This window comes from Paralichthys olivaceus, chromosome 17, assembly GCF_024713975.1.
Source record: "Paralichthys olivaceus isolate ysfri-2021 chromosome 17, ASM2471397v2, whole genome shotgun sequence".
In the NCBI taxonomy this organism is placed as follows: Eukaryota; Metazoa; Chordata; class Actinopteri; order Pleuronectiformes; family Paralichthyidae; genus Paralichthys; species Paralichthys olivaceus.
This window is the reverse complement of record NC_091109.1, coordinates 12,048,333-12,192,511: the sequence shown is the minus strand read 5'-3', so window position 1 is coordinate 12,192,511 and position 144,179 is coordinate 12,048,333. Positions and strand designations below refer to the sequence as shown.

Here is a 144,179-nt window from a genome sequence, read left to right as displayed (position 1 = left end):
ACATGTTGTTGTTGTTAAGCAGGTAATATATAGCATGTTCGAAATGCTAACATTAGATAATTAACAAAGTGAGGCTGATGGAAATATCAATGGTTTTGCAAGTATAGAGCTTAACAGAGTTTCCATAATTAAAAAAAAAAACATTCATAATGTTGTCACCATCCAATATAGACTTTCCACAAGCTACCAGATTATAAAACAATGTAGAAGCCACAAGTCTGTGTTTTAAGTAAAATTAGTTTGAGTTGCAATGTAAAGACTATTATACTACCCACAATCCTCAGGTGTAATACCAATGTATCTGATTGGTGGCGATCGCTGTTACCATGAAAATGTTTACAGCAACCTCAAAATGAATGTCTGCTATAATCGGATTGTTCAGCGTTACTATGCTATAAACATAAATAGAAGAAACAAACTACAATATATTGCAACTTTAGAGCTGTGTCTCAATTCTGTGCCGCATCCTTCAGAAGCTGCATTTGATGAATGTGATAGATTTGATGGATGTGACTAAATGTTGAAGATCACCAAAGCGAATTCAGGTCAACCAAACTGGAACATGAACATCTGAACTAATGTCATGGTTCCATCCAGCATTTATCACCATTTTTAACTCAAAACCACAAGTGTCAACAGCAGGGGGGTGTTAGAAAAAAATCAAAGGGATAAAGTACCTCTAGGTACCATGAATGACTGTATCAAACATAATGAAAATGTAGGGGTTGTTCATCAACCGCTGAATACAGACTCATCGAACCATCCCCACCCCATCCTTCCCCCAGGCTGGCTAAAAAAACAAAAAATATGCTCTTAAGTAACAGACACATGTTTCTGTTCAAATCATACACTCTGTGACTGTTCTCTCTCACACTAACTGGCAGATTTGTTTCGGCTTGCACCCACTCTGGAACCACCTACCTAACAATTCATCAACTTCATACAGTTCCCCCCCTTTAGACGCCAACCTCTCCTGCAGTCTGTGCTCCTTTCCTGGAGCTTGGCAGCCCCCGATCAGCCTCTCTGGCCCGCAGTGAGCAGGAAATGACCTATTGTTCTGAGATAATGTGAAATATAATGTTCCCCAGCACTCTTGGAAGGCATTCTGCCCTGACAGCCTCGCTGCTGTGGGCAACAGTAGGCGCCAAATATATGAGCACCTGCCAAACAGAGACGTCCATCAGCGGTGCGGTGATGCTGGTTTACAGCGGAGAGAGGGAGGAGAGGGGAATCCCCCGAAGACTTGCGGGAAAACAAGCACCTCTCACAGAGCCGTGTCATGAAAAACTCACCTCCACCCACTCAGCACAGCCTGACTGATTTTCTATCATCTGCCGAAGCGCATGTGAACGAAAAAAAAAACCCCTTAGAGTGCATTGGAGGCGATGCAGAGAGTCATGGTGAAAGTAAAATCGTCGGAGGAGACATTCTCGGTTGTTCCCATCGGAAAGAACCGGAGTCAAGCGCTTTCATCACCTAAGCAATTCAGAGCGGCAGATTTGCTCCTTCAAAATCAGTCCATTAATCCACATGTTAAAAAAGCTACAGCAAACAAATCAGCCAGAATCACAGTTTGCGGATTCACACCCTCTTCAGACACATGTAAGAAATTAGAGTGTTTCCAAATGTGACAACGTGAGCCGTGTTTCAGAGGGGCCTTGTAGCACAGCTCGACATGACGAAGCCGCGTATTTACCCAGACTCTGAAACCCTCATTGATCATTACAGTAAACTGCGGAGCGGCGCTCTCTCCCTGCTGTGGAAACAGTGAAGGAGTTTGTTTATTTGAATGCATCGCCAGCCAAAAAACTCATAAATATCCCTGGCTATGTTACAGATTAAGAAAGCTGTTTTCAGAACAAGAGCAGCTGAGACAGAGATAGGGACCTTCCACGTTTTGTAACCGAAATATGTGAACCTAAATGGCAGAACAAACATGTTTATGAACACAACATAAGAAACCGCATTCTCTAGAGTGGCTGTATGTGAGAACGCAAATGTACGAGTGAGATGTTCGGGACTTTCTCTGGAGTTTCTCCGGACAGTCCCCAAATACAGTTTCAGGATAATGTCAGAATGAACCGATGTGAGGACACAGCGGGAGATTGTCTGAGGATTCCTGGCAAGGGACTTCTAATGCGCGACAGAAGCAAAACTGAAAAAAAACCCAAAAAGAATACAGATATCTCAGGATTCCATTCAGCCATAAATGTAGACACAGACGAAGATAACCCTAACCCTAATCCTCAAGAGAGCTTTTTGTGATAAGGGCCGATGTCGATGTGCTGTAAACAAAAATCTCTGCAGCAAAATGTATATGTTGCGTCCTGCGTCTGCCTGTTGCACCACAGCTCACCTGAGCACTGGGAGATTAGTGTGTTGTTGTGAATGCAGCTGAGTTAAGAATCTCCTGCTGCTTTGTTAATATTTGATTGACAAACTCCGGAGAAAGTCTGGACCTAATTGTGACGACATCTTCCGGAGTTCATGTCTGCAAACGGCTTTATTCTCTTCCTTCTGAATATAATATCACCCATTAGCAGGTTATAACTCTTTCATAAACTTTCTTGCTATTTACTTAGCTCCACTGAAGGACAATTGTGCAACTTGTATTTCAAGAGCTTTTCGAATATACCTACACTGAAGAAACTTTATTTGGGATTGTGGCTCAACAGCTGGCAGGATTTAAAAGTTAAAAAAAGCCCCTTTGCTGTTAGTTGAGGTAGAGTTTCACCTTTTTCCACAAAGTCTATTCAGCTGTTGTCTAAGATAACGTGTTCTCAGAAACCATGAAGAAATGGCCTCACAACTTAAAACATTTCAGAATAGGATTCACCACGAGGTGAGAAATGTAGAGGGCGGCGTATTCAGGTAATAAAAGGGTGTAAATCTGTCAGATTAACGACAGAAATGAGAGTGTGTGGGATTAAGGTAAAGCATGGATGTGGCTCCTTTTGCTTTATTACTCATTTCATACATTCAAGGGATGTTTTTATTTTTTTGAGGAGTAAACGCACCTAAATGGATTAAAGTCACAATTCACTCCTCAAACAAAACAGACATTTAGGCATATATCCTCTTCACTGTATCTTTGTGACTGTGCTTTGATGTTCAACCAGCCGCCCACTGTGACTTTCTTACAGCTGCTGAATTGTCTGTTCAGCAGAGCTTAGGCTCAGACATTTGGAGGTGCCTAACACTGCCATCTATTGTTCTTCTCCTCAAGGCTCTTAGGTTGTGCTGCACAGTTGGAAGTGTATTGTTTTCAGAGATTAAAGGAGGCTGTCACCAGGGTTCACTGCACACAGTCTAACTTTTGTAAAAGTACTTTCATGTTGCATAGCATCTCACCTGGGTGTTGTAGTTTCTTTCATACTTTTTGTGTTGGATCATAGGATTTTCTCAATCTAAATTAGTTATTTTTCCCAAGAAATAAATAATCAGTATCTCGTAAATTGGAAGTGATATTCTTGTGTATCTCAAATGCACGGTTTCTAAGAAAAACAGCTTTGCTTTGAGCATCCATAATCATGTGTTTTTCATATTTATGTTTTGAAAAGGGTTTCATAGCCTTTAATTTTCTAATTAAGAGCCCTTTTATAAATGGTTTACAAACTGTTACTAGTGGAATTATTTTGCTCATGATTTACTCATTTGATTTATACAAAACATAACATTGAGTAATGATATGTGATGCAAAGATTTAGGTAGCACAACAGGAACACTAATATATGCATCCTCAGAAAGTAAAAGATTATCTATGCTATGCAATTCATAGCAGAGTTTTGAATCCCTAAGGAAAAAAGAAGGAGCACAGACAAACTTACAGACAAACATTACAGAAAAAGTTCTTTGTGTTGGATGAGTAAACGTCTGAATTTATTAACTTCTGGGTTTCAACAGTGTGCAGTGAAAAATCTCTACTTGTGTTCAGACACATTTTCTTCATCTTGCTCTTCGGTTCATTACTAATCATCCTCTGGAAAAGGGCTGCAGAGAATCTCAGCCAAATTCCATTTACAGTATGAACAACTTAACGTTTACGAGTGCAGACCGGATAGAAGGTCATCCAAAGGCTGTTATAGGTGCTCTGATAACTCGCCAAACTGCAGACACGAGCCTGATTAGAAAGGAAGAAATCTGAACATATTATAGTGGTATTGTGTGACTCTAACTTATTTGAACACCTCTCTCATTGGATGCCTTCACATTGTGAAACTTGGGTTCTGTTCATTCCTGCTGATGCTGCTGGTTCACTGTAATGATAAACTGAAATCAGTGAACTGCCTTGCGTCATTCCACAATTTGTAAAAATGGACTGTGTTTAAATAGTGATTTTCTCCTCTTATCGACCCCTCTATGTACTTCACACTACAAGCCACATTCACACAGTGCTTTTTCTATCACACCGATCACATGCTTTTGGCACAGCCATCGGGGCAATTTGGGGTTCAGTATCTTGCCCAAGAACACTTTGGCATGCAGACTGGAGGAGGCTAGGCTTGACGCTTTTGGTCAGTGGATGACCCGCTCTACCACAACAGCCCAATTTGTACATTACTGGATTTAACTCTAACATCCCTCCTCACAATACTTATCTAGTATTTTTTCTATATGATTTAAGTACAGCACACTAGGTATTCTCGGTATATCTCCATTATTTTTTGGCCAACAAAGGCACAATAGAAGGCATATCTTAGTGAAGCTGCATAAACTGAATTAGCTTATAACTGCTCTTTAAATCATTAGAAAATGATTTATTAACTGTCTCAAAGGGTGCTGTGACGTTGATACTGATTCTGGCGAGACAAAACATACATTTGCTACAATCTTTTCATAATGGTCACACAATCATTATGCTGTCTTGCACCTTAAAACCAAACAACATAATTCTTACAAGGATAGATGCAAAATGGAATATGTGCCTGCAGACGGGAGCGGATAAAGGCCTAAAAACTTGTAAGTAGACATAAACAACAAAGCCTGACATAGCCCCCCTCCGCTTCACACGCTTAACCCAACTATAATTACAGTGCCGTGCACCGGGCTGTCTGAGATTACAGGAGTGAGTTACACCTGATGCCAAGGGAAAGTACTCCATACTTTAAATATTTAATCAGCCCCTTCACCACGAAGCAAATGAGGCGAGGCAAAAGTTGCCGAGTGGCTAGGGAGAGGTGGGAGAGAGAGAGGGAGGGGTGGGGGCTGCATATTGTGCACATGCGAACATGAAGGAGCACACCCATGTAAGTGTGCCAGCACACACACACATGTGAACACACATGCACACACACCAGGGAGTTAAGTATGTCATTACCTCGTGATTTTTCTGTTGATAGATCTCTCGCCAGTCTCTCATTTCAGGGGAACCTGAGAAGCTCTATGGGTATGTACAGTGTGTGTGTGTGTGTGTGTGTGTGTGTGTGTGTGTGTGTGTGTGTGTGTGTGTGTGTGTGTGTGTATGTGTATGTGTATGTGTGTAGTAAGTGTGTGAATAAGTGTGTGAATAAGTGTGTGAATAAATGTGGAAGAGTGCAGGGGGAGAAATGGGGCGGGGGCGGTCTGCACACCTGCCCAAGGTCAGGGCCAAGACTCCGCGAGGCTCAGCCACACCGAGCAGCCGGCCGCTGGGACACAAAGGAGAAATTCTTCTCCATGCTAAGCCGGTTAGAGCTCAACCTGCTTCACTTGAGCAACACGGGAAGTGACACAATCAGGCGCTAAATCCTGCATGCCTTGTATGTTCAAGTGACCATGAAATGAACCATCCGCAGAGGTATATTTAAAGCGACACGTGATATGGTCCGAGGTGCAGATCACAGTGCGGGCTTGTCTATGAGGTGCAACCTGATTTTGGCAGTAAACACAAAGAGAGACTGTTCTGTTCACACCCTATTCACACAGAAGCCATAACTGAGTTATTTAACCTTTGTTGGAAGCTGCAGCATCAAAAAGTTGATGCCTCCAAATCAAATACTGTGGTTCTAATTTTTTACACAATCTTATTTTTATATATTTAATTAAAATGTTTCTTCTAATCTGGAGAAGCCAGTTCTACCAACAACAATCACAAGTTCAGTGACAGGCTTATTGTCATCAATTGTATTTGCTGGGACACAAAAGCAGAAGAAGAGTGCTGTTACCAGCAGTAGGTCTCTGCAGCAGTGTGTGAGACTTTCACAATCAGACCTCTTGTAAAAGTTTCCCACATTACTGGTTTTAGCAGATGTTAGCTGCCTTGCTAATCCTCCCCTTAGTTCCAGTGATTTCTAGCTGGCTCAGAGTCTGTGTGAGTCACATCGAGGGGAAGTTTCTTGATTACAGCTTTGTTGAAGGCTGGTAAAGTTCAGTGACATCACAAACAAATGTTAATTATTCAGTCTAATGCTGTGCATTGTTGCATAGCAAATGTATTCTATTCTGATCTGTGTGATAAATAAAATGAATGAGCCCCGCGTCCTCGGACTAGTTACATTAAAAGCTTCATCAGTTCAATCTTTGGCCATTGGGGAGCAGTGCAACAAGCTGTAAACACAACACTGATGTGTCATCACCCTCTAAAGATGTTAACAAGTCTACGTGCACAGCCAACAGAAATGCAGCATTGACATTTGTTTTTCTGTCCAAGATTGACTACTGTTTATATTTTGGTCTCCACCGACTCCTGAGATATGGCCTATTTATTTGCTAGATTCTTTGTGCACCGGTTAGTTGTAAACTAGCAGTTTGGTTTTGGACAAAAAGGTTTACCTTCTCTTTTTGCCAATAACAAGCTCCCTTCTATATGTAATCAACAAGGTTGATGGGAACTGAGACATTGAACCAAAACACTAAAGTCGAATGGGTTTGATCATCAGGCTCTTGATCAGCTCTGATAAACATGTTGCTCCAACCCTCCACCAGAATCATGACGGCCACTGTGGCTCTCGTGAACCTTCAATGAAGCAGAAACATGTTTGCAGCCCTCCAAACATCTGTGCCTCAACACGGTCCTGTCCCCGGCCTCTGCAGGCAGCTTCTCCCGGTCAGCTGTGATATTCAATTCAATTCGTAACTTACATTATCTCAAAGCCCTTGAGCGAATGAGGTTGGGATAGAATTATTACAATATTAAAGAGGGAAACCCAACTGTTCCCATAATGAGCAAACACTTTGTAGAGAAAAGACTCTCATGCATTGTCAGGTTTGATTCCTTATATATATACAAGTACTCAGGTCAAGGTGTAGAAACATGATGAAGATGATTAGGGAAAAGGATTCTATGGAGTTTTGAGTGTAGAGTGATGAGGGGAATTAACTTTTTTTGCTTTAGACTGCACAGAATGTGAAAAAGGTGAAGGGGAATCATTTCTGGAAGCACTGTATGTGTAAACCTCACCCTTCATTTATAGTGGCGGGGGGAAATAGTTCCACAATGCCCAGTCATGGCAGTGCCATGCTGACATCACACGCTGGAAGATGTGCCCACATTATGATTTCACTACACGCTGACATCACCTTGCACCTCTGTCAGCCCAGAGTGATGCGTCAGAGGCCTGACGCCATCCCTGCTCTGTTTACTGGACCACTCTGTCTGTCAAGATGACATCAACGCAGCTTCACTTCCCTGAAACAAGTGAGTCAGCCGCTCCTGTCCGTTTGACAGATGGAGAGGAGAGGAGAGATAGAAATGATAAGGACGAAAACAGTGTGCCCAAAGGAAAGACTTCACATTATCCTTACAATCGCCATTATTTCAATTCCAATAGTTGTCAAGTCTCCGTCCAAATTAGACTTCTTTTATCTATCTGAAAAAAATGCAAATGAATGAGCGACTCCTCGGTTCAAAAAAGACCTGGTGCCAAAAGAAGAGTATTATTTTCAGTGGACCTTTCAGTTTCCATTGTGCTATTGACTTTAGCGTTTAAGACATATTTTTACTTCTGACATTTCCAATTACATTTTTATTGCTGAAATTTGATAATGCACATTAATGGATGTAAACACATCAAGAGAGTCATTATTTCATTAAAGAAAAACTATGTTGTTTTTGCTGAGTGGTTATAACAGGGGTTATTACAGAAGCTGGTGATTAAATGCTCGAGCAGAGAAAATGATGAATCATCAGTGAATCATCATTTCGGTACAAACCAGGAATCTCTGTCCACTCATGTCAAGTCAACATTTGACTAATCTGATTCATTACAAACATTTGAATCCACAGCAGTTGTGTGCTTGAATATAGCTTCTGCATTAATGTCTGTACTGAGAAAACCAAACTCACTTCTCTATGGTAACTGAGGATCCAGCTGCGTGATCGTACCTGCTCAACCCAACTTACATAATACAAGAACATCTATTCAGAGCACCTGGCTGTCTCCATTCTCCTCATTACAAGTCTAGCATCAAAATAAGGTTAAGAAAATTCATATTGTTGCTTTAATCCTCCATTTCCTTTCCTTCCAAAAACAGACCTTGAGGTCTCTGCATGGGACCGTATCCCTACTGTGAGAGATGTGAGGTAAATACATAAGACACAAGAGAGGAGAAGAAGGTTACATCTACTCTTCATCCAATTACTTAAAGAGCAGCAGAGAGGGATATAAAGCACTCAGGTCATTTGTTAGACAGAACGAGAAACGTCTCAGGCCTGGTCAGTGAGGACCGCCTGCAGGAGCACAGTGCTATCATGTGGCAGTTTCCAATCTGCATCGTGCACCGTTTCTCCCGGCCGGTCCTGCGGGAGGGTAAGCAGAGATGGCTGGAGGAGAGTGATGATCTCTGGACGGTGTATCAGTTGTCGCTGAGCAGAGGAGGCCGAGTCTGCGACAGATGCTGCTCCCCCAGGAGAGCTGTGGAGCTGAAAGACTGAGAGGTGAGGAGATGAGAGAAACGCTGATCTCCCCTGGTTGTTTGTGGCTCTAGGTGCACCCTTTATTAATGCGTGACAATTTAGCAGTGGGGGTGAAGTCCCAAACATAATGTCAAGTACAGTAGGAGCAAACAGAGAAGTCAGTGCCAGTGAACTCAGAGAAGCCAGCCCCTTTGTTTTCCTTAACGCTCTTATTTGTGCCAGTGTGTGTGTCAAAAGGAAGAAAGGCGCAGGGTTTGTTTCCGTACAGAAACTCTCTATGATTCATGTTTCCTCCGCTTTGATCTGAGAGCTGTGCACAGCCCCAGGATAAACCATTTCAGATTGTCTAAACAATTTCCAATCATTGTTTCCATATTTAGGTTCTTCTACGGAGGAGTGAAGCGAGGCCTCACATGTTAACACGCTCGCGAGGAGTGGGGAACCTGAGTCTATCCATTAAGAGGGAAGGAGAGGCTGATTTGTGCAGACAGAACGCACATGCACAAACAAACATGAACACGGGAACATATACCCACACATCTGCACAGCCATATGCCCCGTGAGGTCAGCTTACCGGCAAACTGAGAGCCCCCTGAAAACACTCGCTCTCTCATCTCACTCTCAAACACACATCTGCGGCCCCAAACTCCCCTTTAGGCTCTTATTAGTAAACCCCACCCACCTTTTTCTCCGCGCACCTTCCCAATTACCCAACAACCCACTCTGTAAAAAACCCACAATTCAAAAAGCTGGAGAGCAGAGCAACATTTAAATTCCAGGGCCAGAGCTCGATTGCGTTGTTGGATAGAAACACTGTCCAACAACGCAATGTGTGTGTGTGCTGCATGACATCATTCAGCTGTTCCTCAGGACTCCATCCAGCTAAATAATCCAGGCCAGCCCCATAAAGTAGGGAGTGCCGCCACATTCCCCCAGCCATGAAATATCAAATGGTATTAAGTCACTGTAACTGTCAGCCTCCCTTCTTCCTCATGCTTCCTTCTGCACATGCTGCATTTTCATGTTTGCAAAATGTAAAGAAATCAACAACCTCATGATTTGTACAGATATGTTTGTGTGTCTGTGTGACAGTATCAGATGTGTAGTGCTCCTGCAGCAGGTGGCTCCACATTAACCTTCGCCCACAGCCTGAGCAGCACAGCTCAGCAGAGAGCACGACGCAGGGCAGGGATCTGGTTTCAGCCCCTCACTCTTCCCTCCATCCCTCCATCCCTGCATCCCGGCGGACGCCCATTATGCATGACATCAGAGCCTTTTCGACAGCCGCGCACAGCTGTGGCCAGAGCGGAGCTGAGCAACACCCACGGTACTCATCCCCACCTTTAATATCCAAGTCAGGAAACTGGGATCATTGAGTCTTTTTCATACGTGAAAACATGTAGAAAAAAAATGCAACAACTAGAGCAGATTTCAGAGAAAGTTCAAATTGGATAAAGAGTCTAAATAGTGGATTCTGATTGGCCAATAGCAGCTTTGCCTAATGGTGAATCTGCTGAGTTGATGCTTTACTGTGAAAATGCAGCACTGTCCTAAGTGAGAGGACTGTGGAGATTTATTGAGGAGAACCCAAACACATCCAAGACTGTTTGTGATGCAGCAACTCAAATTATCTTAGACCTGTGAGTAGGAATTAAAAACATTACATTTATTGTGAACATGTCACATTTAACCTTCATTTTCATAGATTTGATTATATATATATATACAGAGGGAAAACTAAATCCTTTAATCTAATTTCTCTTCTGAATTTGTTGAATATTAGTGATTTTCTCTCGCTCCCTGTGTTTTAAACATTTGTGTCTCACCACAGCTTTTCTGTCTCTCTCACAACCACTGAGGAATGTTGACAGGTGCTGGCTCCGCTTTCAATCTGCGAGAAGCGTAATGGGACAAAAGAACAACTGGCACCAGCACCTGTTTTCTTCCCGGCTGGGAAACTGGATCCTGTTTCCCCCAAAAATCACACTTGTGAGTCTGACTCTTTTTCTTTTTTTTTTTTTTTTATCACGGCAGAGGAGAAGCATACGTAGTTTTTATCCAGTTTAACCCCCTCCTGTCATTTTTGATTACAAAGTAATGATGGACGAGGTGACAGTTTCACTTCTGTCAGATGAGCTCCACAACATTCTGGGCTGCACCACAGAGACACCGTGTGGTGGCAAATCACAAACCACAGCATCCCAGCAGAACGGTAAACACTACACACGTCCCAATAAAATACTATAGTCATGAGAAAGCTCATCCACTGGTGCATTTAAAACATATTTGAAGAGCATTTTCAATTCAACCTGCTAAGTCAGCGTCTCCATATTGTAAAGCATGCTCACTTTTTATACAGGGATGTTTTTGACACATGGGGAAATCCATGATTTAGAAATAAGCAAAATTATATCAAATATTTTAGGCCGGAATATTTCTCATCTTCCTATTTCTCGACTTCTACATGTTGATTCTTGGCTCTGACTACTGTAGATTTAATGAGTGTATCATACAGGTCTGCCAACAGGAAATAAAAGCAGCTTGTTAATTTGAAGACCCCTCATGTTTGGTCAGTGGGTGGTTACCTTCATGTTGGATCTTATACAGAGAAAGGTTCGGCCAGAAATCACAGAACTCAGGCCAGTTATTAGGTCTGGAAAAGTTTCACTTGTACAAATATAGATCTGTGTTGGTATGTGTGAATGTTTGCCTTTTTTCACAGCCACTTCATAAGATATTGTAACAGTGTACAGATGTATTTATACAACTGTATAAATACATATGTATAATGAACTCTCAAAGAAGTGAGTGACATAGTCATGATAGTTGGAGTCGGCACAACTTTCAAACTAATATATTTCAGTTGGAAACATTTTTTGAACGAAGCTCAACATTTGTTAACAGCAGCTGATTTTGGTTAAGTTTGTTTTTCTGTATTAAATCAGGTCCTGGTTTTTCAAAAATAAAAACAAAAAAATGTCATTGGTCCCTTTTTTACAAAGATTATCTTGTTATTATAAAGACTTGTCATTACATCACCTCTTTGTGAATAACATGCCTGCGTTCTGGAATCAGATATGAAACAACAATGACCCTCATCCTGATTTGTACCTTTTATACAGAACAGTGACGCGGATTGAAGGCGCACAGATCTCGAATAAAACAGGCAGTGTAAAATAGTCAGACCCTCTTTGTAGTTCTGTTAGTGTGTAGTAGTCTAAGATTCTCATTAGTGTTAAACATGGGTTTTAGCTGTATATTCGTTTTGCCACCTGTAAACACCAGGTAGGATTCCTCTGAGCATTGTTTGATGTTGCAGGAGAAGGGTCTTACCATATGTATAAAGCTCTTACCCCACCTGCAGAGGTAGGCACCGCAGCTTGTTGTTTTAACGCCTGTTTTAATTCTAGTGTCAAATTCCATCTTCAGCGTGGATACTTTTACACTTTAGGCTCCTGTGGGGTGATATTTGGCTGCTCCATATTATGCACATGTGACTCTAAAGGTGGACTGAGACATGTTCGCTCGTTTTTATAACCAATTGAGGAAAAGCTGTATTTGAATAACTTTTTTTTTCTTTTATATGATAGTCTGCAACTGTTTTGCCTATAGATTATTTTTGTACATTTTCTGATTCACACAGCTAGTTGTGTTTTTGTATTTTATTTTTTTGTAATCCTTTGTAAGACAATCCTATTGCCTCGTGCCTTAAACTGCTTTAGAGCTCTAGTTCCTCCGTTGTTTAGTTGCCGGCCTGGTCGGATTAGGACTTTGGGCGAGTCGAGTTGAGGTGTAATTGCATGCAGATAAGTATTTAACCCCACAAGTGGTTAAGTGTGCCATAATTGTGTGTGTGTGTGTGAAGGTGCATGACGGAAAAGGATCACATGATGTGGTAGAACAGAGCTCAGGCTAGTCCCTTGCTGTCGGTCGGCCTGTGTAACTTGCCCAGTTATAGGTTTCACTGTGTGGTTGTGTTATTTGGCCTTGTTCTTGGTCAGCTGAGCCAGCAAAGCAATTCAAGGACCACAAGTGTATTTAGTTTCTTTTGTTTTTTTAATAATTTAAGTGGCTGTTTCGTATTTTATTATCTCTGGCTAAAATTAATTTAATTTAACTGTAACTCAATTTTTTTTTAATAATAAAACTTAAATAATTGTAGCCACGTCTCTGACTCTGATTAACTTTAAAATGATCCTATATATTAAGAGAGCAGAGTTTCAGAAACAGAACATGTTAAAGTGACATTTAACTGAAAAGGAAATAAAAAAGAAGAAATTCAATTTTAAATAATGCATTAAAACTGAAAAGGAGGAAAATGATAAAATATATAAGAGCACAGGAGTGCACGGTGTAAGATCTCGTCAAAGGCTGATGCAAAGAGAAATGTTTTAACTTTTCTTTTGAAGAACTAACTTCTCTGATATCAAGCAGCAGCCTGTTTCACAGCTTTAGAGCGTAAATGATGCATCCCTGATTTTCTTTTGGCTGTTGTTGGCAACCTCTGATAGACTTGCTGCAGAAGATCTCGGTGTTCTAGAGGGAACATAGTAGAGAGAGTCAGCTATGTAACTCTGTGCAAGCCCATTCAGACCTTGTATGTGAGGAGGAGAACCTTAAAGTCAACCAGAGCAGAGCAACTAGAACTACACTGGTGTGTTCTCTCCTCGTGGCTCTGGTTAACAGGACGAAACAAAAGCTCACAAGTGAAATCTCTGAATCAAATCATAAAATTCCCCATCTCACACACGACACGTTTCATTTCCATCTGCTTCTGTAGAGATCACCTGAGAGGCCTAAGGTCAGTCATTCCCCAGAGAGCTTTGCAGGAGACAGCTGTTACAGCTAGTCTGTCCACACGCACTCACACACACTCACACACACACACACACACACACACACACACACACACACACACACACACACACACACACACACACACACACACGAACAGGAAGTAATGAAGGCTGGTTGGATCCTCTCCAGGGCCATGGGTGCTGTGTGGAGCCATATGGTTGTTTTAGGTCACCACCTCCACTCAGGGTTCAGAGGTGCCTCGATTCTCATTGACATTAGATTAGACACATTTAACAGGATTTAAACAGACGCTGCCCACCCTGCTCCTATATACCACATCCAGTACACAGCCGTCTGCTTTGATCTGATGTGAACACTCGGTGACGTTGCCAGATAGAGTGCATGTCAAAAGGGCTTTTGGAGAGGATGGAAGAGTCCAGGAAATTTGACTTGCTGCAGAGGAGCAATGCAAATAAGAAAGCCAACGCTTAAGCCCTATTGGTGTGTGTGTGTATGTGTGTGCGTGTGTGTGTGTGTGTGTGAGAGAGTTTACGTGTGTGAGTGCGGCTTGCATGCAGAGTGAGCTGGCAGGACATGCCCCTCTGAGGTTAGAAATGCTGGATGGAAAATACCCCTCAAACACCTCCAAAATAATTCAACAGTCTCTCCTCCTCCTTCTTCTTTTCTTCTTCTTCTTCTTCTTCTTCTCTTTTCCATAATATCTTTGATCTCTCCAACCCAAGGCTTCTCCCGTCCCTGATTCATCTACTTGTACCTGCCTCTTTGCGGCGCCACCCTCGTGCTGACGCTGTCTCTTTTCACAAAAATTGGATTCAGAGGCTGCTTTATTCACAGAGGGATCGACTTCAATGCCTGCATGTTTTTTTTTTTTTCACCTTCTTTTTTCCTTTCCCGTCAAATGCCACAGTGAGAGGAGAAATAAAGGGGGAGAGAGAGATAGTGGTAGGCGGAGGAAGATGAGGAGAAGAGGCACTTCTGGATTGTATCTTCATCAGCGCGTGAGCCTGGGGGCAGCTCAGTTGCCCTTAATGCTTTTTTTCCTCACTCTCTTTGTGTGGGACCAGTAAGTATTAAAAACACGATTCTTCAACCCTTTCTTCCTTTATGGGAGATAATAAAAATGATACGACACACAAAGCGAAAGCAGGGATCTATTATGTCGCTGTGAGACCTCTCGGATGTTCTCCTGATTGGAGATGATTGAGTGGCACCTTTGGGCTGTGCTCTGCATCCAGTGAAGTGGCCCCATCTCGCTGCTCCTCACCTGAGTAAATGGCCTCTTGTCTGCTGCAAGCTCTTGATTACTACTCTTCATCTGAGCTTCTGAGGAGAATGGATGGTGTGTGTGTGTGTGTGTGTGTGTGTGTGTGTGTGTGTGTGTGTGTGTGTGTGTGTGTGTGTGTGTGTGTGTGTGTGTGTGTGTGTGTGTGTGTGTATACTTGTACTAATATCTTTGTGATGTCTATTTTGAGCCTACAACCTGCAGAGTGAAGACATTTTGGCCGGTCCTCGCTTTCTGACCCACTTTTAATGGGCTGTTTGGGTTAAGACTTGGTTTTAGAGTTAGAATTAGGTTTAGGTTAGGGTTAGGCATTTATTTTTGATGGTTAAGGTTAGGGTAAGGGGGTAGGGAATACTTTATACCACTGGGTGTCCTCACTAAGATAGTAGACAAATGTGTGCGTGTGTAGTATTAGAACCAGAGGTTGCAAAGAAGTGTCTGCTATGTGCTGACATTTGGCAGTTTATTAGGTACATGTATAATACAATATATTGCTTTAATGGTGATTTTGTCCATGCCATGATGTCCACACTAAGAATGGTGATCTAGATGTCTCTTATTGTAGCTACCTGCTTACGCTGGCTCTGTTTGATGGTGTGCGATGTTCCAGCACCATACACCAGAGTGAGGCTGCGGCAAAGACATTCATGTCTTTCTCCTTGTTATAAGATTTTCCATCATGAAAATGATTCTGAAGATTTTATCTCAAGGTATAAAAACTACCTATAGTATTGCTTTAAAGCACTACTTAATATTATGGATAATATGTCAACAGCACCACATCCCCCAACATTTCCATACAGTTGAATCAACAACTCCACAGAAAAATCTCATAGCATTTTTATCTTACACCCTGAATTCATTAGCATTAATGCATTAGCATTAAACAGACACTTGCCTCTACCTGATGATTGTGTGTGCATTGTAAACCAGCTGATGGATGACTCCGAGCTCCTCAGTGAAGGCTGAGTGAGAGCTTGTATTTTATTCATGGACCTTTCAACCTTCAGTATGTGGAAAGCAAGAGATATATTGGGCATAATGTCATCAGCCTTGTGCTTTGAAGCTAAAAATCTTCTGTTCCCTGGTCTGGTCTGATAGAAGTGTGCTTTGTACCACGACTTGAGTATGAGCTTCTCTCATCTGAAGAACAGTCAAGTCTGAATGGTGACAAATGCAGAGCTGTGTTAAGCTCTCCCTGCAGAGGCACCGATGATCAGTAAACTATGTACTGCCCTGGTTTTAGAGGAAACCTGTGGGTGCCCAGCTGGCCATACCCGTACCATCATTTTGCACCCCCAGCCAGGGAGGAATCACCAGCTGAGGAGCTGTTGCCCGGCCCTCTGGCAACAAAAACCCAGTGTGAACCCAGCACGAGACAAAGCTTAGTTCACACTTCATGACTTTCAGCCTGATTTGCCAGTTGCAGACAAATTTGGCAAGTTGCAGACAAGTGCCCCTAATCAGTGCATACTGATCAGATTTTCAACCTAGTGGAAATGTTGTTGACCACCGGCAAGCTTTGTCCAATCAGAGTGCAGGGCAGGGTGACGGAAGTGAAGGTAGATGTGGTGGTGAGGTGCCCCCTGATTTCTTTCACTGCACATGTCTGTAATCAGGGACCACAGGCATTTACCATGTGTGTTCGGGACACAAGACTGCATGGATGAGACTTCTTTCAATTGAATAACCTAAAATAAAAATTGTTAATATTTCATTTAAACAGTGAAACTTAAGTAAAATCAGGTTTCAAAATTTACTCCACTCGCCCAGTATCACATGTGAGCTCACGTCCATGCACTGACCATCCGACAGCAGCTTCACTAAACCTCCTGCTTTTATTTATCTCCACCAACACTCACCTCACTGCAGCTTCTTCTAATCACCAGCTGCTCTCTGTTCCAAACTCCTGCAGAGATAAGTTATTCAGCAGCTTCTGCGTTTTCAAGTCCACAGTCTGTATTCAAAACAGCAAAAAATACAAACGCGGTGAAAGACAGCACACACCTGGTCTCTCTGTGAGTACACTTGTGTGTGTGTGTGTGTGTATAATGGATTCTTGGGCTACCTGCGTGTGCTGATAAACACCAGCAGACACAGGGAACACAGCGGCGGTGGACCGTCAACTCCAACCTGCTCACAACGCCGAGCGGCCTCCATCTGTTGCCACTTTTGAAAAGAGTGCCTGAAAACACATTTGTGTAATTTGGCATGTTCTTTCAAATGGAAATAATCCGCCTGTTTTTCTTTGCGAGGGGAGGCTCCCCTCTGTCGTAGCTTTCAAGGTAAGATTAAGAGGACGTTTTTATCGCGCAGGGTTTAGCTCGTCCCCGCTGCTGATTCCACTGCCTTCAATCTGTGCTGTTTGAAATACACAGAAGGCTCCTCTGAGCAGCACTTTGTGCCCGGTGCTCACTATCAACCTGTGAGACGGGAGCTGTGAACGTTAAAACGTGTTTTATCTGAAGAGAAATAAATGAATAAAATTAGAAATCAAAGAAAAATAAAAGGGCCTCTTCACTCTTTCTTCTCTATGATGTGAATGCAAGCAGGTGTATCTGCCTGGAGTTGTAATTGGTGGTGTGGTAGATATATATAAACCCAACAACTAGTATTACAAGTACAATTTATCATTATTTTGTAAAGTTACAAATATAACTGTCATATGCAGACACAACCATTACTGAAGACCAAGAGCTTCACATGTTTTTTATAATATGAAGGGATATTGCCTTATGAAAAATGAAACATTTACTTTTTACAGTTAATTCTTCAGTTCATTTTGTCTAAATTCCTTTTTTCAGCCCCATATTGGCTTATTGAAAATATTATGATATCAAAGCCTCTCAACACTTGAGTTTATTTTAGTGAAACATAAACGTAGCAACATTCTCTTTTACCTCCCGGGCAAAGAACAGACTGAACAGACCAAGAGCACAAACACGTGTGAGTCAGAGAGAACTGATAAACAGTCTAATCCCACTGATGAGGAAAGTGGAGGTCAAGTGTGTGTGTGTGTGTGGGTGCGTACATGTGAGTGTGCGTGCGTGCATGTGTGTGTGTGCTATGCTTGAAAAGCTGTGTAAGGGAATATTTCCATTTTCAACGCACAGGGACAGAAAGTGTCATGTCTGCAGGAAGCGAACGCTTGTGACTCTTTTGAATCCCATTACAGGTTCACAGTGCTGACGCCACGTTAGCATTCTAGCCCGATGCAACGGCAATCTGCTGAGGAACCAAGAGTCTAGACTGGCACTGCAATATTGGATTTTCAATTCATAACCATAACTACATGTTCCCATGGTCAAAAGATAGGGTCACACATTTGAATCACTGGTTTGTCTGTTTTTACATTGAGCCACCAACTGCTGATGTTTGACATTGTTTTAAAATGTCATATTTTGCTGTAACACCAGCTTTATTTCACAATGTTATTTATAAAACTGGAGACATTTACATTGGTCTGGGATCCATCAAAAACAAATCAGAGTCCGAGTATGTACTTCATTCTGTTACTTTCGTTGTCCTTTTGGTTTGTTTCCTCAGCTTAGTGTCTTGCACCCTCAGTTGAATGTTTAGTAATAAATGTGTCATCATTGAACTGTGAGTGTTGAGAGGGAACTCTGGGTGGATGCATTGCATAACACAACATGGTCAACTAGGTTTTGTCTGTTGCCGCAGCTACACCTGGATGCCCATAACCACAGCTGGAAAACTTCAGTCTATGTTTGGTATATCCACAGCTGCAGACACTATGGTACAGTAGTAGAGTTAGGCATCTCAAATATTATAAAAAACAATTTTACAAACATTGTAAAATACTTATAGTGTTCGCTTTAACATCAAGTCTGCTATAAAGTGCGTAGCTTTAGCTTTGATTATTAAAGACATTTCTCTGCTGTTTCCACAGACTGAGGTATATATATTTTCAAGTAATGGCGTTTTAATAAAAAGTCTGTAGATGTATAGGAACTGGGGGATTATCAGTTATTGCCGGACAATGATCACATGTAGATGTCCTCACTAGTGCACCTTAATTAATTGCAGATGCACCCTAAGTCACACCCTAAGGCTCTGACACTGGGCCTGGCTGCAACCAGACATTCTTGCAGCTACAGCCAAACTTTCTGTTGCAACATTGTCGTTTCTAGTGGTTAATCCTTATCTCTCCATATCTGAACTTACCAGAAGTCCGATGCACTCATCACCGCCCAAACGCATCTTTGCAAACGAAATGCTTTTGAACGCGGGAGGCGGCTCACCTCCGTTCACTTACGTGCTGCTGACATTTAGCAGTAAACATCACAGCTTACAGAGTTCACACAGATGTAAACACACTCCAGAGCTCATTCACGTGTACACACTCAAATCTTTTGTAGGAGATCGCAGACGAGGTCTAGCGCCATATCACAGCCACACCACATGCTCAGCCCCGTGATGAGAAGTACAGCAAGACTGTAGCGTAACCACACGCTCACGCTCACGCTCACACTCACGCTCACACTCATACTCATGCTATGCTACTCTGAGGTTTGGACGAGAACCTGGTCTCCAGTCTGACCCAGTGAGCCCGACAGGCTGACGAAAGGTGCAGCACTAGGAAACTGCATTACTACTGTTGGGGCTCCAGTGTGAGACTGGGTGTGCAGGATGATGAAATGCATGTCTGTTTGTTACAGCACCAATATGTAACTTTTCCAAATCAATTACTGAAGTTAAGCGAACCAGCTGCATATAATTAGTTTTTAAGTTACACCTCTTGAAGCTTCTTCCAACCATTATTTGCATCTGCCCCTTCCAGCCATCAATTTTGCCCTGATGTGACCTCGGAGTGCTCCTGGGTGACTGAGGTGCCCCTCGAAGCAGCCAAGGGTAAACACACAACCTTTGGTACTATTTTCCAAAAATGAAATTGATTTAAAGTCAACGGATCATACATATACGAATAATTTGCCTAAATAAACACTGTGTATTTGAAATGTCAAGCTGCTCAGATTACAGTGAATAAGAACATTATGAAAGAACTTGTTTTATTGATTGTATCTGAAAACTGTTCAGGCAACAATACACTGCTCCAAAGTGCTCTGTTGGTCTTTGTTAGAAAAGTCAAGTTACATAACAGCTTTAGTTCATTTCTGGATCCTTTATTCATCATAATAAGTCAACAAACCTGTTCAAAATCACAGTGAACGATCAGAATTATACATATTTTCTGTCAGAAATTATGTTTATCTTCATTAGGACTGCTGGTCCTCACAAGGTCCGTAATTATACTGGAGTGAGGACATTCATTACCTTAACCAACCAAATGAAATGCCTAACCCTAACCCTAACCTAAACTTAATTCTAAACCCAACCCTCAAACAGCCCATTGAAAATATCCACACTCTGTAGGGTCTGTGCTGAAAATGGTGCTCAGAAATATAGTAGTTATAAGTAGTGGAAAAGGAACACACACGCTTGCACACTCTATTACTCGTCACCTTCTGGTCTCTGCAGGACAGTTGGATGGCCTTCATCGTCATCTAGTAAATATACACACTCACTGTCAGGATAACATGCTTTCCAAAAATCCACGCTGAGCCTGAACGAAGGCACACGGCCTCACAACGAGCACCCCACAGACAGACATTCAAGTGCACACACACACACACACACACACACACACACACACACACACAGACACACACACACAACCCCCACAGAGGAAGTGAGATTAGCTTTTTGCTGCTACTGTAATTCAGTTATCCCCCGCTGCCGGGGGGCCAAATGGTGGACAGGGAGTAGCATTCTGCTGTGTCTGTACTTTGTGTGGCTGGCGGCTTGCTTATCCCCCCCCCACCATACACAGGTGAATGCCTTTTTGCCGGCCTGTCTACTCCACACCTCACTCCCCCCCCAACCCCCCTTGTCTTCCTACAACCTCAGGACACGTGGGTGCCCGCTTGCTGCTAAAGCTGCCATCTTAAGTCCACCAATGTGAGGAGTCATTTCTGACATGTTTTCCTATCTTACCACCGGTGTGATCACTCAGGCCACCTTTTCTTACCAACAGGCGTCACAAGAGCCACAAGTAAGGGAGGTTTTTTGAACCAAGATGGCGGTGGGGAAGCTGCGACAAAAGCCCACCAGTGGGTCACAATGAAGAAGTAGATCCAGTAGGTGCTTGACGTGCCAGCGCCCACATCGTTAAGTAGCAAAGTTGCATGCAGATGCACACATACCGTCCGTGTAGTGAGTCATGAACACACATGTGCATGCGTGCACGAGGTGGGAGGCGGCGTTCTGGCACAGGTTCGCCGCAATCCGGGGCTTTCCCCCCCCCCTCCGCCGCGGACCCCTTGCCAGGCCAGGCTTGGAAAGAGGTCACATTCTCCAAGGTGTGTCTAAACAGAGATGACATGTGGATGTGCTGGCATGAGACGCTGCTCTCGGCTCCCTACCACTGCATCTCACGCCCCTGCCAGAAACGCAGCCGTGGTTGTTTTCTTTCCCCTCTTTTTTCTCTTCTTTTTCTTCTCTTTCCCCACCGAACAGCAGCTCTCTGCCAGAGCAAACAGAATCATTGTTTGTTTTAATGGTTGTTCCATTCCTCAGGTTTATCCCGACTTAAAAATACCAATAGAGCCGAGAGCAGGCTTGACAACTGGAATGATGCTTATGTTAATTTGGGTCCTCTATTGCTTCTATCGCCTGAGGAGCTCTCTGTCATTTTTCATTTAACAGTTTTTCTACTGACTGACATGTTTGTGGAAATGTATCCCCGTGACTTATTCCCTTCATAACATGACAGCGTACTATTTACATTGTATGTGTATCATCACATCTTTCTCAGGACAAACATGTCATTGACACCGATGAACAGTTCTAATAACAAGAGCATAAATTCATCAAATGTGTCAAGAAAACACACAAACTGTTGTGGTTTTCTGTCGAAATACAAAAAAGAAAAGTGAAAAATGATCTGTGTATAGGTGGATGTTGATACTGGCCACATTCCTGATTTTGCAGGATTTAGTGATGACACCCTCCTGTGAAACAAGATATCTTCATTTGGACTGAAGCAGGCACCTTTTAACTCACACAAAAATAGTCATTTTTCATATTTCTTTCTCTAACATGGTTTTGCTATGTGCATATGTGCTGGAGGTTTCACATCATATTTATATGAGTTGCATAACAGCGTATGATTGGCTCCCACTCTCATTGTTATGTCATAAAATCATGCCTGCATGTGCAAATGTCTCAATTTCAGATTTGAGGGGAGCACAGGGAAACTTTCCCCTTTTTTAAGTGAACGTGGAAACACTTTTCTTACGTCAAACATTCTTTTGAAGTAAAAAAGGGCACATTTGAAGCTGAGGAAAATTTAAAGCTGAGATCATTCCATCCCTCCTCGATTTTTCCTAGATTGTTCTATCCCAAGTGTATCTCTGTGTATGAAAACTCAATATCTACTCACCACTATGTCGATGGAAGTGCGGGTGAAGTGTTTGAGTCCACAAAACACTTTTCAGGGGTAAACAGCGTTGCAGCCAAATACAATACAATTGAAGTAAATGGGGACCAATTATAACCTTAATGTTTTCCGTTATCCTCCTCTGGAGCGACGGATCAGAGGACATAGAAGCTAAAAACACGGTGTAAATGACAAATGTTGAATGTTTGGACTTCCGGATACTTGGGTGACACCACACGAGCAGCATGGAAGCATTTATTGTGTTTTTTCAGTTGTTTTTTTCTGTTCGATGAAATGGTCCCCACTTCAATTGTATTGGATTCGGCTGCGACGCTGTTTATCCCTGAAACTCTGTGTGGGTTTTGTGGACTCAAACACTTCAACCCCCCTCTATCATAGCGGTGAGTAGATAATGAGTGAATTTTCATTTTGGGGGGAACTATCCCTTTAAGATGAATGATCTTAATTGATTGATTAAAGCTGATAAAGCAAACGTCATGACAGCTGCCAACAGTTGTTTGCATTGCTAAAAGCAATATTATTCATTTATTATTCATATTCATTCCTCATGTGTTTCTGGCCTCCTGATTAATGCCACATGATGAGCACTGGTTAAAACGGTTTGCTGTCACATCACATTGGAAAAAAGTGGTTTCTCAGGGTTTCATGGTGAGTTTCAGCAAACTGTTTGTTTGTCTTGAGAACAGCTTTACAGTTTTAATACAATCACATGTTCTCATTGTGTCTGAGCACCCACTGTACACAACATGCAGAGCAACAAAGACACAGTTTGTGACCAGCTGATGTCATAGTGGAGCTTAAAGAGCAGCTACACTCAAAACATATTAGTTTATAATTGATGTACTATATGTAAGATTGCCATTCATTTTGGATTACACAGTCATCATAAGAAAAATAATAATGTGGTAGAAATGTGGTGTATATTTGTCAGTCAAACAAACGATACAAGAAAGAATGAGATCGTACAAATTAACCCAATATACAGAAGATTTACTCAAGCCAGGTTTATGCATTATATACCCACTCATTATGCATTTTAGATGTGTGTTCAATGGGTTTTTAGTTGTTTCATTACAGATAAATATTTTATACATAAAGCTTTAAATACCAGTTAGTTTTAATAATTTTAAGAGTAATGAGCTGTATTTTTTCCTCAGACATTAGTGGAGACCTAAACAGCAAAAACACAGTGACTATAAAAGTCAATTAAATCATAATGTTGCTCCAGAAATAGTGATTCTGTAAGAATGCAGCGGTTAGTTCTCTGTGGCTATTTTACTATGATGGACCCTTCTTCCATTGCACAAGGTTGTTTGACCCCATTGATTTAATTAATTTAAAAGTATTGACTAGAACATCTTCATAGATCAAGAGATCCTCTCCCATAGTAAAAGAGTTCCTGTAATTTCAGAAAATGAAAACTTCAACCTGTATTGACTTTAAAAGATACAAGGATGTAATCCTCAATTTCAGGGAACAAATTTATTGCTTCCGGGGAGAACTTTAAATGATGTTGAGATGAGTAATATCTTAATTTTTGTGTCTCAGTGCAGCCCTGCTCCTGTGTCTGCCCGGCTGATAAGCTTTTTAAAGCTGACAGCGCAGGATCACAGCTATCTGTTAAATGGAAATGCGATGAAAGCTACCCACACTCAGTGGATTGCTTTGGCTTGCATCACTTCGCATCCTTGGCTGAATTAGTGCTTACTAGGTGGTAATAAAACAACTACGAGCAGCTATGTAGAGTTCAGGGTGAAGACGGCACAGTGTAGATCTCTGCAGAATGAGCCCATAGGCATGTTCACAGGTCCCGGCCAAAGCCTGACAGGGTATTATGTTCGTCAGATTCAGACCTGTCCTGGTTTTAATTTACTGCATCCTGGAAGAGAGCACAGAACATCACCTGCATCTGGTTTACACTGAAAAATCAAACCCAGTTGTGGTGGGAGGGCACGGAGTGAAACAAAATAGGCACATAAATCAGTTTCTTTTTTTGGATGGTAGGAGTTTACAGGTTTTAAACATATATTTATGTGTTCTGGCTCAGAGGGTCTGCGGATAAATCACAGCGGTGATCAGCCACAGGCCACAGATACAGTTAGCACGACAGGCCAGGTAGCAGGACACACGGAGCAGACAGGAGGTCAGTGAGGACAGTGAGGGGAGTGGACAGGATCAGGTTTAGGCCAGAGTCGGTGTATATATTTCTGCAATGGGTGCAGAAAGGGAAAGTTGAGACTTCATTCGATTACTGAACTGTCAATACAGTGGATGTTGTTTTTATAGACAGTCAAAGTGGTGACAATGAGAAGTGCATGTTACTGTAATCAGAACATGATGTGATAAACACTGCGGAGCGTTCAGGGACAGGATGACTTCATTTGACAAGCGCTGAGAGTTACGAAGCTTCAACCCACCACAGAGCACAGTTTGAGTTGAAGTGTTTGGGAAGCTGAGATTGAGGCCTTATGTTTTGCAGTAAATAGTTTACTAGAGCTACAGTTTCAAAGTATTACATCAAAATTCAATTTTAGTTGTATAGCACCAAATCCCAACATCTATTATCTCAATGTAACTGGTCATTGTAACATTGTTGAGACCTTAAAAATGATAGAGACCCAACAGTTCCTTCAGTGAGAACACTTTGGAGACTGTGGGGAGAAAAAACATTAACTTGAATAAACCTCCAGCAGAACCAGACCGGTTGGGTGAGCGGAGAAAAATGGGGCAGGAGAACAGAGGTGGGTGGAAAAGAGGGGAGAGAAGAGAGAGAGAAGAGAGAGACCATGGAACAGTTATTTCACGGTCACATTAAGCTCCGTCAGACTGGTTTTAATAACGATAATAATAAGAGTGATATTTATAGATGTAATTGTGTCATTAATGATAGAAGAACCAGTTATTATTAATAATAATAATAATTGTTGAGTAGTGTCAGAATTGGAATCTGCAGCTCTGGAGTCAGAGAGAGAGAAATGCTCAGTGCATGATGGGAGTTCCCCCAGCAGTCTAGGCCTATAGCTCACCCGATCCAGTACTAACGAATGAACAACTGTAATTGCTCTCATATTGTTTTTTTCTTGTTTTCTAGGGTTTATTGAGAATAGATTAGAAGTAAGTATACTTATACGATATTTATCATTTAACTCTAAGTAAAGAAATTGATCATCAATATTCTCTTTTTCCCAACAGCTCTGAATATAAAGTTTTAGGTTTTAGGTTTTAAGGTCACACATTTTATCTGATGACTCTGTCAGATGCTGCTGATCCTCTTTGACTCAATTCATTTAGCTATTGACTACTGAAGGCAGGTACTTATTAGCCTCTTTTATTAGCCACTTATTATGCTGGAGACAGCAGCCGACTGTTTGCACACTGCAGCTCTACCTCCTGGTGGTGTGCTTATGTCTGTATATATGTGTGTGTGTGTGTGTGTGTGTGTGTGTGTGTGTGTGTGTGTTTGAGAGAGAGAGAGAGAGAGAGAGACCCGCGCCATAGCCGTAAATGTGATGTGTAGGGCCCAGGAACTTTCAGCCTGTCTGCCCATCACTCAGAGCGAGCAGTTAGATCAGGACACACATCCCACTGGAGCTGAACTAAAGAGAGAAGCAGTGTTTTTGTTTCCCCTGCTTTGGGTTTTGGAGCACAACAGCCAGCGAGCGACTCCCGAGCCTGAGTCACTCTCTCCTCTTGGTTACGTGTTTTTGTTTGGATCCATGTGCGTCTCAAATTATACACCTGACCCGCCTCCTTTCCCCTGCAAACGCACACCAGCGTTTGATGTGAAGCTCATTTAAGCTCTGACCAGCACATGTTTTCTGCGTGACACAGGAAACCTCTTCCTGCTTTGCAAATCCAAAAATCCACCTCTGGCTTACTAGTCTAGCAGAAAATAACTTCTACAGCGAGCTGGTGAACGGAAAACAACCACAAGCATCACATAGGCTGTGTCAGTGGAACTCCGCTGTAATTTCAGCAAAGTGCCCCAACCCCCCCCCCCCCATACCAAATCTTCTCCAAATCCTCCGCCACCACCCAGCGTGCTGTCTGCTGAGGAGCAGCCGGGTCTGCTCTCATCGTCACCCACCTGGTTAGCAGCACCCTCCCCCATACCCCCTACTGAAAAAAACACCCAGAAGTCTGCTCTCCACAGCAGGCTGCCGGGCCCGGGGCTGTGCCACAGGATGGAGCAATGAGGGGAGGATGGATGGAGGAGACGGGGGAGGAGGGGAGTGAAGGAGGGGAGTGAAGGAGGGGAGTGTGTTTGTTGGTGTTGATTAGAGGATCAGGGCCTCTAATGATGCCAGGTGGCAGTGGGAGGGCAGTCGCTTGACTCCGGTCCAAAAGGCCTCGCACTTGGAAGTGCACACACACACACACACACACACACGTGCGTGGCAGGGGAGCTCCTCTAAGGGCTAAGATACTTTTGATTGATTCGGTGATTGGCAGATTCTTGAAGCAGCAGTCTCCTTCTTCAGGTTGACTGAAATAATTTGATCCCCAAACTGACGCTTTGAAAGTTCATCCAGTTTTCACAGTTAATACTCATTGTACTTTAATACACTAATAAAACATATAGAACTTGACCCTAACACTGAACAATTCCACATCCAAGGCACAGCTTTCGAGTTTCGTTACCATAAAATGAGGGATATGTGGCCCTTTAAACACATGAAGGCCAAAGTTTGGAACCAAATACCTGTAACTTCCCAAAGCTACTTACTTACTTATGCTTATGTAACAAATCAACTTAATTATTCATAGGGAGATAAAGTCAGTCATTGAGAATCAGTACTAGACTTTTTTTATTATGTAAAAATGTCACCAATTGGTGATTCCAACTTTTCCCATGTGAGGATTTGCTGTTTCATTGTATCCAGACAAACCTGATTGAGTTTGTGGGAAAGGAAATCAAGTAACTAAGACATTTTGAAATAGTTTGAAAATGTTTCTCTCTTTTCGACAAAATAATTGAAAACCACTTTATCATTTCATCAAGTTTTATTTTCATTCCGAATCAATAACGAAAAAAATTACTCAGTTCGAAGGTTCATTGCAAAGTAGTTCTTGAGTGATTTACAAGGTTTTATTTATGGACTTCAATAGTTGGGAAGTTTTGGTAAAGCCTGATTTTACAGGTCTGTAATTTCCTGACAATTTCCAGTGAAGTTTCCTGGATGGTAAAACGCAACATGTTTGTAATTATAAGAAAAAGAGAACCAGATCTCAGTCAGGACAGTTCGAGTTAATTACTCGTAATTAATTGGCAGCATTACTTCAACCTGAAAGTCTTTTGTCCGAGCACAGCAGGTCAAATATTTGTCTGAGAGACAGCATACGCACATATACACATGTACGCAAACAGACGAATAGTTTCCAACAATAAATGAATCATGAATGAGAATGAACCTTGGATGAAAAGATCATGAAATAATTTTTTCTATTTAACATGGCTCTAAACATATTTGTGAGGTTTCTAATAAATAAGTAAAACCTTTTAGGACAATAGAGACTTTAATTACATTAACAGTTTTCCTCTCTGTATTGTCCTTCTTTGGGCGATTCATTGTCCTGATGGCTGCTCACTAAATACGCCCAAGCATTTCTTTTTGAATAAACATCTGAGTAAAAAAAAAAAAGCAGATTTTAGGAAACTCCCCAATGATTCTATTTTGTTCAAGCTGACAGTGCAAATGTGTTCGTGCACTTTCAGATGGAGCAAGTTCAGATTTTTAATGCAGGGCGTGTGAGTGGACCTTGAGTTAAGATTATTTTCTCATAAAAGAATCATTAGGCCCACCCTCATCTTACTCCCCTCTTTATATCTTTCCATCGAAAAGTCTAAGTGGCTGCAGAGGAAGAAGGTTAATTCCATCATAAACCTGTGGAATAAAGTCTAAACTTCAGTTTCAGTTCATACTGAAGTGTGTGGTCCCCGTTTCCCTCCAGCTTCGGGTGGTGCAGAGCCTCCATCCAGGTTGAAGCTGGACTGGGATCAGGAAAGACACAGCCAGTGAGGGGGACCTGAGGCACGTGGCTGCGCTCCACATTATATAAATCCACACCACTTTTACGGGCTCCATCAGGGTACAGATCTAAATCTGGGTTAACAAGCGTAGCTTACCGCTAAAAGCCCAGGGCACCAGAAAAGAGAAAAAAACTTTTCTTTCTGAAATTCATTTCCCATAAATCATCTCAGCCCCGAGTCTTTGAAGTGGCTTAGACCTTGGACAGGAAGTGTTGTGCTTAGAGCTTTTTTCCAACCTGAGGAGAGGAGTGGAGAGGAGGATATAGGAGAGGAGGAGAGGTAGAGGAGCGGATAAGAGGAGTGGAGAATAGGAGAGGAGAGGAGGAGGAGAGGAGAGGAGTGGAGAATAGGAGAGGATTGTAGAATAGGAGAGGAAAGGAGGAGAGTAGGAGGAAGAGAGAGGAGAGGAGGAGGGAGGAGAGAAGGAGAGGAGAGGAGGATAGGAGGAGGAGAGAAGAGAATAAGAGGATAGGAGAGGAACCCATAGCTCTATTGTGATGCCGAGAGCGAATGATAATCCACACATAAATAGAAACTGTGAACAAAAAGGAAACACAGTGTGCAGAAGAATATGTGCTAAGCCTTATTTGGACTCTCATTGTTCGCTGCTTGTCATCTTCTGTGGATTGAAGAGAGGGGGAGGCGAGGGGAGGAGTGCTGTTGAGCAGGCATGCCGCCAAATGCAAATATTGTGGAATAAACAGCGCTAAAGCTCAACTGTGCCACTTTGCACCTAAGCCTGTGTTGAATTAACACTGTTATCATAAACAAAACATTATGTTAGTGTGGAAGTGGGCTGAGCGCAGGCAGATGGTTAAGAGCATTAGGGAGATACCTGCCAAAGGCCGCTACTCACCCTTGTGCTAGCTATTAGAGTTCACAGCGAGTCATGGCTGCGAAAGCACCCGTGGCATATGGCCCGGTCAATATTGACTGATATTTTAATTACCCCTTGCATAATCTAATAATTGATCACAAACATTGCAGCTTCACCTTTTGCCTGCACACTGTGGACGCTCAGGATGAGATCACAAGCGTGGTTCTGTTCTCTGTGTTTTTATATTCATGTCCAACGTTCATTAATCTTCATGGCACAATAAAAGATCTCAGGTACTTGCTTGAACAAAAGAAATGCTGAAATACTACAATATAGACACAATTAATGAAATACACTATTATTAGTCATCAAGTGGAAAACCTCTTTTACGGTCTTATATCATTATATTATTTAATTCTTTTTTTAATTACTTTATATAATGTTGGGTCGGCACGTCATATTATATTTTAAGATATGAACTTAAATGTTGACTGTAAAATCCAAAGTAGATCCATTTGCGCATGCAGCTATTTTTATAAATGTTTTATGTTTTGGTGGTGGAGGGAGCTTTATTAAGTTTTGACGATGTCATCACAGTTAGAGACTGAAAGTCTATGTCCCACACATTCAAGTAGTTCACGTGGGCGTTTATGGAGGTTCAAAAAATGTTTCTGACTGGAGTCAGGATTTTCTTGATTTAGTCTCTGACCTGTGCAATGCTTAATCTCTGGAGTAACTCTTGAAAGTTCCCTGTGAGGTTCCAACCAGTTGTAGCACTATGGAGCAAGGTCCGTGCCATTCACATGCTGTCATCACTTCCCCGTCGTTTCACTGATCAACCGTTTGTGGCAGTTATGTGGCAGTAAACCTCACAATGTGCCAAAACCAGCAAGACACAATCCAACAACTGGGATACAGTCAATGACTCGAGCCCTCGTCCTGTATCTCTAAACCCCCTAGTTATGGTGTCCACACCCGAATTTGAGTTTAGCCTTCATTTTGACCTCAAGTACACATCGGTAAAGTTTTCGTGACTGCATCTCATATGGATGTAATACTATTGTGGTGGCAGACAGACATATAAACACCTGTCAGAGTAGTTAAAACCACCTCAATGGAAGTTCCAGTGTCTCCAAGACCTCATTTTGTCATGACAACACACGCACAGACTCACGAGGTGAAAACAACACCAGCCCTGCGGTCACAGCTGCTTTAAAAATACCTGGTCACTGATTACAGTCCTGTCAGAGCTCTTGTGTTACTTCAGGTGGTGGTTTTCTAGCTAACATCATCCAAATCTCCTGAGGATGGTTTTCATCCTTTTGGTCCTGGAACCAAGTGGCTGATAACCTGAGCTCCGTCTCAACTGTGTTCACATTCAAAATCACACTGTAAACGTTCTGTTTTCACCAAGTTAAGATCAGGGACGGTGTGGTTGTGGTGTATTTCTGTGGGGTGGATGTGGGTTAGGAAGGTGTTTCCATATGCTTTTCCATTCAAGCACATGTATTTTACTAGTAACTTAATGCCCTATATGAAATTGTTTTGCCTATAGCAGTAACTTATAGAAAGATAACAACAGACCCAATTTTCCTCTGAAATGTGGAAGGATAGAACACAGCGTGCAAAGCAGATCTTTACATATCTCAAAGTTGGACTCAAAATTAAGTTTAAATTACATGAAAATTACATGAAGTTTTTTCTATAACTGCATGTTAACAGCAGCAACAGCTGACCAACTAATCTGGCAAAAAACATTGCAAGTTCAATCAAACTTCATTTGATCACTCACCGAAGCTGTCTCCAGCAGTGTACGTCATAAACCCACCTCTCCAATGTCCCATAGATGCAACTTGGTCCTATAAGTATAGTTCAATTGTTATTTTTCCGATAAGCTTGGTTTCTGCTATAAAAACTGAAATGTCGTGATTGACAGCTGATCCTGAGTCGCTATTGGTCAAATGCGTGTTTTGGTGGGACCTTGATTTTTTTGACTTCATCCCCTGAATGCTACTGCACAGTTTCTGGCTATAGATGGCAGCATTTACATCTGGAATGATTTGGTATAATTTTGGGATTGTGGAGACGCGTCGTCCCTCTTTATATACAGTCTATGAATTGAAATCGGCATAATTTCTTCTTAGTATGCAAACCTGCTAACCCCGGCCCATCCCCTCTTGTAATACTGCCCAAAATCTACCATGAGAAGATACTGGCCTACTTCAGTCTCTTGTCTGGTAAACGCCACTAGGATCAAAGTAAACAGCTGCTGATGCTAACATTGTCGTAATAGCAAACACATGGCACCTTTAAAGAGTTCATATATATACAACTGAAAAAAATGCATCTCTCCATCGGGAGACAAAATCCTTCAACCAATTTTACAAAAGGTGCTTGTGAGCGGTGAAATTAACTGCAGCAGTGTTTTACTCTGCTTTATGTGACACATAAAAGTTTACAAGGGGATTATTGAAATTATTTGAACCAAGTAATAAAATTTCCTTCCTCAGGGGGAATTTATGGCAAAATGGAAATACTTATGTAAAGGAGGTAGTCGCTTTTAAAACAGTAGATGCAGATTTTTCATTTTGAATGTACTTCTCAATGCTGCTATAATAAGGTATTATGAGACTGTTTGGAAATTAACATTTAGTCAGACAGAGAACAGAGAAAATACAAGTCAAACAAATGCAAATAGATTTGGCTGACCTTGACTTCCCTTTCTATTCTTTTAGTGCTCTCATTTCATCTACTATATATATATAGAAATATAAAAGCAGCTACTGTGTGTACATGAACAGATTGTTCAGTACAGAAATGTGTGTGTGTCACGGTTCTTGCATTCATGTCTTTGCATCCAGTAAAGGGATTGTATCAAAAGAAAAGCTGGTTGGAGCTCAGCATGGAAACTGGGCTCCGAGTCAAAAACGGGTTCAGAGATACTACACAACACCTGGCAGTGTGTGTTGAGCAACGCAACTGTACATCCTACTGTCTTCCTGGAGACAGAGAGCGCAGGGATGGAGAGTGTTGGGAAAGCGAGAGAGAGTGGCGGAGGGAGGGTTGGAGCTTGTTGCACTGGTGTGCCGGTGTGGAGGAGTGGGTGGGAGCGGAAATGCGCTGTGTCGCACATCAAAACTCCTCGCAGGCCGGAGGAGGAGTTCAGAGGAGCCATGTGTAACAGAGTAATCCAAGCACAGGCTCGGCATCCAACAACTTAGCATGAAAGAGAGGGCGAGCAGATGAAAAACAGCCAGCGCCACGCAGCCGCTTGCCAACCTCCTCTGGAAAAGGCAGCAGCTTCTTCTCTCTCTTGTTGCTGTTTCAGAGCAGGCTGTCAGCAAGGTTGTGAAAATATTGAGCAACACTCGAGCAACAGTTGGATGGACAGAAACCTGCTGTGTATATTGTTCTACTGTGATTGCATGAAACTCCCCTCTAATTGCTCTTGTTCCTCAACACAGGCCAACGGCTGATATTGAGAACATCTGAGAGCTTTCAGTGCAAGTGTGTGTGTGACTGTGTGTGTGTGTGTGTGTGTAGAGTTGGAGGAAGGCCTGGAAAAATGAGGCCGTGAGGTTTAATGGCTGATTGCAGCTTTCACCTGTGTGTGTGTGTGTGTGTGTGTGTGTGTGTGTGTGTGTGTGTGTGTGTGTGTGTGTGTGTGTGTGTGTGTGTGTGTGTGTGTGTGTGTGTGTGTGTGTGAGAGTGTGTGCAACTTCACGTAGGTAACTGAGCTTTTAACAGAATTCATAAAGCTGCCATATGGGGAGAGAACACACACACACACACAATAAATGTAGGTGGTTAACTGCGTATCAACCCAAAGGAGCGCTGGTGATCACAGCCACTGTCAGAGGAGGTAATAGGAGTGTAACATCAACACGTAGTGACTTTTTAATTACAGTTTCCAGAATAATGCCTGATTCCATGTCCTCATGTGCCAAAGTCACCACATTTACACACAGTCAGTTTTCACTGCCTCAACCAGCAGCTCCCAAACCTTCTCAGTCACATGCTTCTGTAGAAGCTGAAAATATTATCCACTCTTATTAACTGCTAACTGTACTATAGACAAAAAGCAGGGTTACAATTATTGAGAAAATAATAGTGCATTTCTCCCAACACGTGTCTCATGAGTTTCTTTTGTGCAGATAAAGAAAAAGAAACTGTATTTAAGTAGTATTTTTTAATAGAAGTGCATTTTTTTGCTTAAGTATGCAGCTTGTTAGATATTTTACCATTAGTATTGATGTGAAAGTATAAATATAGCAATAAATGGAACAACTCAATTATAAGAACCTCAGATTCACACTTAAGCAAATGTAGTTAGTTACATTTAAACATTTTCATGTTAACTCATAAGGTTCTGCCACTACACTGAGATAGTAGATAGAAAGAAGATAGATTTCATATTTTTTCGTTTCAATAATGTATCATCTAAATAAATCTCTCTAAATAAATCCCCCTCATGTGATAGCCTCGCTAGCATCAGAGCAATTTTGTTTCTTTAACCTTTCCTTTTTGATAAAGGGAATTAATGGAACATGCGAGGCTGAATTCCATGTGGCAGCTTAAATTCCAAGATGCTGGTTCATTGTCATAACTTACGCCGACACTGGAACAGAACACATTATAATAATATTGATAATAATATAAAAGTCAAACTGTCTGCTTTGATAACCCTATAAATCTGATTAATTCTACTTTTATTCCATGCTTTCCCTTCATGGATCTGCTGGTTCCAGTTTGGGAACCATGATCAAATCAGTATTTTATTTTCTAAAGAGTTTGACAGAAAATTACACTTTCACTGGCAGATTGTTCTAGTCAAGGATTTATGCTGATCTCTGTTTCCTTTAGACAAATTACATCAACATCATCCCTAAGGGGCAAATACTATTTGTTAACCTACTGTTTCTGGCTTCTGGCCCAAATAGCAATTTTTTTAAATTCTATTTAAGAAGAATAAATTAATCATAGACTCAAATATAATTCAGTTAAAATCACTCAGTACTTCAGAAGAAATGATGAAAGAGAAAAATGAAACATAAGTTATTGCCCCTGGATGTTTTCCCCTGCTCTCCTATTATATTTACCTCAATTTCCTCACAGTTGTACTCCAACTGGACAACTTGGGTGAAAATTAAACTGTCGAACATTGAAAAACTGCTCTATGTGTAAATATATCTTAAGAAAACTTGTGCAAACTTGTGCTCAGGGGTATTGACGGTTAGTGTGATATTACTCCCACATGACATGTATCCCACTGTCTGAGTTTCTGCAACTGTCATGTATTCAGTCTGTAAAAATTAGACCTATACTGCCCTCTACTGGGTACATGCTTATAATGACTTTGACAAGACCACTAAGAAAACAGCAAAGTGAATTGAATAAAGACCAACAAAAGCTTTTCCAATATCCAACATCCAGGGTTTATTTCTCTAATAGATCTTTATATCACAAAGAGTCTTCAAAATGCAGACTATGATCTGTATATAAACTGTACACAAAGCAAGGCACTATACACTGTCAGATTTTAAAATCAAATGCATTTCATCACTTTCTCTGCCTGAAATCAAGCCTGTATCCTTTTTACTATAATGAGACAATAATGACACTAAATGCGTCCAATTAAAGCTGCATCATTGGATCTGTAAATGGCAAACGGTGAACTGTACAGCAAGTTTAATCTAATATCCAGTATTTATTAACATATGACACAAACCTCCCCAGCACATTCATTATACACTTTATCACTTTAGTTCAGTAAATATTCATGAGGGTTTTAAAAATCCTTTATAGATTTGATATAAATATAAATAATTTGTAATGCATTAACATACATACAGAGGGTGATGTGACGTGTGTGGAACAGGTTGACAGACCTGCTCCCACTCCAACACATGGCTGCATCGCTGATAATGTAAGGGCACTGGTTGTCCTGCGTATTGTACATATGTACAAACATTAACAAAGTATAAATCTAAACAAAATCTATGAACGCATTCACTCATACGTGCATCTGCCTACATTTGACAAACAGAAAACAAGACAAAAAGCAGATGAGAGGGGAAATCTGCTGCACGACTTTCTGACTCCTCTCCTCCATCTTCAAGCCTCCTGTTAGGAGCTTCCCCCCGAGCCTCGGTTGTGCACAGGCGTAAACAAATAAAAGAGACGAAACAACATCTCGGTGGTTTTTGTGACGTCTTCCACCTCCTCTATTTCAGCGATTTAGAAAAGTCCTTTGGCTTTCTTCAAATTCACCTGTTTCCAGACGGGCAAACTCCCATACTCCTCTCTGGTCATCTCCAAGCCTTTCTGTGGGATGAGACACGCGCACAGTCAGGGTGACACAACACAGTACCAGCAGTCACACTGTAGATTACCATACACATCGTTCAGGATTTTCAAACCAAAACATCCTGCCGCTTAGTGAGGAATGGGCAACCTCCGAACACACTCATGCATCAGTGAGATTAAGAGCAAACAACATTCTGCTATCCCGGTAAAATATCATCTGTGTCAAGTTTGAGTCAAATCTCATAAATCCAGGTGTCCACGCCAACTTGTAGATTGTGAGTGAACAACATGCTGAACAAATGAAAACAGAAAGAAAATAAGAAAACCAGTAGTGAAGCAGAGTTGGACAGAAAGTGGAATATGAGTGAAAGAGCGGAATAAGAAGTGAGGAGGCTGTAGTGTAACGAGTCCGGGCCGTCCATGCTCAACTCAGACCACTCACCTTCCCATAAGCCCCTACACCCTGGAGTGTGGAATGAATAAAAAAGGAAAGTTCACAAAGAGATGAGAGGATGGAGAGAAGATGACAGAACATAGATAGAAAAGCAAAGGAGAGGCATGAATGAATTGAGGAATCTCAAGAGGCTCAATGATCAACTAACAGCAAACACATACAACATTCCTGACTCAAATAATAATTTGACTAACAGAAACAAACACACACCCTCAATTCATTCCCTGGAGACTGTGACCTTAACTTTCCTTATTCTAATGCTGGTCTCTGTAGGTTTTGCTGATTTGTCTAGATCCTCCTAGAAATCTAGTCGGAGGTGGTGACGTGTGTTCTCTAATAGGAACCAATGGGCTTGAGGCTGAGAGCCACAGACAGGAAGTCAGAAAGCCAGAAAGCCAGAAAGTTTGTGGACATTGTTTTTGTCTATTTATGAGAATTGTTTGACAGTCAAAACTAGAAATATATAATATAAGACATTTGCATCAATAAGGCGAACACATTTTTTCAGTAACCAGATGCATGTTTGAGCAAAATGTAACCGACCTTGTGTTTGACAAGGTTTCACATCAAAATGGAAACTTGTTCCTTTAGTTTCAGAAACAAGAATAAGTTACTGCACATTAAATCCTAAGTGAAACCTACAGTTCAATTGTGGCATTTTACTCCATTGGTAGGTAAACATATAAAAACGTTCTGCATATTTACAGTTACATTAGTGACAGTCTGTAGCCAGCGTGTTCCTACCTCAAAGTCCTCCTCAGACAGGTAGACCTCCAGGCGAAGAGGGTCGACTCCCTCAGGCAGCGGCCGGGCCAGAAGGTCTGCCAGGGGGTAGGTGGTTTTACACAGCCTGGCCAACACGTCCTCCACCAGGATAATCTGGTTACACACCTCTGCCTCCTGACAGCACACAACATACCGGATACATCATTTCAACCCAGAGAGCTGGAAATTAAATAATCAATTTACAGGGATAATGGTGTTTTTGTACTTTAGAATATGAGAGGACACTGAGCTTCATATCAGTTGATGTATCTGGTCGTAATCAGATAAAGTGATTGGATCCACGCACCCTCTCAGTGATCTCAGCGATGTCCTCTCTGTGCTCCCAGCTGGGGAACATGTTGGTGAAGGTGAGCGGCTCCAGACCAGCATGGATCAGATACGCTTTGGGAGGCTTCTTCTCATTCTTTTCTGAGGATATGAAGCAAGAATGGCTTACTGAAAATTAGGTTACAAGCATTTTATGCAGTTTTGGTTTAGTACTACACTTCCCTGTGTTTATGGAGGGAGGAATACAATATATTAACTATGCACGGTTAACAAAATAGGGCGTTTACACAGAGTATATACCAAATACATTGACACATATGCGATTTGTCTTTTGGTTGGTGGATTTTACTCTTTTCTGGGCAGCAAACACTTAACATGTATCCTCCATCCCAGCCTCAACACATCAGTTAAACATCATCCCAAAATAAATCTCTCTGTACCATGACCTTAATCTTACCATTCCATTTTAGTCTTAAAACAATATAGCCTATAATTCTTAATTCTTTGAAGTTTCCTACTGCTCTCACATAATCCATGTTTTCAATATCCATTTAGCCAAATACCAATCCAACAAGAACCATGGCCTCAATATAAATAGATTTATTCCTCTTTACAACCACTCAAAAATATTATATCAATCAGTGATGGACAGAAACAAACGTCATGATATGAACGTGTGTAGACATAATAAGAATGAAGTGGGCTACCTCTAGAGTACTGCAGGACAGTCTCCATGGCACACTTCCTGTCCGAGTCCCAGCGGATCTGGGCTGAGCCGGTGCTTTCACTGTCCTGAGGCCACCAGCCCTGCCACAGATACACCTCATGGTGGTTGTCCACCAGGAACAGGGCTGGACACAGGAGAGAACAGAGGACAAACATTAGGGGTACTTTTTTTTTACAGATATTCACAAACACAAATTACTGGACTCAGGTATTCTCTGCACTGTCAAAAAAAAAAAAAAAGACATTCCAAGTTAAGTAGTATTCTCATGACTTTTTTGGGTAAAGTGGCATCAGAACTTTTTTTTAGAAAGCCAAGTTAAGGTTATAATTTGGTTTTATGGAAAGTTAGACCTTAAACAATTAGTCTATTATTATTTATCAGGCAAAAATATAGTCCATCCTCTTGTCAAAGCTTCTCTCTCATGAGAATTTGCAGCTTCTCTTTTTTGTGTTATTCTCCTGAATATTACTGTGCTATGGACTTTTGGTGATAATTGTTGACTGATAAGTTAAAAATGATTATAGTTGTAGCCCTACCTTCACTTACACTAAGAATATATGACTGAAGATATATGAAACAACCACTTGAAATCTACACTCATCCCATGTAATGTGTAGGCAATGTCATCTCTTTGGGTCAAAACCAGTTTATATGATCTGCAGTGTTTCATCTGATATTTGACCTCCTAAATGTAACTGAATAGCATCTACAGCATTTAGTGTGTGTGTGTGTGTGTGTGTGTGTGTGTGTGTGTGTGTGTACCTGGCTGGGAAGCTGCATAAAGGTCCTCCTGTAGGAAGGGCATGGAGTTGACCTGTTTGGGGTCTCTGGCTGGGTAGAGGAACTCCACGGCTACAAACTCCCCTGAGCTGCTGCTCAGCTGGTAGAGACGCGGCGTGAAGTTAAACCTGCCAGGGTCTGAGGGTCAAAGGTCAAAGAGATCACACACAAACAAGGGCATTAGTAAATTGCACTGTAAACACCCTGCATGTGTTCTAAGGTTCTAAGCTCTCATGTTCCCCCACCTTGCAGCATGCAGTCGTACGCTTTCCTGTCCCTCCTCCCGAGGGCTTCCCAGAATCCTGTGGGCTCTGCTCCCTCATCACACTCTCTGATGGTCACCTTGCTGCTGCTGTGGAGGCCTGCTTCCAGAGGACAACTGCACAAAGACAAAGGTGTCACAGCAAATCAGAAAGGGCTATTTGTAAGTATGTTTCACAAGTGGAAGTGTTCTTAAGATTTGCTTTTTTAAATAATCAAAGTTTCCACTCACTGTTCTTTGATTCTGTTGGCGGCGGTGCGCGCCACCTCCCGTGTGTGTGTCTGAGACTTGCAGCCGTGCCACAGGTAGATGACGGCTTGGCTGACGCTCAGCAGCACCATGCAGACTCTGGAGCGCAGGCTGCTGCAGTGAGAGGCCACCTCCAGCAGGTGGCCCTCCACCTCCACCTCTCCCCTCACGCAATAGAGACGCCAGTCATCTGAGCAAGACACCAGCAAAATGAGGAGGAGAGGCACGCACAAGGTAATATGTTTTAGCATTTAACTGAAACTACAAAAGAGAAAAACTTGATTTGTTTTTCTTGAACTAATGACAGAGCTGAATGAAAACTTACTCTGCAAGTTTTCCTCCTCCTCTTCTCTCTTCCCTGAGTGAACAACCATCCCTCCTTTAAAACACTGGAGGAAACATGGAGGCTCCTTCCCCTGCTGGACTTGAACCTGGAGGGAGATGAGGTGAGACGGGAGAAGTCATGCTGTCTGTCCACTCAAAGTGCTGAATACATGAAAACAAATGCACACAAGTGTACCTGTGCTCCTCGCTCTTCATCCAGCTCCACCGTCATCAGTGCTGACGTTCCTTTCTCGCTGACGGTGGAGTTGCGGCCCTGCCAGAAGAAGTAGCAGCACTTCTCTTTGCCCTGTCCCGCCGTCTTCACCTGATCTGGGTTCTGTCTCTTCCCAACTGATGGAATAATGGTTAGAAATGAATGTGGGGATGTGACACCCTACAAGCCTGGAAAACTATTAAATGATCCATTTTGCAACCCAACACTAACCTGCAGTGCTGACCATGTACTTCCACTTCACCACGTAGGTGTCGCCCTCATGGAACTGGCCGATGCTCTGGCGCGGCAGACGGCTGTAGTCGAACTCCAGGATGTGCCACACCTCCACCGCTTGAGTGCTGATCTTGTAGCTCCGCCACTCCTCGGCCTCCACTAGGCCGTAGCCCCGGCCCACATTGAAGCCATCCAGCTTGGAGCAGACCGGCGCCTCATGGGGATGCAGCATCAGGGAGGCGTCATACGCGCGGCGATGATCGGTGGCAGACGGCTCCTGAGGAGAGGAGTGATGACACAGGTACAGATCAGCATCCGATATTTTGTATCATCCTCTATAATATAATTCACACTTTAGACTAATGTACTTTTGGAACCTTCTGCTCAGGGACGTGGTTGTTGGAGTTTCTTGTGGGGCTGGGTGTTTTCCTGGAGTCGCTCCAGTCCACAAACTTTTCTTTGAACAGAGTAGTTTCGTTGTGTTGAGTCAGTCTGCCGAACACTGCCCAGTCAGGTCGGCCCTGACCTTTCCTACAGCGGAGGAGGAGACAGTGAATCAGTGACACAATACCAGAGCTTCAATCCACGACAATGTTGTCAACTTTCTGTAACCTCTTTGTTGTTGTGGACTGCAACAAAGAGGTTCAATAAAAAGAGGACTGCTCGGCCTTGGAAGAGGTATGCACTCTAATGGTTTAGTTTATGATTTTGAGCTGGGGTGTGAGTTTCCATACTTGGGTATGAGTGGGTTGCACTCTCCTGGGTCCAGCGGGTTGATGTCACAGTTTGTGAAGTCAAAGGTGCCGTTCCACAGGTGCTTGGCCAGCTGGAACGCCACCTTCCTCTGTGCAAGCGTCACTTCCTTCCCGTGCCATATGTACATCTCACTGCCAAAGTCAAACACCAAAACCTGCAATGGAAACAATCTTTTTTATTTTTATGACCACTGGGGGGAAGCATTTCAACATTTAAAAACACATACTGACTTTAAATAGAGTTCTGATTTGCAGCTTTTCATGTTCACCTATTTCATATGTTTAGGGTAATCTATGTTATCTGACCTCCTTGGGTTCGAGCAGGGAACATCGAGGCATCTTGGCCCAAAAATCATCGTCTGGGACCAGTTTGTCGTCCATCAGGCGGTAAATACAGTTTGTCTCCACGATGGCGCCCTCATACAACTCATCTTCATCTGGTGTTCCTGCAGCTGCAAGGAGAGGGACGTTGCATTTCACTAATTCAGATTTGGTTTTCCTCAGTTTCAACCCACTGATATGAATCCTTACACTGATAACTTGATTGCCCTCCCAGAATCTTCCAGAACTCCCTGGCAGCGTGGCTGTGAGTGATGGGACCCTCCTCGATGAACTGCACGTGGTTGGCACGACAACCCAAATCTCTCTTGCTCTGGATGAAGTTGGCCAACTCTGCAGCCTGAGAAGACAAAATAGAAAAATGTAATACGTTAGTTACACGCTTCTTATGGATGGGTTCCTGTTGAAGCTAATATTTTTGGAACAAAAAATAAGGTGTTTGTCGTTTTTTTAATAAATAAGAGCAATTGTTAACATACTGTTCCTAATTTAAAGAGGTACGATGATTACTAAAAATGAAAAAAATATTTATATATAACTAATAATCAATAAGATTCTCTCTAGAATCAAACTTTTTTCCTTAATATGAACTAAACTCAAACAAAGGCCTAAACATTATGTGGGTCACGACTCGGAGCCCTCCTCTCCTTCAGATGGAGGCCAGTGCTCTGCTCAGCCGAGGTCATCAGTCAGTCTGGGCTTTGAACAATTGTCTTGAGTCAGTTTCCTGCCTCAACCCCACGATACAGACACACACAATTACGCTCTGCCCCGACACACTTCTTCCTTTGCTGTGCCACGGCTTCTTCCTCCCACAGCTGTGTTTACATCCTGCACGTGAAGGCTGCCCCACATCACCACAACCCCGCTCCACTTATGTTGATGTGACTCTAATGGAGTGTGACCAACCTTGTTCCTCTCGATGACATTGGCAAACTCTCCGGTCCAGATGAAGCAGTGGTGCGGCGTGATGAGCAGGAAACAGTCCCCGCTGTTCAGGGAGGACACTCTGGGCTCCACCAGCCTGGTCTGGACGTGTCTTCGTCCTGGTTTTACACAAATGCACAGACCAGTGGCTCGTTAGTGTCACCTCAGACTATCACTGTCATTATGAGCCAGCCATTACGTGTATGAATGTACATGCCAGTTTGTGTAAAAAACTTCTAAACACAAAACTAACAGTGCCACAATCAGTTAGGTACTCTGTGGTGTTTGGGAGGAGAGGATCAGACCAGGAGAGTGTGAGGTGACCTGGGGGGAATGATTTAGAGTCACAGCTGTCACCAACACACTTGTAGAGGAGGTGCACAGACACATAAATAGACCCACTCTTGTTTCTTATTTTAGATATCCTGTGGAAAGGACGGCCTTCGAGCCTCATCCTCCACGGCTTGGTGTAAAACAGTCTGTTTTTCCTGTATACTGAATAGAACCACTAGTAAACAACTCAACTACTGCATGTCTTGACAAAAACCAAGCCAATACAAAAGAGAAGCTGCATCCTTAAACATGTCTTATCAAAGTGTCCTCAGGACTTGGAAGAATGCAGTATTTCTTAGTATAGCACGATAACCTCTAAATGTGGCCTCTGAGGAGAAATGTCCAGCAGTGTCTTAACGGACCTCTGCCAAGGAAGTCATGTTTTCACCCCATCCGTATGTTTGTTGGGTTGTTTCCCATAAGGCAACACTTTACAAAAACAACAACATGGATTCCTATCAAACTTGCTGAAAGGATGCAGTGTGGGTTTAGGGAACAACTCATCAGGGGGTGGATCTGTTAAAAAAAAGGGAATAATTCATGGGTCTAGATGAAAACAACCCGGCACGTTTAAGGCACTTATATCTATGTGTGTGAAATTTGGTTCAGCTTGATTAAATTTAGGAGTCTGTTGGGCCTTGGTGGAGGTATGTGCTCTACTGAGCGTCATTCTAGTTGATCTCTGTATTTGTATATCTGTAACGTCCCTGTCTGATATCTGGCTGAAGGCCCTGATGGGTGGGTTGTGGTCTCTTATTTGTTTGAGTTTTGTTCGTTTAAGTTTTAAGAAGAAGGCTGTCCATTCAACTGACCTTTGACCTGCAGCAGCATGAGCTTCTTGTAGGGCACAGCGCTGTTGTTGGACATCTGCTCGGAGATGTTGACACTGCGCAGGTTGACGTTGCTGAAGTTCTCCTTGCTGGCGAGACCAGCCAGAGCCACTTCAGAGAAACCAGAGTTTTTATTCACTGTATGGTACAGGACATAGGGAGGAGAGCGGGGGGCGTGAGACAGAGAGGTCATAATACAAAACTTCATATTTAGCCCATATTCAGAGAAGTTAAAAATAAAATAATTCTTTCTCTGAGGCATGACAATGAAGGTCTCAATGTGAAAGCAACAAATAATACAGAGACAGCTTGAGTGTCCGTCAGAGGAGATGAAGGAGGAAGTTAGAGATGACCCGCCCACCCCAAAAACGCATGCAGCTCAAAAACAACCCTTATCCTATGAGAACTGCTCTGTACAATGACAGGAAACAGACTCCGATGTTCGATGTGGGTCAGTTTAAAAGCCACAGAGGCTTCAGTGGATTCATTTACAGTAGAGAGAAAATTTAGAGATTGAAGAACACAGTCTTGCATAACAAAGATCACAGTATTCTTTAATTGTTATTATGGTATAGGGTCTTGTCTGTAATAAGTGCACAAATTTAAAACCTAAAAAATGAAGAAAAAAATGTGCTATTCAAAAATGCAATTTCCACAGGTTTTGATTTGATGGTGATTAATGAGAAGAATTTGATGCTTTACGAAAATTGGATAACATTTTCAATAGAATGTTCACATCAAACTTTTAAAGACCATCAAATCAATCTAAGTTTAATGGAGTTACATCAAGAATTGTGATTTAGAGCTGATTTTGAAAAACTGTCCCATGTTGCATCACTGAACCTCTTTTCTCATGTGTTCTCCCGTTCCTCATCTACTCTCACTCACTCTTCTCAGCCTTCATCCTCTTGCTCTCCAGCAGGCCCACGTTGAGCCTCTGCTCCGTGTACTCGTGTCGGATGTCCTCCCGAGCAGCCAGAATCTTCAGCGGGTTCCGAGAAGACTGGACGTTACGTGTCGGGCGCACCGCTCGCTTGTGCTGCACCATCTCAGAGGTCAGTCTGGGAGGGGGTTAGAGGGGAAGTGTCACGATTGACAGGAAGGGACTTCACAGTCATGGCTTAGTAAGGGTTACTACTTAAAATCAACCTCTGGCAGTGGGAACTTACTTTGGCACCTGCGGACCAAAGATGGCATCAAAGTCGTCGTCTATCTCCACCTTGTTGGTGATGGAGGGGAGCTCCTCCACATGGCGGTAGAACTTGGAGAATGTTTCATCCTCGAGGGTCATCACTTCCTTCACCTTCTTCTCTGTCACTGAGATGGTAGCTTCTGGCAGGCCAGACACTGGGAGGGGACAAGACTGTGTCAGGATCATAAATTATCACTTCATCAATTCACTCAAATTACAGCGGCAGAACGTTTGCCTGTGCAAACATCACTAAGCAAAGTAAGAAGATCTATTATTCTATTAATGAATATCTTACTTCTGTGTATGCATAAAGATTTGAAAAAAATTATTATCAGTGTTTTATCACTTTATTACTTTTTTAGTAGGTTCCGACAAGTGTCCCAGAATTACTTTCACTTCCCCATAATAAAAAATAAAATGAAGCAGCCAAGGAGAGTAATAACCCTCAACCATTATCTCTCAGATAGAGATCTATTGTCTTTTCCACATAAATACATTAGTTAGTTAGTTAGTCCAGTCCCATATTGATTTTGTTTGTAGTAATTACAGCGAGCTAATATCTGAATCAATGTTTACAACATTTATAAAATGTATTTATTTAAATAGCATTGAATAAACATTACATTGAGACTTACCTTAATGCATTATAAGACTTAGCCAGAATATCTTAACTTTTTAAGATCTAAAATTCAGATTATTATATGTTAGACTTGTTGAGTCCCCTGTGAAAACCCTGCTTTTCTGCACAGACTTCCAATCGTCAATGGTTTTGCAGGAAAAGATAGTTCCGTGCACCGGACATAATGTGGAGGACAAAAGCTGGTGCGTGTTGTGTAGAGGTCATATGGAAGTCCAGCTGTTGTTGAATTCCATACGTCTACAGAATTAGTAACAGAGTGACACTCAGAGGTTTTTATTTAGACCTGACAGGACCGTTAAAGAAAGAGGGAGATGATCACATGATATTTAGAATCTGATATAAGAGAGGGAGCACTGAGTTTAAAAGCACTTTGGGTCATAGGCAGCATTACTGATGGACTTAAAAACTTATTTTGCAGTTGAAGCTCTAATCAGAACCATATGAGATTTAGCTGGGAGGCTTGTTTGATCCATATTTGCTGTGTTTTAATAAAAATGACATATGTAACCGTAGGTTGGGGCAGGGTTTTAGGTTTTCCGTTTATCTGATGACATTTCATTCCATGAAGATGATATGGAAGTGATTTGAGACCGACATGTTAAATTGCGAAAATATTTACATAACAAGGTTGTACCTGAAAGAGACTCATATCAGTCACTCATTAGCAGTGACTCTTATAAACCCATTATTTAAAGAAAAATATTAACTCATGCAATATCTGCCTAGACAAATGCAATGCTAATAATAAAACTAGTTACTAAACTAACAGTAAGTGAACTTGAGAACATTTTATTCAGTGCAAAAAGTTCGGTCTCAGTTAAAGAGGAGATAATAGTGACATGTGATTCCTTAATGTCGCCTCCTTTTTGTTTTGTTTGAACAGTGTGACACGTCTGAGTCCCAAGCTGAGGCCCGATGAACTTGTTGACAGTATGATGAACAGGACTGACCTTTACTGTTGAGCTTGCCCAGGAATGACTCCAGCTTATCCAGCTTCCTGTCTGACTCCAGGTTCAGATCGGGTACGGCCTTGATCTCTGCAACGCACACAGACACACACACACAGACAGACACACACACACACAGAGCTGTTAGAGCCATACAGCTACGTTTTATTTTAGGGCAGCCACTCTGATGCTGTTTCATATGGGCATGATGAACTTACATACAGTCACAATGACATTAATGCAAACATAGCTAACAGTCACTGACTTCCTCTGCTACTCAGACTCATGCATATTCACAGTGAACACTATCCCATGGTTTAAATTCTATTAGGCTTCGTAACCTAATAGAAGTGTCACAGCAACATGTGTAGATGATATTTGTGGTTTTGGTGATAATGATGAATGATGCATTCAGTGCAACATAAAAAAGTAGAAATAAACCTTCAGTATCAGACATCTCCTCCATGTCTTTTGAAAGAGAAGCAAAGGAAATCCGTTACAGATCGGACACACAATTCCTTCCAAAACTAAATTTAGCATCAGCTGAGAGTTGAATAGTTCAGAATCAGAAATCACACAATACTCTGTTCAGAATAAGATTTCAGTTACTTGTGTTTGGGATTTGTGTGTTGTGTCAGCGGAGGATGTAACAAAGTCAGGTCATTAAGTCTAAATCAGATTTGAGCAGCTGCTGAACTCTCAATTTTTCAATAACCCAAGAGTGTGATAGAACAGTTTACAGAGTGTTTATGAAAGTTTTGAATTTTCAACATCAAATGAGAGAGGGACAGACCTTCCTGTGGTTTGGAGATAGCAGGGCTGCTGTTCTTAGGTTTGGATGATGCTGGAGACTGGAGGGCGGAGGGGGAGGCCAACCCTGATGAAGGAACATAGACAGACATAAGCACCCGATCACCCAGTGACGAAATACTCTTTTTATATTTTTGTTTCATAGTTTTGTTTCTTTAGGGCACTGATGTGACTTCATGTGTTCATCTGTTAATAAAATTATAATAATAATAGAGGCAACAGATTTAAACAAACCGTAAAAGACCTAACAAATGCTCCAGCGAGTTTAGAACACAAAAATTAAACTAAACTTTAAACATTATAGTAGTTTTTCACCTATCTGATATGAAACTATTAATTAGAGCAGCTTTTAAACACCAAAGACATGAGTAATGAAAGGCAGCTGCACAGTAACATTGCAGCCAGAGCTACTCTACAGAAGCACCGTCTATGATGCCTGAAAAGTTGGATAAGGTCACTGTTTCTAATGTGGCTCCTTCCTAAACGATTCTCCATTAGCTATAATCTGGTTAAAACCACAATTCCCCCAAAACACAAATTAAACCCTCCATCAACTGCAGAGAAAAACCATTAAAGCATTTTCTGCCTGAGCAGAGGCCTCTGAGCACCGGTCTGGTGTGTCTGGGCCGGATGGCGGGAGGAGAAGGAGAAGCATTTTCCTCAGGCTGCAAACCGAGGCTTCGGATGACTCAGAGCAGGGAGCTGAGACTGTGGACTTACAGGCAGTCCAGCATGTGTGTGCATGCATATATGAGACAGAAAGAGAATTGTAGAGAAAGCACATGGGTTCAGTTCGCCCTCTAACCTTTCTTCACCATGCGTGCAGCCACGGTGAACTGGGTGGAGTCATTGGCCGCTCCGTGGCCTTTGCTCTTCCAGGCCTCCTCTTGGGCCACTATCAGCTGTTTCCTCTCGTTGATGGACATGTGAGACTCGATGCTCTGGCACTCCATCTCAGCTTCGGCTATTCTCTGAGAAAAGAGAGGATGAAAAGGTACAATCACTACTTAGTTAAAGGATGAATCTACCTTGGGATACTTGAACACTGTAATATAGCCTCAAACAGTGATGCCCGATGCATTCCAGAAACCACTTTGTGCAATTTATCTTTAATGTGAGCCCTGCAGCAAACCTGCAGACGATAGACAGACCCGTCACCCTGATAAGCCAAAATATTCAGGTTGATGTTTTAAATAATTACACAAGTATTTATGTTTTCTTATAGTTAAACTAAATCAAAATGGAACCAGGACTGCATCTTACACTTAGTGGCTGTGTTCAACTGTGTTAAAGTGTTATGTGTGGTAATTAAATGTAGTATTTTGCTCAAACAAGGGACCACATTCACAAACACACAAGCAAAACAAGGATACCAAAGAATAACCATGAAGCACATTAATCCTTTTAACAGCATCCAAAGGAGAATAATTCATTTTTATTCTCTTCTGCTGGATGCATGCAAGGGTGAGGGCAGGCGTTAATCCCAGTAATTGACCTTTAAAATATTTTAGTGTTTCTCATAAAATTAAAATGAACAAAATGTTAGGTAATGCAACGAAGCAGAGGGTAGCAGACCATTTATTCCGAGTAACAAACTGTTTTTGCGACTAGTTTGGTGTTTTCAGAAACTTTGTTCAGCACGTCCACTTGAGAGTGGGTGGTTGGGATGTGGGGAATTTGCCAGAGCAGAGTAAACAGTATTGACACGGTGAGTCACCTTCCGTCTCCAGGGGTGTCTCTCATCCACCTGCATGGGTCTGGGAGAACTGGTGGCCTTCACAACCAGAGGAGGGCATGAGGTAAAACAGGATGAGGATTATGAGATGAAGAAGGAAACAGTAAGACAGCAGCTGTGTATATGGCAGAAAAGGAAATTCTCTGCAAAAGCTAGAAGCTGCAGGGACCGCCATGCTGTCTTCATGGGCACAGATATGAAGATTTGGGGAAGGGATGGATAGTGAATGACATACAACAGGGGCAGGGTGGCTGTAGAGGACTGCAGAGCGTTAGTAATCCCAATGAGTTCCAGCCAAAATAGCTTTGTCGGAAAAGCCGCAACTGAAGCAGTGGAGAGGTAAAGTACTGGTAGTATTTATTGTGAAAGTGTCCCACACAGGAATGTCTTCATTTAAAAAATCCTTGCTCCTTATACAAGATATTTTATAGATTCAAGGAATGAGTTTAAATTAAATTATACATTTGCCTGTTAAAGCAATGGGGTTTGTGATTTTGCGTATGGATTTTCGAGCTGAAGTAAGCGGGGCGTTGGCGAGGCAGGCAGAGAGATCTGGAGCAGCTTCGTACCTGACTGGCTGAATCATCAGGGGAAAGGGTATGAAAAAGAGGCTCGGGAGAGAAAGTCGAGGCAAAGACTGGCTCCTATGGAGGCCACAGATAGAGGAAACACACACACACAGGATATCAACAAGAGTACAGCAGCTGTGGAGTTGTAGGGCGGAGTTTATTATTTCACAATGAGGTCACTGTAATAAATACCACAGAGAACTGATTTGACGGGTCACTGCACTGATTCATTGATGAGGCTCACTTTACCAGAAATGTCTAGTGAGAAACACGTGTTTCAGTTTGGTTGAATCAGCCTGTGGTTGGTGAAATGCTGAGTTACAAACTGAGGTTGTGGAGTTTGAGCAACACGGCTGTTGACCATGTTTTAAGAGTGGTACAAGTGGGAGTGAGGGTCCAATGAAAGAAACTATTTAATTTCAAAATTCAGTTGCCTTCATTGTTTTTGGAACCTGACCCATACACAACAGTGTAAGTGAAGATACTGTATCCTCTGCTATTTCTATTTTAATCATTATTTTTTTATCAATTTCACAAATTCCTCAACTTTATGGAAATAGAACAGTAAGCACCGAAGTACCCCTTAAAAAATAAAATCTCACTTATTTCACGGTTCTTATTTTTAATATAAACCTTATTGCTATAACAGTTATGATCCAAATGCTGTTTTAAAGCCCCCTGTCTAATTTGGATACTACATTTATTTTAAATCATGTTACTTGATTGATTTTGGTCACTTGAAGGCAGCAAACCGAGCTGTAGAAATGGACATTATCGACTTATAAAGTTGCTATGGCAAACCTTTTCGTAAATACTTACCTAATTATACATCCGGCAAACATATAATAATCAGCTTTAAATCACTATAATGTGTAATATTTTCTCTTCCTGTTATTACCCTGTATTCACAGAAATATGACCAGGGACATGACCTCAATAACAACAGACCTCAGCAGAGGAAGTGGAGAGGAAACAGGAGGCAGAGAAGTGAGATAAACTGTTTGGATTAAATGTCAACAACACTTATCGTATCACTGATATTTCTGAACAAGGATAATGATCAGAGTCCGGCACCAAATCGAATTAATTAGAGATGAATAATGGCTCAATTTTAGAAGTAAATGGGAAACTTTAACACACAGGCACAAAGAAAACACATTCAGTGTGAGAGAAATCCTCGAGCACAGAACAACCACTGAGCACAGACGGGGTGAATTAGAGAAGCACACACCATAACTACACCATCACCGTGACTACAACACAGAGCACCAACACTAATACCAACACATGAACACACACACACACACACACACACAACAACGACGGTGTATTCATCGAGACAGCGTGTTAGCAGCCGGGGAATTCATTTTGAGATGTTCAGTTTAGATAACTAATACAATTTTAATGCATTTTCTTTGTAAACACCACCGCATGTTTGTGTGTGTGTGTGTGTGTGTGTGTGTTTGTTTGTGTGGTTCTGGCCACACCGGCCTTACCCACAGCTGGTCGGACACAGCAAGCTCATCCATCATCATCAGCGCTTCATCGTCCTACAGACAAGCAACCGCAGGTGAGAGTGGACAATGTCTCTGATGGTTGTGTACCGCGGCCAAACCACATGATTTATGAGACAAAAATCTTTACAAAACTTTTCTGATATAAGATTTTGACTCTCTGAAGTACTCATTTCTTTTGTGGAAAATATGAAGACTAAAATATGTATGTAATATCAAAATAAGTCAAACTATGGATTTCTAGTTGTCCCTAGTGGGAATCAAACGTGTGGCTGCTGCAGGAGGACTCACGCCTTCATATGTGGGACATCTGTGCTAGTCTGCTTGCCTCATCTTTCATGTTGCTCAGGAGTAATGAATTGAGTCCACTGACTCTGATGAATTGGAGATTGAAAGCAAGATACACAACATCCCCTGTCTTTACTCTTGACCTCTACTTGGAAATCTCTTCAACTTGATCAGAGAGAAATATTTTTCCTGCTTTTATAGACAGAAATCCAGAAAAAGCAACTCAACCTCAGCACGTACCATCATCCAAAAAGGCATCAGAACCATGGAAGCAAAGATCTGCCTCACATGGGCTGAAAGCCAGAGTTCAGATACAGACAGAGCTGCTGAGTGGAGCTGAGCAAACACTGATACGCAGCTGGAAACAAAACCAGCTGTGGATGGTAGCTGTTGTGGATATGTCTAAACAGAGAGGCACCTCACCCCTCCCCTTGAAAAACACAGAGGAGCTCGACACATAGACACACTCAACATGCAGAGGATGAAATGACATTTATTCGAATCTTTTTTAAGCGTAAAGGACATGCAAGAAGAGACAAAGGCCAACAGAAAAACAGAAGGTTACATGCAACATGCAGTTCAGTGGAGAGAAAGGCTGAAGCCAGACATGACAAAACACAGACAACACATTATAATGGACAGTCGTTACTGTCACTGACAGTTAGAACAAACAAATGCTTTTAAAGTGCAAAGTAACCTTTCTCTGAAGAAATAGACTTTACATTCCGATAAGTGTAATTTAGGAAATATGTAATTGAATCAAAACAACTAAATAAAGTGATGTTCCAGAAGAAATTAAGCCTGTAAAATATGTATGAAAGCCTAAAGCTGCCAGTCTTTGAATACAATAATTTAATCAAATTAAAGTAAATCGTCCCTTTGTGCTAGCATGGTGTATGACTTTCATGAACGAATTAACCTTGTTTATAATGAGGGCAAACAAATTCAGATGCAAAAGTAAAATGTGCAATTTTGCTATGAAAAATGTATTTCAAATTCTATTTCCTTATCCTTAGGGCAGAGTTACGCTTAGTAAGCACTGGAAATAGTTTGCCAATGGAGTTCTTATTTATGATTTTCGAAGTAAATGTACATAGTCAATTAAATTAGTTTTTAATTTACCGTTATTTATTTTATGTTATAATGTATGCACATGTAAAAATGGACTGAATAATTCCATTGAATACTAGCAGCCTTACATTTCTGTTTAGAATAAAAAACTAGCACCAAAAAATGTGTAAATGATTCAGATACTAAACTAAATATAATATTATCATGACTGCAATAACTGCAGATTGTATCTCGACACTGTCCAAACCCCAAAAACATGCAACAGAGAAGAAGAAAGAGACAAAGAGATGACAACACAAACAAAGACAATACAACCTCTCTGTTTAGAGATATCCTGAACTGTTGCCATGTCTGTCTGCAGACCTGATTATTTATGCCTCTCTTGACTTTGACTAGAGTTACATGTCAGAAAAAGAAAATCAGAAATTACTTGTTTGAAGTCAGTTTGCAAAAATGAAGCAATATGGTTTCTAATAAATATGAAGTAGCTCAAGTAGGACTCTCTATCGTCCTTTTCACCTGTCATGAATGCAGGCAGCATTACAGCGTCATTACAGTGTGAAAAGCACAATGCAACAGACCCGACAGTCGCAGGCAGACGACTGTGCATCTCAGGCTCATCTGTAGCGTTCGTTCAGCAGTGAGTGTGCACGTCAGGTGGTTACCTTCTTCTTGAAGCTCTGCTCCAACTCCCAGAGCTGAGCCTGCTGCTCGCCCACGGCCACCTTCGCCAGTTCCTGCTTCTTATTGATCCTGTTCCTCCAGTCATCCTCACCGCTCTTCTTCAGCAAGGCAACTCTGCAGGGAGAGAGGGAAGAGGGGAAAAGTTAATTAAAATAACAACAAAATAAAAATAGGGAGAAAAACCTGGCTCTAATATTCAGCCTGTGGTTTACAGAGACACTGTTGGACTGAGTCATACATCCAAAGATGATAATGGCTTCAAAAACACTTATAAATAAAACAATGAATAGATTGGAAATATGTTTGTGTACAAAAGTTGCGCTTTGTTAATAATTTAATAAACTGAATCTGTAGCAGAATATTTTGTATATAAAGTAGAAAAATACTTGCCCATATAATATTGCAGTATGAGGAATCTGGATAAATTAAGCTGCGACATAATATTAATATACATTTTTTGTGTTGAAATTATTTAACCTTTTCACTGCAAAGCAACAAAACACTGTGACACCATTCTAGTCTGAAAAATATCACTGTGGTTACACAGAATTCAAGTTTTGGAACTAGTTTGAAACACTTTGACATTTTGAGAAATAGAATTTATTGCCAAAAATTAGGAGGGAAGTTTGACACCACTCTCATTTTTGTGCAATAATCTTATACAACAGTTAATTGTAGACACGCTTGTGCTAAAGTTTAATGCTCGGTAAAACTTCCAACCCTCTGTCACAACACTGAGGCCAACACAAAACAGGGATGTTCCCACGAGTCTTATAATCCCGGGACAGTTTGCAGAAAAGATCGTAGATACTAAACAGAGGCAGGTAGTGTGTCATTTAACAGCCACAGTTAGACAGAGGTCTGGATCACAGATAAACACACTCGAGACAGCTGGAGTACAATTAGACATAAACATCACTTAGAGACGTCAGGTCGGTGTGACTGGAGCTGGGAGGGTGACATGGAAAAAGGTGCTGGATGCTGGGCAGACCAAAAATCATGTAATAGGAATTCACATTTTTTTGTGTTTTAAATAAGGAGTAGGGGAAACCAGGTTGAGGTGTATAATAGTATCACAAACTCAAGTATTCTATAGTGTTTAGAGAACAGATGTTCAATTATTGAGCTCTCATCTCCAAACAGGGAGGAGACGGGGGTCAGGGTGTTGGGCAGTGCCCCCTGCCCCTTGTTCCAACCACCCCTCTGTGACCCAGTGAGGGGACGTCCTGTTCTGCCTCAGGGGCAACAACAGACTCAGAGAGACACTGAACACAAGTCACCAGCTGTAACTGGGAAACAGACCATGCCTCCAGTGAAATGCTTTGAAAAATGGAACAGACTCAAAGATGACATGGGGGGGGGTGTGGGGGATGTGACAGACTGGGACAGACGATACACAACACTTAAAGGCAGTTTATATATAATTCCATTATGTCATCAATCAATTGTGTGATCGCTGCCCAGTGTTTCCCAGTCTCACACCAGACGACTGTGACAGCCAACACAATGTGACATAACCAGACTTATGTAATCATTTCACTTGGTGGAGAATCCAATACTGAGTTCATGGTGAAAACTGACGCACGCACGCACACACACAGATAGACAGATAGAGTCAGAGCACTGTACCTGCTCCACCTCCTGAGCCACAGCTGTGATTATGCCATCTATCTATCATCAGTATTTTCTGGTTAATGATGTGTCTGATGATATTCTAGAGTTTTTAATGTAGTGAATAAATTCCATTACAGAAAATACCAACTAATAATGTCTCCTGCCAGTAAGTACTGTGTGTATATCCAGAAGCTGATATATCTTATTCCTCTGTGCCATAGAGCTCCATTACAATAGACATCAGTGTGACACACACACACTATTGTTTATTCTGACTCACACACAGTCCTGCTGAGGGAAATGCTCTCCAATATGCTACGAATGTGTATAAATACCCCGATGAAACTAGTTCCCAACCAACGCGCTATTTCCTCCTGTTTGAATAGTGTTTGCTAAAAGTATCCAGAGTCCAAACTAAAAACATATAAAATTATGAGCAGGTTCTGTGTTGAAGGGGCAGAAACGTTATGGACCTTTGGACAATCCAACATATTGTTTATTGTGGTCATGGGTAGATTTGTGGACATTAAATTAAACCCTGAACATCACATTTTAATACAATACAGAAATGCTTGAATACATTCTATAATATAACCTTTTCCCCTTAAAACAAAGTCGAGAACAAAGAATGTAAAAATATAAAACAGACTCGGACCGATCCGTCGACCTGAAGAGACGACGGGACAGTTGGAAGCCTGTTGTGTTGTTAAATGAGAAGCTTGTGCGGGCGTACAGGACTGATTTTGATGATATCTGTTTATCATTAAATTAGCTGTCGTAGCCTCATGCACTGAAGTTTAATGGCATTTTAGAGCATCAGTGTGAATTAAATGTAAATTGATTCCACATCCAGCACAGTGCTGCTCTTTTATTCCTCTCGTTAGTTTCGAGAGCCCAACAGTGCAGCAGCAGAAAGATCTAATAACTCGTCCTCATGATCCAATTTTCTGTCTCCATCTCACCCACATTTGATCAGAGAATAAAAAAGGATCTTCTCTTTCTTTTAGTGGCTCAAGAGGTGGCACACGAAGCACATTTAAAGCTAAGATGATATAAATTGCATTCAAATTAAATTAAAAGTTTGACAGTAGTTGCATATACAGTATAAAAAAACCTCTACCTACTCCGAGCCTAAAACATGTGTGAGCAGGCTCACCTCTCTCTGATGGACATGTGTCTGGCTGACATCATGTGGCTCAGTTCGTCCTCGGGCAGAAACTCGATGTCGTCTGTGTGTGTATCTGCAGCTGGAGGCTGACACGCCGTCCTGAGGGAATCTGACGCTGCTCTGGATGTGACCACAGTCGACTCCAGCCGATCTGTGAGCACAAGCAGTCGAGCGTGCACGAAAGGAGATAGTCAATAACTGGTCAGCAACTACATGGTTGTTAACAAGGTTCTCATGGTAGATGAAAGTAAAAAAGAAATCATTTGATATAGGATCTGCAAATGGATCTAATAATCAAACTTTCTCAGATACACCCTTTTAATTAATTAACACATTATTCTGAAACGCCCATGACTACAACGCAGGCACAGCTCTCAGAGAAAACTCAGCAGCAGAGTCAGCGTGACGAAGGGGCTTTACTGCTCCGGTGAGAAGCAGAGCAGACCCTTTAAATGTCCCTGTCATAGTTCTAATCTGATAAACAACGCTGTCGATACTGTTACACCCTGATCTTTGTCTGTGCCCCCATCCTGCTCCACCACTGTGTTCCCACTCCACACACAGACAGGCAGATTTTATCAGCTTTTCACGAAACACATTACTACTCTCTCTGATCAGATCTAACTTGGGTCAGACTAAAATGAGAAACGCAACTTGAATGTAAAACGTTGACAAAGCACAGACGTTGAAAAATGGTTGTCGACTGAAATCGACACGACCTCGACACGAACAATCTGTTTCTCTATTTAAGTCTGTTTCAATCTTCATCAATGTGTTCTTTTAGAGTTTGTTATCAAAACTATTCCTCATACACTTTTGTTAAAAACATACATGAATGACATGATTTAAAAAAAAAAGAAATGTGCTTTTTGAATATAGAACAAAAACATATATTTCAGATTTATGTGGGCCTCTACCCCTACCTCTATTCTCTCTGTCAGTCTGGTACTGTAATATTGGATGTGGTTTAAAAGTCTTAACAATAGTATGTAACCTACGGAAAAACGTGAGGAGATATAACATAATTTGTTATTTTTCCAAAAGGAAAATTAGAAGTTCAAACTCTGAAATTGAGAGAACATGTAAGGAAAAAAGTTATAAATCTCCAGCGAGCAGAATAAAAGTTTTAGCAACACTTTTCACCTTCACTGACGGTTCTGCTCCTCTGGCCCTCAGGGTAGTGTCCGTCCTCCCTGAGATATCCCCTCTGCTCCTGCCTCTCCAGGAGCATGTGGCTCTCTGAGCTCTGCACAGCTCCCTCTGCCCTCGCTCTGGTCAGCCGCTGCTCCACCTCCTGCTCTTCCTCCCTCCTTCTCTCTCTTCCAGGCTGGGGCAGAGCCAACTGCCTGACCCCTCGTTCAGGAGAGGGCAACTTCCTTTTCCCTCCGCCCAGGTCTACCCTGACGTCTCCCTGGGGCAGGTTCCGGTGCTTCTGGTGGTCCCCGGAGTCCTGAGGGTGCAGGGCCGGGCCGTCCGCAGGGTGAGGGGGCAGGGACCTGTCGGAGCTGGGTGGGTGGTTTTGGAGACAGGCTGGTGCTCTGGTTATGTGGATGTCTCCGGCGTGGTCTGTGGACACGGTGCTTCCTGCTCTCAGAGCAGAGGAGGAGGAAGAGGGGAGGTGATCTGCCTGAGAGCCTGTACCGTTCTGAATCTGCACGAGAGAGACACAAAGAAAGAAGTGGGTCAGAGAGAGAGATCAGACAAAGTGCACACACACACACAAAATGGAGAGAATCACGCTGACTAATCACCGCCTGCCGGACTCACTGCACTTCCTGGGCATCAAAGGGCAGCCTCTATCTCACTGGTCACTTACAGCCCACATCACAAAGCCATGCCGGCAACCACGCCTACACACAATGCAACCAGCTGTAGCCAAAATACACGCAATCATACAAGCGTCACTTCACATCAAATACATGTGAAGTTTTTACATGTGAAGAACTGACCTCATGATTCTGCTGAGTAACAAGTGAGAAACAACAGTTCAACTCCATGGAAACGTTGAGAAATCTAGTCCCCGTCCTTGAACTTCCTTTTCTTTTTTACTTCCAATTTTCTCTCCCACATCACATCCCCCCCCTGAAACAGTTGCTTGTTTCCAACAAGCTGCTGACAAAAAGCTGCTTTCAGTCCATGTGATGGCAGACTACGATTGTTCTGCTCTCTGGCACCACAGAGGCGTCTTTCAAACCCTCACACTTGCTGAAATACGGCCGGTGGTATAATCCGTCCACACACCGCAGCCTCTTTAACTGACGCGGCGCGATGATGCCGAGCTGAGTCAGAACTTTATCCGAAGCTAAGCCATGCACTGTACATTCATAATGAAATCACACAGCATGGAGATGGGCTCAAACTGCGATGGCATACAGAGCGTGATGTTCACAGAAACGTAGAGCTGTTTCTGGGAAGAGTGCGTCAGCCGCCAGCGTCTCAGGCAGATGCACGGTGACCGTTCAGAGGAACCTTACTTGTAGATGCTCTACTGGGCTGTCGCACAGTTCCTGTTCGTCCCTCATGTCTACGTCTGAGGACTCCTGGAGCAGAGACATGGTTCATGGATTTTCTATTTAACAGATGATACTGTAACGGCCTGCTGGCTTTTTGCACCTAATATATGTTCTTTAATTACTTATAATTGTTATCCTTAAGATAAACCGTATTGATCCCACACAGGGAAATCCACTCGTCATAGCAGCAGATAGTCAGAATGAGGTAGACAAGAGAATGCGTAAAAGAATATAAATAAAATGTAAATTATTAGAGAATATGCACATAGTATACTTTCACTAGAAATGGAAATAGTAATAGTATTTTATTTTGGTTTCATCTGTAGTGCGCTTTTTTCAGCCATTGTACAGAAAAAGAGGAAGAAAATGAGTAATTCTGTAATACTGGATGAACTGTACATCCTCCTGCTCCATCCCTACCTGCTCCATATCTCCCATTGTGATGGGTTGCGTCTGGTAGCGCGCGTTGGCCCTGCGCTGACGCGTGTCCCCTCTGGTGCGGGTAACCCTGGTCGGAGGCTGAGCCAGCCGGTTGAACAGTGCCATCTTTTCTGCCAGGCTGAGGGTGCAGAGGTCGGGCTCCTCCTGGCCGTGACTCGGGGCGTTTCCCTCCATCGTGGACACAGGCTTGGACACACAGGACTCCTGCACCAGCCGCGCCTCCCTTGCCTGCTCCCGGGCAGCAGTGCTCTGCTGCGAGGACGCCTGCAGGCTGAGAGGAGGAAGATGGAACCAAAGAGAGAAAGATGTAGGAGAAAGGGAGACTACTGATAAGCATGGAAGGAGTTTGTGCAAACGAGCAAGTGACATGCGGCTTGATGGACAACATTGTGGAGCTGTGTGACACCTACAGTTTTAAAAAGAGCAAACAAAAGGGTTACAAAGGCAGAGTGAGTCACTCCAAGCAAAAGCATGACATAACCTTTCTAGACTCCTGAGTCATTCGATAATTTACTCATGTAGTTTCCTCCAATTACACAGGAGGGCACCAAAACATCAAAAACACCTTTACACGACAGAACTTTTATATCTTGTGGGTTAAAACCTACTTGAGATAAAACCACTCTTTAATGTAACTGTGCCGCGGTGACTGAACAGCAACCATAAAACATGTTAGTCACACACTGGAGGCCGGTGCTTGCATTCATGCCCGTGCACACGCTTGTGCTGCATGTACCATGTACCTGTATGGTGGGATAGAGCTGCAAACAAGGGTGGGGCTAGGGATGCGAGCTACAGCGGTGTGAACAGTCAGCGTTTGAGGCATATGAGAGGGGACGCTACAGTGGTCAAAGAGAGAGAGAAACAATACACACAGACACACACACATACGCACACAGGTGCCAGAGAAAAACACACATTCGACAGAGGGAATGTGATTAAGAAAAAGGGTAATTCCAGCTAATGGAGAGAAGTATGCAGCATTGTTGGCAGGGAATCAGTATTTTGATGTTCAAGATGGATGGTGACTCAAACCAAAATTTCATTTCAGAATTCAGGGGGAAAATTACAAACAAATGACATTTTTAATCATATCCAGAGCAGAAAATGTGTTTCAGATGTTAGGTTGACAAAATAAGAAAATATTTCCATTCAATTTGTCACACACCTCTGGTAATGTGTAACCACACAGAACATGTTGGTTTTATAGGGAAATCTGACTCAGATTTCTGCCTCCACCCTTATAAAGTACATATAAACAGAATTCTACTTAAAATACAAAAAAACCTTCTCTTCAGAATTTATGATCCAGGATTTTACTGGATAAGGGATCTCTGAAAATCTGCCCAAATATAACCAACTATTAGACTGGAAAGATAGAGCTTAGACTAGTGAGAAAAATGACCCTTTGTAGCATAATACGGTGCGCTTTGATTTAATAAGTAACTTGGAAATAAGTAACTCACGTAGCAGCAATGACGACTTCCTCAGTGGTGACGGGCTGAGTTCTGGATCGGTCTTGTGTCCGTCTCAGTCTCCTGTCCACAGCAGCATTCCTGGATCGAGGCTTAGGAGCTCCGCCATCGATGCTCTTCTCCAGTTCCTGGATGGAATCATACAGATAAACATGGAATTCTATTATAAATCAGGGGAGTGTTTCACCTTACCTCAACACCAGTGGGATAATCAGTATAACAGAGACTAAATGCAGATGAATAAGCTCATTGGGATCATATCATCGCTCTCCATTGACAACCAAGACTATGAAGCATGTGTGGGGTAATTTCGACAAATGTGGAGTGAAATGTTCACCATTAAATCTCTGCCAGAGATTAAACTGAATCAAATCCTCAGCTCTAAACCGTCACAGTGAAGATTTGAAGCACATTTCTCCAGAATCTGTCAACATGAGAGGACAAACAGCTGATAGTTAGAGCTCACCCTGAAGAGAGTGCGTTTGGCCGCTACGCTCAGCTTGGCTCTTTCATCGAGTTTCTCTTCATCGGCTGCAGAGGGAGAAGACAGAAAGAGACAGACGTTTGGACATGAGAGACTTTGGATGTCTTCTCCATGAACAATGTAGTCGGAATTTTCTCAAAAGCAGGGGCACTAACTCATGCTGATACAATTTTAACTCACAAGACTTTATAGTAACATTTAAACAGTTTAAAAATTGAATCTTGGAGCGAGTATGACACTGAATAGTTGGCTGGCTGCAGGTGATGAAATCTGCCAGCAACTGTCACTTCAGATGATTGTTAGAAATGAAACGTTATACATCTTTCTGGAATGCAGGACCTATTGTTACTGAAATAACTGAGGATTTTGAGAGGTCACTGCCTTTATCAGTATAAACTACAAATATGTGTTGTAGGAGGACAGACAAGGGAGGCAGGGTTCAGAAAACATATCATCAAAATGGTGCAATTTTGGTGGAATTATTGTGTAATTGCTGCATTCTCCCCTCCCAACAACAAATGCAGTGTTTAAGAGCAAAACTGCACCAAGATGCAACAAAATAGCATAAAGATTGAAATGTGACTATCCAGTGGTGTTATATAAAAACTCCAATAACAGATGGAAACATCATTTATAAGTGTACAGTACTTGAACTTCTCTGTAAACAACATTATATTTACCTCCATTATTATCACCACCAGCTCCATCTGGTTTCACTGTGAGCAAAGACAAACCACTCAACCATGTGACCGACATCACTAGTGGTAGACAGGTGTGAGAGACATTGCTTGCATGCACACATGCTCTCGCCCTACAAATCACGTGACATGACATCACCATGCAACTATTCCCTATGATTGATGCTGCCCAGCTGAGATCTGCTGCCCCCGGTTCATGTCAGTGCAAAAATCATCCCGACTGACTGTGTGCTTATAAGAAACAGATGAGGGGCCTGCCCTCAGCGGAGCTACTGTGAGAACAAGTGATGACTCTATAATAAAATAAACGATACATTTCAATGTTGTGCTTTCCCATAAAAAAAAAATCATCATAATACTGTAATTCCCCTTTAACACATCTCCATGATGTCTTCAACTCAACCTTTTCCAAGAAAACAGACTGATGATATTCAATTTACTCAGAGAGCTTCGCTGGTATCTGTCAATTACAGGTCCGTTGTTGGTGTCATTCTTTTGCTTCGTGAGAACTAACGGCAGTGTTTTAGCTTTGTTGACTTTCAGTATATAACTCCTAAATCATAATGATGCCTCAAAGTTAAAACTGGAACACCCAAATAATCTATTATCCCCTGAAGGAACTGCTTTCCTTACCATCACAATTATTCCTATATACAATATGTAACATAAGTCCCAGCCAAACGATCTCATTAGTCAAACATACTGATAATTCCACCTACACTAACCATGTTGAATCAATTATATTTCACTAACACTTGAGTACAGGGGCTACAGTAGAGCCTGAGCTTTACTTTTATATGATTAATGGTAGAGTAGATGTGATTGTAAAACATGGGTTGGATGGAATACATTCTAAAAGGTCTACATCCACTTATATGTTTGATTTCTTACAGAATATAATAATATACTACACAATAATATACACTGATCAGTTACAACACTGAGTTTAGTGTTGTGGCTGATGTATTTTTGATTTACAGAATAAGTTAATGAATGATGAACAGGCCGCGAGATATTACAATGATCAGTCCCAGCATTAAACTGACAGATGGATGTGTATTACTCTGAAAATCAACTTCTGCACTTAAAGCTTTTCCAAGACAAAAAAAAAAAAAAGAGTACGACTTACCTTCAGAGGAAACAAGATCTGAACCCACACAGGACCTTTAAAAGGGCAGGAAATAAAGATAGTCAGAAAAATCTCTTAATATCCTTGCGACCATGCATAACACAGCAATATGGAAGGCTGGTGAGTAGTCAGGCACTTTGGTGGTGAGGGGATGCAGGGAGAGGCAGTCGTCTCTGGTATGCTGGAAATGTGACAGCCAGTGTTAGAGGAGAAAAATGAAAAAGGGAAACAGTGAAGTAAAGCACACTAAGTTGGAGTATTAGACGGTATTACAGAAGTCTGTTCAGTTCCATGGTCTCAGCGAGTGATTACCAACAAAGGGCAATTCATGCTTCTGTAATTGGTGTGATCACATGTCATGTCCACTGCCAGGGACCAATCAGAGGGACGAGGGACCTTTGGCCTTTAAGCCTCACTGTTAGTTAATGTTGTTAGAGTGGGAGGCGAAATCAAGGAAAACGGGACTTTACACGTGTGTGTGTGTGTGGTAAACTATGATCCACCTCATGGTATTAATGTACTCAAGGACTTCATTCATTGTAGACTAAACAGAATGTACTTTATAATCATAAGTTTCTAATTGTATCATTAGATCAACATTGTTTCATGATTTTCTTTGACATGCATGATCATGTGGTCATTTCCCAGCATTCCAAACTCTCAGTCATGCACTCTTGAGTCCAGAGCAGTACCTATCAGTCTCCTGGCGCTCAGCAGAAGTGATGGGCTGCGTCCTAAACCTCTCTGAGGTCTTTCTACTCTCCCCAGGATCGATATACTGCCGGGGCCTGCGCCCCCTGTCCCTTTCCCCTCTCCATGGGGCCTCGTATCCTGAGAGCGCCCTGTCCCCCTCAACCTCACTGGAGGGACCAACCAAGGTGAGTGACCAACACCCAAAATGAAGACAGAATACAGTAGAGTAAGGGAGAGAGGGACAGGAAGCAAAAATCGAATTGTTTCAAAGCAGAGGTACAGGTTTGACTCTTTAAATCAAATATGTGAGCAAGGCCATGCAGATTTATTAACAGTTGAAGCATGCACATGTACATTGGCCCCAGGTAATAACTGAATAAGCCACAGAGCCACTAAAAAACAAACACTATAGGAGGCTTAGAGGTTTAGAGCTGAGCGTTATAATACATTAATGCTTTTTTCTACGCTGCAGCAGCGTCATTGTGCTTTGATGCAAAGGTTCAGTGTGTAGGATTTAGTTCAGCATCTCACAGTGGCATTTGCAACCAACTGAATGCCGCTCACCCTCAGGTAAAAAAATTGCAGTTGGTTTATTCATTCTGAGCTGCTGTAGAAACATCGCTGTGCAATTGTGGGCGGGTGTTGCTCAGGAGATACAGCGAGTCATCCAATAACCAGAAGGTCGGAGGATCAATGCCCAGCTCCAGTTTGCTTGTGCAAGACACTCAAGGATTATCAGTCTCAGGTGACTGACACTGATGAGCACATCATAATGAATATTCCCTCAATAAATTCCCCTAAGCCCTACACACTGGACCTTTGATGTTAGTCAGTCAGTAGGCAGCCGATGTTAGGTGAAAAGCATCAGTGAGTCCCACAGCAGCGACCAGTGAGTAGCGCGTCGCAACATTTAACTTTGCCACCTACGGCTCATTTCTGCGGCCGGTGGGAGGAGTGGTGGTGCTCTCCATGTAGGAATGCATGAGCTGGGCCACAGACACACGCGTGTCTTGGAGGCCCTCTCCATTACTGAAACCTTCACCCTGCTTGACCTCTCGGAGGTCGTGGTTCTGGTGCTGCGGGTACCTTTGACTGGGCCCTTGTGAATCTCCAGCCTCTGATACCGGGTGGCTCACGGCTGTGCTGGAGCTTCCTGGGGCTGCATGTGCCACTCTGGGCTGGATGTGGGTTGCGGGCGCCGCTTTGTGGGTATGAAAGGAACTTTCCCTCTCTCTGGACCTGCTCTCGCCTGCATGCAGACGGGAAAGGTGCTCAATATCATCCAGCCTGCCTCTGCCTCGTTGTCTGTCTCTTGGAACCTCTGCCTCAGCCTCCCTTGCGTGGCTGAGGCTCTGCACCTTGGACATGCCCAGGTTCTCCTCCCCTCTACCTCTCCGTGGGTCCTCAGTGCTCCTCTCCCTGCGGCGGATCTCTGAGGGCAGAACTGCTTTCCTACTTTTCAAGAGGCCCTCTGTCTTCACGTCCTCTGTCTCCTCAGTCTCTTCCTCCGGAGCCTGCTGCTGCTGGCCGCCTCTGGACGTGGGGCCAGAGGCCATGGAGAGGTAACTTGGGTATCCAACAACTTCCTGGTGCCCAGTTCGGGTGAGCTGAGCCTGTGTATGATGGAGGCCTGGGTGATCTGTGTGGTAGCATGTGGAGGTCGGGTGCTGATATTGTCTGCGGTGCACTGGGGCCTCTGTGAGATTTCCCAGCTCTGGGCTCCTCTGGCGGCCCTCGTCCCTGGCAAGCCTCTCCCTAACTCTGATTCTTCGGGGAAACAAATGGCTGGTTAACATTTAACACTACAAAAATAGATATAGCCGCTGTGTGTTACACCCACTGAAATAACTGCACTCATCTCCAACTTAAGATAATCTTGCTGTACAATCTTTGCCCCATTTTATTTATTTCTATCAATTAGTATTTGTGTCAATGATTATTTTATTAGACAATTTTTGACGCCAGACTTTTTTGCTTGATTATCACTCCCTTTATTTAGGGGGCTATACACCTTAAGTTGATATTTTCACAATAGGTTGGTTTACATAGAACAATCTATAGTTGTTTACACTTTTCAGCATCAATTTAATACTGTATTTAAATAAAAAGCACCAATTTGACTGTTAGCAATTCCTGTTTGCAATATAACCATGGATGCACAGATAAGTAAAAATGTTATGATAATGAGGCAAAATATAAAGTTATAAGACTGTGGATGGTGATGGACACCAGAGATATGAATATAAACTATATTGAAATAATCTCAACTCTACTTGACTCAATCTAAAGCTCGTTGTTACCAGAACATATTGTATCTAAGAAGAGAACTGAAGAAAAACAGGGTGATAGATGCAAACTTTAAACACAGGCTCCAAACCCATAGTCACTGATGTAAAGTCAGAACATTTGTTTTCACAAAGGGGATTAAATCAAACACAGCAATATGTGCATGAGAAATGAAGTTATGGTCCAAAATAAAGGTGAAATGAGCTTGTGACCATGAGGAGGAAGATGATGGATGATGCAAGGTCAGCTCAAACACTCAAACACTTCTAATAAATGCAGGACCCAAACTGAGCAAATTTAGTTTGACCCTAAGAGATGATTATTAAAAAAAAAGTAAAGGTTGATGGGTTTTGGTAAGTTGAGCGAAATGGCAACAGGGGCAGGTGATATTGCGGAGGGGACACAACCAGCCTGGGTGTACCTCGATGGCCAGTTGATGAGGGAGTGCGTGTCGCCCTCAGCATCGGTCTGGAGGAACCAATCGGTGCTCAGTAACGCCCTCGCACTGCACCAATGGAAACCCAGCAGGAGACATGAGAGTGAGTGATTGAGTGGGTGGGTGGTAAGAGTCTAGATTCAGTGTTTAGACCCTTTTCTTGGCGCACACACAGTCGTACCACTACATTACACACATCACTGACTTCACATGGAGCTTGACCACAGTGAGAATGAGCTTGGCCACATTTCATTGTTATTTTGGTTTTGGGACAAGCATCACCCAAAGAAAACATCAGAGATGAAGAGCAACTGCTACAAAAACCACATTTACTTGTTTACCTTACATGTTTATGTTTTTCAGTGCATCACTGGATCTGAAGCAACTGAATAAATGAGGTCTTATGAGGTCTGTACTGCAGCAGATATTCAGAGGAAATACCATCTCACACCAGCAGAGTCTAGAGGCAAATAAGTCATTCTTGACCTCTGATGGCGGATAAACACAAACAGCCTGAACTGTTTCATAAAGACGAGTTCAACAAAATCAAAAGTAATGATCCACGATCTTAACCACATAAACAACAGAGGAGTAGAGAGTTGAGGAGTTGTATTGTGATTTTAGTGCTAAAGGGACCAACAAGACAAAACGGTTTATTGTAACATAACATATCCAAAATTGAACCACTATACTTCCACTATGGTCTAATTCAGTCGTGTGGAGACTGGGTCTGTATGTCTGCTTCTTTGGCAGAGATTACAACAAGGTCAACTGTCCCAAGAGCACAGTGATCTACATAAGGCAAGGCAAGTGTATTGGAAGCCTCTCCTCAGTGAAAGACACATGAAAACCTTAAGAAACCAGCTTATCTGGTCCAATGAAACCATGATTGAACCGGACAGGGAGTGAGAGGGTTTGAGGTCATTCGGTGTCCAATCACTCCACTTTTGGACCACAATGTTACAGATCTTGATGGAATTGTTCATGCTGATTTGATCACAAACCTACCTTAAGTGCAATGCATGAGTGGCCCAGCAAGAGCCCCGACTTGAACCCAGTCTCTTTAGGGAGACCTGAAAACAGTTGCTCATAGACCTAGCCCATCTGAATACTTTCTGAATGAGCTCTCACCTCAACAAAGCCAGTTTACCTGTTGGTTGCCTTCAAAATATCAACTTAATGGCAACAACTAATCATAAAAAGACACTTGTTCTATATAAGATATTTATTATTCTGTCATCCTAAAACCATTCTTGACCTCTGCACTGGATCCTAACAATCCTAACACGCTCTCCTATTTACTTCTCTCCTCTCAGGCCTCACTGGTCTTGATCAAGCCCAGCTGTGGGTCAGAGATCTGACTGTGGAGTCACACTGAGCCGCCCGGTAACACAACACCTTCCCTGCACTAGAGACACACAAACACTGGCCAAGTCCTAAAAGAAAAACAGCGAGAGAGGGCAATGCAGAGAGGGGAAGGGAAAGATTGAGAAGAATGGCAGACAGATCTAGAGTCATCTTCATCTGGTCTGTAGTAACAGTAGACTATCACAGCCTGGTCAAACCTGGGCTGGGTTTGTACATCAGGCATAAGGAACAGAGATATAAAGATGTGCATGTGCTGCTGATACGATCTATGCTTTCAGTAGTTGAGCCAAAACACTCCTTAGTGCCAACCCTCTGCAGCAGCAATGAGTCAACCTGCTTTAGATGAAACCACTAATACTTCCATAGACAAGCACTGCAGGATCTATAAAAACAGATGATGGCAATACTGTACTTTTTTGAAAAATATCATCTTGGTCTCAATCTATTTTAAAACATTATGCTGGGAAAAGGCCAAAACCAAAAGCAACTACTGTGACCTGGACAATGAATACCACTGCGACAGTGAAGCAGTGAATACTGGTAATAAATGGCCACATGTAACCAGTGAACACACACGTTTGGAGCTGGACGTGGACAATGGGAAGACAAATCCTCATCACATGAACCCTCGTGACCATGTGGATGAGGAAAGTTGAATTTTGTCTTAATCCTTCGTTGCACAATAAGCTGTGTGTTTGTGTGTGTATGTGTGTGTCAGACCAAATTAAAACACTAAGATGCCACAGGGCAAATGTGAACTGTGAATTACCCCTCCTCTCATCGAGTTTACCTTAAACGAGAGGTCTTCACAGGTCCACCTAATCTGTAGACCTGAGTCTTATGGAGAGTGGCCATAATATTTTCAGCAGTGGTCAGAAACCGGGATGCACCAGTATCTGAAAACCAGATAATAACCAGGATACTAGTGCTCATGTAAAAACATTTGTGAACTGCTTGAATAGATGCAATTCTCTTTCAGAATGTGGGGTCAGCTACAGGGCTGGAGACTTACTTCACTTGGAAATCCGTCATTCTAACAAAACAACAAACATCTTGACCAAATTTCCTTTGGGAATTTAAAACAATACAGCGATTCACTATTCGCAACAGATCCACCTGAAACCTCTGGAATAGAAACATAACGACCAACAGACTGTATTATTCTGCCTGTGTATTTTGAATGTGAGCCAGGCTGTGGGTCTCAGTGCGAGCTCAGAGATTGTTCCAGAACAAGCTGAGGTTGCCTGGCCTGCCACAGTTGTGCCAACAGGACGACCTTGGACATGTGTGGATGGGAATAGAGAAAGAGATAGAGGGGGGGGGGAGTCAGTCTGATGGATAACGCTGTCACAGCAAATCCATCTTTTAAAGAGAATGATACAGCAGTGTTCTGACCCACATGAACGCTATGTTCAAACCCTGTGTATATGGATTTGAAGGGAAGCTGGGGTCGTGACCCAAGCAGGAAATGGCCTGCTGATGAGAAATCAAATAGAGAACAGAGTTTCACAGAACAACCTCATATCTACTCTTTCTCAATTTGCTGGCTAGAGGATAAATACGCATATAAGACAATGAGTCCAAAAAGAAACATTAAACCCACTCACCCCTGTCTGCTGAGGATGTTGTGGGCCTGCTGCTCGATGAACAGGTCTCCAGGAGACGCACCATGTTTAGGTGAGGAGAGGGAAGGGTGCCTGTTCAGCTTGGGTGAACTGGGAGGCATTCCTGTGACTGCATAGTCCCTGGTGGGCACCCTGGCAGCTGAGGATAATGGTGTCACATCCATGTATGAGGAGGATGGCGGCTCAGGGGGAGGAGCCCTCCGTTGATTTTCCAGGTTCATCAGCCTCTCCCTCTCTGTGAAAGAGTCCACCCTGGTTCGACCCATCTCATAGCTTGGCTCAGTGTGGCTGTGATGTGGCGCTGTGCGTCCAGGCCTTGGGCTGGTGGCAGAGGTGCCGGTGTAAGAGGTCAGGGTGATATCTCTCCCCTCTTCCCCCTCACACTCCCCTCGGTTCCTCCTCTCTGAGCCTTCTGACTCCTTCCGGGTGCGAGTGTAGCGGGAGGGATGTTCCAAGTCGGGCTCCTGATCCAAGGAGATACCGTAGCGTTCAGCCAGTTGCCGGCGTCGTTCTGCTTTATAACGGGCGATGCGTTCAGCCTTCGACTCCAGCTCGTGACCACTGGTGGTGGAGCCTGAACTGAAAATCGGCTCTGTGTGGATGGAGGACTGAGGGTCAGGCCGACATCGAGCTCTGGACTGTCGCTCCGGAGACGCCAGCTGCATCTCCGGGCTTTCAAATCCCTCCACGCCATATCGCTGAACTGTAACTAGAAGACAGAGAGTGAAGACAAAAAGGGAGTTATACCCATACAAGCACAGAGAGGAGACAGATAATGATGCAGGTCTGAACATGTCTCACCACCACAGGGTTCAAAGGGGTCATTGGCCCTGGTGTATCTTGGTGTGTCCTCCTCTAAAAGCCGGTTGGCCACCAAGCTAGGCAGCAGGGACGGATGGACCTCACCCTCTATGCCCTCCAACCTCCGAGCAATACGCTCCTTTCTACACACACACACACGGACGGACGGAAGGAGTCAAACTTGATTATATTATTATCTTCAATTTGATAATACACATATCATCACATTCGTACCTATTCATTTCCCAGTCACTTGAGCTTGTGGTAATGCCTTCAAATCGTTTCCTCAATTCAGAGACTAAAGGAGGAAAAAAACAAGATGTTACAGCTCAATAAAAGTAACACATCTGTCTTATGAGTGGCTTCTACAAACAAATAAAAAGAAATAGATGGAGCAGAGATATCTTTTTTTATCCCACACATCCTTGTCAAAACCTGCTGCTTACATTACCCACAGAGCAACCAATAGTTTGGCGAGCGACAGAAATTTTACTTTTCCCACATTTCATTTAATCTTCAAACTCATAGTTTTCAGTCCCAACTGACAAAGACTGGTAGAGATGGTAGAAATAGCACAGCTTTTCATCGGGGTTAACTGCCACAAAATAAGCGATTTACTTTCAATTTTACGATTTTATTTAATCATCCCTTCTTGCGACACAACTCATAACTTTTAAAACGTTTAAAACACCATGGTCTTTCAACAGCTCATCAAACTATTTAACAGCCTCCACCACCCAGCAGGACTTGACAGACTCTCAAACCTCAATAGGACCATGTCTGGTTTTAGGTCATACATTTTAAATAAAAAGTGCTCCAGTAGAGAAAATATAATCCATAATGTTCAACATATCAGAACAGTGCTTGCAGTGGTTTTATGGCATGGATCCTCCTGGTAAGAGGCTGACATTATGAGGGCCACTTACAAGCAGGCAGATATTTAAAAAAATATGTACTCACCTTTGGGGAGATTGGCCAAGAGACTAACATCTATATCCTTGGTGATTTTGGCTGGGTCGTCTTTTTCGTCAATAGAGAATTCTTTTTGGAAGCTGAGGGGTGCAGGACAAATACCAAATGTTATTGAAACAAAGCTGAGCTGTGGGAAACTACATTTGTTTATAGACCGACAGTTGAATGGGTCCCACTGAATTAATCTGAATCTCATCAAACAGTCATTCATATCATTAAAACACTGTTGGATTTGAATGATGCTCAAGAGTCTCGTCCATCAACCGGTGGATTACAGATGAGGACATATACAAAAATAATTCATCATCCAAACAATGCATCAGGGTTTTATTTATTTATTTTATTTTTTTATATGTATTTAAACATGATGAGCAGGTTTTGAGCAATCGCATCATCTGCCTCAGACACAAACACCACTCCCTCTCAGAAACATGCTGGAGTCGTTTATGGATTTTAAATCAAAACCACTTTGTTGCAACACAGCTATAAAAGAACTGGCACCGCATTAATGACACGAAGAAATGCTCAAGAATTGGGCAACATGACTTGGTGGTTATGTTAATTCCAACGACCACAGTGTTGTGAGCATCTGTTGTTAGGAGTAAATATCTCCCAAAATGTGAATCCTAAACACAAAATGTGAATCCAAGTCAAAGCCACACTTGCAGATTGGCAATAACTAAGTGTTTCGATATCCTCCCTGCTGCAAATTAAACTTCTCAAATAAGGTGTGTGCATGATGGACTATTTGACACACAGCCAACAAAATGATGCGGAGCAATCCTGCTAATGATGCAGCAGAGAGGTTTTACAATGCAGAGGAGCACAGTGACTTAGCTGATCTGTTCCTTTCTCAATAAGCTTGTGCATTGGCACAAGTATTGTGCTATAGGATTGTTCTAAAAGATGTGTGTAAGGGTTCACCTTACAATTTAGTTTAAATCCAGAATAGGTCTTCTCTCCTATTTGCCAGGTCAGCCTTTAGATGAGACCTTTCCTTACAAATCAGAATCATCATCAGCATATGATAGATCAGATCTATGGTAAATAAATGTATGGTTGTTATCTGTTGTCTCTTTACTAACGTGATGAGACTTCTAACTCTATTAGACATTTTCAGTCATGAACTCTGAAAAATGCTCCGAAAATTGGGTCCAGGCATTTCCCAGAGTTTGCCTTTGGCAATGAAAAATGCAACAGGAGATTGCCAGAATCAGACGAGTTCACAACAACTGGATAATATGCAGAATATTAGAGTGAGGGGTGATGCCTGGGTAGAGCATGCAGGAGGCAGGACATAACATATTAAGTCTGTTGTGGAAATCACACGTTTTTGTAGCACACTGACACCTACGTCTCCCCTGCATCTCCAAAAGCTCTTGAATCAAAAGTTGTCTTTCCACATTCACTTTTTGTATTCTACGTATATGGCTCCACTTTTTCAACTAGGCAATTAATCAAATTCCCTAACAATTCAGACATGTATGCACGCTGTGTACGCATCAGAATAATCAAATGTGGAGTATTCCACTCTTAGTCACATTCTGTAGACATGTATGTGTCATAACCACAGTGTAACATACTATTGGAATTTTCCCAGCATTTTGCGACATTTACATATGGCTAGTTACCAACTACTTCAACAAACGTAAACAAATAAAAAAGAAAAATATACAGTATTGTATACCCTCATTAAGTATATTGTATATTAAACTTGTACATTTAACTATTTCAGGTTGGGGTTTTTTAAATTCTGGTGGGAATGTTGGACGTAAGGTTAATGTAACTCATAATCAAGCTATACTCATTAACATGTAGACAGGAATATGAATGGAATATTCTCTTTACTAATCATGCGAATATCATTATCAGGTCTTAGTCAGAATAATTATATCAATATTCTCAGATGATCTCATTTGTTTATGGTATTTACATGAACATCTTGAAAAATAAGACAACCTTGTTGGAAGAAAGGAAAGTCTGCTTTATCTGAGCACTGTGGTCTTCCAGTCTGCTAGATTTCCAAATGCTGCACGTTTCTCCGTGCCATGGTATCGTTCATATTGAATTGATCTCTTATAAGGATCAAGGTTATTGTTTACCTGCCAGGTCTTTAACAAAGTGATGTAAGACAACTGCAATGGAAATCTGAATATACTAAAACGCAACAAGTGTTTTAGTATACATTACCTCAAAGCTCTCTTCTGTAGCAACCTGGGATTACTTAGTTTTATAGGGGTCTCACTCCCAAGTCCTGTGGGCAGAAGAAAAGAGTAAGATTCAGTCATGTTGCACAGTTCATTCATTAAATCCAGCAGAACCTTTTGCTTTAATGACCAGACAAACATTGCAACCAGGCATCTCACAGTGAAGCAGCCAGCGTGTCTGCAAGGCCTTGGCACAGACCCACATTAATTAAGTGGACTTCCACAGAGAAAACAAATGATGTGGAAAACAATAATCTGCCTGCCTGAGTGAATCACATCAAACAATAAGTGATCTGTACCCCTCCAACCTCAAACCTCCGTCCCCGCCCCCCCCAACACAAACGGCAACAGACTCGGAAATCATCTCGACACTTACAGCCAGAGACACCGACTGTCTCCATCCTAAATGTCATGTCTGTGTGCTGCGCATGAAGTCATAGCTTGTTTGATAGAGGGGTGACAGCCTGTGTGTCACTGCCTGAAAGCTGTAAAGTCTGATCACACGTCAAGGATGCAGTGCAAAGCAGCTGGAACGGCGCCAGAAGGAGCCAAGCACATCATTGACTCTGGGAAGCATTTACACCCACCATGAATACAAATAGGAGACAGCACGGAGAGAGAGAGACTGTCCAATATCCAAAACCTCACAAAAACACTCCTCTGCAGCTCTGCGATAAAACTCAATTAAACGCAAGACTTTAAAGTCTAATAAAGTCTGGTATCTATTAGGAAAATGGCCCCAGACCATTAACAAGAAAAAAGTGACATAAACACCTGTCTACAGAAAAATAAAGCCTCAATACCAAGAAAAGAGGCATTAGTTGGTATTAAGCATCATAAACAGTCTTGTGAAGAATTCGAGTTCTGTGGCGCATCCCTCTCAGGAATGTTGACGCCTGCTTCGCTTATTGACTCCAAACCTCAAATGTGCGGTTTTGGCTGCCCTCAGACCTCAGCCTGGTCAGAGCCGTGCGATTTCAGGACAAACATGTGGTCCCACTTCCAGCCCCTGCGAGTTCACCACAGGGCCACGTGACACCCTCAGACCCCCCCCCCCCCCCCCCCCCCCCCCCCCGCCCCACCCAAATCCCTAACCTCTCCCTTGAGGTCACCCACCCACAACCCCCCACAAGTTTCCAGACTTGTTAGTCCTTATTAAGGATGTTTGGGTTGATGCTTTAAATCCCTTCTACTTAAGCAAAACACCATTTGAGAAGAAAGAAGGCTTATTTGCAGAGGGCAGTGTGCCTGCATGTGTTTGGGGATAGTTGCGTATTGTTTCAGCTGGGTGAAATACGACCCGTGAAAACACAGCTCATTCCTTGCAAGCCTTCATTGATGATCCTGAATATCGGAACATGTGAAGGTCTAATTTTCTAACTGAGACTCATAGACCATGGCATATTAAATTAAATCTACTGTATCCATATCTGCAACTTTAAAACTGATTTTGATTGAGCTTCATTCAAGAATTTAATCACTTGAGAAATTACCACATAAATTTCACCTCAGCTTCTCAGCCTTTACTCTTTTTATTGGCAACCACATTCACATTAGTCTCACATATCTGAGTTGGGTGTCATGTATTGTGTTTTATCAGATAAGTTAGTTTATTCAGAACTTCCGTCATGTTAAAATAAATTAATGAAAACAAATTAAAATGGTTTTGAATAACTATTGAACTAATGATAATAATCACAAGGCAAAATCTGGCATTATTGTAGTTGTCATTGTATTTCTTCTATTAATCGAAGCAGATTTATCCAGATACTCTAGTTGTCAATCAATCATCACAATGTGTTACTCACAGCATCCATTGTAAAAATACTGGAAATCATTTATGTTCCTCTCAGGCTGTGGGTATTCATTGATATGACTTATGTTCATGCTGAAGAAGAAGTAGCAAATGTGACAAGATGGTTAATGTCTGCAAGTTTTCACGTTGCAAAAATAAACTGATTAAGTGCACACTGGTGCAGTTTTCAGGGAATGCCTCCACATGATAAATGAGGGGTCCACTTATGGTGTTGCAGTTGTAGCACAGTTGTATTAAAGTTTGCTGCAACTGTCATATGGTTTTCCTGTTATCTGGAGAATGTGTATATATTTGGCTGAACAAGTGACTTCTTATTTAATCTCAGGTTTTTGGAAAGTTTGCAAGCTCCTCGCCCCCAGTCAACGTATCTTTGCAAGAGTCCGCGTTTCTACATTCTATGTTGTCGTGACCATTAGTCATTAAGGCCTATGGTAATGATGGTTGCAGCTTAAAGCCACTGCTGCACAAAGAGCTGTTCACCTGTTCATTCAAAGTTCTGTGAAGCTTGACTCATGCAGTATAAAGAACTAAAGAATTAGTTGTAAATTACATTTTTGCCATTAACGTGCCATTGCTGTGAATGAAGTCACTTGCACTGATGAGTACTAACTGCTGTTACAGCATACTGGTTCCCTTTTTTATTCAAATGTTTATTAATATTGTAAATATAATCGTGCTTTCAAAAATGCACGAAAGGTGACACTGCTCTTTCTTGGGCCCTTGTGAAACCGACATGATAAATGGTTCAAGAGGTATGTGTTCCAAGTACATGCACACGGGCAAAGATTTCTGGAATCAGAAGATAGATATGAGAGTGACACCCAAGTTGACATATACCAGAGTTGACCTTAAAGTAAGAATGTGAAACAAAACCAGATGCCAATGTTAAGGTATATTAACTGCTATAGCATGAAGAAATAAAAGCTTTAGTTCCCTGGGGGCAGCTGTCTGAGGCTATTGTTGGCTCTAACATATTGAGTTCTCAACAACACAGACCTGGACTCTTTTTACCCCTCATACAGCCTATACATAGTGGCATGTGCCCCCCTCCCCTCACCAGACACAGGCACCTCCACAATGATCACAGGTGTCACCGAGCCTTTGATGCTGGCTGGAATCTACAGAAACGCTACAGCAGCAATAGCCGTGAGGGAATGCGCCAGGAATTCCTCATCACCATGCTCCGTGTGTGTTGATGGGGCTGTAAAAGCGGCTTGACACTGGTAAGACATGGGGATGAAATGTCTGAATGATTCAGTGGAGTGTCATTGAGGCTCTGAAGTGAGGAGAGCCTATTATGTGAAGGTATTAAAAGTGTGAGGCAAAAAGACTGTGTAACTCTGTATGTACACGAAGAAGCATAACCTTTGGGAATGCTCCACTCTGGTAAACTTGACTTTAACCTGAGGCTACAGTCAAACCTCACAGCTTTAACAAATTACAAACAAATAGGGGCCCGTTCAGAAGAAACTTGAAGTCGGTGTCAATCAAGCAGCAGTGCTGACATCCTGTCTTAACACACAAGTGTACTTGGTGTGTGTGGTAACTAAAGAAGCATCAGGGACTGACATATGTCCAAGTTGAGATACAGGATTAACTTTGATTCCTGGGATTACAGCATGCCCAAAAGGAAGCGTGTCACTCTTTAACTGTCTACATTACATCACACCACATACGCATGTGTAAGCACGCATGTGAGTCTAAACACCCCCCCCCCCCCATAACAGACGCCCACCTACTCTGCCTTCACGCAGCCTGCTGCGACTTGTAAGCAAAGCCTCACTGAGAGGGGTTTAAGAAGTAAAGCATTAAAAAACAGATGGAGAATCAGAAATGAGGTGAGAACCAGACAACAGGCCAATTATGTCTTTAACACTCACATTAATGAGCATACAAGCAGCTCAGTCTGAAAATCTACTCTGAGGAGAGGGGAACCGAGAGAAAAGGACAGTTACTCTGCCACATCGAACCCCTGAAACAATCCCAAAAATACACACATACACACACACACACCTCTTTCCTTAAAACCAGACTCCATGCTCACATAAAAGCCAGAAACTGTGAGCCACCTGTTGTGGTGTCCAAGCCAGTTAAGTGGAGAGGCCAGATCTCAACACTCGGCTCTCACTCAGGAACTATTACAGAGAAGGGTGGGATTGAGAAACACTCCAAGAGGAGCATACGTGGACCTGGTGCAGCAATCATACTCAAAAACTGTGCACGCTAGGGCTGGATTACATAATCTTTCAATTTGCCAATTAAGAATCAATTTAACCATAAATATGTTTAATCGTAATGATGCTGAGTGTTTCCTTTGCTCCTTTAGACTCAGTTATGTATGTTGTGGACTAAATGCAGTACAACTGGACTTCAAAATTTGGGCAGTGACACAGCAGAATTGGTTCATGCCTCTTTGTGGAATAGGTAAGGTTCTTAAAGCAAGATGACGCAATGAATCAATGGAGCTGGTGATCACACTAGTAATCTGGAATACGCTGCTCATCACATATGTCTCACAATCGTTTTTATTTATTCTATCTCATCCGTTTACTTTGCTTGTAGAACATTGTTATCAGGATTGTGCTTCATTTCATTCAAAGGAGAGTTATGGAACAAGGACAAAGAAACTAAGACTAAATGAATATTGAGTTGTAAGGCATTGAAACAGAAAGTTGTTGCTCATCGTCATTTAGCAATTTGAAAGTGATTAGGAGGAAAATAAGCACAAGCAAATTAGATCATGAGGGTTGAAGAAATAATTTCATTTTCTCTGACTCTCCAGGTCTCCATTCCCTAGAGGATGGTTTGCCATTGGTCAATGCATGGTGCAAATTGTCTCATTCAACTTAAACTTGCACCTCACATACTGTGCCTTCACCCCTGGGTAATTTTGTTTGCCAATGTGAGAAAATTTGCTGATCATAGCAATTCCATTGCAATGAATGAATTTCACTACAAAATGTTGCCTTTTAAAACTCTGCTGTGAATGGGTAGTGACACCTTTTGGCAAACTGGCTGGTTGAACCTATGTTTATTAAGTGATTCTTCACGTTAAGCCAATGTGCACATATATCATTCATGACAGCAACTGTAAACATATACAAATACATGCAGCAACACATAAGAGTTTGAGTCCAAGTAGCTGTGGAAATATAAACGGCACAGAAATAGCTGCATCCCTACAACAGCCCCCTGCACTGTTAAAGAGTCGTTGTCTGTGCTACGTAGTGTCCTTGGAGGCTACAGCTGCAGTGCAAGGACAGCTGAGCGGAGAGCAGGGCAGTGAGCAGAGAGGAAGGGAGTCTGCAGTTTGTTGCTTGCCAACTTTCAACAGCTCTGATTCCCCACATCCATAACCAGTCCCCCAGTAACCTGTCCCCAAGCTTCCAGTCCCTGTTTCAAATCTCAGCTCTGCACTGAGCCCCAGAGCCCCGAGAGTCGCTGCCTTACCTTGGCCGCAAAACTTGACATGAGTCAGGTAATTCGAGATCCACGGGTTCCGATACATTTTGGCAACAACGAGAGGGGGAAGAGGGTGAGAAAGAAAAGAAAGAGATGAAAAGAGGCTAGAAAGAGGGGCAGCTGCTTAAAAGGTGATGCAGCTGCAAAGACACTGTCAGTGCTTCAGGACAGAGAGAGAGGAGGGAGGCAGGTAGTGAGGCAGAGGAGGGAGGGAGAGAGGAAGGGAGTGAGAGAGAGAGAAGTCCCAGCCGCAGTGTCGGCACAAGTAGAGGTGGTCCTGGTAGGCAAGCAGAGGAGTGGTGAGGCTGTGGCTGCAGCTCTGCCCCCTTCTCCGATCCACTCCTCCGCTCTGGTTCCTCCCGCTAACCACTGAGCCTCAGCCAGTGGCCACTACAACAACCTGCAGGGCAAAAAGCTGCTCAGCACTGACTAAGCTCATTAGCCGAGGCAAGCAAATTAGGCCCCATCCTCACTATGCAGATGGGAGCAAAGTGTCCTGCTGCATGCTGCAGAATGAGCCTCCCAGGCACAGAGAAGAGGAAAAAGAGACAGAATAGTTCTAGTGTCCCAGGAGAGCGCTGCCTTCCCTTGGCTCACACACTCGAGTGGGGAGCCAAAGAAACTGTCGTGGAGCGTCAGAGAGAAGTGGGGGGAGAAAAGCGTGCAGGCTGAGTGGATGGGAGTGGAAATAAAGTGAGCAAGGGCAGAGGAGAAAGTTAAAATCACTCTCTCAGCCAGATGAGAAATTCCAGTCATCTCTCAGCAGGGACAAAATAAAAGGATCAGCATGCGGAAAGAGAAGGGAGGGAGGGTGGGAGGGAGGGACAAGGAGAAGGTAAGAAAGATACAGTCAAACAAAGTCAGGGACCACGCAGTCAATAATGAGAGAAAGGAGAATGTGAGCTTCACTGTAGCCAATCGTGTTAAGATTTTGCTGAGAAGTGAAACGCAAACACTGTGGTTCTTCCCTGAACAGTTGAAAAGAGGTGCAAGGGTGAGTAAAATAGGTCGCCTGGAAACCTGCCCAATCAGAGAGCTCATGTTTATTCGCTCTCGCAGATGGATCTGCCCCCCCCCCCACCTTCAGACTGAAACAGGTCGGGCCAGTCGGAGCCATTCATCGAAAACAGGGCAGGGTTTGCTTCGATGACTGACAGCGCAGGGGCCCTGACGCATTTTCATAAATAACCAAGATGGTTGCTGCTGATATGGAGACGTCTGTTCAATCAGCTACTGCGACAGTATTAGATGAACTGGACGAAGTCGTTTCTCTAAAGCCGTTTTTCCGCTGGTCACAAAAAAAACATGGACACAAACTAACATCTGGCTTTTATCTGCGAATGGATTCAACTGGCATTCACTCATGGGTCAAATGACTCTGCAGTGGACACAGGTTTTTATTGGCTCCTGCTCCAATGGGCAGTGACGGCAACGTGACATCCGGATGAACGCGCTATTTTCATCTTTTTTATTTTGGCACGTTTCCTGGTGTAATAACACACATTGAACTTCCGGGCGTTGGTGCGTAGATAACCTTGAATGATTGTGCATTTATTGTTTTATGGCAACAAACTGCAACAGAGATTTTTTTCAACATATCATGCGAGACGCAACACTAGCGAGACAGAGAGGCGAGATGTCTAACCGAAAAAAACCACACCTCTAATGGCAATGGGAAAGGAGTCATTTGTTTTTTATTTAGAGGGTTTAACCTTGTTTAAAAAAAACTGTGTATACTCATTAATTTTGGTGTAAAAGAGGTATGAAAGGAGAACAAACTGCAGAAAAGGTGCATCCACGTATTTTTTATTGACCTGTGCAACATCAAATGTTTCTTTTCTTTGATTGATTGTCTGTCCAATTGTATCCAGAGGTCTTCTGGATACAATTGGACAGGTTTTAAAATACTTACTCCAAATAAATACTCCACAATTTGTATTTGAACACATTCATTTTTGTTTGTGTGTCTCAGAGCAAAGATAAACCGATATTTCCTGTGAGTCATGGTGTGTATAAACCCATTTGTGTGTGATTGTTCTGTGAGCGAATGTCAAGAATGAAACAAAGGCACATGCACGCACATGCACGCACCTAACCTATACGTCACAGTGACGATGACGTGCTTATCATTGCACTGAGAGGGCACTGCAGAGAGGCTGGCGCAGAGCCCAACACGCTGCTGGGAAAACAGTGAGCAGTATCTTATCTCTCTGCAGCACACAGAGCAAAACTGTCACCATGTATAAAACGCAGGTGTCAACATAAAGCAGATCTATGGATGGAAGTGGTCGCACATACTAGTTTCTCAACTGGGTGACTGTGGATTGGCACGAGAAGCGATCAGAAGAGGCCTGCTGCCTTTTTCCAGAATATGTGAATCTCACTGGAGTTTTTCAAAACTTTCTCTAAATCTAAACCAGGTTGTAGAGCCGCTTTAAAGGCACCAACACAGAACAGGCTTATCACATCATAACATTTGTCAAATCACATAAATCTGTCCAGCCTCACCATCCAGGTCTGCACAGGTGTGTCAAGACTCGGCCCGACTGAAAGGCTGGGGTGTGTAAACTTTAGAGGTGGCATGTTTTTGAATCCGTCTCAGAGATGAGCTCATCTGGCTCATGCATGTGAACTGTGCGCACACACACACAAACCACACAAATACAAATACATCACAAACCTGCCAATTCACACTACGGGTGAGGGAATGGGAAGAGCAGTACCTGCACCCAACATTTACCAGTTTTTTCCAACGCTAGGCTGAAGGGTTTAACAGACTACTTCCAGACTGACAGCTGATGATTCATAATGTCTTTAAATAAAAAACCTCTATTAGAAACAGCAGAGGAAATAAATGAGATAAAGAAGCCAGACCATTTGAGTTTCACTTGCTTTCTCCATTCAACTTTCATCTTGCACGTTTGCCTTGCTTTAACGCTTGACAGTGAGGTATGCCTGACGCTTTGTGTTGCCGCGATAGTAACAATGACAACAAGCAAACACAGTTGTACAGTAAGCACACAGGAAATAAATTCCACAACTAGATCATAGACTTTACATTTTAAAAAATTGGGCGACATGACTGCTACCCTAAAGGAAAGCCAAAGTTTATTGATTGCCCCCAGGTTGCAGTGTTGGAACCCACCCTCCTCCATGTTAGTGGATGGGATGTGGGCCTATATAAAAAGTAAACACAAATGTTCTTCTTTCTGGGCAGTCAATCACAAACACTCCTCACTATACTTGCACAGTGATTGAGCATGACATTGATATATATTTAATATTTGTTGTTTAGCCCTATACGTGTTACTGAAGTACATAACCACTGACTATTTACAGTCTGCATACTAGTATCAAGTATCTCTAATATTTCAGCTGTCGTTGGGTGCCACAGTGCTTACATGCAGCCTGTTTACAATATTTAACACGCATGACACTTCAATTCTATTGAAAGCGTTCACCTCAACTGACACTTTGATATTTCAGTGCTTCAGACTCAACTGACACGTCAACTCCTTTAAATGAAAAGCTAAACTGTTTCAACTGTTCTTGGAGTAATCGAGCAAACTGAGCACATTCACGGAGGATTCTGAATGAACACAAACCAAACAGGTCTCACTCTCCGAGCTGTTATCACCTCTTTACCTCCCACATCCTCCCTCTGGCACTCATAACACATTTAATATGTTTCTTTGACTCATCTGCTACAGGGATGACCTCACACCTACACAACCACCTGACAGTTACGAACCTGTTATTAGCAATGAGGTATCTTTACTGCCAAGAAGGGGCAAGATCTTACTAGTCGCTGTAAGGATGCAACACTACAGTTGTAGTGTTTTAACAAGTAGGCATGCACAAGTTAGTTACTATTCTGAAGCAGATATGAGGAATCTTAGCATGTGTATTATTACATGGTCTAATTTGGAGTCAAATGGGAAACTACACATCAACTATGGGGAAAAACAACGTAGTGTTTACTTGAATAGAGTCATGCCTGTGATAAAGCAATTAAAACACTTAAATGGTGTAACTCTATATTCAGGCCTGTCACCTTCGACAAAGAAACATAAGGGCAACATCTTCCCCCTTTAAATTCAATCAAGCTGAATCAAATTCCACACACTTATAGAAATCTAATTATCTTAATATGCCAGATTTTTTTCATCAAGATCAGAGATTCACCCCGGTGAAAATGTAAAAAAAAAAAAAAAAAAAACTATTGTGCAATGGTATACCACAAGTTTCTTGATAATCCGTCCAATGGTTTTTGTGCAGCAGACAAACGGGCAGGGGTGAAAACATAAGAAAATCTAAATGTATGCTGGAAGTTAACACTGTAAACAAGTAGAATTGCCTAAATATGAAATGTTTTTTGAGCAGTTGAAGTTTTAAATATCAGTGGGAGTGAAAGCATTAAAATAGCTGAGGTGTTAGTTAAAAGTGATACAGCTGAAATCAGCTGAAGTTGAATCAGTGACAGCAGTTGAAATTTGAATTTCAGATTTAAACCCTGAAAGTAGATTAAGTCTAAACATCAAGACTGAGAAATGACATTTCCGTGAAGTGTTTGACGTATTTGAAGCATGTGCTTGTAGTGCCAGTTGGTGTGTAGGCAATCACATGAAATGTTGATTGAATTAACATGTAATAATTAAAATGTTAATCACAATCTCATTACTAGTAGGTAAACGTTGTGAGAAAGCCACTTCAGGATATTGATATTCAACAGCGCTAAGAGCGAGGCAGACCATGTTTAACATCATCATAACAGAGCCACACCTCTCCACCAATCATCCGCCCAGATGTTCGCTCAGCTACACAATCAGAGCGGCTGCTATTTCAGCCTGGACAAGCTCACATGTGCAGCCAGTCAGTGGGTCATTATTAGATAAACACTTCCAGACTGTCCGTGTTTGCACTTAAAATGACCTCCAGCACACAGAGGCATCCTGACAGGTCTGCTCAGGGAGACGTCCTTAATGGCTGCATCACCTTCACGGTCAGAAAATCTTTGAGAGGGGCGCAAACGCTGAGAGAGAGAGGGAGAGAAATTAGTTTTAGCAAATGCTCGTCTCTTGCTCTGGGCTCTTTCACAGCGCTCTCAGAAATAAAGTCCAGATTTATGGCGTCCCCGAGGAAAGATATTCACCTTTCCTGGCGAGAGAGAGGCAGAGAGATACAGTGCGCACGGCTTTGCGTCTCTGCAGACGCATAACAGAGCCCGAGCCTCTGCAGCGTGACCATAAATTCAGACGGGGGGGTAGAGTGTGAAAGGTAAAGATATTCATATGCACACATAAAGGGAGTTAGGGGGAGGGAGACTGAGGCTGAAACTCCATTTGCAATGTTGTCTGATGGGATATCAGAATGAAGCAGATAGATTCTTCTTTGTGCCCTTTGACCTTCAGAGAGAGGGTGAAGAAACAAGTCAAGTCAGTGGCTTGAATATGGAGTTAATGCTTTGAACCACAGACTGTATATAAAGATGGATGACACATCTTCACTTCCTCCCAAGCTAAAATATACCAGATATGATCCAACAATCTTGGAGCCACAGGTTGTGCAGTAGCGATCTGGGAATGAAGCAAGGTTCCATTGTTGGCTTCACTTCTGGTCAGCTGTCACGTCTTCCATCTTTATATATAGTCTAGGCTTTTAACTCATTTTGACATTTTACATTTAATCTTAAAACAGTATTAAAATCCAGTCTCAAATATACTTACTGAACATATGTTTTCTTTTTTCAAAATCTCTAGTGTGATCTTATTAGATTTGGCTTTTGGCTGTTCTAAATAATAAAAGTTAAAAGATTAACTTAATACTTAACAACTAAGTGACATTCGAATGTTTTCATCCTCCACCTCTTCTTTAACTAATACAGTTGTCCGACACAGAAGATAAATTAACACAGGAGACAGTAAACTCTCAGGGTTTTATTTTCCCCCGCTGCCATATATCACTGAAGTGCTGTTACTTTTATGACTCGATTATTTATTTCCTTCATTAATATTCCACATTTGTGAGCAGCTTAAAGAGACATCTGCCATTTTATTATGTTGCATGATATTTACATTGAATCTTGAATGATGCAGGATGTCAGTCACAAAAATATCCAATTAATGAGTTAACCAGACCATCACCACCCTCTACACCTGCAGACAGTGAATCACAGCAGTGACGGGGATGATGAAGACAGAGGACTGATACTGACTCATGTCTGTGTTCTCTCTAACTGTTACCCAGGAATATTATTTTACTGATATTTTAGATTTGTTTCCACTTAAATACTGAGAATATATAGTGACTGTGTTGAATGACTTAAAACTGCGAAAACACAGCCAGCACCTAGAACCCTTGCTGCACGTGAGCCCTATAAAAGGTAGGAAAACACTGACTTCACTGTTACACTATAACAGCAATCCTTAATGAAAAACAAATGTATGAAATTCCGGGGTATTCTGCTGTCTTATAACTGCCAATGAAAAAAAAAAGAGGGGATATAAATAAGAAGTGGAACTGTATTAGATCAATCACCCTCAACAAGTGGCCAATTTCAAATTTCTTCCAGCCAATGTTCCTTCCATTAAAGTGTTGGCTATAGTTACAGTGCATCTACCATCAGTGGCCCCCTGACCCCTGCAGGGCCCCTGAGGTCAGATATGACCAATCTTCAACACACACTCCTGCACAAGAGCTTTAAAACCTCATTATCGACTTCTTGTCGTTGCTGCTTGAAGTCTTTGGAACGTAACAGTCGCACTGAAAATAGAAACGGCAAGACAACGCTGACCTTCTGTGGCCTTTGTACACAGCTCAGCGCGGTTTTCCAAAACAAAAACAGATAAGAGGTGCTAAGTAGGAGACTCAAAGACTCCAAGTGGACTCCTCCAAGAGGAGCCAATCTCAGCCAATCACAGAGCTGGCGATTAACAAATCATTTCACAACTATCCCTTGTGTAAAAAAAAAAATTGTTTTTTCATTGCATTCTGATCTACTGAGGCAGTTCTTAAAAACAGATTTGTTCTTGTTTAAAAGCTGGATGGTGAAAAATAGCAGCACTCCAAAAACAAATCTTGCTTAGTGACTAAGTTGCTGACATTTGCTTGCTATTACCATTTTCTTTCTGCTGTTAAACTTCTTCAAAGTTGCTGAGAACATCTGAAATTGCGCTGTCCACTTTTGTCCCATTATCCATGGGTATAAAAAGTACACCAAACAACAAAACAGACCAAAAAATGCAGGGTACAAGGCCAAAAACCATTTGTCAGACTGACTTTTATTTTTCCTTGTTCCTGAATAGGAAGTGGACTGCACACTTTCCAAAACCATAACTGCAATCATGATTAATTTGTAATCCTATGAGCCAACATAGCACCATCTGTTCCTCAGTGATGATATGACCCTTGAGGCATGTGATGCACCTGAAATGCAGAAACACGTCTACGCTATCTTATTCAAACAAAGCCCAGAGGGAAAGATCTATTCTTAAGTTCACATACGCATATACAGAGCACAGCTGTGTGTGCTTCAGTGTGCCACACACACACACACAGCACATCTGGTCAGGAGAGAAAGCTACACAACCAGAAATTCTTCATGGCTCCTGTTTGCCAGAGAATTTGCCTCCATCCCCTCACGCAGGACATTTTCCCAACAACTGTCATCCTGCAGGACGGTAACGGTGAGACTGAGTGGAAAGCTTGCATCTCTCATTCCCTCCCGGAGTCGACACAGTGCGAGGTGAGCCAGCAGAGTGGAGGCTGCTATTGGTGAACTCAAGCAAATGTAGCTGCAATAATCAGTGTCTGGCAAGATGCACCTATTTCCAGAGTAAGAGCTGGGGAGTGAGATATGATATCCGTAGCGCAGCTCTGATATTCATTACACCATCAATGGCAGGCACTTATCAACAGTTGTTAAGTAATGATCATTTGAACAGGCCGAGATATTAGAATTTTACAGAGGAGGTTTTGTTTTCAAACCAGTCAATGTGTTTGTCCGCAGGATTCAGCAAAAACTACTTAATGCATTTCCACAAAAGTTGGTGGAAGGATGGGACAAGACAGGACTGGCGTGGATCTGGACAACTTAGATCCAGGATTCTTTTTCCACTCTCTTTAACATGGCGAGCTAGGGCATTTTTTGACATTTTCATTGATGTCCCAGGCAATGAGAATGGCACAGAGTAGAGTGCATACCTCTGCAGAGGCCAAAAGTCCAGTTAAATTCAGTCAAGCCGCACCCAATTGCACACAGTCAAAGACACATACACTCATGGTCCCCCAAATATGCCAGATTTCTGGGAAACTGGTGAAAATTAAAATAAAAATCCAAACCATTTGGGGTTAGAGAGGAATTTTTCATCTTAAATTTACTCATGATACTCATCAGACTAACTACATCTCTAACAAAACATTTAGCTTAAGCCTGTGTCTCATTTGGAATCTTTAAAGGGTCAAATGGAAATGGCGTCTTCTACCAACTCATGAGTTAGCTGAATTAAATTGATGGTAGAATCTGCCAGTTGTTGTTTCACTTAGAAAAGGCAGTGGTTGGCAGCTTGATCGAGACACTGCATTTGAACCCACGGTTTCAAAAACTGCAACAGATTTCAATGGTAAATCTGCCGTCATTATAACTGTCAACTGCCGTGCACAATCATTTGTGACCCTAATCAGTTGTCAACTGGGATTGGCTCCAGAACCCTCGTGGCCCTCAAAGGATAAGCAGTAAGACAATTAATGGATGGATGATCATTTGTGACCTTCTTTTTCCACACATTTACAGATGGCAATCATTTTCACTGAACAATTCAAACCATGCTATTTTCTTCTGTCCACAGTAACAACCCATTCAAGGCCATAATAACTGCTCAAGAGTCTATTAACAAGACTTGTTGATAGATTGTCAACAGTGAACTGGCAGTAAAGTCTCACACTCACCACAGTTCTGTTCTCTCTCATTATCTGTCCTTGGAAGAAAACAGCTTTAGAGTCCAACCAGACAAAAAGACAAATCTAAATGAAGATCCAAAAACTGAGATGTCAGTTTAATGTCCTTGTTTTCAGCACCGCAGCTCGGTTTGGAGAATAGTTTTGATTTCAGTAATGGCGCAAGTACAAAATCACATATGACACACAAGACCCAAGGGATTCTGGGAACAAAACTATTGATCTAAATGTTAAGGTATAAACAGTCTTCAAATAGATAACAAATGCTTAAATTTATTTAGAAATATTTTCTTAAGCAGGTGTGCCATTGGCACATTTGTTGCCCTTTTTGTTCATTCACCTGCACTGCATCTCGGTCACAACAGCTCATGTGCGAGCTCAAGTCTGAGGTCAACACCAAGGGCAGAGACCCCAGCTCAAAGTCCTACATGCCATTAGTGGCTCATCATTAATCACCACTAATTAGATTTTAAACTGGGACTAGCTGGTTTAAAATAAGGGAAAAGCTGTCATGGAGGGGTAAATATGCACTTAACACCCACCACGTGGGACCACCAGGAATAAGCCTCCAGGAAGACTCTGAGTGCGACCATGAAGCCTGGAGCAGGTCCATGACTGCATCTCTAGTGAAAATAATCAATTGTGTCAGTCTCAGCTGTCAATCAGGACATTTCACCCTTTTTTATAGAATCAAATAACTCACCAAAACCAGCCCCCATCTGCATCCAGCCCCCAGATGGCAATCTAGACACTTTGGCTTCACTTTTAGGGAGCAGTACAGTCTATGGTTGAGTCATATCAACTGTATGTGTATAAGGTCATAATTGTGTTAACAAATTGTCTCACTACCCCCAAGTGACCAAACAGTTTAACACAGTGTTTAGGAATAGGAACAGACAGTGCACACAACTACAGAATGTGCATGGTATGAATGACAAAAGCATATGTATTTATATAAATACACTGAAAGCATTATTCATTTTGATTTCCTGACATTGATAGATTAATCACCAATGAAAATATATGTAATCTAGATCTCCTAAACAAAAGTCAGATGGGAAACTGAGTTGATACTTGCTGTTGATGCACGTCTATGGCAACACAACAGTAAAAAAAGGTCTTAGGTCAGTGTATGCCCTATTTAACTTGTCGGTCTGCTGTTTAGTCGACCCGAGTGTTGACAATACGATGTCCAGGCTAAAATAAGCTTTGCACAGCAGCATGAGACATGTTCAGTCATGGTGCTTCTATCAGCGGGCCCTTAATCCACACACTTGAGTGATGTCTTTTTTTCCTCTCAGCAGCACCTGAAAAGTACTATCTGCTTTTACAGGTGAATGAGTCCCAAGAGCAAAAACTCCAAAAGGAAATAAAACACACTGACTTAAGCTCTTTGAATGATTAGCTGGACCCAGACATAACACAGACACATCAATACAGCGATACAGAGCACTTCCTCTCGACCTTGGTAAGAGATTAGTTGCTGTGGATTCGAGCCAACCGAATCACAGCGTTTCCCAATGCTCTGCAGTGTGACTCCATGACGAGCAGCGGAGAAAAGTGACAGTGACACACACAGGTCTGACACCAACAGTGTGTAATAGAAGACCGTCACAACATCCCCGCTCTACTTTACCTCCTCCCACACAAGAAATCAGATCAGACCTCAGCCAATTAAGTAGCTCTGAACTAGGCCTCATGTATATTTGGAGCAGAGTGTAAAAATAAAGACATCGCTCAAAGCATCACGACTGACAGGAGTCTCACTTGTACATAAAAATGTCTAGACTCTTCAATAACAATATTACATTTGTGTGTTTCTTAATAATAACAATAAAAAAATATTAGTAAGTGGAGACAACAGTGAAATTATTGCATGCATTTCATTCTTGAGTGAAAACTATAATGAAAATTAGGATTAAAGATGAGGCTTGTATAAAAGTTTGGTGTATGTCTGTGTGTGTGTGTGTGTGGTCCAGGTACTACTTGTATTGTTTACACAGTCACATTCTGGGGATTTTTCTTCCTTGTGGGGACAAAAAGCACGGGTAAACAATTAAAGTTAAGCTAAAGACATATTTTAAGGTTTAGGTTTGGCAAGTATAGTGTGTGTGTGTGTGTGTGTGTGTGTGTGTGTGTGTGGGTGTGTTGTTGCCCTGTTAGGCAGCACTCTATTTCTGTCTATGTGTCCTGACAGAGTGAGAGCAGGTGCAGCACAATGAACAACTGTAGTCTCCTTAGCCAGTCACTCGGCACTGAATGAATCCCACATGGAGGAGCTCAGCAGCCCCGAAATCCGAATCTCTCCTCGACCATTCATTTCCTCATCTTTCACACACACAAATAAATACACACTATTACAAGCACGGACATCATCCCTGTCAGTCATTGACTGATCAAACTTTAGCATAAACAACTGAACATACAATAAATTACAGACACAGGGCGAGTTTGCTGTGATTTATCGCTGAGCTGCTTGTAGGAAAAATTGCAGAATCCAACCTGGATCAGACAGACACATCAGAATTATTAAAACTCAACCAGACTGAAATTAAATCCTAATAACATGTTTCAGAACAGATCCAAAAACAAAATACAACAAGCACATTTTAGACCACTTTTCAAGAGTTTAAAACTTTAGGATTCCATTGGCATCAATCGAAAACCATCCAACATTTAATTTCACTGATATAACCACAATAAAATCAATATTAAAACACAATATTCACAACTCCAAAGTCATTCACCAGCTTTTAAAAACATCTAAATCTGTAGTAGGTAATCTAAACAAAAAGCTGCATACCTTCTCAATGGAAGTTATCTTCTCAGAGAGACGCTGAGTCTGAAGGTTGAAGCGTTCCAGGTGGTTTGTTAAAAGTTTCCTGCTGGTTCCACAGTCCTCTAGAGGGTCAGAGCTCTGGAGGGTTGTGGGACAGGACTGCTGAGACGTAAAGATAGACTGACAGGGTCCACAGGCCCCACACCTCCCACCCACTTTCTATCCCTGCTTCAGCACATGTGTTGTGGCTAGATCCACAGCAGGCATGAACCAAAAGGGTGGGTGGGTTAGGTGGGTGATAAATTTAGCACGGTGCTTTCCCAGTCAACACCATGCAAGATCAACCGAATGACAAAAGTTATGAGTGGGGGTCAAGAGCTCAACTGGAAACAGGAAAAGTTATTCTGAGTTTATGATTAAAAGTTAGATAGTTACATTTACAGAAAGTCACTAAAAAATACAGTAGTGTCGTATAAATGCTTCTGGTTGAAAAACACTTGAGATTTTTGACATTTATACAGGCAGAGGTCGAATTAATATTTGTTCACTTGTTACAGTACAACACGTATATTGAAAATAATACAATAACCTTGTCTTTTCCGTGCCTCGTAAAGAACTGCTAAAACATATGAATCATACTGCTGAAATTTTTTTTGACTACCTCTGACTTTATCTAAAAAAACATCATCCATCAGTTAAGTAAAGAAAATCGAGGGATATAGCGAATGTGAAATGTTTGAGTTGGAGCCCTAGAGTAGAGACATGTGCTAAAACATAAAGGGGCCAGAATTTACAGAGAGGGCCCAGTTACATGTCCAACATACATGCACTATTCCGTAAGGTGCACAATTAAGTCATTACTGTTCACTCTATGGCCTCAAGCAATGCAGCACATCATTGAATATATTTTGAAAGTTGTTCCTTTATGAAACAAATTGTGTACTTAGAAAACTTAAAAAAGGTTATTATAAGGGTGCACTTCAGGGAACAATCAGATTTCAGCTGGGGCCAATGCCCCCCTGGCCTCGCCCTTGGTTCCCCCCTAGCACTACAAGAAAAGCGAAGGGGAATCTTCTGAGTCATTAAACTTGATCTGCTATACGCACCATGGATCTTTGTAGAAAATTGCATGGCAATCCTCTCAACAGTTGTTAAGATATTTCATTTTGGACTGAAGCGGTTGACTGACTGACATCACAATGAAAAAGAAAACCAGATGACAGGCTCAGTCAGACCCGTGGCAGGAGGGATACAATGTTAGATCACCGCAGACATCAGACACAGACGTCAACCCTTACGACTCATCATCTCTCTATCAGAGTCTGGGTTAGAGTAAGAGTGCTAAAAAGTAACGTGAACATACCTACTTTAAACAGTCAGTCAGTCTCTCACAGCAAAACAAACCTCTTATTCATTATGCTGATTCAACATTTGAGGTTCAAAAGAAAAGTGACAGACAACACTGGATAGATGGAGAGGAAGGAAGGGAATCTAACACACAAAGACCCAAAGATAAGGACAGGGCTCTGATTCAGCTGGCCAATGAACAAAGGACACATTGGGAGAAGGAGAGGACACTGGGACGCTGCCAGTCACATGAAAGAGGGGTGTGGGGGACATAGAGGACGATTTGTCATTAATGCTCTTTTAATGGTAGGAACATCTATGGAATCTATAGGCTACAGAATACTTTGAGTAACTGCTGTAGCATGTACTAACTATCATTAGGGACTGTCATTCACTTTGGTTTAGAGCTCCAAGGCAAAGAGCACCATCTAGTGTTGACAGGGTACAACCACAATGTTCGCCCAAAACCTCTAAGTCTCCTTAACGTAACCTCATTTTCCAAGATTTCACACCAACTGATTTGTAAAAAAACTGACTCTTCAACAGGGCTTTGTACTTGCAGTTCAGCCATTCCAGAGCTAATTAGAGAAGAAGTTAGTTAGTTCTTCTAAAGGCAGCAGAAAAAATATAAAAGCAAATGTGATTTCAATTTAGCGCCTTGTTAGGCGAGAGCTGAATGCTGATTGCCAACATGCCTCAACCACACTGAACTGTCAGCACAACACAGAAAACTGTGGACAAAAGAACTCGCCTCCTGTTTTTCCATAAACAGTTGCAGGGAGACCACAACAATGTCCTGGGATGCAGAAAAACTGGAAATATGTGTACTATTAAACCCTCCCCCTCCTTCGCTGGCTCGCTTTGAAGATTGTCAGACGTGCAGGCGAACATAGTCAGCAGCTTTGGATAAGGAATACTCTGTAAATGCAGAGCAGCCTCAACAAAAAAGAGAGGCATGGGTAACTGCGGACACTGCAGGGCAGACCGGGCCAGACTGGGCCTGCTCAGCCCTGAAATCATCTAGCAGCATGGGTCACCATTCATACAGAGCACTGAGCATGAAACGCCACTGCCAATTAAACTGAGACATAAGTCAGTGTCTTAAAAGTTGAAAAGTCTACATTTAAAAACGCTCTGAGCAGGGATAACACAGGGGAAAAGGAAAAATAACACAAGAACAGGTTGAATTACTTATTTAAAACAAAACTATGTTATCGCTGCTGTAGTTGTCCTACAAGTTTGATAGTTACAGTCGACTAACATATAAAATGTTTGAACAAAGTTTGAACAAATGTTGATGCTCTTGAAAAAAAGTATTAAATTGCATTGCCTTTACATGTATTAGTTAAACTAAATTTTTGTGACTGATACAAAGTGTCCTATGCTATATTGTCCCACTCTGGATCTAACCTTCATTAAATTGACATTGATTTGAACAGTCAAATACTCATTACTGACAGAACAAAGCTTTGTAAGAAACAATACAACTCTAGTTTTTGTTTATAAGAAGCAATAAAACCAAGTATTTAGCTACTTAGCTACTTGTTTGGTTTCAAACTAATATCTAGCAAGTCTGGACTAGTATTTTACATTGTGTTCCAGAACCTCAAATTTGTGTTGGCCTTCTAATTAGGAATTTCTCTCTATAAAATGTCTATTCAATTATCAAGTAGCAAAAAGTGCAAACCTCACCATATTTCTTTCACTCTCATTAGTGCCAAAGTTGATTCAACCAATCTGTTCTCTGCCAAACTGCAGGGTTAGCCTCCAGATGTGCAGACTGGTTTTGATCAAAGCTTCTCTCTCTTGCTAAATGCTCAACAAACTCCTGTTTGCACCTCTGATCCTGTGCACATCAGGGCCACACACACAAGAGACACGAGCCCCAGAGAGTTTACCCATGAGAGCCCTTTAGTGCAGCGGCACGAGATTTCAAGGTGTCAGTCAGTGGCCACAAATAGAGAGCGCAAGAGCAGATAAGGGCTTCAAAGAGAGCAGAGGAAGAGGTCAGAGGTCAGACGGAGCATGTGTTAGTGTGATAAAAGCACAGCCTCAGAAATGAAGAGTGAAGGGAGAAGAAAAGTGAGACAGCAAAAGATGAATCTTTTTTCAAACCTAAGCTGCACTTACATAGCAAGAACCTTATCTTGACAGCACCCATCGATGACAGCTCCAGCTTCTCTGCTCCCTCCATCCCATCCTCCCATTCCATGTCTACCATCCAACCCCTGCCACGACCTACATGTCAACTCAATTTAGAAAATTGCCATTACAGAAAGCAGACCCCCTTTTCTACCAAACGACCCAGGCTCACGGCAGATAAATAGGCTTTTAAAGTGCATTAATGAGCGGATATGTCCAGCAATGGGAGCAACTCTACAGCCGACGTAAAACAAATGAGATTAAGAGATTCGATGATGGAATAAATATGTAATAGAAGGTGAACAGTGCTCTGTACCTTTCATTGCGCCTATGATTCCGGATGTTATTTGTTGAACAGATTATCTCCAGTAAAAGTCAGTATCCAAAACCAGAACACTTGAAAAAAAAAAAAGCATGAGGAAAGAAGAGATAGCATGAACATAGAAGACAAGGAAACAGAAAGAGTGAGACTGCCACAGGGTAGGACTGGAAGAACTGTCAGAGACACATGAAGCCACTGGCGGCTCACTAGTAACCACAGCCCACTAAACCACAGGGTGGGCTTGGCGGTGTCACCAGTGTTGGCCCATTAAGGCAGCAACAGGCACAGTTAGAGAGTCAGCCTGGCATCTGGGAGTGGGTCACCAAGAGACGAGACGTACACCTGCAGTGTGTCTGACAGCGCTAACGGACATTATGATGGATATGAATAGAAAATGGGAATCTGTCCTAATGAGGTCCGGCGAGGAATGATTCACCCAGCAGAGATAAGAATGGGAGGAATCCCTTTTTATTTCCTCCAGTGGCCCTGATGAGTCGAACAGAGGGACAGTAGAGCAGAAAAAAAAAAAATCAACAGCTCTGGAGCAGAACCACTTTCCCACATGGCTGAAGACCAACGGCAATAACGGACATAACCAATTGAGACAAACATGACAACCGTGTTCCTGCAGGAGATACGTTTGAGTGCTCCATCACCCCCTGTCTCTTTCTGCTGAATAATGATTAATGCCACAAAAATAGGCCCTAAAACTAAAGTTTGTGTGTGAAATTCAGTCTATTCTAGATAAGACTGTTAGATTTCTTTACTGGGCTGCACTACTCCAACTGTGTTATTCATTTATGCCTATATTAGGTTCATGGGGAGTCGAAATCACAAAAAGTCTCTTGCTTGCTTTTTACTCACAGTTCATTTTCATCTCTTTTTTCCACATAATTCAAGAAACTATGAAGTGCTATTTTGACCATTCATAATTAGAAGCTGGCAAGTAATACAAGCTGGTTTAACCTATAGGTGAGTTTAATTATAGCACTATAGCAATGAAAGCATGAAGAACGGCCCCTTAAGTATATTAACAGATTTTTATATAAACGGCAAACATGTTAACAACATTTACCTATTCACTCATTGGTCAGACATGAGCCAACAAAAAAGTCACAGGCTGACATCTGAAACTTTAATGACCCTTACTGACCACATGTGGCAGCAAACACACCAACATGAGTCCAACTGTTTAGAGCATTTCAGACAAGTGTTTATTGTGAAGGAAAACATGCAAACTGAGCAGTTTATGGCCTCAGTGAGATTAAGCTGACCTCTGGTCCCAAGTGGAGAGAGACCCGAGGTAAGCCAATGTGGAACAGGCTCAATAAATGCAGAAAAAGGATTCATTAGAACACATTTAAATCTGAGTGAGTATGAGTATTACTATTTATTTACTATCAGGTTTTGACATGAGTCCCTGTGATAGGTTTAAATCAGAATAATAAGAGATAAAATGGTATCACTGATGTAAGGAGAAGTACATTTTTAATACAAGTACATGGAAACATGTGTACACACCTCCACACACACTTCTACCATCCCAGGCATCCCGTGCAAACACTTTCCTATAAAAGGCAAACTGTTAGCGCCAACATGGCAACAGACCAGCGACAATGATGAGCAGCACCAGGTGCAGGTGAATGTTCACATACGTCTGTCACCTCAGCACCGTTGGCCAGTCAGACTTCAGCACTTCATGATGACTCCTCTTCAAGTCATCACCCGCGTCTGAGCGGTGCTAACTGGCTTGTCAAGAGGGGCTGATAAACGACACCTGGAACCACCTGAAAACACAGTGACCTCACGCGCTCTGATACATGAACATCCCCTGTTTTAATCAGACATGGGACAAACCTATTTTTAATTCGATGATTAAACCCGTGTGGAGAACCAGATGAGAGGGTTTCCGATTCTAACACAGGACTCGCTGCATCAGGCTGCCGATCAGACATGACTGAGAGATTCGCATTTCAAATATCTGAAATGAAACAACTGACACATGCAGCCATTAAGTGCTGTGGTCTTTATGAGTCACCGCTCTCTGCGTGAGTCATTCATAAGGCAGGGGTTAGTGAAACACACTGGGGATTGGATGATGCAGTGTTTATTTGTGTTGGAGGTGTGTCAGTGTATGTATGGAAGTCGGGGGGGTTAAGGAGTAGGATGATGGTTTCACCAAACAATCAGAACATGTCAGCTAACTGTGTAAAGAGTTGGGCTTTAAAAGACTATATCTGATTTTACTTTTGTAACTCTTGCCAACTAATTTCATTAGTTATGATAACATGTACTAACTTAAACTGATTTTAGATGAGAGAGGGGGACGGACTGAAGTCAAACAAGTTGAACGGTCTTTACTTTTATTAAAATGTTTTTTACTTTTATTTAAAGAAAATGGTTGGAGCCTCTTTGCAAAACGGAACACGGGATAATAATCATTTAATGTCGACTACTTTGTTTCCCACAGAGGCAGAAAAGCATCGACCATCTAGTTTGACGATGTTGTTTCTAGTTGTGGGAGTATCAGTTAGTGAGGTAGGAATAAACATGTTAATGGATGGATCAAAGTCCATTAGGGTTTCTATGTAGGCACTCTCACTCAATTGCTGACACAATTAGGCCACTCTAGCCTGTGTGTGTGTGTGTGTGTGTATACTTGGCAACACACCACCTATTGTGTCAACACAACCGCTGCTGAGGTCTAATCTTTTTAACATCTGAAAGGTCATACAACACAAACAGGGAAGTTTGTACCTAAGTGCCAGGAATGGTGATTGATTATCAATATCAGAAAATTGCTTTATCAGTAGGAATTACCTACAAAATACAATACATTTAATTATTCCTTTTACCTATGTTGCTCCTCATGCAGGTTTAGATGTTGCATTACAAATTTTAACTAATGTGCTTTCCATCACCCAGGTATCAATGCAGACAGGAAAGAATGTGAGTTCTGCAGACGGCAGGGTTGTTTGTGTGGCTGAGCTCCCCCTCAGCACAAAGTAATGTGGGGAGAGAACAAACGGACTCAGGAGACCAGCCAATAGCCAACAATAAAAAAACAAAGAGGCTGCGGGGTCTTTTTCCTCCAGGTCAGGAAAGAACCCATTGAATTTTGGTGCAGATCCAGATCAGGTGGCGGATCCAAGAATTATTATTTCAAAATGTCTAATGTTTTCCCAGGGAATAATGCATGGATCATGATGTGTGAAATCTTGACTAAACTAACTAGCTTGACTAAATTTAAGGGGACTGTTGGGCCTTGGCGGAGGTTTGTGCTCTAGTGAGAGCTGTAGTTTCATATATGATAATATGTTACAGGCAATGTTTTTTTGTAATATTTTTACCTTTTGAAGAAATATTTTGCTGACATTTATTTACCTTTCACTAAATGCACTACATACATTTTTATTGAACTGTGTTTTCTTCTGAACTGCTTCCCTTTACTGAAAGGGTTTCAGTAAATTCAACTTCAATAATTTGACCCAAAGTGCTATGAAATAGAAAAGTTCACTTTTTGCGACGAGGACTAACATGTGAAACAAAAATGTACACCAGACAATGTGTTACTTTTAGACTAAGAAAGATAAAAGTATGACCCGCTACTCATATTGTAAAAAAAAATACTACAACTACTAAAAATGCTAAAAGGCAGATAGAGAGAGACATCTTGTAAACATTTTTAAAAGTACTACCAAAATCAAAAAACTGCAGAAATATATAATGAAGAGAGGCCAGAACCATATAAAATGTATGTAAAGCTATAATATCTGTATCACACAGACACAGACCAAACAAGAAGCTGTTACCATGGTGAGGAGTGTAAAGTTTGGCTTTTTCTGCACAGCCAGGGTCTGTTGTTGATTCACCTCATCATCGCTACACATGGTGTCATTGACAAAGAAAAACAGAGAGCGAAAGGTCAGCTCACATCCCAAGGAAGGAAAGGAAGTAAAAAGTGTGTGTGTGTGTGTGTGTGTGTGTGTGTGTGTGTGTGTGTGTGTGTGTGTGTGTGTGTGTGTGTGTGTGTGTGTGTGTGTGTGTGTGTGTGCACAGGAACGTACAGTATGTTGGCTGTGGGTGATGGGTCATTCTTTCTCTCCCATGAAACCTTCGGACACTCTAACAGAGGAATCTTTTTGTGAGAAGAACCAGTTGACTAGCTGATGTACTTACGAGATGACCATTGAGACAGAAGACTTCAGTTTTCTTCCTCCAGTGTCCAGCTCCCGAACGTCGCCTGGTCCTGAAAACAAATCATTAACTTAGTCACTAAAGTGTGCTGGGAAGTTTAACTTCGTTTTACAGCTTTGGTTTCCTTTTCCTGTTAAAAACACAATTTCACACCAGTCCACTTGTATATTTTCTATGTTCTTAGTCAGCAAAACACAAATAATTGAATTGACTGCATGAGACAATTGTATTTCTTGGACAGCATGTGACATTTTCAAAAACAAATCTGAAAGTACAAGGTAAAAGCAGACAATATAAACTGCTGGAGTGGATGCTCATTACATTCCACGTAAGCAATTCAAAGTGAGGCAACTAATACATTTGCACAACTTATTCACATGTCGAATGCCTGTCAATTAATCTGCCACAATGAAGCATTGTTTCTGTGACCCACATCGGCTTACCCAGCCTACACATAACCACGGTCTGTGAGGGAACCCAGCAGCTCTGCAGTACAATAATGATTAGAATATGTCTCAAATGCATCAGCCTCAGGAACTAGAGGACTAGAGAACTGACATATACACATATTTCTGCTGTTTATACCAGAGTTGCCCGTTCGATATTTCTGGGTGTAGTAGCTATTGGGGCATTCGATGTCAAATCATCTCACTTTCTCACACCGTCACAGGTCTTAATCAAAGCATGCTGATTTGATCATATATAGACACCCAGGGAATTGATATTGCATGTGACTTATATTGCAGTTAAGGGAGATATGGGCTGACGAAGTCTGAACTTTTTGGGGGAACACTGTGACTTTGACTGGCCACTTAATATAAGTGAGGAAACGGTTGTCATATAATTTGAGAGCATTTTTTCTGGTGCACATTTTATCTAAAATGTCTCTGATGACCAATTTAAAACAATAACAGCATTAGTGTTTATAATAGTTCACATTAAATGTTTTGCAAAACTATGTTTCAATGTTGAGCTGTTGATCAGCCTTTGCTTGTGCTATAAGACTTTGGAAAGACAGTCTAGTGCCATTTTTGAGGCAAAGGGTGGACACAGCATAGAGAGATGTGATTGTGGGGTTTTCTGTTTATTGTACCTTGTATGAAATTAACTGCTAAATATAAATATTCAGGGATATATATTTTGAAAGGATCCTCACATTAACTTTACTGCCTAAAGCTTCTTCACAGTACATCAAAATTGCAAATTACTTATGGTGATAACATGATTCAATTTTATTTGTATAGCGCCAAATCATAATTTACATTATCTCAAGGCAAATTACATAGAAGGTCAAGACCTTGAAATCTAAGAAGTATCTGAGAAGCAAAAAAGCCAGATGCTAAATGATTCTAGTCTTTCTGCATCGATCGAAGCCAGCTTCTTTTCCTTCTTGTTTTCCCTTTCCCTCTTTTGTGAAACAATGTCTTCAGCATTGGTTTCTTAGAAACCACCATTGCTCAATGAGACATAAGGGTTGTGCAAACTGTACTTGAGACCCTCACATCTTCTTGCAGTTACTTCTAACTGCCAATAGAGGCTGATAACTTGTGCCTTTATTAGACAATTCAAAGAAGAGAAAAGAGATTGTGAGATAAAGTGGAAGCTGTTCTTACAAAGAACCTGCTGCAGATTCAGGTTGAGATTGTTGATTTAACAAGATACACACCTTAGATTACGGAGCCTCACAGATGCTTTTAAATTAGCAGGTCAGCAGATCTGTATGTGACGACGAGAAGCCCAAAGGATAATCCAAAGCTTGTTTTCAAAAACTTGTGATGTCAAACCTATACTCGGGTGCACATCCAAAGAACACACAGCTTCTTAAAAGCATGCTGTTCCACCCCAGCTGTCTTTATATCGTCATGTGTTTCTGTGCCGTTTGTTCTCAAGTTGCAGGTTACAGAAATACCAAAGTGCAGAAAACATCCACTCCTAAATCCTTTCAGTGCAACATTTAGGGGATTTTGCTTTTGGTTTTCTAAACAGCACTGTCTGTAAGAACAAATCAGCTCTGACCCACAAGTTTTTGGGGGATTGATTTACTGGAACAAAAGAGGTGGGGTTGTTTTGAGGATTATAGAACTATAAATCATCCCTGTTTTGCATGTTTTCATGTTTGATGTCATGGCAACCAAGCCCACCCAAATCATACTTCCAACATGTGTCAGCTAATCATTAAACACTCAGACATAATGCACAACAAGAACCCCCCCCCCCTCCACCTATGTTCAGGTGGAGCTTTGTTTCACCACCAGCACTGAGCCGTGTCCCCCAGCAGGAGAGATGCACTGAGCATCTGCTTCCAATAGCTTCTTAACCTCCCCCCTTCCTCGTCCACTGAGGGGGTCTGTGGGAGGAGGTAGACCCATTGGACCTATCTGAAGACCAAGCCCCAGCTCTCTGGACCGGGGCCCCCAAAACAATGATGCAACACCCAACAGGCTTATGTAACTGACTTCTGCTGGCAGTTTCTCACTCTGAAACACAGAAGGTGGAGACCCTGGGAACACTCACAACAAATAATTACACTGGCCTCCTCTTGCATATTCATACAATGGAACAGTGGATGGATCATATTTAAGCACTGACACACCAAAGTTAAAAAAAAATAATACTTTAAATAGCCTATGCATAGAGTTTTAAGTATGCACGGTGTCTTTGGTCACCAAAGCTTCACATTGACCATCAATGGTGTCTCTCAGTGTGATCTGGTCCTTTTTCTCCTGTCATGTTTCTAGTCCTTTCTTCTGCATAAATGCTCAAGAGTTGTTTTATACATTCACTGAACTCTGGATAAACTCCTGATGTTGTCCAGAGCAACTGTATGTGAGAACGCAAATGTCCGAGTGAGAAGCTCCAGACTTTCACCCAGCCGACCCTGTGCAGAATGTCTGAATGAGCCCATGTGAGGATAAAGGAGGTCCTCGGGAAGATTCACTGTGAACGAGTGAGCATGTTAAAGATGTCCCAAACACACGGCAGATGAAAAATTAAAAAACAAAAAGAATACAAGTTAGAAGACAGCGACTTAGATGTCAAGACAGCTTTTGGTGATGAGGACCAACACTATGTGCTGTAAACAAAAACACGTTATCTCCACAGTGGAATTATAACATAACGTTGTTCCTGCTGCTCCACCCCTCAACTGAACACTGAGGTTTCAGTGTTGTTGAACGCGTCTGAGCAGAGAATCTCCAACTGTGTTTTTCATGTTTTAAAGGGAAACTCTGGAGAAAGTTGTTTTAGTAGAAGGGCATCCTCCCAGCAGTGAATTATTCTTGTACATGGCACAATATGCACTTTATTTTTGTGCAATTTTAAATCAGTGGGTTCACTGTTCAGTGACACTATGCCATGTAAATATCTTTTTTAGAATAAAGTGAAATGGTGCATTTTAATAAGGTAGTTTACACAATTTCTCTGCAGTATCATATCGTATCAAATGATATTGTATTGCAAAATATCATGATATATCCCATTGTGACCATGATATGCATAGTATTGTGAGGTCCTTGCCAATACACAGCTCTAATGTAAACTGTCTACATGACGGCACCTAGTGTGCAGAAAATGATAAGCACTTGCTAAACTGTTAAACGTTTCATAAATTTCAGATAAAACAAAAACAATTTTATAAATGATACTGCTCACTCTACTTGCATAATAAGCTTTATTTTGATTGAACTATATTATAATGCTATTGCAGATAATTATATCAAGACAATTATATCCAATTATATCAATTAGATTCTATTATATCTGATCCACTGTGGTTAAACAGTAACAAAAGTTGGCCTGCGGACCAAAAAATCAGTGGGAATGAACAAATTGTGAAGAGAATTGGCTTGATCGATCAAGAGCAGAAGTGTTGTCACGATCCGTGTGGGTTCACTGACCCTGGTGGAGAGGAATGGCTGCTAATTAGCTTCCTTATTCACTTCCAAGTATGGAGGAAAATCAGGAAAACAGCCTTTCTAATTAGCCATGGCTTGTTTATTTTGGCAGATTATAAACACAGGACTAACTGCCAAATAAGAAGGAGAGGAAAACACTTGAGCAGTGCATGCTGTATGTGGCTTGTTGTTTGTATAAACTATTTTATATTATTAGACTAAATATGCACTGCATTTTTGGGTGCACTGTATAAACATGCAGCGCAATGATGTGCTTACTCCTACATCGCTGCAAATCATTGTGATATACACTGGGTTTCAGAGAGGAGGAAAAGCCATCATAAAACATGCAGTATCTACCCCACCAGACCCCTTAAGAAAAAGCGCATTTTAAAAGTTGCTTCGTCAATTATCACCGCTACAGAACATGTAAGCAGGAGCCTTAACATGTAACAGGAGTCATCAACACCCTCTGCTAAATTCGGCTGCAAAAATAGTCCACTATGCAGCACTTCATTTTAAAATACCACCACTTTATAAAGACAACATTTTAAATGACAAGTATAAAGATAGGTGATATTCCATCTGCTAAATAGTACTCGACAACACTCAATGATGACATTTTCTAAAGAAGTTTGGCACTGTGGTCCTCTCCCAGACCTCTACCACTGCCCTGTCCTCTTGCTGTGGTATTAGATGTCATGTCCTGTGTAACATTATACATATCTGGCTTGAGTCTTTGGTTTCACGAGTTTTAAAACCGCAAACTCATCGCTGCTCATTTTCTTTTCTATCCTGATTGAGGTGCTGTGAGCCGGTGTGGAGAGGATGGTGTCGCCTGAATTAGTCTCCACCTGCCGGAGGATGATGTCCTCACCTGGACGTGCAGGCTCACGCTAAAGTGTTAAAAAAAAACATTTTAAATATAGCGTCCGTAAACACCACCCGAGACCAAAAGCAAAGGGCTTTGTTGCAAGTTGCGTTCACGGACTTAAAACTTTATAAAAGTTCTTTTCTGCACCAAAATCCACCAGACTGAGAAAAAATGTCCTAATTCCACGTTAGAAAGCTGCGAGAGGTTTAAGTTCCCATGCACAGACATTCAGCCCCACTCACTTACCGATGCTGTTCTGCAGGAGACGACTCGCTTCTAATGGCTGTTAACCACCGCACTCCTGTAGGATCCACACACGTACACGGACACGCACACTTTACTGTTACTCACGAAGACCCGCTGCTGCCCACCGAGGTCATGTGGTCCGTCGTTTGCGAAAACTCCGTCACACCAGCCGCAGCTTGAAAAGTGATGCGTGTCTATTTGTGGTGTTACGGTACGTGTGCTTGGAGCGTAAAATCAAGTTTGAGAGTTTATTATGGACGTTTGAGAAAATAGTAAAAAAAAAAAATTTACTTTATGACATTCAAATCTGTTTTTATGAAATATTATTTGAACATATCCTGAACAAAGAATTTTCACCTCACTCTTGTTAAGGATGAACCCCACTGTCTGTTTTTTAAAGTAGTTTTTAAGTAATTTCACTACAGAAAAGTTTATAAAATTAAAAAGAAAGTCAAAAAGAAAGCAGTCTGTTAAATGCAGTGAATGATGCATTAATATAATTATATTGTAATTTAGTAATTGAGTATGACTCACAGTCGACCAATTCACAGTTGTCCAAATGATCCCTCCTAGTTTCTTTTCCTGAGTTATTTCAGGCTTTTATTTTGAAGGCAAGTTAACGTTAGCATCGATATTCATATTCTTGTTGAACTCTTGTCTGGCTTGACTCAGCTCTTTCCTCTTCTGGGACTCATTACTTTCCTGTCAGATACATTGTATTGACCAGAAGTCACACAAAAGGCTCAGAATACATGAACATGTAATTTAATCTCTATAATAAATCAGCAAAGTGTACAGCAGGTCCTCTTTCCTCTCTCCTTATTGGAAAGAGCAACTTTCTCCTCATCTGTCTGTTATTATTCAATAGCCTGACAGTCATCTCTCTCTTACACACACACACACACACATTCAAAGGGTTTTTGTTGCACTGACTTATGGGGTCAGCCTCAATGTGATTGCCAATCAATTCCCAGTCCCACATATCCTGTCCATTAAAAACTAGCCCAGATAAACATTCACAGTTGGAGCTGCTCCCATCACCACTTCACTGGCTTTTAAAATGCAAAACACTGGTGGTGAACAGCTCGCCCTCGCTCACTGTCACACCCCTTTAGAGAGAAGAGGACACATCATTCACTTTCTATGTGAGTTGGTGCATAAGAAAGGTAACCATATGACTGTTTGACTGGCTCATCACCTCTGCTCTTAGTTCACTTTGCCTCCTTTGAATAGTCTCCGCAGTGGCAAGTTTTCATGTTGCTATGGGAAACAGGCCGGTGGCAAACAAATGAACCCTAACCACAGACAGAATGGCTGATGAGCCTGTAGTGAACATGAAACTCAGCAGCAGCCATATGGAAAACAGAGGGATGATTTACTTGGGAGGTGGGGACCTGTAGGTCGGCAACAAAGCCCACAAGTTTCACTCCATCCCTCCTCCACTGTCATGCCACTCTGAGTTATGCAGCATTCTGGCTGCAAATGTTTCCCCATCTTCACAATCCTATGTTAACCATGAAAGATAAAGCAGCCATTGTTGCTGAACAGTGCGTTCCATAAATGCCAGTATTTAGCTCAGATTTGAAAGTTGTATAGTAGAGTGTAAGGGAGTGTAGACAGGCAGATCACAGACATGCCAAGTGACCTTCTGCTGCTATCAGGTGGTTTCTTATTGTTCCCTGAGTACAAAGACAGCACCACACCGAGCAGTCATATCAGTAAACTGAATGTATCAGTACAGACTGAAACGTAACAGTAAGATAGATGAAAATGTATTTTGCATTATTGTTCTATTTCCAAATCAGTGTTGGTGCCACTGAAAAAAGTAATCTAACACATATCTTCTTACAGTGGTACCTGGTTCAATATATTTAAAACTGATCTCCAAAAAGGTGAGTTTTGATTATGCTTCCTCTGCTTGTTACATTTCCTGTGCTCCCGCTTCAGCTCTTCTCCTCCTTTTTTTTCTTCTGCGCTTGGATTTTCTTTTGCAACAATTCAAAAGTCAAAATTCCCCAACCAAAAGAATGCCAGGTGGAGTAAAGCCAAATGAAATTGGCTGATAGAGTGGTAAAAATCATTGCAAAATCTGAATGTGAAACTAAACCACGTTCTGCTCTTAAACCGAAAGAGCAAGCTCTTGAATAAATAAAGGGAAAAAAGAACATACTTCTGGGCCACCCAGAAAATTGCATCAGGGAATATTTTATAATCAACATTAAGAGAAAATATTATTAACCAATAGCTTTGCCAAGTCATACTAGGTTGCAACATATTAGATTTTTTTCTAAATAATAATAAAAGCTACAGTTAAACCGAGTATACCCACATCAATTGGTTAAAGTTAGAGTAACATTGTGGTCTTCATTGAATAATGAAACTTTTTTTAAAAGAATGACTTAAAGCATGAGACACATTTACTTCATACACAAACCACAGACATTCCTCAACCAAAGAGCTTTTATTACCTAACCTGACCACATGCAGGAGTCAAACTCTGCTGTCTGATGTGAAAATCCTGCTCTGTGACTACCATCAAACCAACCATCACTTTATATGTTGTGGGCTGTGCAGTAAGTTGAAGACCCACTTCCTTCCTTCAGAAGGAAATCCATGCCGTCATAGGTTGCCATATGTTATAGGCTCCAAGAATGTGTCCTTTCAAATTATAATTGAGAAAAAGACGCAATATAAACAAATTCTAGGAAACAGGGTTGAACCCTGACATGATGGCTTGTTAGATCCCACATATTACTTGTTAAGAGCAGGAAAAATTAGGCTGCACTCAGAGGAAGAAAGAAAGAACACATCCATCTGCTGAGGCTTGCTGACTCCTGCATTTTACTCATAATCTTTATTGAGGGCCACCATCTTGTATCCACTTGCATCAGTTGCCTCCTGTCTGTGCTTCATTGAGACATTTCTGATCCACGTCTTTGTCTCCTCCTCAGTCAGTGTTTGTTCTGTCCCCCAGCAGATTGTGTAGCGGGCAAAAAATACATTAATATAAATTCATGGGCACAGGTAAAAATGGACAAACCCTGGTGGACAGCGAGTGAGAACAAATGTATTTTTCTCTCTGAAAGCAGAAATCAAAATGACTGTGCCATTTTTCTAAATCAGCGAAAACTTGTCAGCAGCAAAGATTTGCTTTAGTGTGAGAGCCTAGGACATCAGCTTTGACTCTTCATGGCTGATTCTGAGCTTTGTGGGTGCAGGCGGGAGCAGGTTTGCAAAAAATGACCCGACTCTGCTGGAGCAGCATTAGCCTTGGCTTATGTAGCTTGGACATCTCAGGCCATGTGAATGCAGGTCTGCATCGACTCCTCAGGGAAACATCTGGCTCCTCGATTGCTGAATGTTGAACGTTATGTTCACCAGCTCGTAACAAACCTTGTCTGTCTGCAGTTTGTTACTGGGCAGGTATAATGTAGAGTGCGTTGAGTTAAGCATTTTTGCAGGGCTGCTGGTATTGAAAATGCAACCAAACCAAAACCGTGATCTCATGGACAAGAAAACTTCTCAGAGCTGAGTGGTACTGCAGAATTGTTTAAATGTTACATCTTTCACATTACAGATAGCTATGGAATCTATTGTTAATATCAAAAAAGGATTACTGCGGTTTTAAGTTTCTCTCTCTTCCACTTTCCCCCTTTAACTAAATGGTCTAAGTTCATTGTAGACCTTGTTGAGTCTTCTTATGCTATTACACTTACTTTTCTTCTCTTTCCCCTTGTGGCATATTACATTTCAAGCCATTGGATTTGTGTGTGTCTGTGTATGTGCTGAGCTCTGCACTATATGCATGCATTACCCAACGGTCAACATTTGGTCAGCCATCCCATAATGGTTTCTTGGAGTAAGATGAAGGCCAATTATGTTAATTTGACTTTCTTGTCTGCGGGAAAGTGTATCATTAGATCCACGTTGTTTCTCTGAATGCCGCCCCTTCGGTCTGACCGAAATACAGTCCACTACGCGTTTTAAACAGGACCAGGTTCTCCAGTGCTGCAGGAGTGGCTTGATGACAATTCCATTTGGAGCTGGATGCACGAGAAGCACATCTGGCTCCAGCAGCGGCCTTTGAGATTGTGACGTTGCACACATGGGTTCGACATCTAATGGGAGAGCAGGGGCAAGCCACGAGGCTCTCGAACTTTACTTGAAACAGACAGGCTGAGTGAAGGCCATCTGAAAAACATCATCAAGTGAGTCATAGCAGAAGAATTAGAAGTCAGCCTGGGATAGTGATACCCCCACTGAAGACTTCCATCTGATTAATAAATAACTTTAACCCTTACCTTTCAGCATCATCAGACATGCTATGTTAACTTATCTACATATTTTGACATTGTTTGGGCCTAACCAGCAAACCACCTCAGTGATTGTGTGACTGTGTACTGTGAGTTATTTTGCGAGAGGAGGGCTCATGAAGTTTTCTAAAAGACAAAGCTGATTATGCAATGAACATAAAATTGTGCTCATTAAATTTAACTGCAATCTGCCCATAATACTTTTTTCCCATTACATTTTGGACCGTGACTTTAAAATGCTTTTATTTGTTTTTGAAGCACTCCATGGTCTTGCACTGCAGAGGCTACATGTCTCATAAACGTAGAGTGTATGAACCAGTTGGGCTCCTCAGGCTTTTGATTGAGTTGATTATTTTATATCTATTTTTAAATGTTTTATTCAATTTAACTCATCTGTTAAAACTTATTATAGTCTTTAGAAGCAATTTTATGGTATTTTATTCTATAAAACGTTCACAACCATCTTTGGTTTCACAGATTAATTTTCCATCATCACACAAAAATGCTGTAAGAAAATAATAATGATAAAGTATCACCTGTTGCTGAGGTTACAACAATCAAGTACAAACTTTGCCTGGATGATCAACATCTATCCACATAATAATACTGCGGAACAGCATGGCAGGTAAAGATTAGAGCAAGAAAGTTTGCCTTAAAAACATACACTCTGGCTGCTTTTAATTTCTTCCCCAAATGAAGGGATATTTTCGAACTTAATGATGTTTGGGAGCAATAGCTGATTTTGGGTCTGTCTCATTTTTGCATGCCAAATGAGTGTGCATTCTTGGCAGGGGGTTGTCGTGTCTGTAGAGGGCATTTAACCGTGCTGCTCGTCGTCTGTGGCGAGGAAAAACCCCAGTAATGAGGTCAAACTAACAGTGTACTCTGGCAGCAAAGGCAACACTAACAAGACCTCTTTTATTCCATTGTTCTGTATATCGCTGGACGAGACTGGATTGAAGTCTATTTTATTCTGCACGGCTGAAAATGTTTCCCGTCTTTACTTTTAATTGTATTTTGCAGTTATGGGTTGCAACTCCATTTGTTTACGTTGATGAGAAAGATGTGGTGCGTGCCAGTAAGTGCTCATAATGGCCATCTGAGAGAAATAGACATGAGAGAAAAAAGTTGTGGAAAAGCATTCATCATCATCATCATCATCGTCCATGTGCCTAATGATGGAGTCCACCACAGCAGGAAATGACCTGAGAGAAAATTCGCCTGCTGAAAATTGCAGTCTTGTCAACAATGCACCATTAAAGTGCTTGAGAATCCTCACCCACTGCAATCTATTACTTGTGTTTTAATTACAGTGCAGGGCCAAGATGGCTAAATGAGATGTTATTCAGGGCCGACAAGGTACTTTAATGAGTGTAATTTTGGACAGCAGAATCGCTTTGATTGCACAGCACTCTGCTCGGGTTTGAACTTTGTCCCACACGCAGGGTGAAGGCCGCATGAGGTTTTAGAAGGAAAAAATAGAAAACTACATTTTCTGAGTTTAGTTTCCCACAGCTGTCATTTACCATTCTCTTACCAGGGGTCTGCGCACCCCGAGGAGAAACTATTGGATGTAAGCTGACAAGATCATTCGAGGTCTTGACGAATTAATGTGTTTTAAACCATTACAACATGTGCTGAAGGTGGTATATAGAACTCCACTTGTGCTTTAAAAAGGGACCCTATGTGTAATCTAAATACATATATATATACACTGTATAGAGAGAGATATATAGAGATATAGAGAGATATAGATAGATAGATAGAGATATAGATAGATATAGATAGATAGATAGAGATATAGATAGATATAGATAGATAGAGATAGATAGATAGATAGAGATATAGAGAGATATAGATAGATAGATAGAGATATAGATAGATAGATACATCAGATAAATAAGAAGTCCTACATCACTTGTAACATGTATGATATCCTTTTGAACGTTATAAAGAGAATTGCTGTGTTACAGGGGTGTCTCCAGGGGAAGGGTTTGTGTGTGTGTGTGTGTGTGTGTGTGTGTGTGTGTGTGTGTGTGTGTGTGTGTGTGTGTGTGTGTGTGTGTGTGTGTGTGTGTGTGCGTACGTGTGTTGACCTATCACAGAATGGATGTGATCCTGTAACATTTAATTCCAGACTGACCCCATAAATTTCTCCCACATATTAAATCCTGTCTAATTACAGTGCATGCTTTCAGCAGCCTTGGGTAACAGCTCTGTCTGTCTGGGAGACGGTGCTGCACTGTAGAAAATGTTTAAGCTTACTGTGTCAGCAGAAGATAAGACAAAGTCAATGCTAGACCCAAGCACTTTTTTTGATTTGGGTATTTTTCTAGTAGGATATTTAATCGTTTGTATGCAGGTATGCAAGTATGTATGTATGTATATATGTATTTATACATACATAAGCCTATATATTTTGTTCAATGCATTCATTTGCTTGTGTTTAAAACATCTATCTATCTATCTATCTATTTATCTATCTGTCTCACAGAAGAATTTTCTATTTTCATGAACAACACCATGTGACCTCGCACATATGGTGTTCTCAGGCTGCTGTCTTTTCGTGGGTGTAGAAATGAAAAACAGGTGAAAGCATCATATGCTATTGAAATAAAGCAAATATATGTCCGTTTTTTTCCCCCAGGTTGTGTTTTTCTAAGATTACCGGGACCTGTGCTGAGGCCAACCAATAAGATATTCACATCTGCTGCTGATTACTGTAAAATAACAACAAATTACATGAGACAGTTTGGACTCAGGTCCGGGAGCATGACATAACTTTCAATGAGGTGCGGTTCGTGGATAATCATGGGCCTTTCTGCAGGTAACATAGTCATATCTTTCAGCAGTTCATACATTTCAATACAGCCCAGGTTGGATGAAAACCACAAACAAACAAACAAAAGAACGAGCTGCTTTTTGTCTTTTAACAGCATTTTTGGGGACTTAATGTGATGCAGCTGCATAAACTTTAAGTCTGATCTAAAGCAAATGGATGTATGGCATGAATTAACTGTGTGTGCATCATACACAACCTTTGCAGCACTTGTGACCCTTCAGACACGCCACAGTATATCAGTATCCATCTAACCACACCTCTCAGATTTCTCCTGCCAGCGCCAAGTCACATGGAAAAATGTACAATATTTGGGAGAGCACGTGTTCCTGCAGCTCAACGCAAGAATAATGACAAACATATAAATAATGCAGCAGCTCAGCGGGCTGTGCAGATTAGAGGGAGAGAAGAGAAAACAATGTGCTTGTTGGGTGCAAGTCAGACTTGTGTTTGATGGAAGTGTTTGCACGCAAGAGATTGAGGACGAGAGAAAACATGGAGGAACGGAGGGGAGAACAGGAAAAGAGGGGGGGAAACACAAGTGAGAGACGGCTGTCTGAGCCGATGATGCAATCAGTGTGTGTATGTGGGTTGTCTGGTTTTTCTATAGTTGTGAGAATCAAACTTGAGATTACACAATTATCTAAAGTGAGGCCTTTTCTCTTTTGTAACATTTTCCTGGGGTAGGTTTCTTCTCTTTTGGGCATGCAGGGGTTAGAGTTATACAACAATACAATGAGTGGGTGTGTATCAGACTGATAATCATTTCTGTTATTCATTCTGACATTGTGCTCATGTTAGCTGTTAGGGAGGAGTTCTTATTTTTGCTCTGACCCAATCAGAAGCAAACAATCTAAGTCCTGGCATGCTGGGATGTTAATTTAAAGCTAGACTTATCATACAATATAAAATGTTTCAGTCTAATGTGAGAGTACACAACAAGTATGTTAACCTACAGAGAAATAAACTGGACCTTCCTGTTGTAGTATCTTTCAGTTCAATGTTATGGTTGTAGTTTGTTCAGTCTTGCTGCTCTCATCGACTTCATTTCCATTTTTTTTTTTTTGCAAAAAACCCCAAATAAACCTGCTCTGCGCTCCCTGCCCAGCACAAGACATTTCCCTCATGTGTTTTATGTGGGAATGCAAATGTCTGAGTCAGTTGCTCCAGCCATACTCCAGAACTTTTCCTGCCAGTCTTCCCAGTAAAATCCCTGCCCGAGCCCACGTTCTTACGAGCCAGAGATGCAAAAATTGAAGAATACAAATATCTCATATTACATTATATATATAATACATACATATATTTTTTCTAGTTATGGAGACAGTATTGCCTGCTTATGCAGTCTCATATCTGTGATGTCTAGGGAGTGAAGGCTTTGACCTTCGCCAAGCTCTCACACTTCCCAAACACAACAGCCTGTTGCACTATGCCCCAGAGAGGAAAAGAGACAGTGTCTATGAACATTCCATAAAAAATATAATTACAATTTACTATTGATCATTGGCCAACATATAGTACATGTTGACATCCATATATCTATGATAACCTTAAATACATGAGACTATACAAACGCCCTGGTGATTCAAGGAGAGGCCTCTAACTGAAACCTGGCAATTGACTAGAGGAATATGCAAATGTGGATTTTCTTTCTTCAGTTTAGGAAACCTTGTAGGGCTGCACCAGTTTTAGTCTCCGCTCCACCATTTTCACTGGCATGTGTTTGTCCTTATGGGCACAACAATCTATTCTTTATCATACATCACTGAAAAAATCATAAATGTGGACCACAGTTCATAGGGCCATATTTTGGTTCAATACCATCATTCTGAGGACATCTTGATGTTGTGAGGACGTTTTGGGGGCTAGGGAACGCGTTGAGCCAATGAGTGTCCTCACAACTACAGAGAGAAAAGTGTGTGTGGCGCGTGTATGTGTGTGTATTTTGTCAAACAGGCAGCGGTCCACACAAATCCAACCACTGTGGCTCCGCAGCTGCTCTGTCACTGTCAGATCTTGTCAGCAACACAGCGGCGGCCATGCCTCCCTGATGCTGACTCTGTGTCTGATGGGTTGCCAGATCCAGGGTGGTCCAAACACCGCAATCATCTCAACCCCGTCCACTCCTGCTATCAGGGGGATTTAGGGGCAATACTTCCCACCTCCTCTTCAATCCATCCGTCCATCTTCTCCTCGTTCTTCTCTCTGTCACCACACATGCCAGTTGGGGAGCTGCTCTTTCCACTTTTGTGTGACCAGCTGGCATTTCTTCAGCTTTTCACTCTGCCTGTAATGAATGTTAAACATTCTGTTGGCATGAGACTCGTTTTTTCCTGGGCAGACACATAGCAACAGTTACTGTATACTATAAATGAATAATTAGAAGCCGTATGTGGTAATACATGTCAGAGTTTCATAGACTTGTGGTGCCCTTTAACTGCTGCCATCACTTAACATCCAGCTTGCAGTCTAATGGTCGCAGGGGGAAACTGAAGCCAATCTCAGCTACTGTGAAATATAAAATGCTGCAATGAAATAAGCTGAAATAGAATTGTCATGTGCATTTTTTTATTTATGCATTTACATAATTGAATGACAAACACGTTTAATGGGCAGTTATTCATCAATTTATTTCTTTGATAACTCAACTCTTTGTTTTTCATTAAGAAATTATGACTTTGTGCATTTTTAATGTATATATAACTAAACTGGCACTCAGTAGATCCTGATTTTCTATTTGGATCTGCTCCAAGTTACATACACTCACATGTCTGATTTTTTCCTCAAGATCCAAAAATTATTACAAAAATTATTCTCAAAGAAAATGTTGAATAAATGCTGTATCTCTTGGTCTGAGTAAAAAATTTTATTGGGGATACCAGTCATGATAACCTGACTGGTATGTTTCACTGGCTAACACTATACTGGAGGAGCACATGGTTGTCATGGTAACTTTGTTTTGCAACTCAACTAACATTTTACAGCCAGACTCAGACAATATTTGAGTCTTGCAGTAGTTAGAAGTTAATTTAACGGGGTCAGAGGTTTTCTGAGCATCGTGGCTTCATGTGAGTTGTCTCCTGAGTGCTGCAGCTACAGACAGGGATAGATCATATGATCAACCTGAGGACGGCTCAGACTGTCAAACCAGTCATTGGCCAGTTATGTGGAAAGAAGTTGAGTCCAAGTCTAATGACCATACAACAGGAGGAGTATGCTTGTGGTCAGCGTGGCTCCGTATCCAGTGCACAACCCACATGAACACGTGACACATCAACAGTAGTCTACTGTACATGCTGCAGATACATTATAAACACTGGTATGAAGGATTCCTTTGGATTAGTTCAGTGCCAGTGTTGCAGAGTGTAGGTGTGAGTGGGCCGTGAGTTGTAGAATGTGGCAGGGGGCAGTCAACAACATTCTCTGCTGGACATCAAGCAGACAGACGGCCGGATAATTCAAGACTGTAGATTGTATATAAAGAGGACATGACAGCTCCCCATAATGAGGCCAAAGCATCTTGAATGCCCCCTGGTGGCTGGTGGCAGTTTAAGCCATGAACCCCACCTCCTCTGTGTTAGCAGATGGAAAATGGACCAAACAAAAAAGTGAAAATACACATCTAACTAATTTTTCTCAGAGATGGTTCCTGTCGTTTTAGGTAGCTCTTACCACACTGTCATGATTGACAGCTGATAGGGACCTTGATGCCCATGCCCCGATCTCTATTGTGCAGATGCTGGGTTCAAACCTGCAGCATTTCTAGAAGACGGCGACACAAAGTCAATATTAAATGAATACAGCGGGAAAAAAAAGATCCTATAATGACAACATTTCATCAAATATTCCCATGAATTTGTGAAATAATTCGATGTAATTTTTAAATAATCTTATTTTTAATAAAATGCTGTTAAATTCTGCTGTCTTATATAATATAATGCATACTTTCAATTTCAATTTTAATTTTCCTTTACTCAAATCTGATTTATTTCTTGTTGTTTTATATTTTCCAATATTTTTCAATCAACAGGGAAGATGATATAATTCTGACAAAATCAACAGCCCTGTTTGTGGCAGATCAACCCAGTGTGATAAAAAGTGGCATTATAAAATATCAAGGCTGAAAGAGCTGCTTAAATAAAAGCTTAAAGCTAAAATCATGATAATATATGTTGATTAAAAAGTCAGAATATGATTTTTAAAAATTAGCAAGTAAATTAATGAGCTGAGTTTGAGTTTATTGAATGTTTTGTCTGTATCTTAAATTAATACTGAGCATTACCACATACAAATAAAAGTGTGGTTTTATTTGAATGTGAATATTGAAAATTACAACATAAATGTTTAAAATAAGCATCAAAGTGTTTGATCATGCAGGTTAAACCGGTAAAACTGTCTTTACTTCATGAAATAAGACCTCAGCGATGAGAAATGGAAGATTGCAGCACCACATGACACAAACGCAATAACATGAGATTTTCCTTTTTCCAGACTGGAGCTCTTATGTGGTTATGGGAGGATGTAAGTCGTTTGGGAATAAGAGCCGTGCTCGTTCATTTACCAAACTATTACTTATAGTGTCGGGAAACCACAATATTTTCTTTATGGGGAAATTGTATGTACTGAAACTGCAGCAGACGTGTAGAAGAGCAACAGTAAAACTCAGCAGAGGGAACTGTATTTGAGTTTGCAGATTATGTATATAAGGTTGAGATATGTTGTTTTGACAGGACAAACCTGAGTTTTATATCTCTCTAAACAGACTCTGCTGCCACGATAAGGTCTCCCCAGTTCATCCATAATTCACGGTTAAGCCAATGGTGAATGGCTGGGAGGCCCAGTACTATCTGCGGCCCACTGTTAGCCACACTGAATAATTAAAGACAGAGGTTTCCTATCTGTTGCCATTTGGTAATTTACATATTTAGTGAGGCGGAGAAACAAAAGGTTCTTACAAAACAGCCGCTGACTGTGCAGGACCACATTCTGATCTTTCAGGAGTGCTGCTCTCAGTACCCACGCGGTGTGTTTATGTAAAGTTTCTCAGCTGACCAGGCGTTCGCGTTGCTCATCTGGGCGTACTTTCCCAAAGTGAGGTAATGTTTTTTTCAGTCCGCGCTGCCAAAACTGTGCAAATCAATTTGCAATGTCATTTCTAGTGGGGTTTTTTTTTTTTTTGGGAGTTTTCAATCCAGAAAAAAACTCTGTCCTTGGTTTTCTTCATTTGATCTGTGCCAGATGTTACTCTGACTCTGCAGGCAGTTAAAAAAACATCTCCTTCTCCTTAACAGAGCAACATGCTAGCCATGAAGGAGAAAAAATACATTTTCTGATTTTTGGCCCCATGTGAGAGACTGGGTGGAGGGGAAGATGATGATGTCAGTTACATTCGGTTGGAAGGCCTCCACCTCAGGCCCTCGATCCCTCTGTCATTGAGATGCTGGAAATATTCAGTCAAATTCCTCTGTGGAAAAACAACAGTAGTCTTACCAACAGCTGGATCTCTGCAGCGAGCCGACACACACTGGAGCTCGAACATCTTGTGGAGGGACAGGTTGTGTAACACTGAGGAACTACCTCATAGACAGCGGAGCCATCCTGCTTCTGCCCAATGAACAAAAAACATGAACAAGATACACACATTTCCTCTGGATACTCATTCATCAACATCTTTTTCGGTTTTGTCTTAAATAAGTTCTTATTAAACTCTACGTCAGATTCATGACGTGATCTTAAAGTAAACGTAAAGATGGATGATTCTTTTCTTGAATAAATGTTCTCCTTTCCAAGATGTCCATGAATGAATACAAATATTGATAGTGAGTTATAAGAAACAACATACAAAAAACATTATAAATATTATGGTAATTTAAATCCTACAATAATGTGCAAATGTAGAATTTAAATAAACACAATAATATTAATTTCTGCACGCACTTGTCAGTAGTCGAGTGTGTGTGTGTTTGCTCTGTTCTTACATAAGAACAGATCCCAGATAAGTAAACATTGGGGAATGTCAGAATTTCCATAAAAAGTGCGTAAGTAGGTTTCAAGAATAAATCTCCTCTTAAGAACGGTCTGTGAATGAAGCTCTTTGACTTTAGTCATGGTAGGTCATACTAATAGTTCTATTCAAGTGTGCTAGTAATGACAGAGTGACTGCTGCATTCACACATGGAGTTGAATCAACATGTCCAGTGCAAATTACAGGTGTTTTTCCTTCTGTGACACATCAAAGTGTGTATAATGAATAAATTTGGCCTTTTACTATGCACTAAAGTTCTAAGTGGCGATGGTAACAGGTTAATTATTTAGGTTGTTTGCTAATTTCACAGACTGCTGGGTTATTTGCAGTCTACACATCTTTCAGGGAGTTCTTTACTAAGCCCGTGTTTGGATATAACACAGACAAAAGTACACAAATATAGTTGTCGTGGCCGAGTGGTTAAGGCGATGGACTAGAAATCCATTGGGGTCTCCCCGCGCAGGTTCGAATCCTGCCGACAACGACTGACCCTTTTCTCACTGATGGTCAGAGTGTGTACAATCCACAGAATCCCAATCCACAATTAAACAACCTGTACAGCAAATACTAGACATGATGGTGAGATGCTAACTCAAATTTGAAGGTTTGATACCCTGTCATCTCAACAAGAACATGGATATTACTAATGAGCACATGCACAGTCTGTATGAAGTTTACAGAACCACCAGTAAAGATGGTATGTTGTTGCTTATGATGCATCTGTCTTTGTTTGTTACCTGACTAGGGACTACAAATGTAAATCAGCATTTTTGCCAGAATCCAGCATGTTTACTTGTAGTCTTTTATACACTGATGGTCATTAACATGCTCTGTCCCTATCAAATAAATAAATAAATAAACCATACCAAGACCCTGAGTCTGCAGCAGCTACATGGAACTGAGCCAACATGTGCACTGCTATTCACACATGTGCTTGTCCTTATATGACCAATCAAAATGTATAAAATGAATGTATAATTAATCTGTGATTAAAAATGAAAGATGCATTTCAATTATTTGGAGAGGGTTTAGGTTATTTACAAACTAAAAGTATATGTATATGTATAGATGATTTCACATTTATGCAAAAATGTATTTAATTTGTGCAAATATGGAGTTGTTATTAATAATATGCATCACATATGAGGATCTTAGTCTTTACTGTGAAAAGTGAACAGATAACCACCCAGTGAACTGACGTGTCATTACACCATGTGACCACTAGACGGCGATAAATCAAAAACCTGACGTCACATCAATTCAAATCCCGTGCAGAACAAGCCGGAACGTGCCCCTCGTGCGGATCTGCGCACAAACGCGCAGTTCGTTTAAAAAGACGATGCAGCGAGTAAATACGCGGATAAACAAGCCAGTGAGTAAATAAGATTACAACCGAAAACAAGGAGGGGGAGTCTGGAGCCCGTGTGACGAGCGGACAAGAGCCGGAGCTGCTCCACAGGTGAGCACGGTGCAGAGAGAGGTCAGGGAGCTAATGCTAGCAGGTTGTCGCTCTCCATGGCGGCAGCTAGCCAACGTGGTTAGCTAGGTTTAGCCGCGAACATTAGCCGCTGATCGGCCTCTGGTCTCAGTTCACTTCGCGGGAAAGAGATAAGACTTCAACTAATTCAGCGCCTTTTCCAAAAGTTCTCATAACTGAAGATTATACTTCCAGACAGGAGGAAAGAGAAGTACTACATTTATTAGCAGATCATCTCGTCTGTTTGTCTTCAAATACACATACAGCGTTTATATATGGACACACTGAGCTAAGGGGTGAATATTATTTGTTTCAGATTACCAACATGGTTTTAAGTGGAATTGCAAATATTGTGTATGTGTTTTGTACAGAGATCTGTTTTTTTTTTTTTTTACATTTACTTCAGTTTGATTCTCTTTATTTATGCAGAACTGTCAGGATATGGAATGCTTGTGCAGGAGATCATGAGGATGTAGAAGTCATTAAAGTCAACTGCTCTTACACAGGTAAGAGGATGTTTCTACAAATAAGAGACTGATAATCTATAGCTTATTAATCAGGAAATGATTCTGAATCATATGAGATCGTGTGATACGTGACATTGTGAAGATCTCACACAGCTAATGTCAGAATATTATATGACCAGTGCATTTCTATGAGACCAGGTTGTTAATCCGGACTTTATAGATGCATGTAAAAACAGATTCGTAGATAACATTCTGTTCTAAGGTTCAGTGTGTAGGATTAGTGGAAACTCATGGTGAAGTTGAATTTTGCAAAGTGACTGTACATTCCTTGCCTCACCCACCTATGTTATTGTGAACTACTGCCATCTGGTGGCCTTTTTCTTACTGCCTTCATATCCTGTCAGAGGAAACGTTGGAACATAACCCTGGCTCATGTATTTTCCTTCAGGAGTAGTAGCAGACTGCAGATATTGTAAACAGCATGATGACATGTGTTCTCAGTAAAGCAGATACTGTACTATTTTACTCTATTGTACTCTTTTCACAAGCTCAGGACCTTCTTGCAGATTTTCCTACCTTAAGATGAAAATGTTGTTATAAGTTTACAATATAGACTCAGGTGTGATCTATGGAGGACCAGAAATGACTTAAGTACATTCACACACTGTCAACATGATAAACATGTGTTTAATATGAAGAAGACCTCTATTATTATTTATTAGATTAAATTAAATTATACAGGCACCTAATAAACTGCAAACATCAACAACTGCACAACAGTCAGCAGTGACAGGCAGAAGTAGTAGAACTGGATCATCACACTCCTGTGACTAATCCTGCTCATGACTGAGGTCAGGACCGCCCTTACTCAATTTGCATATGACACAGAACAGACATTATTTATTTATTTCAACATTTATTTATACATTTATGCTTGAGTCATTTCTGGCCCTCATAGTGATCATCCAGTTACATTTGATCTTTGAACTCCTTTTCCATATGTGTAGTTTAAACTTGCTGTTTGTGGGGCAGGGAGCAACGTGGGGATGTAGCTCAGTGGTAGAGCGCATGCTTTGCATGTATGAGGCCCCGGGTTCAATCCCCGGCATCTCCAGCCTTTTGTTGACACTAATGCAGCTGTACGTTCGCTTAAAGTTACACTCTGCAACTTTTTTACCAGCCTCAAAATAAGCTTGATTGTTCACAGACTTGAAATAGGGAGACTGGTGCCAGTTTCATTTCCACATCTCTCAGAAAATGCCTGTTTAGTCTCTATAGCTGTTTTCAGAGAGGCACTGATCTCTGGCGTTTCTCTGGAAGAGGTGTATGTGTGAACAAAAATGTCCAAGGGAGAACCTCCAAAGTTTCTAAAGACTTTTTCTGCCTGGCCCAAAGTATAAAGTCTGCGGAATCTCCGGAGGAGCTCATGCGCGTCCACAGCAGGAAATCCCTCACATGATTCACAGGAACGAGTTTGGGGGAAGGGTTCTAAAACCCAACAGCGGAAATTAAAATTTGCATATCTCAATTATCTCTACACTACTGAATTCCTCAGACCCTTCTTTCACCTATGGCTGTGTCGGTTGCGGTGTCTTCTTCTGTAATGTTCTGCAGATGCCATCCTTTCAATTAACATATCTTCGTTAATCAATTATGCAGAATAGGTTTTTTGAGGGGATGTAGCTCAGTGGTAGAGCGCATGCTTTGCATGTATGAGGCCCCGGGTTCAATCCCCGGCATCTCCAGTATACATTATGTTGGAAATTTAACAGTAGTGATTGTGTTATGTACTATCTGGCACTCAATTGAACAAAGTTAAAGTATATACATGGTGTTGTGGTATATAAAAGATAAATCAAAATCAGCACAGGAGCTCCAAGGGTTAAACTATTTTCTTTTCCTTAGTAAAAATGATGACATTCATGTCTGTTTTTCGAGCTTTTACAGAATCACATCTCCGTTATGTGGTTGTCGTGGCCGAGTGGTTAAGGCGATGGACTAGAAATCCATTGGGGTCTCCCCGCGCAGGTTCGAATCCTGCCGACAACGAAAAACTCTTTTATTGCGTCATGGTCTGTGTCTACAATCCATCTGTACAATTGGAATTTTAACTCATATGTATATAATGTCCGTGATCCTGCACAACAGTAGCGATCTCATTGTGTACAGTTGTCGTGGCCGAGTGGTTAAGGCGATGGACTAGAAATCCATTGGGGTCTCCCCGCGCAGGTTCGAATCCTGCCGACAACGAAAAACTCCTTTTCTGACCACCTGCTTTTAAAATACAATTGTACAATTGGAATTTTAACTCAGGTATATCATGTCCGTGATACTGGACAACAGTAGCGATCATAATTTTCACAGTTGTCGTGGCCGAGTGGTTAAGGCGATGGACTAGAAATCCATTGGGGTCTCCCCGCGCAGGTTCGAATCCTGCCGACAACGGATTTTTATTTTTCTATGTATCCACCTAATCCTGCACTAGATCCACATCTACCATTATCAAAAGGACAACATTGCAAACAGTTCACATGATGACATTACTCATTATTTTTTTAGACACTTTATTTTTTGTGGTGTACTGATGAGCATAAATGTATCTATTGTTTTAGCAGACTACGCATCAAGGTATTGCCACGAGTGTATCAGCAGTGTAATTGCAGCGCAACTGTCTCACGCCTATGCACAGCTATGAATGCGTTGCCCCGTGCGTAGGCTGAATGCATACCAGTGGTGTAGCTTTGACGCAGAAGCATGAATTTGGCTTAAGTCATAGACCCACCCTGTTAATGTGTGAGTCATTAGGATAACAGGAATTGGGGTGTGGTTGGGCTGAAAAGATCAAGCTGCCTGTGAAAAAACTAGGCAGCCTGTGCAGACTGTAGTTAAGTCATAGTTAACTACACAAAAAGCAGTTGTAATGACCTTTCTACTCTCCAAAATCTCTTAACTTGCTCAAACCGCTCAGTCAGCAGCATTTTTGTAGTCATGTGAAGCGATGGTGGTATAGTGGTGAGCATAGCTGCCTTCCAAGCAGTTGACCCGGGTTCGATTCCCGGCCATCGCAAATTACTTTTTAATATATATACCTACATTATGGCAAAACCTCAGAATTTAGTCTAAAAACTAAAAAAATAATTTTGGCATTTTTCAGTCCACGCTCAATCTCCGGCATCTCTGTGTGGATATAGTCTGACGTCACCTTTCCATTAGCATTATCAGGTTTTGTCACATGTGAGCGGCTAAAATTAATGTTGAGATCACACAGACACTGTACATGAGAACTTTGAGAAATTACTACTGCCACTAAATTTAAAGTCACTTCTTATAATGCTTACTAGATTCTCAAAAATGACCAATACCCACCCCTCACACACTGTCGCATAGCAACCTGTCTCTTTGAGCATAATAATGCCAGACCATTAACCCAATGGTCTTTATGCAGGATAAAATAATACAAATGTACACATTTCTCCTCTAACAGTCACAACTGAGGTGTAAAGAATACGATACCAGAGACATACAGTCAATTTAAGCTTTTTTCACGTCAGTAGGATTTTTTGCAATTGTAAGTGTTACAGTCCAACTTTTAGAGTTGTGAACTCCTCCTCTGCCCCTCCCAAATTCCTTGTCTTGCACAAAATCCCGATTCAGCAGCATTTTTTCCTCTCACCAAAGCGATGGTGGTATAGTGGTGAGCATAGCTGCCTTCCAAGCAGTTGACCCGGGTTCGATTCCCGGCCATCGCAAAGCACTTTTTAAATTATGCATCCAGTCAAATACAACAGTGTTATGGCAAATCTCCGATTTTAGTCTTAAAACGGTGCTGTTACGTCACTGCTGGCATTCTCCGGTCCAAGCCTAATCTTTGGCATCTATGTCTGGTTTTAGACTGAAGTCAACTTTGTCACACGTGAGCAGCTAAAGTTTATGTTGAGATCACACAGACACTGAACATTAGAAGCATCTTATAAATTACTGGAAAGTACGGTCCCTAAAATTCCTGTAGTTGAGCACATAAATTGTTCCTGTTCTGTCAAGCAGCCTTAACCCAGTGAGCAAGAGAGAGTTGTATTTGATGCTACCAGCAGATGGTAGCAGTCGTCTGCCACGTTAACAGGAAACTAGTGAATCAGTGAATCATGTAAGTGCTGGTGAGACTCAGAGGCAACCCCGTTTACAGCCGAGCTCACAAACACCCACTCACGTGTGACGCATTTAGAGAGAGGAAGAATCGATAAGAGAGGAACACGTCATACAATTAGAGCATATGGGTTTCCCTGATGCAAAATCAGTAGTAGATACAACTACCCATGACGAATTAATAACATTTAAAAGTAATGTAGCAGAGCTTCATTAAAATTTTATCCTCACCTCATCTTTGTGCTGGTAGCTGGGGAATCCAGGAAAAACCCACACAAGGCAGCTTCCAAAGAAATATAACTTCGTTTTTTTTTGCTATTTCCTGTTGAAATACTGTACAATATGTTGACGGAACATTATCAGTCAAGCAGTTTTACTTCATGTGAGGTGTAGGGTTGTCGCGATACTAGAATTTCAAACTCAATACCGATACCCAGGAAAATAGTGACGCACACGTGTCATTTACATAGTTTTTGTCAGCTTGCTAAAGACATTTCATGTCCAATAGTCAGGACAGTGTGTTATTTAGATGGAAGTAGAGGTAATCACGCCATGGTAATCATACTGATAGAAAAAAATATTCCAATTACATACAGTATCAATCTCCCATACGGCAAATCCCTTCTGAATCATCTAATTTAACACCAACACTCTGACAGTAGTGAAACATCACAGACAACGATGGAATTTAATTTTACTGTTCTTTATTGACACATTTTCCAATTTTGAGTAATTTCAAAAACACAAATCTTATAGCACATGCATTTGCATAGCAAGATGATTCCATTAATATTCCACAGGAATAAACAAGAAGAAGTTCTTAAAGAACTAAATGTCATGCATGTTTGCCTAGTCCACACATTTCTTTAACAGATTACAATTTTACCATCATGAAAAAACTGCATATATTTAATTCATTCCTGTGTTAATTACTACACCGAAATAAAGCACATGCATACATCCAATAGGGTAGAGCAGGAAATTATACCAGTATATTTATTTACAATCCATCTCATTTAATAGGTGTCACACTGTCCTGCAGTGTAGTTCATTTCAGAGTCAGCCAGTTCCAATAATTACAAGTCATCTCGACTCTTGTAAACATTTTCTTTCCCCCAATGAGCCATGTCGTCTGAACTATTCCATCAGTTCCCAGCAGTGAAGAGTATATCAGACTATTGAAGCAGGCAAAAGGCTTATTATCACTTAGTTTTTTAAATCCAGTCTGTTATGAGCAGTAGTTTAGTAATGTGTAGTAACGTGTTAGCCATATTCTGATGTGGGAGGCCCTGCCACCAGTTTACAGTAACCTGACAAGGCCCCCAGATCAATGTACAAGGAGCCCTTTCTTCTCATGTGGGCTGAGTCTTCAGAGTACAGAGACAATTCTGCAGAAGAAGAAAAAAGACGTACGTTATAAGTAGTGTGATCATATTTATTGCTTAGTATTCATGCTTGCAAACAAGTGTAATAGTCTGTTGTTTCTGGTGGCAGTGTATCCATCACTGTCTTTGACTGCAAACATGTTGAGCTCAGCAGATCCTTACCCTGTGTGGTGTCATGGTGCTGGCTCTGTTGCCGTAGCATGGTGTGGGTGGCTTCCTCCATTGCGGAGTCAAGGCTCCAGCAGCGTGGCTGATCCTCTCTGGGCGGGTTGATGGCCTCGTCCTTCAGCAGCTCTGATGCTGAGCTCCGCAGAGCAGGATTCCTTTCCAGGGCTCGCTGCAGGAAGGAGCGCATGGCCAGGCTGCAGTCCTCTGCTATGTCCTCCATAGGGGGCGCCTGCTTGTGGATCTATGGAGACAGTAGGTGTTAGAAGACTGCAGCATGAAAGAACAGCTGTGAATTTGTTTTTTTGTGCGTCATAGTTTGTAAATCAAGTCAGATGTCTGTAGGTGTGACTTAACCATGTCACATTACTGCTCCATGACAGTGGTTTCACAAGGAAGTGAGTAAGTGTTGAAATGCAAAGAGCTGATAAGGACCAAAAAAAGAAATGGGACTTCTTGAATGCAAAGTACCCATGTAACGGAAAACCTTTAAAAGAAAGAAGTAGCGACTGACTATAAGGAACCGTAGTCACTCAATGTGACCGTTCACGCCTTTTTATTTTTTAAATCTCATGCAAATGTAGACTGTGGAAGACCTGAAATAAGGTCATGGAAAAGTGTGTCACATTAGTGTGTGAACATTAAATACGCTGGCACAGGTCTGCAGGTAATCGGTTTGACAACTTGTATTAGGTTATTTAGATAATTTGCAATAAACATGGTGATTAAGGTAGGTATTTGTGGTTTTTGAAGCTCTAGTAAGTGTTGTTGTTGCATGCAGTATTGTAAAGCTGCTTCTCATGTGTAATGTTAAATTCTTATTATGTACTGTACTACTTCAGTGGGTAAGAGCTAGATCTCTATGCTATTTTTATTAAATCTCCTCTGACAAAATAACCTGGAGATGCCGGGGATTGAACCCGGGGCCTCATACATGCAAAGCATGCGCTCTACCACTGAGCTACATCCCCTATATTCCTATGAAAATAGACCATAGATACATCGCAGCTCTTGTCAATTGAAAGGCTGACGACATCTGAATGCTGGGCAAATTTCAATCTAAGGCTGCAAATAACAATTGTGTTCAGGACTTGCTCAGTACTCACAATGTAGAGGTAGGATGGATAGGCAGTCCGTGGGTATCTGCGAACCCAGGGGGGGCTGCCAGTCTGCATGTGGATGATAGTGGTGCCCAGGCTGTAGATGTCTGTCTTGGTGTTATGTCCTCGACACAGAACCACCTCTGGACTCATATACATCTAAATGATAGAAGGAAAATAACATTACATGAGTTAGATATAATGGAACGTGGAGCACAATGGCAAGAAAAAGTGTGTAACTGTTCTCATTGGCTCCCCCTGAGAGAAAACAACTTCTTTTCAAAATCTAAATATTTTCTGTTGCAACAAAACACTAACCCTCCGACCCTCGCTGTGTGTGTCAAAGTAAGGTTAATGCAGGTGCGGTGGCCTCTGGAGTGTGAAAAGTAAACATGCTACCAGAGTTCATATCTCTCTCTCCCTCTCTCTCTTGCTGCTGGAAATTCCAGCCTGCTGTCCCACATTAATGTCAGCCTGAGCAGCCCAGTGTAGTAGCTCTGTCTCTCTTCTTATTACTGCTGGGTCTCTGCCCTGGGACTTTCCACAAGCCAAGCCATGAGAGGCCCGAGGTGCATGTAAAAAAATAGTCATGTAGACACTAACAGGTCAAAACATGGGAAAATATGTGATGGGGAAGTCTCTCTTGGAATCCTTTGGATTGATTTAAACTTTCCCAAGTGCTACCGATGAAAACATCTGCAATGAGAATGCCAAGCGTAAGCTGCTACTATTAGCACCAGTCAACTGTGCTGCTCTTCCAATCAATGCATTTCTTTTAATCACTTTGGAAAAGAGAAAGAGAAGTGCTGACAAGTCTTGATACTAATTTGTCAAAATCCCAGGGGAAGTCAGGCTTGAGTCATGAGACAAGTCTGCTGCCCTTTGTGCTGAACACACACACGTTCAAAAGTAGAAAAACAAGTATTGAGCAGTTTATCCTCTCATTACAGGCTAACACTCTCTGGCTCACTGTCTCACCTCTGTTCCCCTCAGGTCTCTGGGAATGTAAATCTCTTCTGTCATCTGCACCGTCAGGCCAAAGTCCACAAGCACGGCCTTGTCTGACATCAGCACAATGTTACTGGCTGTAAAAAAAGGAAAACAAATGAGATAAGTTGTGGAACAGATGATGCAGAGCACAAGCTGCGTTGTACAGTATGTTCAGTGTTAATGCTTTGCAATGCAGATCGGTATTCGAGGTAATACACATTCATTGGTGACTTCTTGCATGCAATCTGACTGATAATTGTGCATGAAAAGGCTCATCCTTGTGCTCGAAACCCTCACTGAGGCTTTATTACCATGTAGGCAGGAAACCTTAACAACCACAGCACCACGTCAGAAGCCCATGTTGGCCGTTTGCCGTAAGTCACTTGCTGCTCTGGACCCTGCATTTAACCCTGATGGAGAGCGAAAAGCAAGCTGGAATTTCCAGACAGCTAACAGCCTGGAGGACACGAGGCTGACAGATGACTATGGAGTATGCTTTGATCCCTGCAGCGCTGCCGAGGTCCAACCACCTCATATCTAACCTCCAGCTAAACCTCACCTACTGCCCCCCTGCCTTCTAGTAATCTCAGTCATCAACAGCATTTTTTGTCAGCCTGACCTAGCTGCCTTTGAACATTTACCCGAACAGCCGTAGTCAAAGGAAATGTGTATAATTCTCTGTTAGTCAGTGTGTAAGATTGTCAGTATGAGATAACTTAGGGTTTTTTGGGGTTTGTGGTGTGGACACTGAATAACCACACTTTTTTCCTCTTGCTCTTACGTTTGATGTCATGGTGAATGACATTATGGGAGTGCAGGTACTCCAGGCCTCGCAGGACTTGCTTGGTCACCCAGATGATCTCGAACTCCCTCATGGGCCCGCAGCTGTCCAGCTTTTCCAGCACTGAGCCGCCCTCGCCAGCCTCCATGAACAGGTGGACGCTCTGGTCCCAGAGCAGAGCACCGTAGAGCTCAGCGATGTTCTCATGTCGGAACCGGGCCTGGAACTCCACGTCGGCTGCTTTGAAGAACTCCATGGGGATCTGCAGGGTGGATGATGAGTTGTAAATGCATTTCACATTACAAGTGTGGTTCTGTTTAAAAGAATAGTTCCTCATTTTGGGAAACGCTTGTTTGCTTCCCTGTTCAGATCAGAGAAGATTACCACTGTCATATCTACTTGATTCGTTTAACTTGTTTCACATGAGCCAAGTTATACTAGAGGCCTCTGGCTATTGCTTTATATTTTGCATACAGACAATGGAGGGGTTTTAGTGAAACTAAAGGGCATGATTAGCTTAGCAAAAATAACTGAACGTAGGGGGAAATAGGTGGGATGGCTCTGTCCAAAGATTAAAAAACAAACTGGCTACTGGCTAATTAACAACCTAAAGCAGCTCTTTTCTTTTCCATGCACAAACAGAAATGTAAAAACAATTTGTTTTTTTAGGGAATGCTGATAAGATTGTATTTCTTTCGGGAAGTCAGGTTAGACTCTAACTCATCTAACTCTTGGCAGGGAAGCAAATATGCTGTTTCCAAATTTCTATTAAAAGAGTGTTTTTGTTACACAATGAAAACAGTTTTCACTGATGATGAACTGATAATGCTGTTATCTCATGTCTGATATGCAGGAAATCTATTTGAACTCCACCACGCATCTGTAAACTATTGCCAGTAAGTCTTCTGGTAACAGTGTGTACAATGCACTGAGTCAACATAGTATTCTGACGATAGCACCACACCAGGAAGGAAACTACTCTTGTGCTCATATTTTCCATATGGGGGCAAATATGTAAACACCTTTTATTTGAACACTATAGGAGCTGTGGGGATTTACTTTCTTGCATTCATCTCTGGCCTTTTGTTACAACAAACAGGGTTCTTGTAAGAGCACTCTTCCTCTTTTACTTGAAGAGAAAATAAACCAAATGTCATGCTGACATCAGGAGTCATTGTACTAACACAGGAATAATAGCTCTGAGAACACCAAGTACTTGGCAGGTGAAATATTTTGGCGCACCCTGGACTGGAGTTCTGAGACGTGAGCGTGGGCCGAATTCCAGTCATTGCTCAGTAACACTCACCAGTTTGCAAGCCATTCTCTTCCTGGTGACAGTGTCCTGGGCCAAGTGGACTTTCCCAAATGAGCCCTTGGGCACAAGGCCCGGACCGGGATTCTTGTAGGTCAATTTCCATGGGAACAGGAGCACGTCCATGTTGATCTGGTAGCGGCCTTTTTTTATAGCCATGTCCTGCAATGAGGTCACATATTGAATACAATATGAATACAATAAAAAAATGAGCATATCAAAATGAAAAGAAAGTGATGGGCTTATTGTCTTACACACACTCAGTGTTGTAGAGTCACTGTTAAAAGAGAGAATAACTGTTTCTCACCTTATTCAGCAGGACTCCCATCTCCTGGGGCAGGTGCTGCAGGGCTGCCGGCTGCATGTTGGACAGTAGGTTGACAAAGGACAGGAGGTCTGCCACCTTCCCGTGGCGAACACCACCCACCCCATCAGTATAATCCTTATGCTCACTCCCTGAGTGCCGCACCTCCTCATTGTCCTCCATCTCCTCCTGGGACAGACTTTCCTCCTCAAACAAGCCTTCTTCCTCTTCGGCTTGCTCCTCCTTGATCTGATAAAGAGTCTCTGCAGCATTGATGATGTCCTCGATGTTCATGTGAGCCAACAACAGTTCTATCCCATCATCGTATTTGTAATCCATCTCGATGCTTCACTTCTGCAATTTAAGAGGAAACATCAGGAGATCAGTGTATAGACCTCATATTTTAGTTGGTTTGATTCAGACTCTCAAGTCCCATCACCTATAAGTCTGTTAATGACTTTAAAAAGTTCATGTGGTGCCCAGGCTAAACAGAGACACACTGCAGCAGTGAAGCTGTGCTTCAGCTGGCTGAACATGTAGCTGGGAGGGGCTTACAGGAGTTTTTTCCCAGCAGATGAAGGGAGTTTCACAGTAAGGCTGGGAAGCCCCTCGGGACATATTGTCCCTATTTAATGTCTGTAAAAACACCAACTATGTTTATTATTCACAATTAAATATTTACTGCCCTTTATTAGTCTATGAATTGGAATCTAGCTTGTTAAACAAATAGCTTCATGCAAATCACAAACAGCTGCCAAATACTTATTGGACTCATAGGAGTTCTGGCAACCAAACCATATGTTAAAAATGAACAATTAAGCAACTGTGTTTGAAGTCTCTATCAGGATCTGAAAATAAGTTCTTCTAGAAAACAGTAAGAAATCTGCACAAATACTGCAACCAATCTCTGACATATCCAGGTTACATTTTTGAATTCAACAGATAATACAGCTTTAAAAAACACCCAGCAGAAACAGTACTTACCAATTTTATCATTGAATCAGAAGCACAACAGGACTCGTCTCTGCACTGAGCATATCCAGTGTCCAGCACTGACTGAGAGAAAGAGAGAGAGGTTGACTGTGTTGAGCGGGAAGTAAACACAGGAAGTGGTGACAGTGAGCGTGTGGGTGGAGGAGCAGTCTGTATGTCAGGTGCCAGAGCTTAACTCTGTATCTTTCGTTTTCCCCTTCGCATGTTTTCTTCTGTTCAGTCAGAAGGAAAACAAATCTGCTGTGTCTCGAGGGCTGAAACTCAGGGCTCCGCCTTCCATGGAATTGTGGGGATTATTTTTCTACAGAATTAGTTTTCATGCTTTGTGTTACACGTAGCACTTTTTTAAATGAGTAACATGACATATTTTTATGGAAGCCCTGAAGTGCAAATCAGAAAAATCTAAGAAATCAATAAACACAATGACAAAAAAGAGATCACAACAACAAAGAATCCACATCAACAAAACAAGAAATCAGAAAAGACAAATAAGAGATCACAATGGCAAAACATGACAGCAAAGAAGAAAACAGAATTGCAAGAAAGAAAGAATAAATCACAGAACAAGGGGAGTCCTTTCAATCAGTAATGAGTTGTGATGGGTGATTTCTCGTGTTTTGCATGTGTTTCATGATTTCCTGTAGTTTTCCTATCTGTATTTGTCTTGTTGATTTGTCGTTGCATGTAGTAATGCGATCATTGTTTTGTGATTGGACTTTTGTCTCCTGTAATTTGTTGCTGTGTTTTTGTAATTTGTTGTTTTGCGTTTTGTGTTATATTATACGTCAGTACCACGGTAAATATAAGATGTGTTGAAGATAAACAGACACATGCTGAGGTCATTTGAAAAAAGGTTTACATCCACGTGAATGTATTAATCATTAGTGTGAAAGCAGAATCTGCATACACAATATTGATGTCTTAACTATTTCTGTGTGACTTCGGTCCAAACTGGCACCTCTCAGCCGCCGTAGCCGGAACTTCGCGCATGCGCCTCGGAGGTTCTTCCTAACAGTAATGGCGTCCTCCTATGCGGTGTGCAGGTTACATATGGGGGGACGGGGCAGCCTCGGGAAGTGTCTACAGAGACTCGACACGTGTCTCCACAGAAGTATCGGAACCAATGTTGTGGCTGCGCAGGCGGACTCGACCCGAAGAGACGACAGTGGTCAGTACACGAAGCTATTGTCCTCGGGGACGCTCCCCACACATTCCTCCCGTGAAGTGACTTTCATTCCAAACCTCGTCCAGGAATCTGTATTTTCTGAGTTACAGTGTATGTCGTTCAAAATGTGCAACCTGGTTGACAGCCAATGAAACACTTAAGGAATCGTGAAGGTCTCGGTAAACTTCGGTGCTGTGTTTTCCCACCAGGGAGTCTCACTCGTGTTAAATCTCCAGAGTTTCTGTCATTAAGATTTGACTGAAGTACAGGATGTTGTGTGGATGACACACCTGCCGATTTGAAGAGTTGCTTGTAGAAGTTCATGAGACTGATCGATGTCACACGTGGAACTCTGGTGTGTGTAGTGCGACTGTTAGACTGATGATGGGGCCACACTCTGTAAAAGCTGGATTCATGTCGAAAGTATGTTAAAGCCTTGTTGCTGTTTATTATTCATGTACTGACCACACAGGGAGGAGAACAAGTAGAGTAGCCTCATTCCTTGTCGAATCATCACACTTTTGTTTTGCATCCCAAAGAAATTAAAGTTAAAAATACTTCTATCTATTGGGATGCTGTGAGCCACTGATTTTACAGCAAGAAAACCAAAAAACCAAAATGTTGGGTCTGCTTAATTTAGTATGATGATTCGACAGCGAATGACCCAGTAAATAAAAGTTTCCCTCAAAGAGACAAGAGAAGTTAGTTCTGTAGGTGTTGAATATTTTGCCCCTTGTTATTAGATGAGAAGGATGGCCCCAAGTCGCTCTATGTCGTCCAGGCGGAGAGACAAGAACAAGCAGAGAGATCTGTTCTCATCAGCTGCCCCTCCAAAACCAACGAGAAGAAGTTCCTCAAGCATTTATCCACACATGGCGACATCAAGAAACACTTCTTCTACGAAAGCTACGTAAGTGACAAACCAAACACACACACACCAAACGTTTTTACAGCTATACTGGGATTCTTGTCATTCACTACCATTGCATGTTTTTCTGCAGGGCATGTATGCTGTAGTGGAGTTTTCCAGCCAGGAAAGTGTTGCCTCGTTACTTGAAGGTGCCACCATCCCCATCGACAGCCATGAGTCCCTGGTGCCTTTCAAATCGAGACTGTTGTCACTGAGGAACCTCGGCTCTGTGGGCTCATCAAACCAGCAGCCAGAACAACAGAGGAATCCACAAACCACCCCTCCCATCAATGAGCTCATCCAGAGACTGTCCAGAGAGGAGAGTGTAAGTGCAGTATCATACCCAGACTTACACTTTAGGTTAAAGGAATAGTCCAGGAACTTGGATTTAATAAAATATATGTGTTATTCCATTTAAATAGATCCATTAATGTATAAAATATAAGAAAATACCTCAAGGATGATGTGAACTCTGGGCTTTCTGCTTATTACCCCTCAGATAGACCATCAGATAACCCACCTGACAGAATCCTATCAACTAACAGAGGAGAACAGCAGGCTGCGTTTCCTTGTCTGCTCTCTGCTGAAAGACATCACTGCTGCTTATTTCCCAGAATGCACCATCAAACCATTTGGCTCGTCGGTGAACGGCTTCGGGAAGCTGGGCTGTGACCTGGACATGTTTCTGGACCTGGACGGCATCAGTGGAAGGAACTTGGTAATAATGGTGTTTGGGGAGTGGAATTGGTTAAAATATTATTTCAGCAGAGCAAAATGATTTGAAAACATAAAGAACTTGAGTTGTGCTCCTGCTTCATGATTTTGTCTCCTACTTGTAATTAAGGTGAAATAATAAAAGGAGCATTTCCCACAGAATTCATGGAATCGATAGCAGTTGTGGGGATGCAAATGCACGCACATGACCTTCACTCTCAAACGCAACAGATTCTGAGAGACATGCATACAAATGAAAGAGTGGAAGACAAGTTCTTGTGTGAGAGAGAACTTGCACAGTCTAAATAGTTATTGGGAAACATTGAGAAGAGAGTTATTTATCTCGATAATGTCTTGTGAAGAAGGAACAGGTGCATGGTACTCTTGATATAAAAAAATTCATTTATAAAGCACAATTCATATGGTAGAAGTAATTCAAAGTACTTCACATTAAAACAAAGGATTAATACACTAACAAAATACAGGAATAAATCCAGCATCTAGATCAATTATAATACAAATACATAAATGAAAGGTTAATTTTATCTGATGTGTGCTGGTTGGCTGTTCCACAGTTTATATGCACACAAATAAAAAGCTCTGTCTCCTGTATTTTAATAAACAGTGTTGAAAAGAGCTGCTGGGTATATGCCAGGTCTGAGACGTTTTAAGTTTCATAAACCAATAAACAGGCCTTAGATCAATTCCACAAGCAGCGGGGAGCCAGTGTAATGAGGCCAGAACCTGTGTGATGTCTGGTTTTTTTTCCTTCTCAGCAGAGTTCAGAATCAGTTGGAACCTAGTGGTTGATGTAGAAGCAGAACCTGTTAAAGGGCAATGCAGAAACTGAGTCGACATGTTGAATAAACTTGAACTTTTCTACATTATCTCCAGCAGCATTTGTAAACAGTGAGTACAGATACGATGTGTACTTCATATATTTGTATGTAGGTTCAATAAATGGTTGTTGACAGAATAATGTAGGTGTGAGGTGAAGCTGCTGCATAATATGTAATGAATGAACCACATATTAAACATTTGTGCACTAATGATCACTGCTGCAGAGAGGAGTGGAAGTGAATAATTACCACAATACTAGTCTGAAGATCATGAAGGTGATTGTCAGGGCTTCATCATATTGCATCTGACTCTTTGTATTTCCATCTGTGAGTGTTTTATCTTGTCATGTAGAGCAGATTCAGTTAATCATTTACTCATTGTCAGTCTCAGGCACTCAGTAAGACACAGAATCAACACATTGCTCCTGATGGTCAGGCCAGCGCCTCGATAATAATGACTAACAATATCAATAGCTATAAACATAATTAAGACATCTATCATTTATCAACAATTATATATTGAAGTTATTTATTTTTGCATTGATGTGAAATATAGTGTGCAAGATAACAGGGGAGTGATTAAGCATCATTAAATATCTCAAATTTCTTTTTTAGCCAAAATCCGGTCTTTCCCTGGAGTATCAGATGAAGAGGGCCAACTCGGAGCGAGCTGTCACCCAGAGCATCCTCTCCGTCATCGGGGAGTGTGTGGACCGGTTTGGGCCCGGATGTGTCGGGGTGCAGAAGATTCTCAACGCCAGGTGCCCCCTGGTCCGTTTCGCCCACCAGCCCTCTGGCTTCCAGTGCGACCTTACAGCCAACAACAGGTATTCCCCCTGAACACACACATTACGCCTGAATGGCCTAATGACCACATTGACACAGAATGAAAGATTTGTTTCAAGGTTTTAGTAACCAACGGCTCAGTTTCATGCAGCGGAACAGTCACCAGTCGAAATGTCAAGGGTCGGTCAAGGGTCTCTTGCTTCACAGAAATTACTTTTAATTTGTCCTGAATGTTGTTTTGGCCAATGTGGTGTTGCAAAAGACCTGAACAGAAACCAAACTCTGGCAGGAAGTGCTGCGATGGCTGCCGGCTCACTGCAGCGAAACTGAACAGGAAGGGGGGCTTGTTTGCGTTTCACTTCTTCCCTTCCAAACATAATGAAATCGTAGCCTCTGCTGAGGGCAGCACAAACACGCACACACCTACTAACGTACAGAAAACCACTGCAGTTTCTTTGTATCGCAGCACTTTCCTGTCTGTGGTTTGTGTGTGCGAGAGAGAGAAAGAGAGGAAGGAAACTAGCAGCAGCTATGACGGGGTCAGTCGATGACAAACTGAACGCTGCTCTCTAGTGGTGGTTTTTCTGTGACTTTAGTTTCACTGACCCTTGATATTTTGAGAGTTCTGCATCTCAAAGTCTCTCTTCTGTAACACGGATGTGCATTTTATCTTTAAGCTCTCTCATTGAGTCAGTTCAGACTGTGCCTCCAATTGATACATGAAATAACATTTAACTTCTTTAAATGATATATTTTCATATTTATTTGAACATGAATGTTTTCGTGTTTTATTCTCCTGTAATAAGAATCAATTATATCTCTCTTGTTTCTGTTCTTTTAATTTCTATTTTTTGTTGATGTTAAGCACTTCTTAATTTGAAGAAAAGACAGATTTAGTGGCAGCTTGTCCAACAGTAAGTATTGGTTAGTGCTTTCCTCAAGCTCTGGCTGTTGACTGAATAGATGTCTACTCATTTAAGTCCAATTGGTTACTTTATTAAGTGCACTGTAATGCTAATTATTTGTCTGAGTTATATAATTGCTCATATGTTACTGTGCGTGTGAGAAAATGAGTATGTAAAGCAGTAATCATGCGTGTTCTCCACAGGGTGGCGATGAAAAGCACGGAGCTGCTCTACCTATACGGAGAGCTGGACCCGCGGGTGCGCTGCCTCGTATTCACCATCCGCTGCTGGGCCCGAACTCATGGCCTCACCAGCAGCATCCCTGGCGCCTGGATCACCAACTTCTCCCTCACCGTCATGGTGTTGTTCTTCCTGCAGAGGAGGAGCCCTCCCATCATCCCCACGCTTGACCAACTCAGAGAGCTTGCAGGTACTGCCCAGCTCCACTTGTCACTCAGGAGAGATCTTGTTTTTCAGGCACTGAACTGATGAAATGTGTTCGACTCCTCCATCATCAGTCAACTAAACTAGAAGGGCACTCAGTAGAAAGCATACCGCTGCAAGGTCCGACAGTGAAACCAGATTTAAATTCCCTAGATGCAGATTTGTATGTGAATCTGCAGCACATTGCACACACTCAATAAATACACTCACTAAAATATCTGTCCCCTGAACATTCTTTTTTCATCGAGATCCATGAATTTAGGAACTTAATTAAACATGCCCGCTCGCTTGCACTGAATCCTCCAGAGGATCTCCTGCTGTGTTCTCTCATGGGCACCTTCAGTTATTACGAGGGGGCTGGCAGGAGAAACTGTGGACACATTCTGGAGCCTCTCACTCAGACATTTGCGTTCTCACATACAGACACTCCGGAGTGTGTCCGCAGATTATCATGGGTTTAGTGCCTGTCTTAAGGCAGCTAAGGATATCAAGAAAGGAAGTTCTCAGTATTTGGTTTTCAGTTGTGAGAGGTTTAACACAAAAGGGAGATCTTTCCTGGTTTTTAGATCCAAAGAAATGCAATAATTTACAAAAGCAAAGATTAAAGTATGGAAAGAATTAAACAATTTGGAGCTTTCCTACTAGAGTTATTCGATGCTTCTTTAACCTCGCAGTGACTTAGAGAATACAACAGCAGCATGTCAACTACAGTTGTGACTATGCAGCATAAAGTAAGAAACATGTCCTTCATCTGTAGCCGCAGAGCCACTGCAGTAATCTTATTTACCTCTTCCTGGAATCCCACTTAAGTTTTTTGATTATTTTGACCCCGTTAGTGATTAAAGGGACTGTATTAGCATTAGCATGTTTACATCCGTAATGAACAGGGAGCCCAGCGTCCTGTGATGATGTAACAACCAACACACACAGTGCGTCTGCGAGTCCACTGCAGCTCCTCCATCACTCTCTCCTTCTCTCCGTCACCTTGGCCGCCTGATAATTGCCTTCCAAAAGCAATCTACCCTCCACCTCCTCCCCCAATCACCTCCCCCTCCTCGGCTCCCCGTTTAGCGCAGACTCTATCACAGAGAGTGCTTACTGGACAATAAAAGACCCATCACCCTGGGAAGGTGGATGACCCCGCCTCCTCCGGACACACACGCATGTAAACGCACAGGCAGCTATTTAGTGCTGTAGTGCACGCACACGCACACACACACGCACACACACGCACACACACACACACACACACACACACACACACACACACACACACACACACACACACACACACACACACACACACACACACACACACACACACTGGCCTTATTGTGGTGAAGGAGATCGGTAACAAGGGCACTGCTGGAGACATAAAGCAGCCAAACAAGTACATGATCCATGTTCTCTGCTTTTTGTTGACACACGCGTACATGCACCTCGCTCTCTCTCCCTCTGTGTCTACGTGTCCGCTCCACACCACCATCCCTCAGTGTCTTATTTATGGCCACAGGCGTGTAAAATGTAGCCATTTAACTCGTGTGCCCGCTCTCTCCCCACAAGGTCCCGCGGACAAGAGCATGATTGAAGGTAACGACTGCACGTTCGTCAGCGACTTCAGCAAGATCCCGCTCCACAGCAACACGGCAACACTAGGTGAGCATGGGAGCGTGGAACCACGGCTGTGGGTACCACAACTCAGTTTAATGGATAACAACGTTTCTGTTCGCAGCCCCTCATGCTAACATGACTTTTCACTTTTTTGGTTTCAGAGCAGCTCCTTTGTGAATTCTTTGACTTCTACGCCACCTTTGCATTCAGCAAGATGTCCATAAATATCAGGAAGGTATGATTGTTCATTTTCACATACTCACATGTAACCAACACGACTCAAGTTTTAATTGAATAATCGGATTAGATTAAAACCAGACATATCAATCAATGTGAATAGGCTACAGGGGCCCAAGGTTAAACTAACACAGAGAAACACAATTAAACAAACCTGGGTTAAATGTTTGTAACAGTACTGTAGTAAATGTGTCACTTATTAACAATTGATTATGCACAATAGCAGTTCTAAACTACAGGAAACACTGGGAGCTAATTCTAAGTTGTGGCAGAGTATTCAGCACATCAAAACTGTTCCTCATGCTGCAGGAAGAAAAAGGTAAAGAATACAACCTGACCAACACCCCCTGCCCATATTTTCTAATGTTTTTATCCCATTCCACAAATGAATTAAAAAACATTCTCCAAAGCTCAAGATAAACAAGACAACTTAAAATCATGTTACTTCCTGTTTGTGCACATAAGACAATCAGCAGGGTTGCCACAGGGTCTTCCTTAAATTTAATATTTTACAATTTTAGGCCTTAAAAAGTCTAAGTAGGTTAAAATATTACAAAATAGGTCTTAAAAATGTTTAGGTAGGTCTTAATTATGTTAACATTCATTTAACACTACACTGTCTGGCTTTGAAATGAGTAATAGTTTTATTTCCTCAAGAAATGGTGCCATGCATAGTTTGTAGCGTCTCCTGCAGTTTCTCAGGCATACAGATATTAGCATGGTGTAAGAAAACTGCAGACAAAACCAACGTGGAAATGAGAACGGCTCATCTTCAAACACCCTGGTCAGAATTTATCTCAGCGAACTCGGCTGTGGAAAAGACTACGGATCGCTACTGTGCTGTCTCAGCCTGTCGTCTGAGAGACACCGTGGCTTTTCCAGGGTTATTTTTCTACTCGGCCACGTCACTCATCTTATAGGGAAGTGTAAGTCATTGTACAATTCTGATCCTTCGCTCTTTTAAATTCAAACCTACAAAAAACTACACCAACTGCCCATGTACACAGAGGAGAGAACCTGGCAAAGAGGAAAGTCAAAACTAGAGCTCAGTTTTTATATAAAGAACATTTTTAATGTGAGACCAGTGGCATCACTGATGAGGACAGAAAACAGCCTTCGTCCTTCACACAATATTGCCTCACTTGTCTCTTTCATTGAGTCACATCTGCATAAAGCCATTAGAGTCACTTTAACAACCTGTTCTGTTGCATATGCCATGTTTGAAATCTCTGCTTTGCGATAGGACGCCAGCTGCTGTTGTGGCTATTTCATCCTCACGATTTAAACTAGATAGAAACATTTACTGGGCTCATATATTAAGCTGTTTATATTATCTCATTGCAAATGTGTATGTTTTGCATTATACATTGGTAATTATGGGAAAGGGCTTTTTGGGCCCATTCCACTGTATTTCGAGCCAGAAGCAAAAATAAATGTCAGTGCAGAAATGATAATGGTGTGATTGAAATAATTCAGAATAGGTGCCAACAGAGATTTGTAGACACTGAGGTTATTTAATGTTGTGAAGGTTCCACTCACTAAATCACCTGGTCACAATTCTTTAAACTAAAACAATTAAGAGATTTGTTTGAGAATCTTTTGTATATTTGTTTTAAACAAAGACAGGATCATATTTTTGTTAATCTCACTGATATCTGTATCAGCCACCGCATCAATACATTATCTGCCAGCTTCTGCTCATAAAATAGTCCATCCTACACTTGTGCCATCTTTGTACTTATATATTTAATAAATGTCATTTCATATTGTAACCACTGCATCACTGAAAACCCAGAGAAGACACTCGTAGAGAACTTCAGTACTAAACAAAAGCCTGTTCATCCACTTTCCCTCCCAGTGTCAGAGCCGAGCTTTGACAGTGAAATCTTCTGGTAATGAAGGCGTGTGTTTGGGTGGGTTGTGTCTTCCCCGCACTCGGAAGACAGCTGGCCCGGGGCCCATGAGATAAGATCCCAATTAAAAGCTCTATCATGCTTAGTGTAAACAATCGCATATGTGTTTGTTCTGTTTAAACCCGTATTTATTCTGATGTTGCCTGTCTGTGTCTGTGTAATGCTTCTTGCAGGCAGTGAGAGAGCATCCAGGGTTCAACTATGAGTTTTCTAAATAAAATGCTGAGGCAAAGTCAAAGTAATGGGCCAGAAATCTGTTTCCAAGTCTTGTCGCATCTCAAAGTTTGTATCAGGGGGTGTATCCAGGCCGAATTTCTCTTCTACACCCATATGGGATAGTTAATTAACCCATCTTTTCAAATTTGTATCGTTGAATAATATGCCTCTTATCACCTATTCCTTTTCCCCGAAGTAATTTACTTGATAAAGTGTTTTTTTTATGCTTTGGTGGCGCAGTAGATGAGTTGCAGGGACATTGCTAGTACCTGTACTTTAATGAATTGATGTGGGTGGGAAAGGGAGACCCTGCAGCCTAATATATGAGACTAATATCAAGTTTGACACAGCGGAGGATGCGTGCGGGTAGACAGTGGCCGTGACCAATGCCTATAGGCTTTCACCAGCGGAGCAACAGCCATAAATCTGCTTTACGGTGCCACAATTCTCCGGTTCGCTCCACTCCTGTGACTGATGGCTTTATGTTGCCATCCTCTGTCCCTCCTGACCCCACCCCCAACTCTGTGGCTTTATCTCTTCAGCTCCATTACTGTCAGACTCTAGGCAGGGATACGGCACAATGCAAAGTACCATGGGAGGTTCTTGACTTTTCTCTGACCCACATATTGATGGTTCATTTGACGGCCGCAACTGCTCGACACAAGCGCGCACCGTATCTGCTTCAGCCGCTAACATTTTCAGCGTGTAGAGCAGGTTTTCATATCGGCCAAGCTCATTTTTCCGTTGCCCCTCTCAAGTTCTTCTCCTTTTTCATGACTCTAGCCCAAACATTTTCCAGAACCATGTCTGTGTTGGTCCCTCTGCCAGCCAGAGAGGAGAGGATGCCCCAGATACAGCAGCGAAGAGCTCAAACCATGACCAACTAGATAGATGGACCATAACATGCAGTATACAGGCCTGCGCTCATGTCTGCTGCTGCTGCTCACAAATGTGCTACCATCTCCCAGCATTGTTTCTTTCCCCCCTCCCCAGGGCAAAGAGCAGAACAAGCCAGAGGTGACGCCGCTGCACATCCAGAACCCGTTCGAAACCTCCCTGAACGTCAGCAAGAACGTCAACTCCTCCCAACTAGACCGCTTCGTGGCTTTGTGTCAGGAGAGCTCCTGGATTCTCCAGCAGAGTGAAAACAACACGCCCAGACGTCACAGCGGGGGGAACACTCCCGCACCTTGGGGACTGGTTCAACTCCTCATGCCTTTACAGGTCGCGGGGGTCAAAAGTCGCAAGAAAAAGAGACGAGAGGCTGCCAGTGAGAGGATTAAGAGCTTGTTAGAATCCTTAAAGAATAAAAATCAGCAGTAGATGAGCGAGGACTCCATGAGAATCTGAGAAACAAGCTCCATCTTCTCATCCAGTGCCCCCGTTTTTTCTCTCTGATGTCAGCAGGAGCATCCTCTGCAGTGCTTACATCTGCTGGACTGTAGTTCCCAGCGTGAACACTGGAGGGTGTTATTGAGGCTGGTGAAATGTGTGGGACCTCAAATAAGGGAGTGGTTACTGTATTCTACTTTGGACTTAACCTCCTCTGTTGTAATCAAAGACAATACTGTGGAAAATGATGCAAGTCCAACCTGATGCTGATGCAGGAGACTGTAGAGCCTCATGTTCGTTTAGAGAGTGTTTAACAGGATGATTTTCAATCACATCACTATGTTCTGTGTTCTGTTTTGTTGATGTTAATATATAGAAGTAAATCATGAGACTTTTATGGCAAACTGAAAACATTGTGTATGGTTATAATTGGGCTTCAAAACTAAAAGAAAACAGCTTAAGTATGATAAAAGAATCAAAAAGAAAAAGATAACTCAAAACATCAGTTAAATTAATTAAAACATTTCAATTCATTAAATGGAAAGATCATAAACATGCGGGAACACCGGCTGGTGTGGTTCTGTCATCTGTCGTCTTTCAGGCAATTTGCTGAAAAATGCTGGTACTCGACATATTTAGCTTCCAGGGTTTTCATGTAAGTCTGCTGGCCTCAGTCATCTCATAAAAATGAAGGATTACAGCTGAGTTCCGACCAAAACAAGAGGAGAAGAAAGAGTTGAATAAAACGAGCTGCTGATGGATAAATAGAGGAGTAAAATGAGGTGAATGGAGGTAATATTAAACAAGATTCCAGTTTTAGACTTGTTTTCACACTCAATTACAACTATTCAATGAACCACTAATTATCTATTTAATGATTAAAACCCTGATCTATTCACTTTGTATTTCCAACTTGTCATAGTTTTCTTGCTTCGGCTGCTCTATGTTTTATTCCTATAAAATAAATGATGATGATTAAAGAAGGAACAAAGAATGTTAAAAAACCTCTCAAATGTCACATCTGGATTTTGGTTTTTAGCAGCAAATGATCCAAAACAGTGACAGAATAGTGCTTGTGTATGTTATATTTAAATCAGAGCAGACACCCCCTCGACCACGGTCGCCTCGATCACTGGTCCCGCTGTCGGCCAGCTTTGTGGTGAGGTCTGCAGAATGGATCGACCTCTCTGAAAACCCACTGGCTGATGTGTCATGTTAAATATGTGAAAAGAGACACACTAATTGAACTTCTTCTAGACAGAGTGAAGCCCTTTAAATTCAGCTTCCGGAGAAACAATGCTTGTGTTCACTAATCGCATCCCTCAATGCGATGTGGTCCAGGCCGAAGTTAAAGGGATAGTTCACCGAAAAATGAAAATTCACTCATTTTCTACTCACTTCAGTGCCGATGGGGGGGGGTGGGTGAAGAGTCCACAGAACAGTCATTCATATCCCTTATTTTTTCAAAGTTATGCAATGGGAGTAAATATATATATATATGTGTGAGATGGAGGGAAGAGGAAAGACCTAAGGGTGCATGTGTTGACAATGCTTCTGCAGGTTCATATCTCCTGAGTGTGTCTGAGTGTGTTCTTGTATGTGTGCTTCGGGCCCATGGGACGGTGTTTGAGGAGAAAGGAGTGTGCGGCCCACAGCTGTTTTTCTGCTTATTGCTATGGGAGGTCGGGGGAGGAAGAGAGAATGGACTTTTAACTGCCTCCCCCTCCGCGTCCGAACAACAGTCCGCCCTTTGCCACGGGGCCGCGGCACCTATGGGAGGAAAGGAGTGAGAGCCCATCACCGCCTCACCCATACTCCCCCCCCCCCCCTCTGGCTTTGAACTTCACTCACTGTCCCTTCCTCCACATCTCTCGCTTGGGTTTCTCTTTCAAATCCATCGGCCCATGGGACCGCGCCTCTATCTCTGGCATCTTTTCCCCTCTCTCCTCTCCGAGTGGCAGCGCTCTGTGAAGTTTGCACAGTTTGTTTGTTTCCATGAGTGACTCTGACTGATGGTTCCTGCCCTGGTGGAGTGACAAAGTGGTTATGAAATGTGGTTAGAGAAGCTCTGGTTGGGGTGGGTGGGGGAAATCAACGCCTCGTGGGGAATGTGATGAAACGGGACTGCTGGGTGTCGCAGGGTTCATTTGAAGGAGCTCGATGTCAGCGCTTTGCATCGTCTGATTTGTATTTGCGGAGGTTTCGAATGTGCTGCACCGTTTTTTAACTTTATGGGCAGTTTATGGGGCAATTACGAGGATAGATAGAAACCACGGCCACTTCCCAGAAGGTTGCTACAAGTCAGTGTCAAGGTTAATCAAATTTTCTTTCCTGCTCATCCCAACCACTGCAAAGTCAAGGTTTTATGCGATACTCTTGCAGTTATAGAGCACTTAAAACTGCAAAGGGGCCAAGGTTATGTTTGGGAAGCCTGCCCAGCGGTGACCTTCCTCCAGGGGGGTTTGCAGGCGGCACACAGTGGGCTCTGATTTATTAGGAAAACTGCAGAAAAGTCCAAGATGAATTGGCCCGCTTTCAGGAAGTCCAGAGGTTCAGCGGTGCGATGGCCAGAGTTTATGTTGCTGCCCTTTTTCTTGGCTGCTAATGCACCTTCAGAGCCTGCAAAAATGTAAAATAGGTGGCCTCCGGGCTTGAATAACACGGGAGGGATTTCAGGAAAAATAGTGAGGGAGGGAGGGAGAAGTGGGAAAAACAAGACATCTGTGTGTATCTGAGGCTGAAAGGTTAAAATCCTTGAGCAGCCTCTTGCACGGCCGCTGTTCGTGGAAAAACTTTTTTTTTTTTGCTCCTGGTGTTTGATGTGGAGGCGTTTATCAGCTGGAGCACTTTCACAAGTTATTTTATCGAGCGGCACAATCGCAGCGCCACTCCTTCCACTTGCCTCCACCGGCCTCCACAAAGACCTGTGAGCTGTGTGGAGAAAGTAATCTCCAAAGCATTTCCCCCTCGCAGTTCCACGAATTGTCCCCGCGACATTGTGAGAAGTCATTACGCCTGTTTTCCGTGGCTGAGGGACAGGCGTCCTCGCGGCCCCTCGTGGACTCTAACTCCACTTGTTTCTCCCAGGCTTCGCAGTCATCAACAACAACACAGTAGACCTCAAACTGGATGTGGTGAGAGCGAGAGGAGGCCCGGGGAGCGTTGGAATGCACTTGCTGCACAGGGAGGCCCCTGAGGTTATCACTGTGTGTATCTGCGGCTGCAGCGGTTCTGCTGTGTATCTGCAGGGGTGTGAAAAGGCTGAAAAATGCTGCTATTGAAAGCTGCAATCAAGCAACCCCAGTGAAAATGCTTCACCCCCCCCCCCCCCCCCCCCCCACAATGGAAACATGAGGGAAACTTGTTGCCGGCCAACTCGGCAAAGAGCGCTATGTGTTTACGGTGCATGGGAATGCCTGGGACTTACTGTACCCACCAACAGCGCCATTGTTTCAGCGTAGGATGCATCGGTGGTTAATTGGAGCCTGGCACAGAAGATACTGGCGACTGACACGTCTCACACCTCGGTGGTTTGTGCAGCCTTTCTCTCGCCGGACGGTGTTGTGGCTGCATCCATTCAGCTCCAGCCAGATCAGGCCCCTGTTGAGACAGAGGCCGCATGCTGCGATGGAAGGTGAACTGTCACATACGCGAGCACACTGTATCGCTGCCTTCATAACAGTGCTGTGTATCCATAGAAACACGCCCCTGCCATATATACATGTGACACTTGAAGTCCCTGGAGCTCTAGGTGTGCCATTTATACCACCACACGCCCTTAGATGTTTGTTTTCAAAGCTGCTATTGTGCCAGGAAGAGGATGAAACTGATTTGATGAGCAGTGTTGACAGACATTGACAGTTCAGCTCTCGACTGAATGTAATGACGGTAACGCTTTATTGTACTGGTTTGTTAACTACTACAGGAGAAAAAGGAATATAATATAAAACGTCATATATAATTCATGTTGAACTGTGCGCTCGCCTTTGGACACATTTCTTATTTTTCATTTTCAGTTGACCTGCTGTCGACTGATGAGAATACCTGCTGTTGTAACAGGCACTGTTGACACTTAGGATGAATATAATAAATATAATGAATAGTTTAATTTCAATACAGGAAATTTTGGCATGTGTTAGCTCGGACTGAACCAAAATATAGTGATTGACAGACTTTGTTCATATTAGCTTGTGGTTGCAGATTTTTTTGTCAAAGTGTCAATTGTATGTATGCAGGTATTCAAAGATCTCCTTTGTTGAGGACTATATAGAAGTTTCAAATGACATTGTTCTTTCCAGGAAGCTTGACTTATTTTCAATTGTTCAATCAGAACAATCTTCTTTTTTTCCATGACTGTATCAGTCAAACACAT

At 42.0% G+C, this 144,179-nt stretch overlaps 3 protein-coding genes and 9 non-coding genes across 42 annotated transcripts; 9 read left to right on the top strand and 3 right to left on the bottom strand.

Moving 5' to 3' along the window:
• Positions 1 to 34,672: 34,672 nt before the first annotated feature.
• svila (supervillin a) lies at positions 34,673 to 102,604 on the bottom strand. Of its 31 annotated transcripts, XM_069512518.1 has the most exons (46): positions 102,442 to 102,603; positions 102,199 to 102,217; positions 97,411 to 97,480; positions 72,392 to 72,455; positions 70,190 to 70,281; positions 69,464 to 69,527; positions 69,230 to 69,372; positions 68,411 to 69,137; positions 65,421 to 65,504; positions 63,641 to 64,480; positions 62,713 to 62,880; positions 62,021 to 62,055; positions 60,874 to 60,909; positions 60,176 to 60,240; positions 59,701 to 59,837; positions 58,978 to 59,073; positions 58,214 to 58,505; positions 57,755 to 57,820; positions 56,424 to 56,931; positions 55,269 to 55,431; positions 52,480 to 52,612; positions 50,438 to 50,491; positions 48,942 to 49,016; positions 48,355 to 48,411; positions 47,443 to 47,608; positions 46,621 to 46,704; positions 45,831 to 45,917; positions 44,218 to 44,395; positions 43,937 to 44,109; positions 43,031 to 43,186; positions 41,868 to 42,004; positions 41,151 to 41,298; positions 40,926 to 41,071; positions 40,599 to 40,774; positions 40,233 to 40,395; positions 39,862 to 40,141; positions 39,613 to 39,767; positions 39,418 to 39,523; positions 39,075 to 39,282; positions 38,827 to 38,960; positions 38,564 to 38,719; positions 37,782 to 37,925; positions 37,094 to 37,215; positions 36,766 to 36,921; positions 36,010 to 36,030; positions 34,673 to 35,585 (listed from the first exon to the last, which is right to left on the bottom strand). In XM_069512518.1, exons 6-46 carry the CDS (start codon positions 69,469 to 69,471, stop codon positions 35,499 to 35,501), a joined length of 6,870 nt encoding a protein of 2,289 aa, XP_069368619.1. In that variant the 5' UTR covers positions 69,472 to 69,527; positions 70,190 to 70,281; positions 72,392 to 72,455; positions 97,411 to 97,480; positions 102,199 to 102,217; positions 102,442 to 102,603; the 3' UTR covers positions 34,673 to 35,498. The 31 variants fall into 31 exon arrangements, with proteins under 31 accessions (XP_069368619.1, XP_069368618.1, XP_069368620.1 ...); XM_069512517.1 differs by lacking the exon at positions 102,199 to 102,217 and having other exon boundaries at positions 102,442 to 102,604; XM_069512519.1 differs by lacking the exons at positions 97,411 to 97,480; positions 102,199 to 102,217; positions 102,442 to 102,603 and adding an exon at positions 89,445 to 89,604.
• Positions 102,605 to 116,020: 13,416 nt separating this feature from the next.
• Positions 116,021 to 116,102, top strand: trnas-aga (transfer RNA serine (anticodon AGA)). Its single transcript has one exon. It is a non-coding gene; the product is annotated as a tRNA-Ser (tRNA).
• A 2,502-nt stretch (positions 116,103 to 118,604) lies between these two features.
• trnaa-ugc (transfer RNA alanine (anticodon UGC)) lies at positions 118,605 to 118,676 on the top strand. Its single transcript has one exon. It is a non-coding gene; the product is annotated as a tRNA-Ala (tRNA).
• Positions 118,677 to 119,235: 559 nt separating this feature from the next.
• Positions 119,236 to 119,307, top strand: trnaa-ugc (transfer RNA alanine (anticodon UGC)). The gene has a single exon. It is a non-coding gene; the product is annotated as a tRNA-Ala (tRNA).
• Positions 119,308 to 119,529: 222 nt separating this feature from the next.
• On the top strand, positions 119,530 to 119,611 carry trnas-aga (transfer RNA serine (anticodon AGA)). The gene has a single exon. It is a non-coding gene; the product is annotated as a tRNA-Ser (tRNA).
• Positions 119,612 to 119,730: 119 nt separating this feature from the next.
• Positions 119,731 to 119,812, top strand: trnas-aga (transfer RNA serine (anticodon AGA)). Its single transcript has one exon. It is a non-coding gene; the product is annotated as a tRNA-Ser (tRNA).
• Positions 119,813 to 119,925: 113 nt separating this feature from the next.
• On the top strand, positions 119,926 to 120,007 carry trnas-aga (transfer RNA serine (anticodon AGA)). The gene has a single exon. It is a non-coding gene; the product is annotated as a tRNA-Ser (tRNA).
• Positions 120,008 to 120,557: 550 nt separating this feature from the next.
• trnag-ucc (transfer RNA glycine (anticodon UCC)) lies at positions 120,558 to 120,629 on the top strand. The gene has a single exon. It is a non-coding gene; the product is annotated as a tRNA-Gly (tRNA).
• Positions 120,630 to 121,239: 610 nt separating this feature from the next.
• On the top strand, positions 121,240 to 121,311 carry trnag-ucc (transfer RNA glycine (anticodon UCC)). The gene has a single exon. It is a non-coding gene; the product is annotated as a tRNA-Gly (tRNA).
• A 1,081-nt stretch (positions 121,312 to 122,392) lies between these two features.
• Positions 122,393 to 129,042, bottom strand: map3k8 (mitogen-activated protein kinase kinase kinase 8). The gene is made up of 8 exons (XM_020087252.2): positions 128,727 to 129,042; positions 127,746 to 128,096; positions 127,433 to 127,600; positions 126,127 to 126,388; positions 125,334 to 125,440; positions 124,362 to 124,514; positions 123,253 to 123,499; positions 122,393 to 123,093 (listed from the first exon to the last, which is right to left on the bottom strand). Exons 2-8 carry the CDS (start codon positions 128,079 to 128,081, stop codon positions 122,969 to 122,971), a joined length of 1,398 nt encoding a protein of 465 aa, XP_019942811.1. The 5' UTR covers positions 128,082 to 128,096; positions 128,727 to 129,042; the 3' UTR covers positions 122,393 to 122,968.
• Positions 124,155 to 124,226, bottom strand: trnaa-ugc (transfer RNA alanine (anticodon UGC)). Its single transcript has one exon. It is a non-coding gene; the product is annotated as a tRNA-Ala (tRNA).
• A 654-nt stretch (positions 129,043 to 129,696) lies between the features above and the next one.
• On the top strand, positions 129,697 to 140,705 carry mtpap (mitochondrial poly(A) polymerase). Its single transcript, XM_020087854.2, has 9 exons — positions 129,697 to 129,903; positions 130,644 to 130,810; positions 130,902 to 131,135; positions 131,310 to 131,528; positions 132,979 to 133,190; positions 134,258 to 134,484; positions 136,062 to 136,154; positions 136,271 to 136,344; positions 139,469 to 140,705. Exons 1-9 carry the CDS (start codon positions 129,753 to 129,755, stop codon positions 139,796 to 139,798), a joined length of 1,707 nt encoding a protein of 568 aa, XP_019943413.2. The 5' UTR covers positions 129,697 to 129,752; the 3' UTR covers positions 139,799 to 140,705.
• The last annotated feature ends 3,474 nt before the right edge of the window (positions 140,706 to 144,179 follow it).

Excerpts from the sequence above, each read along its gene's own strand:
- mtpap (XM_020087854.2), top strand. The coding sequence starts at position 129,753 with ATGGCGTCCTCCTATGCGGTGTGCAGGTTACATATGGGGGGACGGGGC. Across the intron at positions 129,904-130,643 it reads GACCCGAAGAGACGACAGTG|ATGAGAAGGATGGCCCCAAG; the intron begins GTCAGTACACGA and ends CCTTGTTATTAG. Across the intron at positions 131,136-131,309 it reads GACTGTCCAGAGAGGAGAGT|ATAGACCATCAGATAACCCA; the intron begins GTAAGTGCAGTA and ends ATTACCCCTCAG.
- map3k8 (XM_020087252.2), bottom strand. The coding sequence starts at position 128,081 with ATGGATTACAAATACGATGATGGGATAGAACTGTTGTTGGCTCACATG. Across the intron at positions 126,389-127,432 it reads AGAGAATGGCTTGCAAACTG|ATCCCCATGGAGTTCTTCAA; the intron begins GTGAGTGTTACT and ends TCCACCCTGCAG. Across the intron at positions 123,500-124,361 it reads ATCCATCCTACCTCTACATT|ATCCACAAGCAGGCGCCCCC; the intron begins GTGAGTACTGAG and ends CTGTCTCCATAG.
- svila (XM_069512498.1), bottom strand. The coding sequence starts at position 77,732 with ATGTATCGGAACCCGTGGATCTCGAATTACCTGACTCATGTCAAGTTT. Across the intron at positions 57,821-58,213 it reads CAATGGGAGATATGGAGCAG|GAGTCCTCAGACGTAGACAT; the intron begins GTAGGGATGGAG and ends TCTCTGCTCCAG. Across the intron at positions 36,922-37,093 it reads TCGCTGAGATCACTGAGAGG|GAGGCAGAGGTGTGTAACCA; the intron begins GTGCGTGGATCC and ends GTGTGCTGTCAG.